This window comes from Homarus americanus, unplaced genomic scaffold (genome assembly GCF_018991925.1).
Source record: "Homarus americanus isolate GMGI-L3 unplaced genomic scaffold, GMGI_Hamer_2.0 scaffold42442, whole genome shotgun sequence".
NCBI lineage: Eukaryota > Metazoa > Arthropoda > Malacostraca > Decapoda > Nephropidae > Homarus > Homarus americanus.
The window spans coordinates 486,874-620,000 of record NW_024742103.1 but is presented as its reverse complement, the minus strand read 5'-3'; the positions used below and the strand labels follow the sequence as shown (position 1 = coordinate 620,000).

Here is a 133,127-nt window from a genome sequence, read left to right as displayed (position 1 = left end):
TCGTGTTCTGTTTGTGAATTGTTGTTGTGTTGTGTTGTGGTGTTGTTGTGTTGTGTCGTGTTGTCTTGGTGTTGTTGTGTTGTGTCGTGTTCTGTTGTGTGGTGTTGTTGTGTTGTGTTGGGTGTTGTTGTGTTGTGTCGTGTTTGTGTTGTGGTGTTGTTGTGTTGTGGTGTTGTTGTATTGTGTCGCGTTGTGTTGTGGTGTTGTTGTGTTGTGGTGTTGTTGTGTTGTCTTGTGTTGTGGTGTTGTTGTGTTGTGTTGTGGTGTGGTGTTGTTGTATTGTTGTGTTGTGTTGTGGTGTTGTTGTGTTGTGTTGTGGTGTTTTTGTGTTGTGTTGTGTCTCCCTAATGAGAGAGAGAGAGAGAGAGAGAGAGAGAAAGAGAGAGGAGCAGGTCAGATGTAATTAATCTACGGTAATCCCCCACCACATTTCACTTACTTTTCCAACATTATTATTAACCTTTGAACTTTAGCCTTTCGCAATAGAATCAATTGATTAGGATTTTGTTATATTAAATGTTGGTTCATTTTATTAAGTGATTTAGTTTAATTATAATTTATACTGTAGTTTTATAATTGTATTGGATTTTATTTCACTGATTAACCTGTATGTCATTATGTTATATAAAATACAATGGCTCTTCATTATTATCGTACTGAACACTGATGTATATAATAATGAAGTTGAACTGTATTATACTTGCTATCATATTTCATCATACAGAATAACATAATATAAATACAGTTTCGTCATACCAATTACAGAGTTTTGCCATAGTGAAAAATTTCCACAACAAGTAATATTTTCACCCTCATATAAGTTTTATTTGTTTATACTTTTGTCCATAAATTCTAGTATATTTTAATCAGCTTATATAGAATAAGTCTTTGTTTTAATTGACAACATGGAGGAAGAAAAACTGTGTTAAGAAATTTTATTATGGGTCCATTAGTCAGGTTGTCCCAGGTGGAGATATAAGCAAAACTAACAGTAACTTTAACAATAATGGTGAGTGGTATTGTGTTTGTGTTGTGTCGTGTTGTGTTGTGGTGTTGTTGTGTGTGGTATTTGTATTGTTGTATTTGTGTTGTGGTGTTTGTGTTGTGTTGTGGTGTTGTTGTGTTTGTGGTCGTGTTGTGTTGTGGTGTTGTTGTATTTGTGTGGTGTTGTGTTGTGGTGTTTGTTGTGTTGTGTAGTGTTGTTGTATTGTTGTGTTGTGTTGTGGTGTTGTTGTGTTGTGTTGTGGTGTTTTATGTTTGTGGTGTGGTGTTGTGTTGTGTTGTGTTGTGTTGTGTTGTGTTGTGTTGTGGTGTGGTGTTGTTGTGTTGTGTTGTGGTGTTGTGTATGTTGTGTGTTGTGTTGTGTGGTGTTGTGTTGTCTTGTGTTGTGTTGTGTTGTGGTGTTGTTGTGTTGTGTGTGGTGTTGTTGTGTTGTGGTGTTGTTGTGTTGTGTTGTGGTGTGGTGTTGTTGTATTGTTGTGTTGTGTTGTTTTGTGGTGTTGTTGTGTTGTGTTGTGGGAGACAATATTCCACACTACAGCTGTCCTCACTACACTTCTCCTCACTACACCTGTCCTCACTACACTTCTCCTCACTACACCTGTCCTCACTACACTTCTCCTCACTACACCTGTCCTCACTACACTTGTCCTCACTACACCTGTCCTCACTACACTTGTCCTCACTACACCTGTCCTCACTACACTTGTCCTCACTACACCTGTCCTCACTACACTTGTCCTCACTACACCTGTCCCTCACTACACTTGTCCTCACTACACCTGTCCTCACTACACTTATTCTCCTACACCTGTCCTCCTACACTTGCCCTACAGCTGTCCCCACTACACTTCTCCTCCTGCCCCACCTGTCCTCACTACACTTGTCCTCACTACACCTGTCCTCCACTACCTTGTCTCCCTACACACCTGTCCCTCCTTACACTTGTCATCACTACACCTGTCATCCTACACTGTCCTCCCCCACACCTGTCTTCACCTGTCTGTCCTCACTATTCATTTTCTCTATTAAATGTTTCTTGGCTGTCAATAAGTTTGCCTGATTTTGTGTTTCCAATATTGGTTTTCGCTTACGATGGTATGTGTGTGTGTGTGTGTGTGTGTGTGTGTGTGTGTGTGTGTGTGTGTGTGTGTGTACTGTGTCTGTGTCTATGTTACCTGTACAATAATAACTCTAAAACATTAATTTATAAGTAAAGGAAATAATATAGAACTCACCTTGATGTCACTACCTGTATTGAGGTGATTAGCGAGAGACTTACCTATTGAACACCTCAAACAAGGAGGAGATGATACAATGAAGTCTATGTATAACGGACTTCTTTCTCTATATAACGGACTTCTTTCTATATATAACGGACTTCTTTCTTTATATAACGGACTTCTTTCTCCATATAACGGACTTCTTTCTCTATATAGCGGAAGAGTGTTTACACATACACATAAAAAGATAGGAAGGAAGATATAATAATTTTTAACTTTATGGACAGAAAAAGTTTTAAATGAAAGTTCTGAAAGGAATAGCGTGTTCTAGTTGCCGTAGTGTTTAGTTATACAAGTATTATGGAAAATATATCCTGATTTTGTGAGAGTTTTAGATGTGAAATGATGGGTGAGAAAGAGAGATTGACGGGTGTTGGTGCTAGAGGTATTGGTGAGAGTGTTGGTGAGAGTGTTGGTGAGAGGTGTGTTGGTGATGGGTGTTGGTGAGAGTGTTGGTGAGAGTGTTGGTGAGAGGTGTGTTGGTGATGGGTGTTGGTGAGAATGTTGGTGAGAGTGTTGGTGAGAGGTGTGTTGGTGATGGGTGTTGGTGGTGTTGGTGAGAGTGTTGGTGCTGAGTGTTGGTGAGAGGTGTGTTGGTGATGGTGTTGGTGAGTGTTGGTAGAGTGTGGTGGGAAGGTGTTGGTGATGGGTGTTGGTGGGAGTGTTGGTGAGGTGTTGGTAGGAGTGTTGGTGAGAGAGCGTTGGTGGGGTGTGTTGGTGCTAGAGGTGTTGGTGAGAGTGTTGGTGAGAGTATTGGTGAGAGTGTTGGTGAGAGGTGTTGGTGACAGTGTTGGTGAGAGTGTTGGTGAGAGGTGTTGCTGAGAGATGTTGGTTAGGGGTGTTGGTGACAGTGTTGGCGAGAGTGTTGGTGAGAGTATTGGTGAGAGTGTTGGTGAGAGGTGTTGGTGAGAAAGATACTTGGCGCAATACATCTGAGGCACACTGACCAAACTTTCATCACTAAGGGAAAAATGCAAACATTTTTCACCTGATTTATGACGCAACATTTGGGGGCTGACAACAAGCATCAAGGAAGTATAATTTACACATTTAAACTGTATATCGTTATATTTCTTTAGCATATCGTTATATTTCTTTAGTATATCGTTAAATTTCTTGAGTATATCGTTGTATTTTTGTAGTATATCGTTATATTTCTGTAGTATATCGTTATATTTCTTTAGTATATCGTTAAATTTCTTGAGTATATCGTTGTATTTCTGTAGTATATCGTTATATTTCTTTAGTATATCGTTATATTTCTTTAGTATATCGTTAAATTTCTTGAGTATATCGTTATATTTCTGTAGTATATCGTTAAATTTCTTGAGGATATCGTTATATTTCTGTAGTATATCGTTATATTTCTGTAGTATATCGTTATATTTCTGTAGTATATCGTTATATTTCTTTAGTATATCGTTATATTTCTTGAGTAAGTGTTGATGATAAAGGTGTTGGTAAGGTACCACTGACGGTGGTAGTGCCAGGTGTTGTGTTTCCTGAAGACCGAGAACTTCCAGAGCTTCAGGAGATGTGAAGGAGAGAGGCAAGGAGGGGTGGATGGAAGGAAGGAAGGAAGGAAAAGAGGAAGGAAGGAAGGAAGGAGGAGATAGACAAATAGATAGACAGACGCTTCAGTATAGTGAGTTTTTAACGCATGAACAAGTCAATATATCAGTGAATATCTTATGAAACGAGAAGTCAAAACAGAGACAGACACTCATACGTACAAAAGACCTTTATATATATTTTTATTGAATAGAAGTAAAAGGTAAAAAAAAACATTAGTTGTCAAGTGTCATAAAAAAACTTTATCTCCGCAGTTTAATAGTTAGTAGAGTTTTACCGACATATAAAAATGAAATAAAAAAAAATATGTTTTACGATGTTATGAAAAATTATGGAAATTGTTGAAATGCTTTAAAATATTGTTGGTAAGCCTCTGAAAAAAAAAACAGATCCCATTCCGTAAAAAAAATTAACACAAAGTGGAAAATTTTTCAAGAGTAAAGGTGACAACAAGAGCTTACCTGTTCGATCACCTGATTAGATTAATTAGCGTGACAACCTGACAAGTATCAAGGTCACAGGTACATAAATACAAACAAATTCTTCTTCTATTATGTATTTTTTTGTATTTTTTACCTACAGAATTACAGTCGTTTGTTAATTACTTGGTTGGTGTTAAAGAGATGATGTATTATGTATAAGAAAAACCATCATGTTTAGGTAATTAATTCTTGATTTTCTTGTTTATTACAGAACCACTCAGGTGAGCTTTGGCCCTCTGCTGTGTGAGGTGAGTCGAGGAGGAGGAGGAGGAGCGGGGGGAAGGAAGAGGAGAGGAAGGAGGAGGGGGAGGAGGGGAGGAAGAGGAGAGGAAGGAAGGAGGAGGAGGAGGAGGAAGGAAGAGGAGAGGAGAGGAGGAGGAGGAGGAGGAGGAGGAGAGGAGGAGGAGGAAGAGGAGAGGAAGGAGGAAGAGGAGGAGGGGAAGTAAGGGAAGAGGAAGGAGGAAGAGGAGCAAGAGGAAGGAAAAGAAGGAGGGGGAGTAGGGAAGGGAAGGAAGAGGTGAAGAAAGGTAAGGGAGAAGAGGAGGAGATGTAAGAGAAGGAGGAGAAGGAGGGACGAAGAAGAGAAGGGAAAAGTAAAGTCGATTTATTGTTATTTTTTTCTTAGGATCTATACTCGTCTCATTCGTGTCCAATACTCGTCTCATTCGTGTCCAATACTCGTCAATGGTTCCGTACAATACTTGTCTTGTACTGTATATTGACGTTAGATTAGGTTAGGTTAGGTTTTTAGTTATGTTGTAAATTTAAAGAGTATATTTATTTTTCTATTCAGATGATATGCTATGCTATGTTTATGCTATGCTATGTTTATGCTATGCTATGCTATGCTATGCTATGTTATGAAAGAAATAATATTAGTTATATAAATGATTTTGAGATAAAGTTACATACTTATATAATTCATTGACAATAATACTATCATATATTTAAATGAACTTAGATAAAAATAAACAAAAGTTCTAATATAGTAAATACGTCACTTGATCTATATACCAAACTTATATCTGAACGTAAGACATTTTTTCTTTATATAAGTTCAATGTTTGTTTATTTTTTAGATAAGTTCAATATTTGTTTATTTTTAGATAAGTTCAATATTTGTTTATTGTTTAGATAAGTTCAATATTTGTTTATTTTTAGATAAGTTCAATATTTGTTTATTGTTTAGATAAGTTCAATATTTGTTTATTGTTTAGATAAGTTCAATATTTGTTTATTTTTAGATAAGTTCAATATTTGTTTATTGTTTAGATAAGTTCAATATTTGTTTGTGTATTTTTAAATGATTAGATAGATTATTAACTGGGTTTTTTTTCTTTCATAAATATAATTGAATTTTCCCACCTGACCTTATAGACCTGACGGGTGTATAAGCTATATTTTTTCCTTCACACAACAACAATTAGAATCCAATACAACTCCGACTAATTGAACCTCGGGGATATTACCTGTGTTAATGACGTGGAATGAGTGGAATAAGTGGAATAAGTAGAATGAGTGAAATAAGTGGAATAAGTGGAATAACCTTGAAACTAATTATTTACTTACAAACGAATCCTAACCTAACTTATTTCACCTAAACACAATCTAACCTAACCAAACCTACCCTAACCTACCCTAACTTAACCAAACCTAACCAAACCTAACCAAACCTAACCAAACCTAACCAAACCTAACCAAACCTAACCAAACCTAACCAAACCTAACCAAACCTAACCAAACCTAACCAAACCTAACCAAACCTAACCAAACCTACCCTAACCTAACCTATAGTCACCATTACGTCCAGCAGCAACAAAGATCATTACTCCCTGTCACACATAAAATTTCGTCTAATATATTATTTCCTTTGTTTATCGTTTCACCATTAATGCTACCAATAAAAGCTTTCCTCAGTGATTATTCTCAACACTCAGGACGAATTAGAATTTCCGGAAGTTGAAAAATTAAATTATCTTTTTATTTTATTTTTTTTCATTTCATTTTCTTTTTCATTTTAACGTTAAAGCAAATGTAACCAGATTGCCGAGGGACGCAAAATGGGACTATGAGGTAGGGAGATAATTTATGAGGTAGGGAGATAGTTTATGAGGTAGAGAGATAGTTTATGAGGTAGGTAGATAGTTTATGAGGTAGAGAGATAGTTTATGAGGTAGGTAGATAGTTTATGAGGTAGGGAGATAGTTTATGAGGTAGGTAGATAATTTATGAGGTAGGGAGATAATTTATTAGGCAGAGATAATTTATGAGGTAGGGAGATGATTAATGAGGTAGAGAGATAATTTATGAGATAGGTAGAAAATTTATGAGGTAGGGAGATAATTTCTTAGGCAGAGATAATTTATGAGGAGATAAAATTCACGAAATATGAAAAAAAACATTGAGAGTAATTTACTCTCTATATGACCCCAATATAATACAATTCGTTATACTTCGTTGTAGCGGAAAATCGATCTTAAAGGAATATTATAATTTAATAGAAGAAATTTACCCATGTACAGAATACATTCAAGTAATAATGAAAATGTGAGGTTAGGTTAGGTTAGGTTAGGTTAGGTTAGGTTAAGTTAGGTTAGGTTAGGTTAGGTTAGTTTAGGTTAGGTTAGGTTAGGTTAGGTTAGGTTAGGTTAAGTTTGGTTTAGTTTAGGTTAGGTAAGGTTAAATTAGGTCGCATGTGAAGGCACCTTTTTGCTCCTACCTGACTTAATTAACCTGACATTCTTACCTACCATGAAGAGTTTACTCACCTGCCTGGGACTAAAACTTTTCCAGTCAACCTTATTAAAGCTTCTGTGTCTTAACTCTCGGCAACACAGGAATAACAAAACAAACAAAAGAACATCGCTTGGAAACTGTCTTCATCACAACACTAAATTCTCACTTAAACTAACCTAACCTAACCTAACCTAACCTATCCTATCCTATCCTATCCTATCCTATCCAAACGTAACCTACGCTCAAATCATCCTATGCTTACAAACTGGGGTCGCTTATGCTGACACACCAGATATTTCGACATAGAAAAATAAAAAGCAAAGAGACAAATGTTTTCACGGGTAAACTAATGTAAACAAAATTCCATTGATCATTTTGGCCTTCCACCTCTCTCCAAATTCATAAACTTTAAAACACACACACACACACACACACACACACACACACACACACACACACACACACACACACACACACACACCTGGATAATTCCATGCATAGAGTTTTTCCTGAGAATACTAATGAATTGTGGATCTCATTAACTGGTTAAGTCATTTACCTGTTTTTAGAAGCTATCGTTTGATGTTCAACTCAGCGGACAGACAGACAGACAGACAGACAGACAGAAACATGACTGTGTGTGTGTGTGTGTTCCCCTGTGTAGGTAGATACATTAACATTAAACTTGGCCAAAATTATAGTCAGGTTTATTAAAAGTTGTTGAAAATGGACCATATTTTTTTTTTTACTTTCATTGTTGCTGTTGTTGTTTTATTGTTGTTTTATTGTTGTTGTTGTTATTTTTGTTGTTTGTGTTATTATTATTGTTGTTGTTATTGTTGCATTGTTGTTTATTTGTTGTTGTTGGTGTTATTGTTACGTTGTTGTTTTTGTTACGTTGTTGTTTTTGTTACTGTTCTTGTTAATACATAGAGAAGATATTTCATGCATGTGTGTGTTTGTGTTAACCCTTTACTAATTACTAAGAACACATAATAATTTACTGTTTATTAGCCAAAAATATTCTCCTAATGACTTTAAGTTTCTGTCTACACTAATGAATTTCACTCTATTTTCATTTGTTCTTCGACGTTTCATGACATTTACAGAGGAATTAGGTCATGTGTGTGTGTGTGTGTGTGTGTGTGTGTGTGTGTGTGTGTGTGTGTTTCTCTAATACTCATAAAAGCAATAAAAAAGTAAAAAAAAATAATTACAACTGAAATAAAAACTCGAATTATTTATTTATTTATTTATTTTATTTATTTATTTTATATTATTATTTTATGTTTATTTTTTTCAATTAATTTTTTTTATTTATTTTTTTTTTTATATATATTTATCTATCTATCTATCTATCTATCTATCTATCTATCTATCAAGTCAAATCTATTATCTAGGTGTTACTATATTACAAAAATCTACCTCAATTATTTTTCCAATTTTCCTTTACCTTTACGACACCTAAAACAATACTGTGTTTGGTTGGTGTTTCCTGTAGTTACTTCACTCAGTTGCCTCATAGTGCGTGGCTCTCTCTTAACCAAAATCCTGTACATTGATGATACAATAAAATACCATAAACCTGAATTTTGTTTTATGTGAGAGTTTTTTTATTTTAGTTTGTCTGTATGTCTGTGTTGAATGGTTAAATGTACCCAAGTGTGCGTAGTAGCTAACCTAACCTAACCTAACCTAACCACACTTAACCTAACCTAACTTAAATGACAATGACCTGTTAGAACTGTGGCCGGGTTGAAATGTGACCCAATATCTCATCTAAATTAGAGTCAATAAGATTTTAACCTTTAAAGACAAGGACTCAACTGACATGGTAACATCTACGTGGGTATAGCATTATATTGTCTACAGCTTTTTTCCCTCGACCTTCATCTTTAACCTTATATTCTAAAACTGGCGTGCAGGATCTGACCTGTAATAGGGTAGAGGTAGGCAGACAGACAGGGAGGGAAGCAAGGAGGCACAGAGGTAAGCAGGCAGACAGGGAGGGAGGCAGGTAGACAGGCAGGCAGGCAGGTAAGCAAGCATGTGGACAGGCAAGGCATATAAGAACAACGAAACCAGAGCCCCAGCTTCTACACCCACCCACACACACACACACACAGGGTCGAGACTCAGCAGCTGCCGAACTTGTAATTAGTGAAGGCAAGACCAGAGTTGTGATCATATCTGGTCTCCTCGTTTACCCAGAACTCCCCCAATTAATCTACTCATTGTGTAGTGATTGGATTAATTATCAAACTGCAATTACCCGCGGAGAAAGTTCTTGAATTATAATTGGATTTTCTTTTCTCTTCTTCTTCTTCTTATTCTTCTTCTTCTTCTCGCCTCCTACCGTGTTCCCAGACTCTTTGTTTTTACACAGCTGGTGATTTTGAAGTCTCCGGGAGGGGGGGGAAAGGGGGTGACTTAATACGTTTTTCTGTCTGTAAAAGTTACGTTGAAATTGTAGCTGTTTCTTTTACCTTATATGACATATACACACACACACACACCTCCATACTCATAAAGGTTAATTAAGTAGGAGGTGGGAGGTGGGAGGTAGGTAGGAGGTACAGCAGGTAGTCATCCTTCACGCCCCAGGGGACCACCTCTCAGTTCCTGCCGCGTCAGGATCTGTTGTTGTTAACGTCTTAGAGAGTGTTTGGTCAGGTGTGTGAGTACCTGTCTTTAGCTGATTGACCTGAATGACTGACGAACTGACTCTCTGTATGTGTGTGTGTGTGTGTGTGTGTGTGTGTGTGTGTGTGTGTGTGTGTGTGTGTGTGTGTGTGTGTGTGAAGCTGAGGATAAATGATGAGAAAAAGAAAAATGAGAACAATGATAAAAGGAAGGAGAGAGAATAACAATGAAGAAGACAATGAAAAGAAGAAGAACTGTGGAGAGAGAAGAGAAGAAGAATGTATAGAAAGGGGGAAGAAGAAGAAAAAGTCTTGCGAGGAAAATCAAAAGAAGAATAAGATATAAATAGAGAAGAAGAAGAAGGAAGTGAATAAAATGTAGAAAAACACGAAGACAAAGACGAAGAAGAAGAAAAGAAAAAGACGAAGAAAAAAGAAGAAAAACATAAGAAAAAAGACGAAGATAAGAAAAAAAAATTGAAGACAAAAAGAAAATATATAGAATAAACCAAAAATATAATAAAACCAAAACAAAGAAAGAGAAAATTAAAGCATAGAAAACGTTAACTATTTCCACTATTGCCAACACTTTTCCCACACATCCAACTCTCATTACCATCACATTAACTCGAGCCAACAACCATGTATCACCTCCCACACCAATTAAGCTTCATTTAATCGGTATATTAGAGTATAAATAATTGATGACTAGCTCTACTGAGGATCGGGGAAGTGAGTAATCGCGTTCAAGAGAGGATTTTTGAAACACTCTGAAGGATTGGATTCCACTTCGGGGTATCCAGTATCATGTTCATCAAAACAAAATTAAGTTATTGTTATTTAATGATGGAATTTATATTTTATGAGGATATACGTGAATAATATTGACTGTTGGTGGGATTATTTGGCCTCTTAAATCTGGAAAAGAATTAATTTTAGTTAAGTTACAAGATCGCGCTGTCTGGTAACAATTTCCCCGCCCATATTTCACGCCATAATTCCACTTGGCTAGATTAAAACAAAAAATTAACACCGCTTTCTGCATCCAACAAGAGAGGTGTCTTTGTTCTTCGAGGAATTTCGCTGAAGTGATGGTAAAAAAAAGTATAATTATTTTAAATCTTGATATTAACACCAGAGAGACGAGGTGTTGAGTTAGTGATATCTCAAGGAAGGTTTAGAAGAATTTGTTGGTACAGTTTTTGACGCCATACAGCATTAGTGATCAGGAACACAGCACCAGGTAGCACTAGTGATCAGGAACACTGCACCAGGTAGCACTAGTGATCAGGAACACAGCACCAGGTAGCACTAGTGATCAGGAACACAGCACCAGGTAGCACTAGTGATCAGGAACACAGCACCAGGCAGTACTAGTGATCAGGAACACAGCACCAGGTAGCACTAGTGATGAGGAACACAGCACCAGGTAGCACTAGTGATCAGGAACACAGCACCAGGTAGCACTGGTGATCAGGAACACAGCACAGGCAGTACTAGTGATCAGGAACACAGCACCAGGCTTGGTACTAGTGATCAGGCACACCAGGCAGCACTAGTGATCAAGACACAGCACCAGGCAGCACTGGTGATCCCAGAACACAGCACCAGGCAGCACTGGTGATCAGGAGCACAGCACCAGGCAGCACTAGTGATCAGGAGCACAACACCAGGCAGCACTAGTGATGGGAGCACAGCACCAGAGAAGCAGCACTAGTGATCAGGGCTGGCACCAGGCAGCACTAGTGATCAGGAGCACACAGCACCAGGTAGCACTAGTGATCAGGAACACAGCACCAGGCAGTACCCCAGTGATGAGACACAGCACCAGATAGCACTAGTGATGAACACAGCACAGAGTAGCACTAGTGATCGGAACACCTTGGTAGCCACAGTGATCAGGAACACAGCACCAGGCAGTACTAGTGATCAGGAACACAGCACCAGGCAGCACTAGTGATCAGGAACACAGCACCAGGTAGCACTAGTGATCAGGAACACAGCACCAGGTAGCACTAGTGATCAGGAACACAGCACCAGGTAGCACTAGTGATCAGGAACACAGCACCAGGTAGCACTAGTGATCAGGAACACAGCACCAGGCAGCACTAGATAGACTGTGAACTTAGCATCTAAACAGCACTAAAGAGAGGGGGGGGGATATACAGTACACTTAACCTCCAGACAAACAGACAGACAGACAGACAGACAGACAGACAGACAGACAGACAGACAGACAGACAGACAGACAGAACAGGTCCCTGGGTCGTGTGTCAGCGCTTATGTTAACTCTCAGACACGCCCCTCACCCACCTCTTGTAAGATGGTGTAAAAATTGCTGCTTCCACTTACTCTCTCCTGCCTTGTTATTGTTCATATCCGTCCGTTTCCCACAGCTCTGGTAGGATGGAGGAAGAGGAGGGGGAAGAGGAAGAGGAGGGGGAGGAAGAGGGGTGGGGTAAGATGTAAGGGGCAGGAAAGGACGGTGGAAGAGGAGGGGGAGGAAAGGAAGAGAGGGGGGGGGATAAGGTGTAGGGTCAGGAGAGGAAGAAGAAGAAAGAAGAGGGATAGGAGAAGGAGAGGACGGAAGAGAAGGAGAAGGAGGGAGACAGAAAAGGTGAGAGAATGGAGTAAGAGAAGATAAATAAGGAGGGAGAAGTAGAGGAACAGGATAAGGCGTAGGGGAAGAAGGAGGAAAGAAATGAGGGATAAGGAACAATAGGAGAAGGATAATAAAGGAGTAGAAACGTAGGAAGAAGAAGAAGAAGGAGGAGGAGGAAGTAAGAAGAGAAAGTAAGAGAAGAAAAGAATAAGGAGATAGGAGATAAAAAAAATAAAAAGAAAGGAAAAGATATAAGATTATGTATGAATGAAAAAGCACCATGTGCGTGTGTGTGTGTGTGTGTGTGTGTGTGTGTGTGTGTGTGTGTGTGTGTGTGTGTGTGTGTGTGTGTGTGTGTGTGTGTGTGTGTGCGTGTGTGTGCGCCACCAGATGGGCTGCCTAATTTGGCCTTTTAAGTTCTGTCATTAAGTATCTTTATGACCCGTCTGATTCTGTTATGGCTGCCTCGACACGGCGAATATCACAGAATTTCTATAGTGTTTCCCTGCAGTAGTGGTGTGGTAGTGGTGTGGTAGCGGTGTGGTAGTGGTGGTGGTGGTAGCCTGTCACCAACCATCACAGCAACATCGTTAACATCACCAGATTACCATAGAGATTAAGGTTGAGTTGTCAATCACCTCTGTTGTATGACTCTACCTATAGGTGTGTGTGTGTGTGTGTGTGTGTGTGTGTGTGTGTGTGTGTGTGTGTGTGGACAGGTGTTAGTGTGAGGCTTTTGGAGGAGGAGGAGGATGGAGGGTGAGGTTGGAGAAGTAGAATGTAAGGTCAGATGAGTTATCGTGGATGGTAGATCACTTCAGAACACATTACTTTATGTTATGTTGTGTTGTGTTGTGTTGTGTTGTCGTGTCATGTTGTGTTGTCGTGTTGTGTTGTGTTGTGTTGTGTTGTGTCCTGTTGTGTTGTGTTGTGTCGTGTTGTGTCGTGTTGTCCTATTGTGTTGTGTCGTGTTGTGTTGTGTCGTGTTGTGTTGTGTCGTGTTGTGTTGTGTCGTGTTGTCGTGTTGTGTTGTGTTTAGCTGTTGTGTTGTGTTGTGTTGTCGTGTCGTGTTGTGTTGTGTCGTGTTGTGTTGTGTCGTGTTGTGTTGTGTTGTGTTGTGTTGTGTTGTGTCGTGTTGTGTTGTGTCGTGTTGTGTTGTGTTGTGTTGTGTTGTGTTGTGTTGTGTTGTGTTGTGTTGTGTTGTGTCGTGTTGTGTTGTGTTGTGTTGTGTCGTGTCGTGTTGTGTTGTGTCGTGTTGTGTTGTGTCGTGTTGTGTTGTGTTGTGTTGTGTTGTGTTTAGCTGTGTTGTGTTGTGTTAAGCAAAGATGTATAGTGTTGCCTTATGTTTTAATTAAGTTTGTTTTGCTCTAGATTCAATAAGATTTATCAACTTCATTCATTGTGCCTTACTTTCTGATAATTACGTTCATTAATTTATTAAGTACAGTTATGGTGTTAATTAACCTCCTGATCCCTTAAATCAGTTACCGTAAATCACTGACAGGTGTAGTGGCGTCAGTACACACAGTCGTCCAGTCCAGCTTGTTATTATCTAGACACTGAGTTATAAAACGATTGGCTCTGTTAGTAGCCCAAGCGACTGTTGCGGTATTTAACGAGTAATGAAGAGCAAAGTAGATTATAAACGGGTGTGTGTGCCAGGTGCCAACAGTGTGAGGCAGTTAGTAGAGGCACTGTGAGGGTGTGTGTGCCAGGTGCCAACAGTGTGAGGCAGTTAGTAGAGGCACTGTGAGGGTGTGTGTACCAGGTGCCAACAGTGTGAGGCAGTTAGTAGAGGCACTGTGAGGGTGTGTGTGCCAGGTGCCAACAGTGTGAGGCAGCTAGTAGAGGCACTGTGAGGGTGTGTGTGCCAGGTGCCAACAGTGTGAGGCAGTTAGTAGAGGCACTGTGAGGGCGTTAGTGCCAGGTGCCAGTAGTGAGAGGCAGCCAGTAGAGACACCACGCCATGATCACCGGTCATTTAGAGAACTTTATCACCCGGTCAAATTCATTAAGTGATTCATGACCTTTTTCAAGTGTCGTTTGACCCATTAAGGGATATTTTCCTCATTCTGGCTGCCACTTTATGACCACTTTACTGCCTCGGTGGGCCTAATAACACGCCACAGCTTGTTCTTAAAGTTATCAGAGGCGAGATAAGTGTGAAGTGAGTTAAGTGAACCACGTAGAGTGAGCTGAGTGTCTCGGGAAGGCTCGGGGTGTGTCTGACGCTGAGTGTCTCGGGAAGGCTTTATGAAGACATTTGACGGCGATGTTCCTCAGTTTTGGGAGACAAATTGATTGACTCTGAAGGTATATCATTCAGGTGTGTAGTTCAGACGTATTGGTCAGTCAGATGTGTAGTTCAGGTGTGTAGTCCAGGTGTGTTGGTCAGTCAGGTGTGTAGTCCAGGTGTGTTGGTCAGTCAGGTGTGTAGTTCAGACGTATTGGTCAGTCAGATGTGTAGTTCAGGTGTGTAGTCCAGGTGTGTTGGTCAGTCAGGTGTGTAGTTCAGATGTGTAGTTCAGATGTATTGGTCAGTCAGGTAAGTAGTTCAGATGTATTGGTCAGTCAGGTGTGTAGTTCAGGTGTGTAGTTCAGATGTATTGGTGAGTCAGGTGTGTAGTTCAGATGTATTGGTCAGTCAGGTGTGTAGTTCAGGTGTGTAGTTCACATGTATTGGTCAGTCAGGTGCGTAGTTCAGATGAATTGGTCAGTCAGGTGTGTAGTTCAGATGTATTGGTCAGTCAGGTGTGTAGTTCAGGTGTGTAGTTCAGATGTATTGGTCAGTCAGATGTGTAGTTCAGGTGTGTTGGTCAGAACGACACACCTGATCTACACACCTAACGACACACCTGAACGACACACCTGACTTCCACACCTGAAGGACACGAGGACAAAATCTCACTCCAAAATTTCTTGTATTTTCTGAAGCGAAGGAAAACACATGGTGGGGGGAGGGGATGACTCACTCGTTACTAAAAGGAATAATAAAAACAATTTCCTTTGTCTGCTCGACCAATTGAGGGTTGCAGCGCCAGAGTACCAGTGCCAGAGTACCAGTGCCAGAGTACCAGTGCCAGAGTACCAGTGCCAGAGTACCAGAGTAGGTTAGGTTAGGTTAAGACAAATATATCCCCTCATAATGGCGGACACCCAGACACACTTCATCCTCCACCGATAAATCCTAATCTTCACTTCTCGTGCTCACGGAACACTTGACAAACGTATCTTTAGTCCGTCTCACTCGTCACCAAGCGCCAACACTCGGGGGAAATTACCGTAGAGCTGGGAAAATCAGGCTCGGTGTGGTATGTGTGTGTGTGTGTGTGTGTGTGTGTGTGTGTGTGTGTGTGTGTGTGTGTGACTACTATCATCTACACACCATCCACCACGTGACTACGTGTGTGTGTGTGTGTGTGTGTGTGTGTGTGTGTGTGTGTCATCTACACTACATCCACTACACCCTTACGTGACTGCGTTGGCTGTGTGTGTGTGTGTGTGTGTGTGTGTGTGTGTGTGTGTCCTCTACCATCCCGCTACGCACCCACACATGACTACGTGTATGTGTGACATGTGTGTGTGTGTGTGTGTGTGTGTGTGTGTGTGTGTGTGTGTGTGTGTGTGTCATCTACACTGCATCACTGCACCTTTACACATATGACTAAATGTATGTAGTGTGTAATGTGTGTTGTGTGTGTGTGTGTGTGTGTGTGTGTGTGTGTGTGTCATCTGCACCATCCACTACACCTTTACACATGACTACGTAATATGTGTGTGTGTGTGTGTGTGTGTGTGTGTGTGTCATCTACACCATCCTGCCACCCTTACACGTGACTACGATGTATGTGTGTGTGTGTGTGTGTGTGTGTGTGTGTGTGTGTGTGTGTCATCTGCACTGCATCACTCACCGCCACCTTGAGCTACGTGTGTATGTGTGTGTGTGTGTGTGTGTGTGTGTGTGTGTGTGTGTGTGTGTGTGTGTCATCTTCACTACATCCACTGCACCTTTACCTATGACTACGTGTGTGTGTGTGTGTGTGTGTGTGTGTGTGTGTGTGTGTGTGTGTGTGTCATCTACACTACACCCACTACACCTTTACACGTGACTACACATATGTGTGTGTGTGTGTGTGTGTGTGTGTGTGTGTGTGTGTGTGTGTGTCATCTACACTACACCCACTACACTACACTATAGACAACTCCACTTGTTCCAACCGCACTATTTACTTTTAAGGACAAATTCCAAGTTGAGGTCCTTCAACAAGTTTCAGCCCCAGGGATAAAGATGGAGAACTACTCGCGGTTAGTTGAAGCCAGAAGTGTGGCCGCCCAGTGGGGCCGGAGGCAAGCTCAGTGGTGGAAGGAACAACAGCTAGAGGAGGTTAGGCGACAAGAGAATCTCGAGTGGGAGCAGAGGCGTCTGAAGGAGTACATTCACGACCCAACCTTCACCCCTGAGAGTGCCCGCAGGGTGCTGGTCGCCCACGCTTTGGGGAAATTCGCCAACCAGCGGGAAGAAGCACAAAAGCGAGCTGACCGCTATGTGGAGAAGAAGCACCAGGAGGTGCGTGACATGCTGGAACGAGAGAAGCAGCGGCAGGAGGAACAGCGGAAGCAGCTGCAGGAGGAGCAGCAGCAGCAGCGACAAAAGTATCTGGCCAACCGACGTAAGATGCTGAAACAATTGGTCTACCGTCGCCGCCGCTGAGCACATCTGATGACGTCCTCCATCAACCACGGGCTGACTGAATCTGTACCATTACCCTAAATGACTTTATTTGTTTGGCTAACAGAGAAGGGTGGAGAGAGAGAACACGTGTACACAAACTGGACTTGACGCCTCTTCCAAGACTCGTGGTAGATCAGTGTATGTGTCCGTCATCTACGTGTCCAGAAACATTGGACACAGGACACTAGCCAAGTAGTATCCTCTTTGATCCAACGTCTCATTTAATCCTTCAAGTTTCTATCCTCATAATCCAACTCTCTGGTGTAGGTATAATGGTCCCGGATAAGGAGAGTCTGCACATTAATGGTTAACTTAGGTGAGTCTTACAGCAGCCAGTGTGAGGTGACACAAGTGTTGATAAGACCAGCTGATGAAGTGACAACAACAAATACTTAGATGAAAGTTTATTTATTATTTTGGTGTTGGGAGAGTGAGTGAGTGGGTGGGTGAGTGGGTGGGTGGGTGGGTGGGTGAGTGAGTGGTGGTGAGTGGGTGGTGGGTGGGTGGGTGGGTGGGTGAGTGAGTGAGTGTGAATGGGTGAGTGAGTGAGTGAGAGAGCGAGCCATTACACTACATTACAAACATACAGTACAGTATAATGGTGAAGATAAGTTAGTCTTCTTTACTAACAGGAAACGGAGAAAGAATGAAAAGACACAAAAATACATCAGACTGACAATAAAGTCTAATGATGAGAGTTTGACACTAAGATAAAATAAGCTATGTGTACAAGATCAGCTTCACACACACACACACACACACACACACACATGATAAAAAATGGATAATTCATAATATAATCCGTTTATAAGAGACGCATTATACTGGGAATGTTGGTGTATATAGTGTTTAAACGTAGCTAAGTGTTGACAAGCGATTCCGAGAGCGCCCATAAAACGCAGTAAAAAATAATTGGACAGTCGGGTTTTGAATGAAGGGAATATTTGGGAATATTTGTGAACGCCGCTAAGGTAGATACAATTCTCGTTGGTGGATCTTTATTGTTTATATCCAATGCATCACGTATTGGTTGATTTGCTTTATATATACTTGATAGCTGTTGTGGTTAAATCCTTCAAAAATTATAGTTTAAGAATAGTTGAAGTAAACTTGTAAACCATTCCAGTGTTCTACTTGTTGTGATCTTCAAAGCGTTTATTTATACCTTCACATTAACTCATTCCACCACAAGTTCCCAGGGTAATGTTGGGAGCGGCATTAATTACATGAGTTAGGCCTATCTAATTATTATCAACGTTTTCTGTGACAGTTAAATTAGACGACCTTCTCCCGCTGAGGGTTTTTCTCTGCTAAACATCAAATGAGGAGTTGGTGGAATAAAAGTGTTTTAGTTAGTGGCCCTCTGAGAAACTGGTCCAGCATTTATAATTACGACAATAACATGGGACAATATACGTAATGTTGTTAGTGATAAATTCAGTGTGGTAATATGATGAGTCGTTGTTATTGCTGGTTAAGGAATGTTAGCATAGTGTAGTAGACGATACTGCCTCACATCCTCACCCATACCCCCACTCACACACACTCTCAGCCTCACACACAACTTCACACTCACCTCAACACACGTACACACAATACCTAAGTTAACCTAATTCCTTATTGAGGTAGCGAAGACCCTCAGTCAGACCTACGACACACGAACAACACTGTATTGGAATTCGCATAAGAATCAATGCCAGGTGGAGCGTGTGTCTGGGGCAGGTGGTGAGTGTCTGTTGACCTGGTGTACTAAACAGTCCATATAACTCTAAAGGGTGAATCATATTACCCAACACTGCTTACCTAACTCTCTGTTGCCTGAGGAAGTCGTTGAACATTTGGTTATGAAGCGAAATCCAATACAGGTTTACAATTGGATAGGCTTGTATGTAAACTATGCAGGTATACAGTTTACCATGAATATACGGTGTACGTAGGTCGTGGGGTTATGTACAGCTTCCTACGTGGCCAGACAGCGCAGGTATACAAAAATGGTACACAGTGAGGCACTTTGACCAAGGAAAGCCGACAAAGCTGCAAGGTGGTTATATCCAGGAGCCTCCTTTGCTTACTTCCTACAAAATTTTATTGCTTTTAGAGTCGGTCTTCCCTCCGCCTGCCATCACTCTCAAGCTGCTGCAGAACTGAGAGGAAAATCGTAAAACATGTTGTTTTTATTCTGTAAAGCCGAGGTGTAGTTATTCTAGTTGGGGTCCCGACATGATTATGGAGTCTCCTCTTAAATATTCTGCTCAAACTTGGATACAAACTTCAATGTGTCTTGCTTCATATTTGTTTTTGTTTTAATTTTCACAGGATGACACGAATTGTCCACACACACACACACACACACACAGACACACACACACACACAGATTTGTCTCAGGACTTGAAGAATATTTTATCATGGTTGTCTCGCTGTGACAGTGTCTGGCCTCTCTCCTGACATGTGTCATAGTTTAAGTGAACCTGAAACACGTGGCTGATGTCCTCTGAGCCAGGAGTGAACCTTAACCAATGAATCTTTAAAGAATTCGAACCCGTGCGTCCATTGCTCTCTGTCTTTCCACTCACCACCCTCCACCCTCCACCTTCACCCTCTTACCCTCCACCCTCCACCCTCCACCCTCCACCTTCACCCTCTTACCCTCCACCTTCACCCTCTTACCCTCCACCTTCACCCTCTTACCCTCCACCTTCACCCTCCACCTCAGTACACGGGAGGGAGGGCTCGATAAATACCCTCGAATTTTCAATCCTTACGATACATTCATCAGTGGGATAAATGCCCCAGTCAACATGTCGTTAAGCAAACATTTATGCATGACACAGCTGCTTCGCCCAACAACCCAGCAAAAGGTAGAGCCGGGGACCGAACAACCAGCCCAATTATACGCTCAGTCCACCTCTATTGAACCTTCACTTGATTGAATCGGTCAGCATATCAAGCGAGTGAAGGAGAGAGCCTTATTGTTACGTGTTGCCAGACTGCCCGTGTGAAGGTCTTATCTCAGTGTTGTGTTACAGAGCTCTTTACCCCTTCACTACGGGACGCCATTTTGGATTGGTTAGGTTAGGTTAGGTTAGGTTAGACAGGTGTACAGGTGTTGAAGATAATTGATTATGCTATACCTGTGTGTTGAAACCCTCTGTTATTATGGTATGTTTAGGAAGTTCTTGTTTTTGCTGTCTTGCCCACACCTGCCCACACCTACAGTCCAACCCACACCTGGCCACACCTACAGTCCAACCCACACCTGCCCACACCTACAGTCCAACTCACACCTGGCCTCACCTACAGTCTTCCCCACACCTACAGTCCAACCCACACCTGCCCACACTCACAGTCCAACCCACACCTGCCCACACCTACAGTCCTACTCACACTTCCCCGCACCCATAACCATCCCACACCAACCCACACCAACCCACACCTCCAGACTGAGGCAGTACAAAGATTAGACACATTCAGCAGAATCTCAACTACTGGTGACGAGTTTCCCAAAACACTCACCTGATGTGTTGCCTCAGTCAGTGTTGCCTCAGTCAGTGTTGCAACTCGCCTTTAACCACCAACTTCAATGAAACTTTGTGACCAATGAGAGAAGTTGGTGGTAACACGGAATACGAGTAAGTGACAAAGTTACACACACGCACACACACACACACACACACACACACACACACTCACACACACACACACACACACACCCACACACACACACACACACACACACACACACACACACACACACACACTACCTAACGGTGAATGCTAGCAAAACCCATAAAAATTAACGGTATACTGGCAGTCGCCTGCCACAACACGGAAATAAAAGGCACATGTTCACCTTCCCCCACCCCCCTACATTCTAGATTGGGTTTCATATCGAGATCACCTTATTGGCAGACAAACTGGCTCCTGGGTCACGGATTAGTAAGGTTGTGTTCAGGCCAGGTGAGGTGTCTTATTACTATTCATTACCTGAGTAAACTAACCTAACCTAACCTAACCTAACCTAACCTAAACTAACCTAACCTAACCTAACTTAACCTAACTTAACCTAACCTAACCTAACTTAACTTGATCATAATACAAACAAGAGGAAAAAGAGGTGAAGGAAGAAAGGGAGGAAAAAATAAGTGAGGATTGGAAAGAGGTACAAAGGAGAGGTGAGAGAAGAAGCGAGAATGGAAGAGGTAAAATGGAGGAAGAAGAAGAGAAAGAAGAAGAAGAAGAAGAAGAAGAAGAAGACAGGATGGGAAAGAGGTAATGATGAAGAAGAAGAGAAGAACAAGAAGAAGAGGACCACAGTAGGAAGGAGACTCCAGCGAACAGAAAGAATACACCAGAACGAAGGAATAATAGTGAAAACCCACAAAGGAAAACAAACAAACTGACTCACAAAGACAGAATACTTGGCACATATATTAATGGTCAGACGGTGAGATTTCCATAGTTACCCCCGAGAGAAAACAATGCCTCACTTCACTCCCTCTCTCTCTCTTTCTCTTCGTTTCTTACTTCTTCTCCTTTTCCCTCCTTCTCTCTCCCTCCCTCCCTGTTCCTGCATAAGTGGTAAATGTTTTATTGTTTTATATTATATTCAAGGGATCGGCTTTAGTCTCCACCACCACCACCACTACCACCACTACTAGCTTCCAACAACACCACCACCTACCACCACTACTAGCTTCCAGCAACACCACCACTACCACCACTACCAGGTGCCCACCACCACCACTACCACCACTACTGGCCCAACACCACCACCACTACCACCACTACTAGCTTCCAGCAAACACCACCACTACCATGCTACCAGCACCACCACCACCACCACTACCACCTACTGACACAACAACACCACCCTCCGTCACTGCAGCACCCACCACCACCACTACCACCACTGCTTATTTCCAACAACACCACCACCATCATACCAGCACCCGCCACCACCACTACCACACTGCAAGCACAACAACACCACCACTACCATCACTGCCAGCACCCACCACCACCACTACCACCACTACCAAGCTTCCAACAACACCACCACTTTCTACCACTACCAGCCCCAGCAACACCACCACTACCACTACCAGTGCCCACCACCACCACCCTGCCATCACTACTATTTAACAACACCACCACTTTCTACACCACTCACTAGCTTCAAAACACCACCACTACCACCCTACCAGTACCCACCACCACCACCACTACCATCACACTAGCTTCCAACAACACCACCACTGCTATTTCCAACACCACCATCACTACCACCACTACTAGCTTCCAACAACACCACCACTACCACCACTACTAGCCCAACAACACCACCACTACCCACCACCAGCACCCTACCACCACCACCCCACTACCACCTACTGCCACTACCAGTACCCACCACCACCACCACTACCAGCTTTACCACCACCACCACTACCAGCACCCACCCACCACCACCACCACCACCACTACCAGCACCCACCACCACCACCACTACCACCCAGTACTGTATAACTAATCGTGTCGGCCGCTGCTCAAACCACTACACCAAACGCTCTTCCCTATAATGAAATCAATGAGTCGGCGCGGCACTACTGACAACTGGACTCTGCTGAAAAGACTAAAATGGAATAATTTCGTTTCCAATTAACTGTTGTAATATAATAGATACAATGTTGTTCAGTGTACCCACCCTGACCACGGCATTGTTAAGGAGTCTTATTAAGTAGTGGTGATTATTTTGAGGATTAGTGTTGTGAATTCATACCGTGTTGTGATAATGGTTGTAGGTAGAGTTTTATTATCGTATTGATGGGAGAGAAAGGCTCAAATAGTCGACATTTTCATTCATTCTTGATCATAAAACTCAAAATTTTTAATTCTGATAAATACGAATAATTTCTTGCACCCAAAAGTCTGCGGGATTTTAATTACAAATTTGACTTGTATTAAATGTTGATTTTTATTTGTAATATTTTGTATATACGAGATTTTGACATAAGATTTTTTTGTTGTTGTCAGTGACCACAGATTTTCAGGGTTGTGACACTGTTAATTAAATGCGTCAGGATATTGTCAGTTTCTTTCAGTGGCAAATATTTAAAAAAAAAAAAAAATTATTTTAATCTTGTTTCAGTACACTAGAATGATAGTTTCAGTCCACTAGAATGATAGTTTCAGTACACTCGAATGATAGTTTTAGTACACTCGAATGATAGTTTCAGGACACTCGAATGATAGTTTCAGTACACTAGAATGATAGTTTCAGGACACTCGAATGATAGTTTCAGGACACTAGAATGATAGTTTCAGTACACTAGAATGATAGTTTCAGGACACTCGAATGATAGTTTCAGGACACTAGAATGATAGTTTCAGTACACTAGAATGATAGTTTCAGTACACTCGAATGATAGTTTCAGTACACTCGAATGATAGTTTCAGGACACTCGAATGATAGTTTCAGGACACTCGAATGATAGTTTCAGTACACTAGAATGATAGTTTCAGTACACTAGAATGATAGTTTCAGTACACTCGAATGATAGTTTCAGTACACTCGAATGATAGTTTCAGGACACTCGAATGATAGTTTCAGTCGAATGATAGTTTCAGGACACTCGAATGATAGTTTCAGGACACTCAAATGATAGTTTCAGGACACTCGAATGATAGTTTCAGGACACTCGAATGATAGTTTCAGGACACTCGAATGTTAGTTTCAGTACACTCGAATGATAGTTTCAGGACACTCGAATGATAGTTTATGTTGTGGGGAGAGGAAGACGATTTTCAGTATTTCACCGAGTCTGTTTCACGTTCCCTAAAAGCATATAACTGTGAGCTGCCGTTTGGTCGCTATTACACCAATTAAGAGGAAAATTGACCCAATTATACGTCATTTTTCGCTCCCCACACAATGGTATATAAAACACCCTAAAATTTCTGCGTTTTTAATCGTTTTAGAAGATTACATTTGCTTTCTGGTTCATTATTCTCACTAAATTAACCAATAGTTTTAGATTTTATTCATTATAGATCAGTTTATCCAAGTACTCAACAGTGGGACTTGGGTTTAATATTCCGGTTTATTTTGAACAATGTAATGTGACCGGGTACAAAGCTTTCTGGTCATAGCAAGGTAAAGCTATGATTTGTGTACTTTCCTGTTCCTTCTTCCCAGTTAACAAAGGTCAAAGGTTGGCAATCTGAATGTGGATATTGTCGTGGTGTCGTGTTATTATTATTATTATTATTATTATTATTATTATTATTATTATTATTATTATTATTATTATTATTATTATTATTATTATTATTATTATTATTATTATTATTATTATTATTATTATTATTATTATTATTATTTTAACTTCGTATTAATGTTTATATGAAGAACACGATTAAGTACGATGGGACTAAAATATTTCCCTCATTTAACAACTGAAGACTTAAGCATTCTCAAACGATGATAAGTTCAATAATTAAAAAAAAAAAACATTACTTCGATCTACTTACTTTGAAATAAATAAAAAAAATAAATAAATAAAAATACACAAAGATAAAATATAAACAAACACATTCAATTAAAAAAATTTATTCACAGAAAGTCACCGAGTACACTTGTCTAAGGTATTATTTTATATCTTTATAATATACAGTCATTATATACACAACACATAATATACTATTTCATGTATTTCCTAACGTTAAAAAATAAGACTCGGTAAAAGGCGATGAAATACATTGACTCCTGAAACGTAGCTAAATTATTAACTGATACAATGGCGCGTTATAAATCAGTGTTACTCTGTAGTGTTATTAACTATTTATATGACCCAAAGTTCGATGTAACAAAAGATAAAATACGGAAATAAAAGCTTAAATTCTGCTGTGTTGTTAATTATGACATTTAAAAGCGTTAATATACGTAAATAAAAAGACTAATGCGTAATGGAATAAAATGAATACGACCCGGAAATATAAAGTTTGATGTAACATGAATGCGACACGGAAATAAAAGCTTAAATTCTCTCATCCGGATATAAAAAAAAAATAGCTACGATTTGAAAGAACTAATATCCAAAAATAAAAGCCATGAATTTTTCCCTACTGCTTTTTTATGAACGAAATAAGATACGAAAATGATAGTATATTTCTGTCGTTCTCTCGGCACCTGTTTCATGTTTCTCGGTGAATATTTCGTGTAGGAAGGGAGGAAGGGAGAGGGGAGGTGGCAGGGAGAGGAGGTGGGGAGGCAGGGAGGAAGTGAGGCTGTGCACGCAGGGAGGCAGGTAGGGAGAAAGAGGAAGGCAGGAAAGCAGGAAGGGATAAAGAGGAAGGCAGGGAGGTAGACAGGCACGCAGGGAGGCAGGCAGGGAGGTAGACAGGCACGCAGGGAGGCAGGCAGGGGAGTAGACAGGCAATGCAGGAGTGCAGGCAGGGAGGGATAAAAATGCAGTGAGGCAGGGAGGTAGACAGGCACGCAGGGAGGCAGGCAGGGAAAGAGTAAGGCATCAGGGAGAAAGGAAGCGAGTGGCAGGGAGAGAAAGAGAGAGATTCAGGTCCCTTCAGCTTTATGCTTGGAGAATTTGGAGAATTTCAGAGAGAGATGATCGGGACGGTATGACCTGCTGGGTGACGCAACAGCCTTGAAATTGGACATGAAGCAGAAAAAAGCGGAAGGGGGAGAGAGAGGTTAGCGAAAGGAATAAAGACGAAGAAGAGAGAGAGAATAATGGAGAAACGAAGATATGGAGAGAGAAAAGTGGGAGAAAAGGGTTAGTAAAGAGGATAAAGATGAAGGAGCATGATAAATGGAGGAGAGAAAGGAAATGGATTAGAAGGGTTAAAGAGAGAGAGAGAGAGAGAGAGAGAGAGAGAGAGAGAGAGAGAGAGAGAGAGAGAGAGAGAGAGAGAGAGAGAGTTTTAAGAATTTGATCTACATATGACACACACCCAACAAACTCTTAGTATAATATAGAAAGATGAATCAATTATTAAGGTAAGTGACCTGCAAGATAAGACGATCTCTACCCTCCCTGCCCTGCCCCTCCCCTGCCCCTCCCCGCCTGCCCTGCCCTGGCCCCTGGCCCCTGCCCTGCCCTGCCCTGCCCCTGTTTGTTATTCCTGCCCTTTAATATCCCACTTAAATATGTAGACCAGAGACGGTAAAGGCGTCCAGGCGTTCCCACTTAAGAGGAGGAAAATAATTAACGAATCTGTGTAAAATCGGTGTCCTGGGTGTTAACTATTCAGGCCATAAAGAATACATATCTTAAATGTATTAATGTATATGTATACTTATATCCCTCATATGAATATAGAGTAAATAGACTAGTTTTTTTTGTCTTACTCTAATTGGATCATTTACCAACTTCTACAATTAGCAACCAGGAGATAATTAGATCACACATACACACATATATACAGTCACACATTCATACACGCACACACATATATACAGTCACACACACACACACACACACACACACACACACACACACACACACACAGTACCTGCCCTCACTTCTCCCCTCACATATTCTCTTTTGTTTCTGTTTGTTATTCCTTCTCTTTCTCTCAGACATTTATTCCTTTTTCAATAATTCCTTTCTCTTTGTCTCTCCAGTTATCATATCCCTTCTCTCACTTCTTCTCGCCTTTTCGTGGTTCTTCATTTTTTTCTTTCGATTTAGGGAAGAAATTTTGGGAAAGACATTTAGGGAAGACATTTAGGGAAGACATTTAGGGAAGACATTTAGGGAAGACATTTAGGGAAGACGTTTAGGGAAGACATTTAGGGAAGACATTTTGGGAAGACATTTTGGGAAGACATTTAGGGAAGACATTTAGGGAAGACATTTAGGGAAGACATTTAGGGAAGACATTTAGGAAAGACATTTAGGAAGACATTTTGGGAAGACATTTAGGAAGACATTTAGGACATTTAGGGAAGACATTTTAAAGACATTTTAAATATTATTTAGGGAAACATTATTTAGGAAGACATTTAGGAGACATTCAAGAGGAAGACATTTAGGGAAGACATTTAAGAAGACATTTAGGGAAACATTATTTAGGGAAACATTTAGGAAAAGACATTTAGGAAGACATTTAGGAAGACATTTAGGGAAGATATTTAGGGAAGACATTTAGGGGAGAGACATCAAGAGGAAGACATTTGAAGACATTTAAAGAAGACATTTAGGAAAGACATTTAGGGAAGACATTTAGGGAAGACATTTAGGGAAGACATTTAGGGAAGACATTTAGGGAAGACATTTAAGGAACAAGTACTCAAGTGCCATAATTGCCATACAGTGCCAGTATCATAAACACGCTTGAGTACAATGGTTTAACTTATCGTACTCAAGGGGTTAAATCTATGTACTCAAAGGTTTATAGAATTTAGTCATCACCTGAAGATTAGCTCCCAGTTTATTTCATCTTAAGATTAATTACCCTTACGCTAACCTAACCTAACCTAACCTAACCTAACCTAACCTCCCTGTCTGTCTGTCTGTCTGTCTGTCTGTCTGGTGTTGAGTTAGAGTGAGTCATATAACACAGATCATCTAAAGAACCCGGATTTAATTTATTTACCCCTCCTCAGGTGTTCCAGTTAATGAGATCTTCAGGTAAATTCCACGAGGTCATTAACAATTCGCATTTATATTTATCCGTCATGAAGTGTTTCCAATAATGAGTTGTTATAAATTATCGTAAGTTCTTTAGAAAATACTAATTCATTTTACGACTCATAGAAACTTGGAATTAAAATCCGCCTTTGGATTTATCGCAAAGAAATGACGCATACAGGTGAAATTCTCGTTTATGTGACCTGGATATTTAAATCAATCTACGGGCCCATATGACCCTGAAATAATAAGATTTGTATTTTGATATATCGTGAGTGTTTAAGAAGCTATGGATTTACCTCAGCAAGATGACTTACAGGTTAATTTACTTGAGTTATTTAGGGAGCACAGGTAAGCTTAATTAGCTCACCTGGAGGAGTAGTATTTGTAATTACCTCACCTCATACCTGGGAGAATTGATTAATAGAAGGTGTGTTTGAGTGTAGTGGAAATATTTGACGCCTGTGATTATTTATGGAGAGAGAGAAAGAGAGATTAAGAGATAGAGAGAGAGATTGAGAGAGAGAGAGAGAGAGAGAGAGAAGAGAGAGAGAGAGAGAGAGAGAGAGAGAGAGATATAGAGATAGAGAGAGAGAGAGATATTGTGAAGAGAAAAGAAAGAGATGGAGAGGGAAAGAGAGAGAGAGAGAGGAGAGAGAGAGAGAGAGATATTGGAAGAGAAAAAAAAAGAGATGGAGAGGGAAAGAGAGAGAAAGATTAAAAGGCAAGAGAAAGGGAAGAGAGAGAGAGAGAGAGAGAGAGAGAGAGAGAGAGAGAGAGAGAGAGAGAGAGAGAGACAAACTAGCCAAAGGGTCTCAAACTTTATCCATTTTTTCTTTGTTCGTTTTATGTTTTGTCCATTTTTTGTTTTCACGGTTACCTGAGATCACACACACACACACACACACACACACACACACACACACACACACACACAACAATACAACACACACACACACACAGACGTATACATATATACATGAGTGTGTGTGTGTGTATGTGTCTATATGTGAGAGAGAGAGAGAGAGAGAGAGAGAGAGAGAGAGAGAGAGAGAGAGAGAGAGAGAGAGAGAGAGAGAGGAGAGTTTTCTGACCATCTCTCACTAAACTTGTACAAAAACCCTCAATAATATGATATAATGTATCTGCAAAGTTCTCCTCTAGAGACGAGAGAACAATGGCGGACCACAGGAGGGAGGGAGGAAGAGAGAGCTAGGGGGAGGGAGGGGAGAGTCAGGGGAGGGAGGGAGAGAGAGAGTGGGAGGGAGGGAGGGAGGGAGTCAGGGGAGGGAGGGAGAAAGGAGTCAGGGGAGGGAGGAGGGAGGGAGTCAGGGGAGGGTGAGAGAGAGTCAGGAGGGAGGGAGAGAGTCAGGGAGGAGGGAGAGAGAGCAGGGGAGGGGAGGGAGAGAGCAGGGGAGGGAGAGAGAGTCAGGGGAGGAGGGGAGGGAGGAGTCAGGGAGGAGGAGAAGGAGTCAGGAGGGAGGGAGGGAGGGAGCGGGGAGGAGAGAGAGAGTCAGGAGGGAGGGAGAGAGTCAGGGAGGAGGGAGAGAGAGAGTCAGGGAGGAGGGAGAGGGAGTCAGGGGAGGGAAGGAGAGAGGGAGTCAGGAGGGAGGGAGGGGAGGAGGGAGTCAGGGGAGGGAGGGAGGAGGGAGCTGGGGGAGGAGGGAGAGTCAGGGGAGGGAGGGGAGAGAGGGAGTCAGGGGAGGAGGGAGGGGAGTCAGGAGGGAGGAGGAGAGGGACAGGGGAGGGAGGAGGGAGAGAGGGAGTCAGGGGAGGAGGGAGAGAGGAGTCAGGGGAGGGAGGGAGAGAGCTGGGGAGGAGGGAGAGAGCCGGGGAGAGAGGGAGAGAGGAGTCAGGGGAGGGAGGAGTCAGGGAGGGAGGAAAGAGCTGGGGAGGGAGGGAGAGAGGGAGTCAGGGAGGAGGGGAGAGAGGGAGCTGGGGAGGGAGGGAGAGAGTCGGGGAGGGAGGAGAGAGGAGCAGGGGAGGAGGGAGGGAGGAACAGGGGAGGGAGGGGAGAGAGAGTCAGGGGAGGGAGGGAGGAGGAGCTGGGGAGGGAGGGGAGATTCAGGAGGAGGGAGAGGGAGTCAGGGAGGGAGGGAGAGAGGAGCTGGGGAGGGAGGGAGGAGGAGTCAGGAGGGAGGGAGAGAGTCAGGGGAGGGGAGGGAGAGAGGGAGCTGGGGAGGGAGGAGAGAGGGGAGAGAGAGGGAGAGAGAGTCAGGGAGGGAGGGAGAGAGGGAGTCAGGGGAGGGGAGGGAGGAGGGGTTAGGGGAGGAGGGAGAGAGAGTCAGGGGAGGAGGGAGGGAGGAGTCAGGAGGGAGGGAGAGTCAGGGAGGGGAGGGAGGAGAGAGGAGTCAGGGAGGGAGGGAAGAGAGCGAGTCAGGGGAGGGAGGGAGAGAGGGAGCTGGGGGGAGGGAGGAGGGAGCTGGAAGGAGGGAGGGAGGGGAGGAGTCAGGAGGGAGGGAGGGAGTCAGGGAGGAGGGAGAGTCAGGGAGGGGAGGGAAGAGGGAATGGGGGAGGGAGGGAGGAGGAGTCAGGGAGGGAGGGAGGAGTCAGGGAGGGAGGAGGAGAGTCGGGAGGGAGGGAGAGAGGAGTCAGGGGAGGGAGGGAGGAGGGAGTCAGGAAGGGTGGAAGGGTGTTAAAGAAGTTCTGGAATGGCTACAGGGAGGTCGTGAAGGGTGAGATGAAGGAAGGAGGAAGGAACGAAGTGAGAATAAATATTGGAAGGGAGGAGAGGAGAGGAGAGGAGAGGAGAGGTGGTGTCCTGTGTGTTAGTGGTACAGAGTGAAGCTTCGAATCGGGTCACATAAGTTCATTGTTTTACGGTAAAGAGTTAATATTCCTGCGTGACCTGATGACCTGTGTGACCTGGTGACCTGTGTGACCTGGTGACCTGTGTGACCTGGTGACCTGTGTGACCTGTGTGACCTGATGGTCTGTGTGACCTGTGGTGACCTGTGTGACCTGGTAACCTGATGACCTGTGTAACCTGGTGACCTGTGTGACCTGGTGTGACCTGGTAACCTGATGACCTGTGTAACCTGGTGACCTGTGTGACCTGGTGACCTATATGAAGATAACGATAATGAACTAAACCCCCAAAGGGCCATAACAATATATTGGAAGGGAAGCAATTTACCTGAATCGACGCACAGGTGAGAATAATTACTCCTTGTCTATTGTTATGTCCACTACCTATAAGAGACCACCAATCCTATCAATGATCAGCCAATCCTACATCCCAAGGCCTCAATAAGATGTATACACCTCATTTACCATTCACGGATTAGATACACAATCACAATTTCCCTCCCAGATTACCAGTTATAATCCTGTTTCTGATGGAACGACGAATTAAGTGAGGTTTCTATCAACACAAAAACCCTGTTGGGTCTTAATGAATCACGGTTGATCTGGACAGGTAATACACCACCCAGGTAATGAGACGATTACAACACGGCAGGTGGAAAAGTTAGCGTGAACATTAATAACAATAATAACAACAGCAACAATAATAATATCAATAAATATATCACTACTACTACTACCACTAATACTACTACTTTTACTACTACTACTACTACTAATAATAATAATAATAATAATAATAATATTAAGTTAACTTTAAATCATTATTCAATTTACTCAAATATAAAAAAAATCGTCAGCATTTCTACTTTTATTTTATATTTTTTGTTTACCTTCTCAAGCGCTACGTGTCTAACCCCCCCCCCCCACCCAACACCCTCTAGTACGATTACCACATCCTTAACTTCTCCACCACACACAAAGTTAAGTCTCTACCCTTAACACGGGGATAAAGTCTCTCTCTCTACCATCTTATATAAATCTTTGTAAGTTCTCTCAGCTCCGTGTAGTTAGATGTTAAACACTCAAGATGGTGGAGGTGGTTGGGGGGAGGACGTATTATAGTTTGTGTTTTGGGAAGAAGAGGGTATTACATCTCTAACATTGCCTTTCGGGGGGGGTTAGGTTAGGTTAGGTTAGGTGGGGTAGTTAACCTTCAGGTGATCACGATATTTATTTTACCACCAAACATATGAATTGTGTCAACTTGTTTCATTCATATCGTTAACTAATTGTTCAACTCACCTCAAACACAATAATATTCGAATTATTCTAAATGACTAATATTGTTTTAAATGCGTCTCACATGGTAGTGTTAATGTTTAATTAATCCTTAACCAAACAAATGGAAATTGTTAAAAGGCCTTTCACGAAGGAAATTAACAAATCCTTTCTCTCGTGTTGATTAATTTGGTCAAACATTCTTTCGTTTTCTTTATTTTTTCCTATTAACAAGAGAATTTATCAGTTTATCATTATGATCACTTTACACGTACACTCTTGAGCTCGTTGACACCAAACTCTCCGTCGTGGTGATGTGAGTCCTGGTTGATGCTGCCGTAAGTCATTTCGCTTAATTGGTTAATTTGGTAAATGGCTCATCCTTGCTCGCCATGTTGAACTCCCTATCCTCTCGTGGTTAATCCTTCTTATCCCTCACTCGACACACACACACACACTCACTCCAATCTGCCTTCTCTTCCTCCTCTTCAACTGGCTACTACTTGACGATTTTATTAATTTCAGAGGAAAGTCCGTACACAAGGGGATAAATATATATGTTATTTTTTATGATTTATTACTGTTCTGTTTGGATATAGGTGCTGGGTTATTTTCACCATCGAGGAGGGAGGGGGGTGGGGGGTTCGTGTTACGTTTTAATGGATAAGATTCTGTGTCTATTGTTTAGAAACGTGGATCCAAAAGCTCGCTGCTGTCTTGTCGTGGATGTGATTGAAGACTCGAGACTTTTTTTCGAAATGTTGTGAGTTTGACCGAACGCCGAGTTGAACTGTGACTGGAGTTCCCTTCAAAGTTGTATTTCTGTTTGACTCTCACTAGATGTTGCTTATGGTCGTGTGCGTCGGCCAGGGGAGGTATTCAGACTGAGCTTGTGTGAATTAGTGCGCCAATGTGTTCTTTGTTTTTCCAGGATGACCGACGAGCTTTACTGCACCAACACTCTTTTTCCAGGACGATTTATGAGCGTCAATGCGCCAGTTAGATTTTTTCCTCCAGAATGATACGTAAATTTAAACAACGCCTGGCAGAGACATGAGAGGTCATATATAACCCCATGACCAGACACTGTTGTTGTGGCGATCGGGATAACGAGGGAAAAATCCAAATAAGAAAACACATTTAATGGGTAACTTAAGAAGACGAATGATGGCACGGACGCTATCAATTTTACCAGACTTCATATTTACCGAAGGACAACATTTTAAAACCTGAAGGAAAATTATGTAATTGTGCATGACTCACTTTTGGTGGTATTATACTTTTTATGGATATTTTACCTTAAAATTTGAAGGTAAATATATAAATCTTTAGTCAAGTATTAATATAATTTTCTGGGGGGAATATTCCTTAGTTATCTTGCAATGATTCGTGTGTTTGATTTTCCGTTAATTAGTCCTGTTCAAGGTACGTACAAGGCTTTTCCACAATACTGACGTTGATTTTAATTGGCTAATGAGGAGCAAACAGAGAAATGAAGTGGAATATTGAAGATTAGCTCAGAGGGAATTTTTTAGTCTCTCTCTCTCTCTCTCTCTCTCTCTCTCTCTCTCTCTAAGGAATAAAAGCTCATTCGAATACAAGAATAAACTGACATGACTTACAGGAGATATAGACAATTGATCCTTTATAATCTGATGTAAATAAGCTGTAACACCAACACACGATGCTCTTTTGTTTTACTACACAGCGGAAGAAGAGATCAAACGAGTACCATTACCATATCTATTCACCATGATGTCCACCTCACCAAACATTATAAATATTTGAAGTAGAATGCTTTTGAACTGCTGGAAAATACATAAAATATTAAGTAAAATGTTGAATACGAAGGTTGCTCCAGTAAATGCCACTAGTTCAGGGTGTAAATAAACAATCATTGGTAAAAGTTCTGCAAGATGAATTATTAAGCCACAAAAACTAGATCCCTCGCAGATATCCTCAAGGGGATGAGAGGTAGTGGTGATATGTGATGTACCTCAACAGAAAACAAATCTATGGTAATATCTACAGAATTAAGAGAATAAAATAATATTCCTGTGAATTTACTATCATTAAATATCTCCTATACTCGTAGTTAACAATTCTCTCGATTATTTTGTCCTCTGTAACATAATTGAGGAGGTGTAGCGCCTGCCAGCACTACACACGGCAGCTCAGAGATGACAGCATCAGTATGTGCCATCTGGGAGCACACGTGGTTTAGTGGAATGGTCGCCAGGTGTTCATCATGAGGTGGAGTCTGTTGCTGAACACGAGGTCAAGTTTCACTGTTTTGCTCTTATGGCCAGAGCTCCTAAACTAATTGAATATGTCACTCATCCACTCACTCACTCGCTCATTCACTCACTCACTCACTCATTCACTCACTCACTCACTCACTCACTCACTCACTCATTCATTCACTCACTCACTCACTCACTCACTCACTCATTCATTCACTCACTCACTCACTCACTCACTCACTCACGAAACTTAAAAACCTAATAAATACACTTATGACTTTAGACAAAATCATAACATTTAACCAGATTTTTCTGAACTCTTTTCACCTGAACTTACCTGTACTCACCTGTACTCACCTGAACTCACCTGTCCGAACTCACCTGAACTCACCTGTACTCACCTGAACTTACCTGTACTCAAGTAAACTCACCTGTACTCACCTGAACTCACCTGGACTCACCTGAACTCACCTGTACTCATCTGTACTCACCTGAACTCACTTGTACTCACCTGTACTCACCTGATAATCATTTAATAACACCTGAATCTGTTTTTGGTGCTCACTGGCAGATGTAAATGGACTCCTAACCTAACCTAACCTAACTATTCTTATTTACAATACATCTTTGTTTAGTGTTGGCACGGTCTTCCCCTCACATTCCTTCCCTCCTCCTCCCCTCACACCCCCCTTCTCCTCTCACACTCCTTCCCTCCTCCTCCCCTCACACCCCCCTTTCTCCCTCACACCTCTTCCCTGCCCTCACACTCCCCTTCTCCTCACCCCCTTTTCTCCTCACACCTTTTCCCCGCCCCTCACACCCCCCTTCTCCCCTCACACCCCTTCCCCCTTCTCCCCTCACACCCCTCTCCTTCTCGCCTTACTTATTACAGCCCCGCGAGTCTCCCCTCACAACGGGTCATTCTAAAATAAAACTTGTTATGTCAGACAAGTAATGTTTACGTTGGGAGGTGAATAACTGTATGTGTCTGTCTGTGTGTGTTTATCTACGTCGTATGTAATAATAATAATAATAATAAACGGTTTATTAATAGAGTTACAGCCGGTGGCTGAAAATATACAGACTTACATTTGATTTAGACATAATGATATAATATGCGTTGAATACATTTACAGGGCTGTGCAGTACATAAATCAGGAATTGTTTATTATTTTAACAATAGATGGGATGGTGCTGTTCTTATATCTATCGGTGCGCTCTTATGGGCTGAATTTGTTGTAGTGGCTGGGATCAAAGGAGGTGGTGGGGGGCCGGTGGCAGGAGGTGGCGATGACGAGGGTGCAGTGCACAGTTTGCTGCCAAACCTTCCCAGTGTTGTGGTGGAGGTCACTGAGGACGGGGTATTTCCAGGGTGGATAGAGCGTTGGTGTAGCCGGAGTATTCTGCGCCGAGCATGATTCTGCAGGCCCTTTTCTGTACCTTCTCTAGCCGACGTTGTTGGGTGGAGTTGAGAGAAGACGACCAGGCTGGTGACGCATACGTTAGTTTGTATGTATGTATGTATGTATGTATGTATGTATGCATGTATGTATGTATAGAATCAAGAGTGTTAATAGATTACCCAAAAGGTGTTCTGAGAGTGTTCGATAACATCCATAAACAAAACAAAAAAACAAAAGAGCATCGGTTCTCCGTCAGTCAGCATCACCTAGCAACAATTTGTTTTTCTGCGCCGATGATCTTTTTTTTTCTTCTCTGTTAGTGATCGAGTGAATTTAATTTAGTTTATTATTTAATTTACTCTTGTCCATGTGGAATTGATTTGGTCATAGGTAAAAGAACATAATGTATTGTGTTGTTGACAAAAAAGAGATTGACTGTTTTTTTTGTTTTTTTATTTAGCCATTTGAGATCTGGGTGTTCTGTTTTGATGACATACATACATACACATACATACACATATACACACACACACATATGCACATATATATATATATATATACACACACGTACTTACATACATATACAGTACATACTTATATACACACTGATACACACACACACACACACACACACACACACGGAGACTCTAAAACGACACAGTGTTTAGTATACAACATTTCGTGGACTAACTGAATACTTAATTATAAAGTGAGTTCACATAACGCTGGCGAGTGTCATGACGAGTTCTGACAGGTGCTGACAAGTCCTGACAGGTCCTGACAGGTCATGACAGCTGCTGACAGATTCTAACGGGTCATAACAGGTCCCGACAGGTTCTAACAGATCATAACAGCTCCTGACAGATTCTAACGGGTCATAACAGGTCCCGACAGGTTCTAGCAGATCATAACAGCTCCTAACAGATTCTAATAGGTCATAACAGGTCCCGACAGGTTCTAACAGATCATAACAGCTCCTGACAGATTCTAACGGGTCATAACAGGTCCCGACAGGTTCTAACAGATCATAACAGCTCCTGACAGATTCTAACGGGTCATAACAGGTCCCGACAGGTTCTTTTCACTATCGTCAAATAAAAATGGAACAAAAATATTAGGGACATCTTCGTTGCCTCTGTGAGAAATAGGACAACAAAGACAACATTACATTACGTCCTATAAACCCTATGGACCCCAGTACAGAATAATGAGTCACACAGGAGGAATAACACATACAAACATATAGTAATAATATATAAGTCAAATATTGGCTATATACATTACAACATTTACAGATATTACTAAAAATAAATTATATATCCAGTGAATTTAATCAAACCAACATGACAACAGAGATAAAATAAACTCAGGTTGACTCGTGTTGGTCAGAATAAACTGTAAGTAATTAATATGTCGTAATTGAAAACATATTTAATGAACCCATGTATAAAACAACATATTTAATATTTATGTAAATTCTTAAAGCTGATTATACGGGGTTCTGTCGTTGTGTACTGAGTAAAATCATCTGACGTGAACCAAATACTAAAACTGGTGTTCCTGTAGTAAAGTAATTAATACTGACAGGTGTGTGGCTGATGTGTATACCTGCCCTCTACCTCTAGTGACCAAAATTATCTATAAAAAAAAAGGTAGTTGGTGTTTTTTTTTTTTTGTAGCTTAAATAAGATACTCGGGTGTGTTGTGTGTGTGAGGTGTGGAGGTGTATTTTGTTGTTGTTCCTCATAGCCTAAGGTGGGGATTTTTACACCATGACCCGAGAATTTCGTCTGTTTTACCTGTGTGTGTGTGTGTGTGTTTATTAACTATGTCTGTGTGAGTGTGTATATTACCTGTGTGTGTATATTACCTGTGTGTCTGTGTGTGTATATTACCTGTGTGTCTGTGTGTGTATATTACCTGTGTGTGTATATTACCTGTGTGTCTGTGTGTGTGCATATTACCTGTGTTCTGTGTGTATATTACCTGTGTCTGTGTGTGTATATTACCTGTGTGTCTGTGTCTATGCTACCTGTGTGTCTGTGTGTGTATATTACCTGTGTGTCTGTGTGTGTATTTTACCTGTGTGTCTGTGTGTGTATATTACCTGTGTGTCTGTGTGTGTATATTACCTGTGTGTCTGTGTGTGTATATTACCTGTGTGTCTGTGTGTGTATATTACCTGTGTGTCTGTGTCTATGTTACCTGTATCTGTCTTTTGGCGGGATTAAAAACCTAAATCTCATTGACTTTAAATTTATTTCATTTTCATTATCAAATTCTCACTTTTTTCATATTTTATTTCTTCCTGTCTGTTATTTATTTATTTATTTACATTTATACTCCTAACCTTGTGTGTCATTGTACTGTCTTAGGAATTCCTTATATACACTTGTGGGAATATATTAGGTTGAGGAATATTTATTGACGTGAGGTATATATATTCTCTCTCTCTCTCTCTCTCTCTCTCTCTCTCTCTCTCTCTCTCTCTCTCTCTCTGGAGCAGGTGGCATATGAGAGATGCTGGGTGGCTGACAGACTAATGTTGAACCTTGGGAAGTGCGGCAGTGAGTTACGAGGCCAAATAGCCTAATAAACCGCCACCTGGCTAACTCTGGCTACTTTATGAAAACACTGAATCTATATCCGCCAATTGTTGTTATTATTATTATTATTATTATTATTGTTAGTAGTAGTAATAGTAGTAGTAGTAGTAGTAGTAGTAGTAGTAGTAGTAGTAGTAGTAGTAGTGATCATATTTCTCTAATTAAGGAATTGATGGTGGATAACTTAATTGTTTAGGTAATGAATAAATACGAAGTGCTATAAATACATGCTTACATAGAGAGAGAATGAGAGAGAGAGAGAGAGAGAGAGAGAGAGAGAGAGAGAGAGAGAGAGAGAGAAAGAGGGAGAGAGAGAAAGAGAGAGTGAAATGGCATTAGTGTATTTATTATACAGCCTAGTATAGCACAGCACACACACACACACACACACACACACACACAGCACACCCACACACACACACACACACCCACACGCACACACACACACACACACACACGGTCAAAAACCATAGTTATTGAGGCACAGTAATACTTAATATCATTGAAACATTAATTTAATTTACATGAAACTAATAAGATTACCAGGTAGAATTTGTGTGTTTTATTAATACCAGAATTACTTATAGTGTTTGAAGATACAAAATGATAAGATTTAATTCAGTAAATGATGAGTATTATATTATTATTAATTCTTATTTTGTTATGGGGATTTTAATTAACCTGTGATGTAATAAAAGGAATTGTTTCAAGTACCAGAATTATTATGGAGTGAGAGGAATACATACAGCATCTTGCTCTCAACTCGGCAATAATAGAAGGAAGATTCTAGGATACTTTCACATCAATGTTCATAAAAATATATTAAACAAACAAAAACAAGCAAACACACAAACACAAAAAATAAAAAAAACACAAATATAAAAATAAACAAACACACAAACACAAAAAACACAAACACAAAAAATAAAAAAACACAAATATATAAATAAACATACACACAAACACCAAAATAAACAAACACATTAAGTTTTTTTTTTTCAGGCTACCAGTAGTTAGATGAAATAAGAGTCGAGGCTACTAAACTCATTCACACTCTACCAAACACCAAACTCTAAATGTAGTAGAGTCATTTAGAGCCATAAAGCGATGTACTATAATGGCTCCCAACTATCACAGGTGTGTCAAGTTTATGTGGTGATTGATCATTAAAATATACTTACCTGTGTTACCTGCCGTCACTCTATGAATTAAGGCGTCATCAAAAACTTATTAGCCAAATTTTCCTCGTATACAATAGTGTGTGTGTATGTGTGTGTGTGTGTGTGTGTGTGTGTGTGTGTGTGTGTCAAGCGTTCCTGCGATAGTGTGCGATTAAGCCTGAAAATACAACGAAATGTTTTGGTTAGGTTTGGTTAAGTTAGGTTTGGTTAGGTTTGGTTAGGTTTGGTTTGGTTAGGTTAGATTGGGTTAGATTAGGTTAGGTTAGGTTAGATTGGGTTAGGTTAGGTTTGGTTAGGTTAGTTTAGGTTAGGTATGGTTATGTTTGGTTTGGTTAGGTTAGGTTAGGTTTGCTTAGGTTAGGTTTGGTTAGGTTAGGTTTGTGATAATTCGAGACAGCGTCAATTCAGACTCTCGGTATAAGCTGGACATAATTTGCATCACTGCCTCGTGCTTCAAATCATGAAATTAGGCCGACACTCACGCCTTTGGTCATAAGTGAGAAATTAACGTAGGAAGGCCTGGGAATCCTCATCCAGGTGAAGAGAGTGAGGTGAGGTGTGTTATTAAGGTAACGCAGCCGTGTTTATCGATGAGGGACGTGGGGTAATTGAACCTTCTGGGCTGATATCAAGGTAGAAATATATATAGACCTTGGCTGATATGACCTGCTAGCTGGCGATGGTATCATGAAAGGCTCAACACAGCATTATAAGTGGAACACAGCATTATAACAGTTTAACAGTATTATAACAGTTTAACATAGCATTATAAGTGGAACACAGCATTATAACAGTTTAACAGTATTATAACAGTTTAACACAGCATTATAAGTGGAACACAGCATTATAACAGTTTAACAGTATTATAACAGTTTAACACAGCATTATAAGTGGAACACAGCATTATAACAGTTTAACAGTATCATGAAAGGCTCAACACAGCATTATAAGTGGAACACAGCATTATACTGTAACAGTTTAACACATCATTATAACAGTTGCACCTAATTGTAATTCGCTATAATATTTACTCCCTGATGCTCCTATTATGCAGCCATTTGTGTACAACGTTTTATCAGTCTCACACCTGAAGTTTACTGTAAATAAACCTTTAAGTCTCCGGGTCAAGTTCTCGTCTGTACCTAACCTAACCAAACCTAACCTAACCAAACTTAACCTAACCTAACCTCACGTGTTTACTTTCCTCCCGTAGGTCAGATGAGGTGCGCGGCAGCGTTGTGAATGGTGTCACCGAGGAAGCGAGCCGTCAGGAAGTGTGGGCGGCGGTGGGCGGCTTGTTGGCGTCGTGGATTCGCCGCCATGGCCGTCAACGTCCTGATGCCGTTGCTCATCCCACTGGGGGAGCAGATCACCAATGGTAAGTGGGGGGTTGGTGTGGGGGGGTGTGGGTGGGTGGTGTGTGGGGGGTGTGTGGGGGGGTGTGGGTGGGTGGTGTGTGGAGGGTGGGTGGAAGTGGTGGAGGTCCTATGGTCGTTTGAAATTTTCCCAGAAGTATACAAAAAAATAATAATAGAATTGTAATAATAATAATAATAATAATAATAATCATAATGCAGCAGCAGTTAACATGTAAAAAATAGTAACTCATAGAGACAAGTATGTACAGAGTATTGGAAAAAAAATAGCGTCCAGTGTTAAAATCTCATCATGTTTTTAAGTTGCGAATTCTGGATGTTTGCAATAAGTAATCCCGGTCCATGCAACATTTTGGACGGAAATATTGGCCGGGTATGAGCGCTGCCTCGAGGATTAGTTGGAGTGGAGGGAGAGAGGCGGTTTGAGTGTGATGTGTCTGGCTGGAGTGTGATGTGTCGGGCTGGAGTGTGATGTGCCGGGCGGGCCAAACAGCGTGTACATGTTTTAAGCTCGAGGGACACTTATTCTGCTTTCCTTATATTGTTTACCTAACCAAGCACAAACAAAAGCTGCTTTACTGTTTACATTATTATTCCTTAAAAAAGAAAATAGCCTGCCACTCTTATATCAACAAACCTCAACTTGATACACAAACCAGACGTAAATTTACTTCAGTTGACCGTCGTGAACTGAGTCATCCCGGGCAGGAGGCGTCGACACCTCCTTTGATGCGTTGACCTGTTGACCTGACCTGACCTGACCTGACCTGTCCTGTGCGGGTGAATGTATAGCCTGCAGTGTATGTTTCAACCCGCGGGACCACCACCACCACTAGAACCGTCTACTGAACTACTACCAGTCTTAGCCACTCATATTACTGATGTGTGTGTGTGTGTGTGTGTGTGTGTGTGTGTGTGTGTGTGTGTGTGTGTACTGAGAAGGCTCCTTGGGTCGTTGATGCTCGGGGTACGTAAGAGAGAATCTTCTTCAGAATAAAAACATGTTTGGGCAACTTTCCAACGTTCAACTTTTCGTTTCTAAATCGTGATGGTGTTAATAGCGCCTTGGAGGCCCCAGAGTGGAATTTAGATCCAAAAGCTCTCATCTTCCTCCTGCTACCTGTTATTGGCTTTTAACCTCAGCATCATCGAACTGTGGAAGACTGTAGTACTGGCAGGCAGGGTTGGAGGGTGTGCTGGCCAAGGTACAGTACTTGCATCCGTTCAACATTTACACGTACGGAATAATGACCTCTGTTGACTGAAAAACTGTTGAAAAAATGAAAGAAGAGTCAAGGATAATTCATGAAAAATTTAATACTAAATTCACACAAAAGATTATATAAATAAATGAAACAAAATACTTTTACCATACTATGAAAAATAATTAAGGGAGTTAAAATAATATTGTAGCATTAATTTGGATGAGTTTCAAGTGACGTTTATTAGCATAATTACGTAACGAAAATAATGATAAAATGGTGAAAGTTTTAGAAAGGAGAATTTGACATCAACAGTATATAACATTATCATAACGCGAGGCATCGTTACCAACATTGATCATAAAGGAAAACCTCATAACCTTGTATTATTAATGGCTTATATCATGGGGACAAGGTTGGCATCACTGATTTTTAACCTCATAAACAAACTATTGATTTTAGCTCCATAAACTACTGATTTTTAGCCCCATAAAACTATTGAAGGGAATTAACATCAAGAGAACATCAGTGTGCGAGTGAGTCGGTCGGTTATGTTACTAAGTCTGGTGAGAATTATAAACCAGACTACGTAGAAGAGATAAGAAATAAACGTCAGAAATGTATCCATATTTATTCTTGTTTCGGATTACTCTGTATGAAGAGGTAAAAGCCGTGATGAAGTAAAGTATACATAGTTATGAAGTATACAGTATACATGTGGTATATATTATAATCCTTCCCTCTCTCTCTCTCTCTTTTACCCTCAAGAGTAATAATACCCAAGACAACATTGTTCTTATAGAAGATTACATATTTCAGTGTGTGTGTGTGTGTGTGTGTGTGTGTGTGTGTGTGTGTGTGTGTGTGTGTGTAGGAGACCAGGGTTGTTGGTGCTTTCGTGACTGTCTACATTTCATCAACAAACCGCTGGTAGTATGTAAACTAAATTAATTAATCCTCTAGACAACAACTACTATAAATTAATGAATACAGTACAGTAAACACCTATTTTTGTGTTGTTCTGTGACTTGGACTCTACGATATAGACTGTACATGAGGCAGACTGGGGAATATTCCGTTGAGCTGGTTCCTCCCAAGGCATCCCAGAGCGCGGAGTGGCGGAGTACAGCACATTCCAGAGGGGGACTCACTCCTCATCTTGCATTTTTAACTTCAATGGTTAACACGCGTCTGTCAGCCTACACTGTAAACTGAGCATTTTTTTTTTCTTGTGAGTTATATAGACATGTTACTGTGGATTATTAGTGGTTATGTTCACTACTTGCAGTTGAATAATAAACCATTGATTCGCTGGATCTTGTGTCTAAAGAGAGAATTTTTTTACGTAAATTAGCCAAGTTCATTTTTTTTTTAACTCCCGTTTGCTGTACGTAGGAAAGTTCTGGTTCTGAGGGTTCAGCTTTAGAGGGTCAGCTTCCCGTGTTCTCTGGCCTAAACAAGTAAAAACGACACGTCAATCATTTCTCACATTTCTCACATTTCCTTACTTGAATTTAGTGAGTAGAGAGTCGTCGTTTTGTACTGAATAATATATCTTCCCAGTTATCATTCAAAGAAATTTATTATGTAGGTTGACTAAATCCTCCAACCATCACGTACTGTAGGACCTGTAGATTTAGCTAAAATGTATTATTGTTAAAAGGACGAATTATGATAGTGACGGGGAGAAAAGCCACGACCTCACCAGTAAAATTATAATTACAAATGATCGAACCTACAAAATATTCTTATGGATGAGAGGATTATCCCTGGCATAATTGTAGTCAGATTAGATCATTTTATATGTTGTCTCTCTCTCTCTATGATATATACAAGTGTAGGTACCAGGTGTTCTAAACTTACCCAGCGAACCATAGCCGTATAGTTTGTGGTAGAGAATCACAAGTTACACAATGCCTTGCCTTTACGATGTATCAGTTCATTAACCTTTCATGGACTGTGCAAAGTAAACAGTGATTGCTGTTCTTCTTTAATAACCCTTAATTATGAGATCAGACCAAACTCGCGAACTGTTAGTTGCTAATTTCTTCAGGTTGATGTTGGCAATCTTTATGACATCAATTTGTTAGGTTAGGTTCATAACTGGACGTTAGAAGAGGATTATAACCTTTTACGATGACCTTTGACCCTGGCTTAGATTAGCATAGACTAAATACCTGTGAAATTTCCCTAAAGATCAGATTGTATATGAAAGGAACACAAGAGAGCAGACATACAAACAAACTAATGAAAGTGATCAATTTATCCTCAGTATAATAATTTTTTTTTTTGGGGGGGGGGTTTGAGTAGGTAATAATAATATATTCTACACAGGTGGTTAGAGCTGCAGTAAGGAAGTCTCTTGTTTATTTTAGGTCATTGAGAACAGGTAGAATTGGGAACGGGGGACTCCACACCTCTTTAATTAATACGATATAGGAAAGGATTCAATATACACCATCTGAATCTCTATATAAATTTAAGCGAATTCCTTATTTTTTTCCCTCGTAAACTACAATAATGTTCAAATAAAATAAATATATTGTCGGTATATCATTGAATATTTTCTTCATATAACAATTACTTAATAAAATAGCCTAGTAAAGTGGTTCTATATTTTACACACTGTATATATATCTAAAGTAATTTGGGCATTAAAGTACAAGTCACTTAACAATGTAGTTTATAAGTATATTTGTTGGACAAAAAGTACTCGTCAGTTCCCGGATACAACTTAGAGTAGTTCCGTTCTGTTGATATTAATGTTCAGCTGAAATTTCACAACGTTGTATATATTTGGTGGGAATAATTTACCTGGCAGCTGGTTGAAACGTCTCCCTTGTGGGTCTGTAAGTCATGCGTTAATAGCTTCCTGGACACACTCAGTTCCTCCCCAAGTGCCTCTGCAATACTGTACACACTCAGCTCCTCCCCAAGTGCCTCTGCAATACTGTACACACTCAACACCTCCCCACCAAGTACCTGCAATATACTGTACAATGATTAGTATCGTGGCTGTAGACTCTCCAAGGTTCACACGTTAATGTTTTTCTCCTACGTGAGGCTGAGAGAGAGTCAAGATCCTGTAAACCCGTAAGTGCAATTTTTTGGCGATATAAGAAATTTAATTGCTATCTTTGAGGCTAAACGAGGCAATTAGGAGCGATTATATATTCACAGTTTAAGAGGAGAATAATTGTACGAGCTTTTGAGACTGATTATGAATTTTAATCACACGCAACCCTTGAAGGCCTTCGGGGTGAGAGCCTTGAGCCTTACCTGACCCAAGGACTCGAGGGTACATCACCCTTACCTGACAACTTTCACGTTAGAGATACGGTTACTGAACCTAACCTAACCTAACCTAACCTAACCTAATCCAGCTACATCATAAAACCCTACTGAATCTTTAATCAGTATTTGAGCTGCTGTATATTAATTATTCTCTATCATATTAATACACTCGTACGTACCCAAACTTTATATCACAGACAGTAAATTAAGTCCACCGTATCTCTCTTACCTTCTCTTATCATCTCTCACCCCCCAAAATATCCCACTAAAAATACCCGCAAAAAAATCCCGTCTAAGAAATTCCCCCAAAAATCCCGCCTAAAAAAATCTGCAAAAAAACACCCGCCAAAAAACACCCGCCAAAAAACACCCGCCTAAAAAATCCCGCCAAAAAACACCCGCCAAAAAAATCTTTCCCAAAACCTGAACATTTTGATGCCAGACAGAAACACTAATATACAACTGAACCATATGAACATACTGGTACATCTATAAACATACCATCTCTATACCATAACCATATTTTAGTATCTCTGTACGATGGTGGGTGGCAATGGTCATAGGATATTTGATAATCGTCCCCTGCCTTTGAATGTTCAATTGCAGGAAGCTCTAGGATCCGTATAAGAGCCTCTGAGCTTAAGAGGATCAACCCCCCAGATCTGGCAGCCTCTACCTGTAGCCTCTGTACCGTCTCCTGACACTGAAATAATGTTGTTGTTATTACTATTATTATTATTATTATTACGATTATTATTGTTATTATTATTATTATCATTATTGTTATTATTATTACTACTGTTATTATTATTGTTATTATTACTCTTATTATTATTATTATTGTTGTTTTCATTATTATTATTTTTATTATTATTAGTAGTAGTAGTAGTAGTAGTACCAATTTATATTACAATACTACTATAATCACCATCATTATCATTATCGCCTCAACATATATTAATCAGTTCAATGAGTGATTACACAACCCGGAGTTAAATTACGAAGCATAAGACCACAACGCAACATTGATTTAAGCTCCCAGATATTTTTTTTTTCTTCTCTTGAACAACTTATTAACACATTAAAACTTCACGAAAGAGATTAACATTATATTACCGGCTCCAACGCCCTTCCTGTGACGAGTATATTGATGCTAGTTAATAAGAAAGTAAACCCTAGCCAAGATCTTTGTGGCAGTTATTAAAGATCGATGAGAGGAAGAGAAGGGGAGAAAGGTGGGGGAATGGAGAGAGATTGAGAGGGGAGAGAGACTGGTGGAAGGGGAAAAGGAATAGAGGATGAGAGGGAAGGGTGAGAGAGAGAAAGAGGGGGGAGGGGAAAGGGAATAAAGAAAGTAAAGGGAAAAGATTCTTGCAGAGGGAAAAGGTAACGGAAATGAAAAGAGAAAGTGAGAGAAACAGACAAATGAAAAGAAGAGAGAGAGAGAGAGAGAGAGAGATCCAAGAACACACACACACACACACACACACGTAACCAGCATAAAGTTGAGACAAGTTTCCAAACATATTTCTTTACCTTCCCGCGGTCGTCTTATCAGCTGGCCAGCATCTAACACACACACACACACACACACACACACACACACACACATACACACACTCGACAGCGTGTCCGAAGTGGCCACAAACCACGACCTCACACCCCATCCCCTGAAATTTCTTAAAAGGATATACGATTTTTATCTGTTTCTTGAATCATGGTTGAGAACGCCCCTCACCCTGTTTCAACACACACACACACACAGTCGGCTTGATGTATACTTAGAACCACCAGATTTTAGAACTGGTAAATCATGAGAACTTCTGGGATGTGTAGTGCGAGGTCAGTGTGTGTGTGTGTGTGTGTGTGTGTGTGTGTGTGTGTGTGTGTGTGTGTGTGTGTGTGTGTGTGTGTGTGTGTGTGTGTGTGTGTGTGTGTGTGTTCCTCGACATCCACATAAGCGTATCATTGATCATCTTCGCCTGGGAACACTTAAGCAAGAGGTGTTTGTCTTCGTAGGTGTGAGATTACTTGGGTTTTGAGGGACTTAGTCACGGCGCAGTAAACACACATCGTCTCCTCTGTCCCTGATAATGAATGACGAGGCTAACAGATGTTACCTCAGATCAGCGACTGTTTACCCACCTTATTAACATAGAAACCTCCCCCACTCCCCACCTCCCCACCTAATCCTCTCACACCCCACCCCTCCCCCACATACCCCACCCCTCCCCCACCCGTCCCCCACCGCCCCAGAAAACTTTAACCATCATTTATAAAGGAGAAAAACTGAATTTCTCCCAACTTGGATGAAAACCTCAGTGCTGTGATGTTTGTTTACGAGGCAGCAGCTGTATCGTGGCCACCAAACGTAAGTCATACAAGCACTGTGTGTTGGAGCAGACTCTCCCAGAATGCGAATGTTGTTTCCTGATGTGCTGCTGTAGATAACGTATGTGTCTCTGGGGTGTTGCTCTTGTCGACAACTGCAGTGCGAGGTACCTCTCTCTCTTTCTCTCTCTCTCTCTCTCTCTCTCTCTCTCTCTCTCTCTCTCTCTCTCTCTCTCTCTCTCTCTCACCACACACACACAGTAGGGAGTGGATGGGGTCAGTACGTTATTGACCATTGAGAGTTGGTGTCGTGGCAGTGTGTGATGACAAGGTTTACCCCTCTGGCTAATTGTATTAACAGATTACCTTTAACAGCACATGTGTGTGTGTGTGTGTGTGTGTGTGTGTGTGTGTGTGTGTGTGTGTGTGTGTGTGTGTGTGTTTCACCAATGTGGGCTGTGTGTGTGTGTGTGTATGGCTGTGTGTGTGTGTGTGTGTGTGTGTGTGTGTGTGTGTGTGTGTGTGTGTGTGTGTGTGTGTGTGGCTGTGTGGCTGTGTGTGTGTGTGTGTGTGTTTCTGTGTGACTGTGTGTGTGTGTGTGTGTATGGCTGTGTGTGTGTGTGTGTGTGTGTGTGTGTGTGTGTGTGTGTGTGTGTGTGTGTGTGTGTGTGTGTGACTGTGTGTGTGTGTGTGTGTGTGTGTGTGGCTGTGTGACTGTGTGCTTGACTGTGTGTGTGTGTGTGTCAGCCATTGACTCTGAACAACACACATGTCCAACTCGTCAGTTAACAACCAACAGTTCCCGCTTTTATTAGTTTGTCTTTCATTTTTGTTTGTTTGTTTTCTTTCTCTCAAGACGTGAATGTTTGTTTATCTTAGGAAGTTGGGCTTGTGACCTCCCCCTGCTCCTCCTTCAGTCATCCCAGTGTAAGTGTGTTCCTATTTTTATTCTTAATCAACTGAATCTATAAGGAGAGGCAGTCACGACCCTTGTGTGTGAGGTGGGTGCTGGAATATGCATAGCCGTAACACAGGTAAGAGCAGGTGAGGGGGGGGGGAGCCAGGTACCTGATGGCCTCATAAGATACGAAGTAACTATTGACAACACAGCCCAGATGTGTGTGTGTGTGTGTGTGTGTGTGTGTGTGTGTGTGTGTGTGTGTGTGTGTGTGTCGTGTACCACAACTACCTCGCCATTACCACCTATCTACTGATTGGTTGGTGGTGGTTGTGATTGTGGTCGTCATGTTTGTAGCACTGGGGATGGGGATTGGTTGTAGTGGTGGTGGTAGTGGTAGTAGTTGTCATATTGGTGATGGGGGTGATGATAGTTGTGGTGGTGGTAGTAATGGTGGTGGTGGTAATGGTGGTAGTGATGGTGGTAGTAATGGTGGTAGTAATGGTGGTGGTAATGGTGGTAGTAATGGTGGTGGTAATGGTGGTAGTAATGGTGGTAGTGATGTTGGCAGGAATATAGTGAAGATAATGAAGACGGAGTGGATGAGGGAATTGGGATTAGTGGCGGTGAAGGGAATGTAGAAGGGTGAGGGGAATGTGGAAGGGTGAGGGGAATGTGGAAGGGTGAGGGGAATGTGGAAGGTGAGGGAATGTGGAAGGGTGAGGGGGAATATGGAGGGGTGGGGGAATGTGGAGGGTGAGGGGAATGTGGAGGATGAGATGTGGAGGGTGGGGGGTGTGGGTGGGGAATGTGTGGAGGGTGGGATGTGGAGGGTGGGGGAATGTGGAGGTTGGGGGGGGTGTGGAGGGTGGGGGAATGTGGAGGGGTGGGGGGATGTGGAAGGGTTAGGGAATGTGGAAAGGTGGGGGGCCATGGAAGGGGTGGGGAATGCAGGAAGGGTGAGGGGAATGTGGAAGGGTGGAGGGAATGTGAAGAAGATGAGTTGAGTGAGGTGTTAGGAGTATGAGGATGGGTGGATGAGTGAGGGGAATAGGGATGAAGGGAGAGTGAGGGAGGGAGGGGAGGAGGGAAGGACTGTGGTCGTGTGATGGTGACCTGCTATGATGTTGTTTACGGCAGCAGTATAAACAGAATGAACGAGGTCATTTACACCCACAGCGGGGCTACACTCACGCACTAACGACCCCCCATCACACACACTGCCCTGACTCTAGTACCCCTCCTGGCAGCCTGGTGATAGGAGTCTAGTAGTAATCTAACACACCATTAGGACCCCAGACACCTAACACGGCAGCTGTTAATGGTCTAAACTATACATAAATAACCTTCTGTACTCTCAAACTTACTTTTTACTGATTCTGACGAATTTATCTCTCTTCACGCCTCCGTCATGAATCAAGTCAGTATTTTAAACATGTTGGATGTTTCCGAGTGATGTACAGTGACGTGTGTGTGTGTGTGTGTGTGTGTTGTAGCCAAGCTTTAGACATCGTTTTACATATAGATTGCTATTATTATTTGTTCCTATAAATATTTTTTTTCCATATATTTAAAGATCTAAAGAAAGACAAAAATATATGCAGTATATAGTATATATATATATATATATATATATATATATATATATATATATATATATATATATATATATATATATATATATATATATATATATAATATATATATATATATATATATATATAATATATATATATATATATATATATATATATATATTTATATATACTTTATTTTTAGTCCATATAACATGCGGACTTTGAACATATAATCAACGACCTCACCAGCCAGGACTCAAACCCTCAACCTACTGCGTGGGACCAGGGAACGCTACCAATCATGCCACAAAGACACTAAAAGCAGTTCTAGACTACGTTATATTTCACACAAAGCCTGTTCATCGAGCTGATGGCGCCGTGAACCTCCCATTGGGAACTGCCCGTGCCATTTATGTGGATTGGGTAAAATGCTACTGACATCCACATAAATGGCACGGGCAGTTCCCAATGGGAGGTTCACGGCGCCATCAGCTCGATGAACAGGCTTTGTGTGAAATATAACATAGTCTAGAACTGCTTTTAGTGTCTTTGTGGCAAGGTCGGTAGCGTTCCATGGTCCCACGCAGTAGGTTGAGGGTTCGAGTCCTGGCTGGTGAGGACGTTGATTTTATATATATATATATATATATATATATATATATATATATATATATATATATATATATATATATATATATATATATATATATAAACCGTATATTTGTAGTGAAGAAATATAGGAATGTATTTTGTATAATATATAACACACCACAATAAAGTTACTATTTTACTATTATGATTAAGTTATTTTTAAATTATGTTATAAAAAAAATGTGCAAACATCTAAATAATATAAATTTCCAAACACGTCTTATCTCGCGATTTTTTTCTCCCTCTCTGCACACAATCTTATCAGGCGTTCCTCTGCGTCTTGCCCGCTGCTCTCTTATCAAACTCATTTCTTCCCGAGCCAAATCAAATAACCTCACTGCTCGCTGTAATCAGTTGCAAAATGGCTAGAGAGAAGAAAAAAAAATCCCGTCTTTAAAATCAGGTCAAGAATGTTTCTATGATTGTTGTTTTTTAGGAGGTGAGGGGGTGTGAGGGGGGGTGGGGGGAGGAGGGGTATTGTCGGTACAGCAGAGATGGGAGTGAGACCTATGATTGTTGGCGTCTTGTAGTCATGGCAACCTGAGCTAAAAAATTTTTGTTATTCATGTAAAAATGTCTTGAAAGTTCACAAATTGTTTTTATTGGCGCAAAAAGGATTAAAACTCAAGATGATATAAAGGTGAGTGTGTGTGTGTTTGTGTGTGTGTGTGTGTGTGTGTGTGTTTTGACTAATTAATCCAGGTAGCTGATAAGACCAGGTGTCAACTATTCACTCTCTACAACTCTGGGTAACTGCAGTAACTTGTGTCCATATTAACACAACTCACCCACTACCACCACTACTAACACTACCACCCTCATCTGCCTGCCTTCCTGCCTGCCACCACTACCACCTGCCATCTACCACTAATATCATCATCACCTGCTTGCCTCCCTGCCTGCCTGCCACCACCACCACCACCACCACCACCACCACCACCTACCACCACCAGAACCTGCCACCTTCCACCACCACCTACCACCATCATCTACCACCACCCTCCTACCTACCAACAGTTCCCTCATAATGCCTCGGGTGTTGTGATTCAGACTTACACTAACACCACAGACTTTCAAAACGTAATTCCAGTCTGAAGAGTTTTCCCGCTACCGACCTCAGAAAATAAGGGCGGGTTTTGTTATAGTTTGGCCTTTTTATTTTTGTTCCGGATCACTTGAAAATTAGACACCCTGGTTTATTTCACTTGAAGATTAACCAACCCTAATTCTAACCTACCCTATCCTACCCTACCTAAGGAGGAGTGCAGCCTAACCTAACCTAACCTAACCAAACTTAACCCAAGCTTCCGTATTTAAACTTCATTATTAAAATCACTCAACAAAATCGAGGTAAAAGTTAATGTCGAGGAAAAAAAAAGTTAAATCAAATATTGGAAGAATCGCAAGAGTAATTATTTCATCTTGAGAGGCCGCCATGACGACAGAATCACAGAGCTTTCCTACGATCACTAATCCTTGTAAACAGAGTCGTGTGTATAAGCCTGACCGGTCTATTAAGCCACGTGTACAAAAGTAACATTAAAAGTAGCAAGGTATATCGGGTCTTCAATAATTAAAGGTGTTCACGTAGCACCAGTCAAGGAACGCATCTTGAACTGCGTCGTCTCCTAATAACGGATTTGTCTCTGCTAGTGGTCCGCTATATAAAGGTTTCATATCTAATGGATCTTCGATATAAGGTACTTTTGTCTCCACTTAGTCCGTTAAATAAAGGTTTCGCTGTAAGTTGATTGTATCAGGTGTTAAGTAATTGAATCTAGTGTCAATTTGAAGCCATTTGGGGTAATTTTCATAGTTTAGTTAAGTAGACAGGTAGTAGGCAGCTACCAAACAGGGAGGTACTGGGAAGATATTGGAAGCATAATGTGTTGTCTAATGGTGGACCCTGCCGCCATATGGCATCACGAAAATTGTGACCAAAAGAGTTCAGGCCCTCAACTGGCTCAGCCATGTTAGTATTATGGTTTTTTATCGACTCTGTATCTGTGTTCTTCCGGCTCAATAAACTGTTTCAATATCAATATCAGGTTGTTGATCTGACTTTCTGCCTCATTTACATACAATTGCAGGGTCTCAACTGTTTCTTGTACTTTGACAACACAACATACATATTTCGTTTCTCAATATTCATCTTTTATTATTATTATTATTATTATTATTATTATTATTATTATTATTATTATTATTATTATTATTATTATTATTATTATTATAATTATTATTATTATTATTATTATTATTAATATTATTATTATTATTATTATTATTATTATTATTATTATTATTATTATTATTATTATTATTATTATTATTATTATTATTATTATTATTATTATTATTATTATTATTATTATTAGTATTAGTATTATTAATATTATTATTATTATTATTATTATTATTATTATTATTATTATTATTATTATTATTATTATTATTATTATTATTATTATTATTATTATTATTTATCATATGATTGTGCCCTGGTGGGTTATTCCCTAAAAAATAAAAAGAGAGAAAAAAAGATCAGTTCAGTGACTTCTCTTAATCTTAAGTTACGAGAAATAATCACCGTGGGAACCTGTGTGACTCAAGACCCAGGATCTGTAGCAGGAACTTCCTTGGCCCGGAATATCATAATCCTTCAGGACACGAGAGTCATCCCAACGGACCCACCTCTTACCCGGAATATCATAATCCTTCAGGACACGAGAGTCATCCCAACGGACCTACCTCTTACCGCAGGACGCCCCCCTCCCACCCCAAGCTGTATAAAAGTCTACCAAGAGAAAAAATAAAAAGTAAAATTATTTAAAGCTGAAATAATCTGACATCATCGATCACGTAGGAATCTTTCATAAGTGACTGGATACTGCGATAGGTTAGGTTAGGTTGGGTTAGTTTAGGTTAGTTTAGGTTAGGTTTTTAGAATGAGGAAAATAAATATGAAAGTAGAAAAAACACGATAAAGAACAATTCTATTAGTGGATGTCGCCCGGATGCAATAATCGCTTCCTATTTATTATGAGAACGAATATCGGGAGTGTGATGAGGGGCAGTGCGGATGCAGTACACTGAACACATACTGTAAACCGCGATAAACAAAAACTTAATATGTCTAACACTGCACTCGACCACCACCACTTCCTCAACTAAAAGTCAGGTACCTATTCACAACTGGGTCGACTTGGGGAGCCCTGGATGAGAACCAACGACATTTAGGACAAGAGACGAGCGTTTTATCCTCTTGCCCAGCTCACAACCCCCCCCCCCCCTCCCCTCTGCCTCATTATCTGTTAGTTGTTACCTTGAGAAATATACAATAACATTATTGATGTACCTGGAATTATGTTGTTTTAAAGACCATGACATGTAAGGTTATAGGTTGAGAAACAAGTGTATAATTGATGATAGTAACATGAAGAGTGCGTGTTAAGGGAGATTATATGTATTAAGGGAGAAATAAACAATGAACAGGGCAAATCAAAAGACAGTATGAGTGTGGTGAGAAGATGTTCCAACAATGTGGCGGTAACAGCTGAGGAACTTTAACCTCTCCTAAAAATGGATACCTTAATAAACTCTCAATGTCGAGAAAGGCCGTAAAGACGCCTTCTTAGTCTCTATAAACTCACATAACCTTAGATTCAGAGTTGACGGTAAAGTAAGATAAGTAATCGACTCATGAAAATATTATAGAAACTTTTATTTTTTGGTCATGACAGGTGAGTAAAGGCGAGAGTTTACCTGACACTACGTAATTATTGGTCATTCTCTTTGAAGGCTTTGTATAGGAATGAATGTGAGATTAGGTTTGGTTTTTCTTATTTAAAATGATAAGCTAACAGCAATTTTAGAGTTTTGTTAAGCATTATTAGTCATTATCCTTAACCCTAGTGGAACAGAGACAAGGCAATAGTTAATGTGCCTATGTTTTACACGTAGTTAATTAATTCCAAATGAAGATAGGAGTGTAATTATTAGTTTTAAATCGAATTATAAAAACAAAAAATTGTCTTCAAATTCTTTACACCGTTGCCGACATGTTTACGTGAGCTGGTAAGGAAGGATGCTGGTCATTTGTATGGAGATGACTCTTGGTGATAAACGACTTTGAACAATTCACCAACACTTTGTGGGGAAAACTTGAGACGTAAAAGACCAGTTTGTGGTTTTTGTCATCACCGACCTGAAAGATATAAGGTTGGAGAGTTTTGTTTATTTAATATTATACTAATTTTAAACTCCCGTCACAGGCTCAATATTTTTTTATTTATTTTTTTAGATTTTTACAGCATTCGTGTCAGCTACCAAACGACAGAATAAAAAAACTCATAATCCACCCCTCCAAAAAAAACATGATTTCTAAACCTTTTTACAACAACTGTGCGGGGAAATTGTGCTTAATTTTCTTATACAAAAGCCAACAGTGAACGAGTGCCCAGCCTGACCCCGGGGGACCCCAACAACACAACACTCACGAGGCAAAATTTCACACCTAAAAAAAAAAAAAAACAGTTCCTCAAACCAGCAGCAATAGACTGTGGTAAAGAAAATACAACTGCTTATACCTGTAAGTTTCACCTTTGGCCTCTTTTAGACCAGCCAGCCAGTAAGACCAGACCATCTTTCACAGCACTGCCACCACCACCACCACCACCACCTCCTCCGTCTCCCCACCTCCTCCCGTCCCCCACCTCCTCCCGCCCCCTCCCGTCCCCACCTCCTCTCCCCCACCTCTCGACACTATTTAATTGGATTTTTACCTTCTGCTGGATTTCTAAAGGTGTCTGGTAAGTACAGTGAAACCTCCATATAACGGACTCAATGAAACCTCCATATAACGGACTCAATGAAACCTCCATATAACGGACTCAGTGAAACCTCCATATAACGGACTCAATGAAACCTCCATATAACGGACTCAATGAAACCTCCATATAACGGACTCAGTGAAACCTCCATATAACGGACTCAATGAAACCTCCATATAACGGACTCAATGAAACCTCCATATAACGGACTCAATAAAGCCTCCATATAACGGACTCAATGAAACCTCCATATAACGGACTCAATGAAACCTCCATATAACGGACTAATCTCTCCATTATAATCCGTTAGATGGAAGATTCCCATATAACGGACCTTTGATTTAACAGATTGTCATTTCCATATAGGTCATTAGGTGAATCATCACTACATCAACTGAATCATCACTACATCAACTGAATCATCACTACATCAACTGAATCATCACTACATCAACTGAATCATCACTACATCAACTGAATCATCACTACATCAACTAAATCATCACTACATCAACTAAATCATCACTACATCAACTGAATCATCACTACATCAACTAAATCATCACTACATCAACTGAATCATCGCTACATCAACTGAATCATCACTACATCAACTAAATCATCACTACATCAACTGAATCATCACTACATCAACTAAATCATCGACTAAATCATCACTACATCAACTAATCAACTCATCACTACACCAACTAATCATCATCACTACATCAACTAATCAACTAAATCATCACTACATCAACTAAATCATCACTACATCAACTAAATCATCACTACATCAACTAAATCATCACTACATCAACTAAATCATCACTACATCAACTAAATCATCACTACATCCAACTGAATCATCACTACATCAACTAAATCATCACTACATCAACTAAATCATCACTACATCAATTAAATCATCACTACATCAACTAAATCATCACTACATCAATTAAATCATCACTACATCAACTAAATCACTACATCAACTAAATCATCACTACATCAACTAAATCATCACTACATCAACTAAATCATCACTACATCAGCTAAATCATCACTACATCAACTAAATCATCACTACATCAACTAAATCATCACTACATCAACTAAATCATCACTACATCAACTACATCAACATCAAATCATCACTACATCAACTAAATCATCACTACATCAACTAAATCATCACTACATCAACTAAATCATCACTGCATCAACTAAATCATCGCTACATCAACTAAATCATCACTACATCAACTTAATCATCACTACATCAACTGAATCATCACTACATCAACTGAATCATCACTACATCAACTAAATCATCACTACATCAACTAAATCATCACTACACCAACTGAATCATCACTACATCAACTAAATCATCACTACATCAACTTAATCATCACTACATCAACTAAATCATCACTACATCAACTAAATCATCACTACATCAACTGAATCATCACTACATCAACTAAATCATCACTACATCAACTAAATCATCACTACATCAACTAAATCATCACTACATCAACTAAATCATCACTACATCAACTAAATCATCACTGCATCAACTAAATCATCACTACATCAACTAAATCATCACTACACCAACTAAATCATCACTACATCAACTAAATCATCACTACACCAACTAAATCATCACTACATCAACTAAATCATCACTACATCAACTAAATCATCACTACATCAACTAAATCATCACTACATCAACTAAATCATCACTACATCAACTAAATCATCACTACACCAACTAAATCATCACTACATCAACTAAATCATCACTACATCAACTAAATCATCACTACATCAACTAAATCATCACTACATCAACTAAATCATCTCTATTAACACATGACTCATCACTATACCAGACTAGAGTATAGTTGGGCCTCTTACCATATTAATTATTGAGCCCTAATTTTAAGTTCACCTCACTAAGTACACCTCAGCGTACCTCATCAACATTTTCAAGAATGTTTCCTAAAAATTTCCGGGTGTACAGCACCACGGACCATAATGGCCTCCAGCAGCGGCACAACCCATATCAAGCGTCCAGCAGCCGACAGGATTTCTCATCTGACGACGCTGTGAAGCATATTTATCCTGAAATGCCGTTCCGTAACCCTAGCGTGTCCGTTGAAGAATATACTAATTATTATTATGGAAATATGTGCCTTAGGTGCTGTCGGGAAGTCGAAGCCAGGCTCCAGCAGAAGGGTCCCTCATCTCTAGAGGTAGTGACACTGATGACTCCTATAATGCCGTTCCGTACCCCCGCCGTGACCCTCGAAGACTACAACGACTACTACGTTAGTCAATTGTACCGCAAAACCCAGCAGAGTGGTGAATCAATTGGCCAAAACCCGGATTATGGGTCATTCTTTGGGTGGGTTTATAAAACTTTGGTAAATATGTTTCAAACATTCTTTTCTAAAAAGTAAAAACTGACCCCACTAACTTGTCGGCCATAAAGAGATGGGCTCTAAACCTGTACGACGATTTATTGAATAAATATTTTACGATTATTATTGTTTATTATTAGTAGTAGTAGTATTAATATTGATTACATTACAGAACTATAAATGAATGGATGGCAATAAATGAAGGGAGAATGTGTGTGTGTGTGGGGGATAAAACCAGAGAGAGGAGGTAATTTAGGTCTGGGAGTGGGGGAACTGAACATATAAGTGGGTAGGTTCAGAGAAGGTTTGAATGAAACCCCAGGCAGACAGGGTTGGGGGTTCTCGAGTTAGAATAATGTAACATAAACATCACCTGGCAACTTCTTCAGTCAATTGCTCTCGACAAGACATTTTTACATACCAATAACGGACAACAGCCAACACGAGAGATATAGAATCAACGTATTGGGAAAGTTTCAATTCAATTCCATATATATAGGAAGTGCATCATTTACCTTTCAAAAGCACATCTGTTTATGGTAAATTGAGACCACAAGAGTTGTACCAAACAATATCAATCGATTTTAACCTCAGCAGTAAGTGATTTTTCTTTTATATTCTTTTTCAACCTAAACTGTTCACTGGCAAGGTAATGAGCACCCTAAAATGATTTATGAAACACCTCAAAAGCATCATCTTCTATTTTCACAAAACCTAGAACCGCACGTAAACTTAGCAACAGTCTACACACACACACACACACACACACACACACACACACACACACAACATTCTGGGGTGGCAGGAAACGTACATATGCTTCCTGGAGAAATATTATGGTGATCCTACAAGATGGGGGTAACCTTTGCCTAAATTCATATAAAAATATTATCAACATTTCCTAAAATATATAATAATGCATTACAGAGTTAGAGTGGCTATACTAGATGAAGACTCTTGTATGTGTGTGTGTGTTGTAAACTTTTGGTAACCCTTTGATGTTAACCTCATTATCTCTCTCTGTGAACTAGAGGCAACGAGGGTTTTTTTATAATTTCAGGTAGAGACAAATAATGAATCTTTATTATACTATTCACCTCCCGGTAATACGTCTGTACAGTGATAATACTACTTAGGATAATTTTATAAATGTAAATCCTACTACACTATGTACACTTATTAATTTATTTTATAAGTAATGTTCATAGAAAAGTCTGCTCCAGGCACTCCTATAATTATTTATTTTTTATTGTGATGGAGGAGAGAGTCACTGACCTCCTCTACCTCATAATGATGTAAATATTACCAACTTAATAATGATAATTGTTTCTCTCCCCCTACAGTGACACAGTTAACGGGCGTGGGTAACCTGGCCTTCACGAAGCCTTCCTACGAGGTGTTCGTCCAGGAAAACACGGCGCCCGTCCTACTGCTCACTCTCCACGCCGCCTCCAACACCACCAGTCAGTACAGTGCTTCCTATCCGTGTCTCTTCTCACCATCATTGTGTATTTATCTTTGTAACAGACAACAGACTCTTCGCTCCAGCGTTTTACAACTTAAGTAAAGTCGGATATAAAAGTTCGTTCCCGGTGGTGAAACTTTTGAGACACGGGAATGAGTCTCCGAACTGACTTAACCTGAGTGTTGTTTGGGAGGGAGTGAACTTATAAACCCCGACTGTTTAGGTCTTATTTACTAAAGTTATGAAAGTCCATCAATAATTGAAGACGATTACTTATTAAATACCTAACACACCCTGACCTGTATACCAATGTTTCCTTGACAGATGAATGTGAAGGTGAAACAACCAATCGACTACTCCATGTGTCTCTAGTACCGAATGTTGCAGCAAAATTCACATTATAACACATTTAAAATATTCACTGCACCAGGTCGGCATTAAGAGCATTTAATTCCCACGAAACGGTGAAATCTGAGGCGGTGTTTTATTACATGTTAATCAAAAAGCAATAGTTTTGTCTTGTGGATAGCCAGGCTGTGGGTGGTGGTGGGGGGGGGGGGTTCTTAGAGTAGACAATACTTAATTAATCCACGAATTAAACAAATATATATAACACAACTGAAACACTCAATTTACAGAGGGACTCAAAGACTGACTCATATCCTATGAATTCACGGCTCTTCACAAACAGTTTATATATAATTATTCCCTAACAATTGTTCACTTGTAACTGTGTGTAATGAACGATGAACGTCAGTCACGGGTAAACGAGTCAGCCAGTCCCTCCCAACCATTAATTTCTTTAGTCTCTTAACTAAATCAAAGTTCACTCAATCATGTAACAGTTTTCAAATTACTTTATCTCTCATTAATTCCTAGAAGGTGTAAGTCCTGTACCTGTTTATTTTTCCTAAAGAAATACAATTTGATGGAAATTACGTGAAACTATGGTGTTTTTATTCGGATACTTGAACCTTTGATCTTTATAAACAATGGCTTAACTTTAGGAATTTATATATATTTTATTCGTAAATTATATAATGGATTAATCCGCATGTGTAGAGAGGTCGTTAACCCCAGGCACAAAAATAAAGGAGAATCGTTGACCAGCGGCCGATCCAGGAATATCACTTGATATTAAGAGATATTTTGAAGCCAATATTCATTACTTTTTACTATACAAAAACGCCTGAGTACAATACTGTATTAAAGAAAAAGTATTGGAATTTTCTGATAAAAAGGGGGTGTCCAGACCCACGGGAACCCTCCCTCCCCCCTGGATCCGCCCCTGTTGACGAGAAGTCTTGCAGGATGGCACGTCGCCTACCTGCTTGCTAACCTAAAACAATCTCTCTCTCTCTCTCTCTCTCTCTTCTCCTATGAATAATAATTGGTACATTAAAGTAAAGTAATATTCCTCACGTTCCTTCAGTATCATCAGTGGTCGTTGAAGAGAGTTTAAGCGATACTGTTTTGTTTATCAGTCTCGTGGGAGGAGTTACCGCTGGGTGGTTGAATGTGGGTGCGCCAGGTCCGTAGACTTGCTAGTGATGGATTCAGTTCCTCCTCGCTCGCCAGTCAGCTTATCCCTGCTTGAAAATACCTAACCTAACCTAACCTAACCTAACCCTAAGTTTTCATTGCTGTTTTGATCGGCCTCTGTATTTTATCGAGAACGTATTTAACACGGTATATGCCCAGTACGTTCCCCCCCTTGTTAGAGTGAGCTATGATCCCTGCTCGAGAGGATTACTTCACGCTAAGAGGATCTTCCCGTATCTGCCCGAGCTTGTTAGTGTTGGCTTACCATATACCTCTATTTAACGGACTATCGGGGGAGGAAAGTCCGATATATCGAGGGTCCGTTAGATGTGAAACCCCCCATCTAACGGATTATATGGGAAAATAAGTCCGTTATATGGAGGTTTTATTATAAAGTTTGCTATTTAATAAGTTACCCCAAATTACACCAATAAAAAGTTACCAGTTAATTAGTTTTTTTAATAGATATTTTCTTCCTCATTCCGCACAAGAAGGAAGCATTGGAAAGAGAGAGATGATAGAGAGAGAGATAAATGGAGGAGGAAGAGAAGAAAAGCGAAATAAACTAAATAAATTATCAATGACTACGCTGCTGAGTTGATGTTGTCAGCGTCATGGCGGCGATGATGAAGGGACTACGAACCTAAGATAAAAGTTTACAGACGGATTAACCTTCTGTATATATATATATAATATACCTATCTCTCTCTCATAATTTATTCCAACCGACCATATTGATATAGGCAAAAGCGATATACGACAATTCTGCTGTGATATCCCAACGTCATAAATTAATAAGTTCGTGCTGTTTGGTGACGATGTTTTGAAAGCCATTAATTCAGGGTTATATATTTAAAGGTCGAATAAATAATTAATCAGTTACGTTTCAGGTATTCCAACTGGACGTTAATGGGAGTAATATTATAGAGTGATGTATCCTACCACTTGTCTCTGCCTGCCCACCTCTCTCTCGGGCCACACTGATGACTATAGCTTATCTATCCATGGCCACAGTATCTTAATATATCTACCCGTGGCCACAGTGGTCTACCTCTATATGGCCACAGTGTTTACCTTTTAACCTGTCATTCCCGGCACTAATAATTAATAACTAAGTAACGAAAGTAATTAGATATGTAAAGACGTGTAACCTAACCTAACCTAACCTAACCTAACCTAACCTAATCTAACCTATGACATCACTGTGGACAGGTATGGGCGTGATGTACGGGGTGGTGGCGGGGGCGGTGGGCGGCCTCTTTACTGTAGGGGCGTACAGTGGTAACCTCACCCTCACGGCGCCCCTCGACTATGAAACCAAACACATGGTAAGTCTCTCTCTCTCTCTCTCTCTCTCTCTGGTCATCTGGGTTCGTGTGTGATTCTGCCAGGTTCATGTTTAATAATAATAATAATAATAATGTAGAGTATTAACCTTTTAAAACACTGTAAAGTCAAATACTAACCTGACCAAGTATCCGAGTCAACACCAACACACTGGGTACATGAGAGTCTAGTGTTGTACCGCGGGCTGTACACACACCTTCAGCACCCAGTATAAAATATCACGTCTTGTTATGTGACAATAGTGTTACTCAGGTGGCACCAGCAGGCAGTAACACGGCTCATCCTCCTCCTCCTCCTCCTCCTTCCCTTCCTCTTCCTCCTCCTCCTCCTTCCCTTCCTCTTCCTGTTGTTCCTCCTCCTCCTCCTTCCCTTCCTCTTCCTGTTGTTCCTCCTCCTCTTCGTCCTCCTCTTCTCTCCCTGAACAGTATGAGGTGATATTGAGCGCCTTAGCAGGAGAGGAGCGGGCCTTCGTCAGAGTGGGGGTGAGAGTTTTAGACGCCAATGACCAGTCGCCTACCTTCTCGAGGCCTCTGTTCGAAACCCAGATCACGGAAGAGGACGATCGACACCTACCTAAACCTATCCTACAGGTGAGATACTACTTAACACCAGGTATTTATGTATATGTTTGTCAGTCATTACCAAATATTAGACAACACGGAATTGATATCAAACTTGCTTCTACAAATTATTCAAATATTCACATAATTATTGGTTTGTTTGTTCGTGTGTGTGAGTTCTTTGTTCTTTAAGACCTAATGGTGATAGAAATTGTCCTCCAGAACATTGTCACTGTTCACCACCAGCCTCGTCGATACAGTTCAGTATTTACCACACGGGAGAGATATTCGCGTTGGTGGGCAAATACAGCTGCCCAAACACGTCTCTCTCTCTCTCTCTCTCTCTCTCTCGAAACAACAGATATGAATACAGTTACAGATACAAGAATTTCAAGACATTACATAAACACCATACAGGAGGAGAAATATATACACTATCACCCCCCTCCCTGAATTATTTTAAACACACACACACACACACACACACACACACACACACACACACACACACACACACACACACGGGTCTGAGAAATTCCACTGATTGATGGTGTGAGGAGAAGAGGAGGAGAGGGAAGGTCGTGTTTGGACAGAGGGAGAGATTGATCGTTGTACAGTTGACTCTCTCTCTCTCTCTCTCTCTCTCTCTCTCTCTCAGGGATACGGGAAACTCAAGAAGACTATTAAATTTCATTGACATAATAAAGTTTGGATGGATCGGTAGTTGAGACAGACAGACATATACAGTAGACAGATAGACAGATAGACAGGAGATGGTGTTACTCAACTGTTAACATGAAGGGAAAGTGTGAGTGTGTGTTAGTCCCTGGTAGAGGTGTAGTCTTAACCTGGCTTTAAATGGTACTCTTGTTAACGTCGAAAATATATTTTAACGTAACCATTATGTATGTATGTATGTATGTATGTATGTATGTATGTATGTATGTATGTATGTATGTATGTATGTATGTATGTATGATAATCTTACAATGAATCTCTTTGGAAATTAAAATCATACATAATATTTACGTTTATAACCACAAGTAATATTTTTTCTTTATTATCAGGTTAATAGAGAGTTATTTAATCTAGGACTTTCCTCTGTTAAACCTCTCACACTCTATTAGATTACGTTAATATTTTGTCTATGATAATTTGGTCATATCTTTCAAATATATTCAATAAAATTCCTCTTGGGATTTTTTTTATTTTTAATGGGGAACTATGTTGTTTGTTATACCTGTAGGAACTTTATTTTGTTGTCTTTTAAAAAAAATTGGCAATTTTTTGTTACTTTTATTTCATTATTTTGTATTTTATCTAATTTTATTTTTGTATTCTTCTCTTCTCTTCATTTCTCCTCTTTATCTTTTGTTTTCGCTGTACAGTCATCCACAAAAGTCCTGACGCCTCTCCTGAACCACGAACCCCTGAGATTCAGACTCGTGAACCCGAAACATTTATGGACAGAATGATACATCAGTCTAGTGCTTCGGGTTCACGAGTCCGAATCTCAGGGGTTCGTGGTTCAGGAGAGGCGACAGGACGAGTGTAGGTGAGTGTATACTGTATTTACACACCTCAGCCACACTTCCTGGGGTTGTATTTGTGAAGTGATTCCGTTCTTCTTCTTTTTCGATCTTCCCCCATCATCTCTCTCTCTCTCTCTCTCTCTCTCTCTCTCTCTCTCTCTCTCTCTCTCTCTCTCTCTCTCTCTCTCTCTCGTTTCAATAAACCTTATGAATCATTTAAAGATTTGCCTCTCATCTTATTTCACCCGATGATTTAACACCCTAAAGCTACCTGAAGGAGTTTTGGTTAGGTTAGGTCAAGTTTTGGTTAAGTTATGTTAGGTTTGGTTTGGTTAAGTTAGGTTGTGGTTAAGTTAGGTTAAGTTAGGTTATCTCTGAAAAACTTTGTCATCTTTTTTTATAATATACAAAGACATTTAGGTCCATTTCACTTATCCTATGTTCATTAACACACTCGTAGACCGTCTTATTAAAACTCAGTCTCGTTCCATCCACACACATTCACCCAGCCCATTGTTGCTCTTCAGTACCAGAATACAAAAATAATATAAATAACTAAGTTCATTTACCCTTTTTTTTTTTTGGTCTGAAGTCACTGCGGGGTATTGTTGCATAATGCCGCAATGAACATTTATAAACATCGAAAACTTATGTCTAGTGTGACAGGTCCAAGTAAATTGCACGTTACCAGAACACCTCGTAGCCATTCGCTTTGCATACTGAATGGTAGCGTAAAGTGAGTGAGGCTGGTGTTACTATCTGTTCCTCACACACACAAACACACACACACACACACACACACACACACACACACACACACACACACACACACACACACACAAGGCACCTCTGCTTCTGTTCTCAGTATCTCTTGTCATTCCTCGGATTAAATTTCCTGTAACAACTCAAGTCACGAACTCTTATCAGCCTCTTACGTGATCTCTCTCTCTCTCTCTCTCTCTCTCTCTCTCTCTCTCTCTCTCTCTCTCTCTCACACACACACACACACACACCCAGTACCTCTTCTATCATCAAGGACGTGACTCTCCTGAACAGTAGAAAGCGAAGAAAATTTGAGACAGATCAAAACAGTCGACCAAGAGTCCCCTGCACGCGGCGCCTGACAAACTCGAAGCAATAAAGTCACCCGTAGCAAGTTTTGGTACAGATTATTTACGTCTGGCGAAGAGAAAACGATAGATATGGCCCTTAGATAAACACACACTAAGTCTCTATGTTGATTATTTAAGTATGGTACTGTTCGAGTTGGGTAGATGCTGTAGTGTTATCAAAGGAGTGAGAGCTGTTTTATGCTTTTTTATCTTCTTACCTCTATTTTCTATTCCTTCCTGTCTTCCTTTTCCATCGCTCCTCCTTTCCACCTCCCGTCCCTTCCTTTCCACCTCCCGTCCCTTCCTTCCCACCTACCTTCCCTTCCCCCACCTACCGTCCCTTCCCACTTCCACCTGCAGTCCCTTCCTTCCACCTACCTTCCTTCCACCTCCGTCCCTTCCTTTCCACCTCCCGTCCCTTCCTTCCCACCTCCTGTCCTTCCTTCCCACCTACCGTCCCTTCCTTCCCACCTACCTTCCTTCCCACCTACCGTCCCTTCCTTCCACCTACGGTACCTTCCTTCCCACCTCCTTCCCTTTTCCCACCTACCTTCTTTTCCCTCATTCTTCTAACCTTCCACCACCCCCTCTCTCTCCTCCTTCCTTCCTTCCCTCCCTCACCGACCCTCCTCTCTCCCACCTCACCTTTCCTCCACGCTGAATTCCTTACAAATGGATGTAGATGATTTACCCAGGTCACCAGATACACTCCCCATAATCCTGATTCCCGACAAGACCCGAAATATTGACCGACCCAACAGCTGTACTGTGCTCAGGTTCGCCGCGATCAAATGGTTTGCAATTCAAATTTCTGCCCCGCGAGCGTTTGACTGAGCTTCACTCGTCTCAATAGTAAAAATTATAAGAAATAGCTTTTAAGATATGATTTACGTCACAGAATTATATGAATGTTAAGAAATAAAACATAATATTTAATGTAATCTTGGAAAAACAAAATGTTTCTTAAAAATATCGTTTGTAAATAGTGAGTCAAGTGTCGGGAGAGAGGAGACAGTTTATTTCCTCTCTAATAAATAATAAACAAAACTACAAATCCCCAAATCAATAACAAATCACAATACTGCCTTAAATCACCCTTACGTAAATTACATCTCATTCACTGCTAAGGAATCACCCTCTCCCTTAGGAATATTTTAGTCTTCAATATATTTCCTAGACGAAGACTGACTCGTCACCTGAGACCAAAGCTCACCTTTAGGGGAGAGATATTCAGAATATCCGGGATACGTGTACTCCTGAACCCGCTCCAGTTAGTCACTATCTTGGCCACGCGAGGAGGAGGGGGAGGAAGAGAAGAAGGCGACGGAAGAGGAGGAGGAGGAAGAGAAGAAGGCGAAGGAAGAGGAGGAGGAGGAAGAGAAGAAGACGAAGGAAGAGAAGGGGAAGGAAGAGGAGGAAGAGGAGGAGGAGGAAGAGAAGAAGGTGAAGGAAGAGGAGGAGGAGGAAGAGAAGAAGGCGCAGGAAGAGGAGGAGAAGGAAGAGAAGAAGGCGAAGGAAGAGGGAGGAGAAGGAAGAGGAGGAAGAGGAGGAGGAGGAAGAGAAGAAGGCGAAGGAAGAGGAGGAGGAAGAGGAGGAAGAGGAGGAGGAGGAAGAGAAGAAGGCAAGGAAGAGGAAGAGAAGGAAGAGAAGAAGACGAAGGAAGAGGAGAAGGAGGAAGAGAAGAAGGCGAAGGAAGAGAAGGAGAAGGAAGAGGAGGAAGAGGAGGAGGAGGACGAGAAGAAGGTGGAAGGGAAGAGGAGGGGGGAGGAAGAGAAGAAGGCGAAGGGAAGAGGAGGGGGAGGAGGAAGAGAAGAAGGCGAAGAAGGTGAAGGAAGAGGAGGGGGGAGGAGGAAGAGAAGAAGGTGAAGGAAGAGAGGAGAGGAAGAGCGAAGGAAGAGGGAAGGAGAAGGAAGAGGAGGAAGAGAAGAAGGCGAAGGAAGAGGAGGAGGAGGAGGAAGAGAAGTGAAGGAAGAGGAGGAGGAGGAAGAGAAGAAGGCGAAGGAAGAGAAGGAGAAGGAAGAGGAGGAAGAGGAGAAGGAGGAAGAGAAGAAGGTGAAGGAAGAAGAGGAGGAGGAAGAGAAGAAGGCGAAGGAAGAGGAGGAGGAGGAAGAGGAGGAAGAGGAGGAGGAGGAAGAGAAGAAGGCGAAGAAAGAGGAGAAGAAGGAAGAGAAGAAGGCACAGGAAGAGGAGGAGGAGGAAGAGAAGAAGGCGAAGGAAGAGGAGGACCAGTTATTGCCCAGTTCCCAAGACGACCTACAGTATATCTTTCCTCCTGTGATAAGTTCTGTAAATACAAGAATTTCCTTCGCTATATTTCGGCAAGATTCGGCTCTCGGGGGAGGGAAGAGGAGAGGGAGGAGAAGAGAGGGGCAAGTAGGGGGAGAGGGAGGAGAGGGGCGAGTAGCGGGAGAGGGAGGAGAGGAGGGTGTGTGTGTGTGTCTTTGAGGTCGGATAATGTGTGTGTATTGTGTGTCTCTATTGGCACCATCAACCACCCGACACTGATATGCAAATGTCGACAAGGCCAACATTTGAATACAGTCTCAGTCTTGATCCTGGTTCTGTTCTCTCTCTCTCTCTCTCTCTCTCTCTCTCTCTCTCTCTCTCTCTCTCTCTCTCATTTACTCTCTCAACCAAACACCAACGTTGTTTTCCTTGGTTGTATACGTACTGTGTGTGTGTGTGTGTGTGTGCAGGTAACCAAAATTCAATACACAAGGCAGAACACGAACCAGTAGTCTCCGTTCCTAGACTCCTCCTAGTAAACACAGAAGGCTACTTCGCGGGGTGAACATAGACTACAGTGTGAGGGTGAAAAATTCGGCTTTTTATTCTTTTCGTAAACACCAATATTTGTTTACCTCGGCACAGATATAAGAAAAAATACTCTACTGTTTCTATTTTACGAATTCCAAAAAAAAAAAAGAAAAAAGAAGGTGTCCTGCCAAAGCGAGCTTACAAAATCTCTCTTGTCTCCCGTGAGGAAAATTTGACGTGAAAAATACATCCCCTCTACCCCCCTCGCCTCCCACATACACACAAAATAATCTTTGGAAAAAAATCATTGACTAGTTAGTATCGTCTCATGTTTGAGTCAGCTGTAAAGTTACTATTAAATTTGTGATAATGAAAGAAGGACTGGTAGAATACTGCTATACGTTTTATAACACTATTGAGTTAAATTTGTGTAATAAAATTCAAGAGTACTCTATTTGAGAATTTTAAATGTTGTTATTCCCTGTACCTGTAACAATAAATAATTTCCGGTTTGTTTTTTTAAAGCGAACAGCTCCAATATTGCCCAAACTTTCGACAAACCTTACCTCGGGCAGCCTTGTGGTTGTGTGTGTGTGTGTGTGTGTGTGTGTGTGTGCATTCGACGTCCAACCATTTCCTTTTATTACTGTTGTCCATCGTGTCTCTTACTGTTTATTTATTGTAAACACTGGACCATTACCTCCTTGAGTTTTACCCTCGTGTGTTAAAGTATTGGAACATCAGTGGAATAACTTGTGATGAGGATATATTATTTTGTTGGTGACGAGCTCTTCCACCCTCGGTATGTCAACAAACCAGCTGCTACTTGGCCATCAGCAGCTGTAACGTCACGTGCATGGACATACATACATACATACATACATACATACATACATACATACATACATACATACATATTTACTTATCCTTCTCTCCCTGCACGCATCAACCTTCCTTCCTCCTTACGACTAAAAATACTTAATGTCTCACTATCAAGACAAATGTTTCGTCCACACTTCGTTCTCCCTTCCCAATTAACACTTGAGTTCCCCCTTCCTGATGATCACTTTGTCTCCTTGGTTATGGTGCAGGTGTCAGCGGTGGATGGCGACGTAAGTGACCAGGGTCGACTCCTCTACACTCTGACAGGGGATGGAGTGGCTACTACTAATAGCAGCTTCTCCGTCAGTCGTTCTTCAGGTCATCTTCATCTTCTTCGGGTGAGTCCTCGTGGCTTCTCTCTCTCTCTCTCTCTCTGTTCATGTGTTATAATCTGGTTGTCTTATTGTCTGTCTGAGTTTATATTTATTGCTTACGTGTTTGTGTATCCGTTTGTCTTATTTACAGAGAAACAGACAGACAGACAGAGAGATACCTAGGTTGAGAGAGCAAATAGATAGATAGATAGATAGATAGATAGGTAGATAGATAGGGAGTAACTTCTCAAAACAAACTTTAACTCGGAAGGAAAGAACATCAGTCTTCATAAAGATATAAACAAAAATATCTTCTCAAACCTTTAACATCGACAAATATTTTCCAAGACTAACCATGATAAAAAAAAATAATTATACGTCAAACTCACAATAGATTCATGATTTAGAATAATTTATTAAAGGTGTAAGGTCAAAAAATGCTTCTCTTAAAAGTGATTCATTTTTCCCTTTCCTAAGTAAGATTCTTGAGAAGTCTTCAGAAGTCGGGTGAGTGGCGGCTGGCTGGTTGGGTTCATCTCACACTTTTGCATCATATCTTCGAGGTGTTAAAAGTTTCTCAGGCAATATTAGAATTCTTGAGGGAGCTGAGTGTACCAACTTGTTTGTCAGCTTTTATCATCATGTGTTCAGTAGTTCGTAAGGGGTGGCGGCAAGTCCCAATATTATCTCAAAACTTCGTCAAAGTTTATATAACCAGCACTGATATATACACTTAGGGTAAACTTAAATACACATTATATTCACTTCAAATCTTCAAAACTATTCCCTTAGAGTTATTTTAGGGACTTATACAAACAGACAGACAAGCAGACATGATCGAAAACAATATCCTACCCGATAGTTATAGAGAGGGGAATAATTTTCACTCCACTATATACTGGTAATATAATAGTTAACACAATTTCAGGGAACTAACACCGGAGTTAATGATTTTAGTCCGGGTGAATTCTTGATTTCTCTGACAGCATTGTGGTGTTGAGGAAGAGAGAGACAGAAAGAATATAACACAGTATAACAGTGACCTGGTTTAGCCCCTCTCTGGGCCATGACCTCCTGACCTGCTCTGACCGATGCTAATACAGTGAAGCCTCCATATAACGGACTTCTCTCTCCAATTAATCCGCTAAATGGGGGGATTTTACATCTAATGGTCCCTCGACATAACGGATTTTCATCTCTATATAGTTCGCTAGATTGGGGTTTCACATCTAACGGACCATTGATATAACGGAATTTCCTCTCCATATAGTCCGTTAAATAGAGGCTTCACTGTATGTGATTGTCAGCGTTTACTTATAAGTGTTGAACAGATCAACTTTAGGAGCACACACAAAATTAATGTTGTGAAGTAAACGCCTACTGATCCAGCTTAACATTATGTTGCCGCCCACGTAGTTATAATGGTCATTTTCACCCAGGATTTAGTTTGATAAAATTTTGTAGTTTTTTGTGTTTTTGCAATTTAATGGACACACACACACACACACACACACACACACACACACTAATTGTAGAGGTTTCCACCTGCGGAATCGCAAATAAATTTCTTCAGTGAAAACCAACTCAAGAATTTGTGTTTTTCTACCTGACCTAAACACTACCTTACTTTATTTTCTAGTCAACATTTTATTTCTGCCTCAATGTTTAGGCTGCCACCCCCATCCCCGATGGATAGTTAGTATAAGATGTAACACAAACACTAAACAGCATAATAACACTAAGTTTAATACAACACTGAACACTACAACACCACAAAGTTTAGTAAAGACCAGAACAGTAAACAGTGTCAACACCCTGCACACACCCGCCTCCCCCACACCCAGACGAGACGGCAACAAACGTAAATATTGAACACCATTGTCAAAACACAACAGTCCATTCCAGTAGACAAAGATTTATTTACTTAAAGCCACAATACTGAAGAAATTCCCCTTAAATACACACAGATAAACATTTAATAGGCGTTATTCCTACCATGATTGTCCTGCACATTTGAGCTAAAAACAACAGAAATAGCCACAGTCAAACCAACTCATTCTGGGTGAAAGAAAAATATCATGTTACTCGTTCGCTGGTGAGCTGCAGTGTCGACAGATTTTATTTATTTGCTACGACAACTTTGGGTCTGTCAGGCAGGAAGCTTCTCTAGTTTCCTGTCCAATCCGATTGTGGACAGATGATGCACATGGTCATGATTCATGCTTTATCTGCGCGTTAATCTTCCACATTAGCTCCGGACCTCCCGGATGCACATGGGATGGTGTTATGTGTGTGTGTTGGTCGGTACAGAGCTTGATGTTTCCAATACCGTATTAGGGATCTCTCTCTCCCCTGATTTGATATATCTGTCGTCAGATTCTATTGTGTGGTACAGCGGTGTGCGATAATCTGTATGTGTGTGTGTGTGTGTGTGTGTGCAGAAAGCAGACTGGTGTAGGTAAGTTGTGTGTGAATGTTGTCTCTTGAGAGTGTATTATGTGTGTGTGTGTGTGTGTGTGTGTGTGTGTGTGTGTGTGTGTGTGTGTCAAGAACGTAAGGTTTAAACACAATAATTTCACCCAAACACGTTCTTCAACACTGGCCAACACCGTCACCATCCCCTCCTTTACAGCCGCTGGACAGAGATCAGCCAACAGGAAGGGCGTGTTGGGAACTGAATATCTCGGCCACTGACGGCATCCACACCGCCTCTACCATAGTCAATGTAAACGTGAAGGACATCAACGACAACGCTCCCTTCTTTGCCAACCTCACCATCAACGCTACTGTCCCTGAGAATGGTAGAGAAGGTAGGTAACAAATAGATTACCTGAAGATTAGTCCCCTAGCTTATTTCACCTGAAGATTAGTCCCCACAACCTGAAGATTAGTCCCCTAGCTTATTTCACCTGAAGATTAGTCCCCACAACCTGAAGATTAGCCCCCTAGCTTATTTCACCTGAAGATTAGTCCCCACAACCTGAAGATTAGTCCCCTAGCTTATTTCACCTGAAGATTAGTCCCCACAACCTGAAGATTAGTCCCCTAGCTTATTTCACCTGAAGATTAACCACCCAAACGCTAACCTAACCTAACCTACCAGGTAGCGTCACGGCGGTCGCCTACGTTTTCGAGACCAGCCACTGTTAGCGCCCGGACCATACTGTACGTGTGTGTGCTGGTTGACTTTATTTGCTGTGATGGACTCTTTGTCTTGTGATTACTCACCAGACCTTTTGAGGATTTCCAATCCCTTAGCGAAGTATAACGTGCATCCTATGCAAGGAATATCCATTAAAGAAATATAACTCGAAGATGCCCTGTTTTGGTTACTCGTTCTGGCGTAAGGTGGCGCCACCATCTGCCTTGTTTACAGTAGAACCTTCAGAATAATTTTCGCTTTTATATTTTGGAAGTGGAACTCAGTTTTGTGAAAAAAGAAACAGATTCTTAAGACCAGACAAGTTCGCCATCTTAAATTTAACTACGTAGTTATAGCGTTCTGTGTGGGCTGTTCATCGTCTCGTAACTTATGTGTGTTTGTGGAGGATGAAGACCGCCCGCCTCCAAGAGTTATGTCAACATGGACCAGTTGGCAGGACGGGCACCAGGTGATCAAAATACGGCAGAAAAATGACAGTGAGGAAGAAATATGTTTCAGTGCAAGAAGTGATAAACGTTAAAGTACACAATGCCGCTTCAAGAAAATTGCACTCATTGGTACCAGATATCAAAGTAAGTTCTTTCTGTTTAATACTCTGGTTAGGTCAGGTTCTGTGCATTGCCGTTACCATTTCGTATTAAGTACAGGGGCGTATCCAGGGGTTGCCCTGGGGGTCCGGACCCCCCTTTTCATTAGAAAATTCCAATACTTTTTATTTAATGCAGTATTGTACTCAGGCGTTTATGTATAGTAAAAAGTAATTACTATTGACCTCGAATTATCTCTTAATATCAAGTGCACATGGCCTCAAAATGCCCATGATATTGGTCAGATTTCAATTTGGGTAAAATTTTACTTTCACACAACCATGGAATCTTAGGAGTTTTATCTTTACAACCAATAGTTTAAACAACTCTAAGACACTTTTCTTGTATGTCGTTTCACTCGCAAATGACTTATATATTCCGGGAGTTGAGGTTAGGTTAGTTCATATTAGGTCATTTGCAAGGGAAACGTCATAGAAGAAAAGTGTCTTAGAGTTGTTTAAACTATTGGTTGTAAAGATAAAACTCCTAAGATTCCATGGTTGTGTGAAAGTAAAATTTTTCCCAATTTTTTCCTGGGGGGCATACAGCTCACCTCCCAGCTGGGTGGTCTCGCTGTGTTCGCCATGTTCCCCACCCACAACTTCTTGGACCCCCCTTTTGATATTCCTGGATCCGCCCCTGAAGTATCATGCAAATTAATATCTATCGGCTCTTTTTTTTTATTCAATTCCATAAGTTGTTTCTGGTACTAACTAAATATTGTAAGAACAAATCGTGTAGTTGAAATAATTGTAGTACTGTATATTTTCAAACTATATAAAACATAACATTGTCGCTCGGGGACATTCACGAATAATTTACAATTTTATAATCTGACGTCAAAGTCAATAGCTATACATTAACTGTTACTCGGAAATAAGTATCGAACTAAAAATGGGATCAGGATACAGATGCAGCAGTCATATGCGAAACGTTGATGTCTATTGGTTAAGCGGCCATTATATTACGCACGCGTGGTGGGCAGACTATACAATGATAGTTACTAATATGACCTAACTTAACCATTAACAACACAGTCAACCATTACTGCAGTACCTGGATCCACTACTTAAGCAAAATATGAGTTGAAATAACATCCATACTCACCACGTTTATATATCTTTACTAAATAAATAAACATATTTCCCATATTCACCGCCTCGTTAACCGCCTGGGCTGTCTGGCACTGTTGGCATGCACTGGCTCCAGAATGTATCTGTACCTGCGTCAGTGTTGGAGGAGTGTGGTCTTGAATGAGCTCGCATTGTGCCGTCACAACACTGGCAGATTGCTTCAAGAGTTCTTGGCTCTCTCCAAAAAGTTTGCCTTGGCAGTTTTCTGAACTTGTCGCTTCTCTAACCTTAGGTTGTAACAGGGGCGGATCCAGGAATATCAAAAGGGGGTGCAAGAGGTTGTGGGTAGGGGAACCTGGTGAGCACAGCGAACAAACCCAGCTGGGGGGGGGGGGTCTGTAAGCCCTCCAATATTGTTTTTGTTTTTAATCTAACCAATATCATGGACATTTTGGGGCCATTTTGAAGCCATGTGCACTTGATATCGCGAGATATTCTGGGATCAATAGTAATTAATCGTAACTATGCATAAACTCCTGAGTAAAATACTTCATTAAAGAAAAAATATTGTAATTTTCTATTTTAATACCAAGGAATAAACTGTAAAACATTAAAATCTCGCTCAATAAACAGTAATAGTTTGCCCTCATTTTGTAGTCGTTTTCTTTGGAAAGTTGGTCCTTCTGCCATCAGGTGGCGCTAGGGTCTCGCTGTGGCAACTCATTACAAATAATGATTTCAAAGGAGAGTTATACTTCCTTACTGGATATTCCTTGATCCGAGGTTTACAAGGCACTTTAACTGAAGTAACTTAATATAATAATTTGAGCAACATCACGAGTTAGTATGTGGAGAACATGGTGATTGTTGGGGAGTTAGTCTTGTCTTTTATTGGCCAAAGACTTACTAACTTATGGAATGTTGTATTAGATATATTTCTTTCGCTGCCATAATTTGTGACTTGTTTAATGTCAGGTATATGTAACACTGTTCCGATAATTTACGATGGTTACTGATATTTGTGTTTGTTGTTTTAAAAATGCCTTGATTTTACTATAGTTTGTCAATAGTTAAATTGTACCTTCGTTTTTAACGGCTGTACGCATTACCAGACACTTGTCAACCACCTTAATTGTGTTCCTATTTTGAAGTTGTAATTATTGTTTTTAAGTAAAAGTAATGAAAGGGTTAATGAAGAAAGTTACATAGAAATTTGCATAGTTATAAGTTTTAATCAAAGGTAAGAGTAAGTTGGTTACTACAGGTAGAAGACGAAAGCTCGCTGGTGTAAGGAGGAATTTCTCAGTGTTCCAATAAACTGAATAATAATAACTTGTGACCATGACGTGTGGCATCTTGGCAGGGTCGGAGGTGACAACAGTGGTGGCAACAGACTACGACGACCCCCTTGAGAGCACCAACGCCATCCTCACTTACTCCGTGGAGAAGAACGTTATTGATGAACACACCGGCCAGCCTATCTTCACCATTGATGCTCACACTGGCAGGTGATTAGAAAATTTATCCATTGGTAAAATTAAGAAAACAAAGGACATAGATTTTATCCATGCAAAGAAAAAACAAGTTTGCTGTATAGGAATCAAAGTTCTAATTGAAATAGTCAGGACGGAGGATAAAGCAGGAATATTAACCTCCTTGTGTTATCAATAGTAACGTTATAATCTTCTTTATATAGTTTGTTTGTAGTTTTATATAACCGGTTTTTAGCTTAATTCTGAACGTCTCCCTTTACCTTACTGTTACTTACCTTTTACCTACCCCTTCAACCCCCTTCATCCACCCTTCCCTGCTCTCTCTATCGTATTATCCACCTCATCCACCACTCTTCCCCTCCTCCACCACTCTTCCTCCTCCTCACAGGATTAAGACAGCGTTGTGTTGCCTGGACCGAGAGAGGACGCCCTTCTACGCTATCCAGGTGGTGGCGTCTGACGGTGGAGGCCTCAAGGGTGAGTACCTGCTGCCCTCAATGTTTTGGTTACCCTTCAGGAAGTACTCACAGGTGTAACTCTTAAATTAGCCATTCTAACAGGTGTGATTCATGATGCTGTTACTTCATGTATTAATGCTTACAGTGACACCTCTATCTAACGGAGTGTATGGAGAGGAAAGTCCATTAAATCAAGGGGCTGTTAAATGGGAAACTTACATCTAACGAACTATGTAGATTAAAGTCCGTCATGTCGAGGTGTCTGTTAGTTATCAAACCCTCCATTTAACGGAATACATGGAGAGAGAAGTCCGTTATAGGGAGATTTCACTGTACCTGTATTACCGGGAGTGAGTGTGATGAACAGATGGCCACTCAGCATTTACACCGAACGAATGGAGAGAAAATAAAGAGCAATATTGTTGGTTGAGTGTGTGGCTGTGTAGGTGTTTCCATAGACTCAGAGACTACACACAGACGCATTATCACACCATACATACATACTGACCAGAGTCAATGCACCAGCCGAGGCAGATCTTAATATAAAGGATCCCCCTCCCCCCGGGCAGGTACAGGGACGGTGCTGGTGACGGTGAGCGACAAGAACGATGTGTCACCAAAGTTCTCCAGACCAGAGTGGCTACTGACGGTGCACGAGTCTGTCCCCCTCAACACCACGCTCGCCTTCCTCGCCGTCGACGACCCCGATGTGACAAACAACTTCGTCTTTCGGGTAAGTTAGATCGCTTACTGGCGCAGTGTAGCTCTTGACTTTAGTTCAGTTCCCTCGTAATATCCACCACCCGATGTCCAGTCATTTGCATACGTGTTGATTCCTACTTGCACACACACACACACACACACACACACACACACACACTAATGTAAACAACCTTGTCTCCAGATTATGGCAGACAGTGGGTATGGATGGGAGAGGTTCCGTCTGGTCAGCTCTGATCACGGAAGCGGTGCTCTCCAGGCCATTAAGAAACTCGACTACGAAGACCCCGTCCAGCGCCAGGGGTTCAGGTTCAAGGTCCAAGTCTCTGATAAGGTAACATTCTCAGGGGAAGGATGATGTTGACTCGAATAGTTTCATAAAAAAAAAAAAGTTTGAGAAACACCTTACTAGGTTTTTAATAATTCATTACCCCGATGATCATGTGCACTACCTGGTCACAAGACTACACATGTTAAAATAATAATAATGTTTCTACTGCAGGAGGCGGGGCGGTGGGAGGACGAGGAACACATGGACTCGACCTGGGTGGTGGTGGCCCTGGTGGACGATAACGACAACGTCCCCGACCTGTCCACCCACAGAGTTAATCTCACCTTGTCTGAGGACACACCTGTGGGACACTCCCTCGCTACCTTCACCGCCACTGATAAGGACCAGGTAATTACTTCAACATTGCTAAATTGACAAAAATTGCAGATTATATCATACAGTAGATAGTATAAACGTTATCTACTCTTAAACACTGACCAACAAAGTCCATCAGATACATAAAGTATATATTGGTAAAACTTTAATATGTATTTCATTAATCAACAAAACCTACGACTCTTCCCTCAGGATGTTTTGTATTATCCCATAATATATCCCGGCCATAAGAGTATCCTGGTATCATCCTGGATAACAGAATCAACAAACCGTTCCAATAGTTTTATCCTCAATGTTCGTGTAATATTTAATGCCAGAAATACCATTCAGAACTCGACCCATCTCGGGTATGTGTGTTGGTTTTAATGTACTGCTAAACTTAAACAACTAAAGTCTTTAGGCTCGTACACTACAATATTCCAGGTTAGTAAATACATTACTCAATCACCAATCAAAAAATTAAGTTACAGCTCTGGTTATAATGAGGGCTATAGGGGTTACATCGACTAAACTAAACACCATTTCTTTTCCCGTATAAACAAGCACTGTAGCCCCCTAGCTGACCACCCAGTGTGAGGTGTTGGTTGTGGACAGAGGCAGATAAGGCACGGAGAAGCTAAGAAGCGTATCCATTATTCAACGGCCGACATAAGAGTCTCACTGTGTTGATTGATTAATTGCAGTTTCATGTTATAAATATGTATGTCATTGAAATCCATTAGTTTATTTCAATGGTAATGTTGAAAGTATTATTAGTTTTAGAATTCATGTAGTCGGCAATCGCGAGGTATTAATTTATTAAACGATGTACAACGGTTTATGAAAGAGGACATGAACCATCTTAACCTAACCTAACCAAACTATATTAGAATACCTTTTAGTAAAGTAAGATAAGGTGAAGTAAGTTTGGTTAGCTCATTTTCCCTTTTTAAAGTAAGTGGACGTGGTGTTACTCGGGAAGAAAGTCAGGGAAAGTAGGAGGTATTCTCGAGGCAAGGAACAACTTCTCTTGTAAACAAAACTCGTAAAATATCTTGTTTAGGTGCGTAAAAATAGTGAAGTGTTACATCTACATTCTATTGTCGTTATTCTTCTTTTGTTCTTTATTGTTTATGATGACGGAATAAGGAGTTTCCGAAACGTTAGTATGGAAGATGTTCCCCCAACGACTCTGGGGAACATAGGTATTGTATATTTATACAGTACACGTATACAGTATACTGTATACATAAAACAGGTAGTCATACTGAGAGACATTTACTGACAACAGCTACACATTATCCTGTATCCTCTCTTAGGGCGGGGAAGATGAAGTGCGCTACACCATCGACCCCAGCAGCGATCCCTTCAGACTCTTCGCTGTGGACTCAGTGGGTCGTGTACATCTCCGCCGCCAACTAGACCGTGAGGCAGCAGAGCGTCACGTGGTCCGTGTGTTGGCAGTGGACAGTGGCGCCCCGGCCCTCACAGCGACTGCCACCATCCTCCTCACAGTGACGGACGTGAACGATAACGCCCCCAACGTGGCCAACCCCGACACCCTGTACGTCCTGGAGAACAGTGGGCCGCGACACGTGGGCGACCTAAAGCTGGACGACGCTGACGACTGGTCCTTGGGCCATGGCCCGCCATTTACTGTGCAGCTGGCAGACGACGCCCCCACACACATAAAGGAGAACTTCGCTGTCGACTTCGACGAAAGTAAGTGTTCTAGAATATTAATGAGACATTATATGTAGAGACGTTAAATGGGGAAACTCCTCCAGCACTCGACGGAGGTTTTGAAAATCTTAAATACTTTAAAATACTAAAGAGCACAAATTATTTGAGGGAAGTCCGTCATTGAATCTCCTTCAAAACAATAATGTTCAGAATGTACTAAGTTAGTACAAGGAAGAATTATTGTAATAATAGCTGGTCAGAGTGGCCCATTACTTCGTCTTGTAGTCCTTTGTAATGTGATGAGTCTCGCCTGCTGCCTTGCCTCAGGCTGCTTAAGGAACAGTTATAAAGGATAACCTGAAATTGCACAGTGTATGTGGATAATAGAGCCCACTGTATTGTTTCTGAAGCTACACGTATAGTTGATACCTGACGTCAGCTGCTGAGGAACGTGTCCTGGTATAGTGTCCCGTACCTGGAAGAGCACAAGAACAATTTAGGTGATTATGAGACACCCTGTACAGACGGATTTAAATACACGAGAAAATATATTGAAATTATCACTCGCAATCTAATATATTATTGGAATATTACATCCAAAACGCACGACACAATGTTGCTCACAAAGATTAAGGTACATGTAATATTTCCTAATAGTACAGGAACTTACTGATACACTTCCATCACAAAACATTATTAAATATAAAGCCAGTGATGAGATGATTGTCGCTGTCTGACGTCACATTACTATTCAGATGACGCTACACACACCAGCCTTCCTTTGATGCACCAATTAAAACTTTTATCACAAATTTTGACCCGAATTTAGCGTGAAGCTCATTGGCTACATGACATAGGAATTGTTCAGTGCACGAAGGATTAAACCCGTTTTTCATTACTTTGCTCTACCGGGAAGTTGCGTCATTTTCATTTGTCTAGAGTGTAACTCTGTCAGAGATAATTAAATTTCATTTGGATGTTTCACAATGGTAACCAAACATTGAATATTAACGGGTTTACTCTTTACCCGAAGATTGATAAACTTTCATTTGATTCCCGTTTACATTCGAAAACAAACTTCCCATACCACATGGCGCCTCGATTATGGCAACCAGTATGCAACAACAGCGGCGTATCTCATAGAATAAAAAAGTGAAAGGTTAGGTTAGGTTGACAAAATAAGGGAATTCCTGCAGCTATCCCTCTAAAGTAGTATATCGTCCCTAACAGTTCCGCCATGTTTGTTATGGTGTGAGGTTGGAGGTGGACCTACGCGAGGTGTGTACAGTATGATGCTCTGTTTTTGGAGACGGAGCAAATCTGACCAGAGGCTGGTGGAAAATGCACGAGTATAATGGCCCCTTAATACATCAGATGAAGAGCTGGATATATGGTCGTAATCTTCACCCTAAACTATGCTCAGTAAACTGAGTGAGATATATGCCAGGCGTCTTTTGGAATAATTGTCCAATTAAACTTTAAAATTGCACCATAACTTTTATAATTACTATAATGCCATGACTATTAGTACATGTGATGATCATGGTTAAAGTATTTCATTTAAGACGTCTTTCGTTATCTTCACCAAACTTTACCCAAATTACGTTAGTATTCACGTTATTCAGTTATATTTTCAGGTTGATTTTTTACGTGACTTCTCCTTTATGTACAATCAGGGCCAAATGTTCGCTCCCCGTATTGAATCCGAGTCAGGGGAATGAGTCTCCGAACTGACTTACCCTGACTGTTCCATCTCATTTGGGGTCGATGCTGCTTCATTTTGGGCGGGAGTGAACTTTTGACCCCGATAGTAAAACACACCACCTTCAAATTTACTAAAAGGAATCAAATGTATTGTAATTATCCCTAAGGCACATTACACACCCTCAAGCTGTTTATAAATCATATTACTTGCTGTAGATGAACGACCCAGGGAAATACCAGTGTTAGAGCCTCGTCCTGACCCCAGAAGCATTTAATGTTGTTTATACAACACACATACTTCATGTAGATCCACAATGGAAACTCGGATAAGATAAATCTTGATAAAATCACACAAGAAAAAGGGGAAACAATGGAGCACCTTAGCTTTCGTTTTTATTCAAGACATCTTCAGAGGCAACTGAATAAAGGCGAAAGCTGAGGTGCTTCATTGTTTCCCCTTTTTCTTGTGTGATTTTATCAACATACATACATACATACATATATACATACTGTACATACATACATACTGTACATACATACATACTGTACATACATACATACTGTACATACATACATACATACATACATACATACATACTGTACATACATACTGTACATACATACTGTACTGTACATACATACATACATGTACATACATACATACATACATACATACATACATACATTACATACATACTGTACATACATACTGTACATACATACATACATACATACTGTACATACATAGATACATACATTACATACATACTGTACATACTTACTGTACATACATAGATACATACATACATACATACATACATACATACATACATACATACATACATACATACAACGCCCACGGACATATAAAAGATCTAGAGCCGCCAACAGAATGACCGACTCTGCGACCGAGACCAAAATCGAATGAGTTCATCAACTGTATAAAAGAACAAGTGAATGAAGTGGTTGCAGTGCGCCCGATTGAACTTCAATTATGGTGCGGACACCAGTTGTCTGGTGGCTGGCGGACAGACAGCACCGTGGCTACACGCCCTCACCTCACCCATCATTTTAGGGGAATAAAGGGCATACTGTGTCCCCTCCGTGACGTGTTTTTATATATGTAGAACATGAGTATTAATATATTTACTGTGTTGATGAATGGTTCACTGGTAGTAAGTACTTGATATTCAATTCCACAGTGAAATTGATATCTTTTATGGTGAAGGGAGACAGAACAATTACATTAAAACAGAAATTCTATTATAGATGGCACCACGCGTCAGTTGTTGTAAAGGTTTTGTTACGAGCGACGATTAATAATTTCCAATATATGTACAGTAAATTGGCCTCTTTGATGCAGAGTGTGTGTGTGTGTGTGTGTGTGTGTGTGTGTGTGTGTGTGTGTGTGTGTGTGTGTCGTCAACACGGCCACACATTATACAAGTGATTACAGCAAATTTTTGTCATCACGGTAATTGTATATCAAAATTGCAGTATAGTTCGCCTCTCAAATTACTACATACACACACACACACACACACACACACACATATATATATATATATATATATATATATATATATATATATATATATATATATATATATATATATATATATATATATATATATATATATATATATATATATGTGTGTGTGTGTGTGTGTGCGGTAGGTGTTATGTGCAGGCGTCCAGACGACGCTGCGCTATGTGATGGCTTGCTAAAGGTATCAGTTTGTTTTAATTGACACGCCTGTATGTTCAGACATGAGTACCTTAGGTGGCGTTCCCTTGTTCATCGTAAGATCATTTCCTCAGTACAAGTCTGTTGCTGGTATTCACACGCACGAATATCAGCAATAGATTTATCGGCACTTTATAGTGTGTGTGTAGACACATCGTCTCAGGTCATTGTTCACTAAAATGATTGTTTCCTGACAGTACAGTACAGTACAGTACAGTACAGTACAGTCTCTTGTGCTGATTCTCCTTCACCTACATGTATTGTAGCTTCTGTGGTATGTTTAAACTGACCTGATTGTTTTGAAATAAATGTTTACTTTGTAACTCTAGTGACCGTATCACTATTATTTATCAGACTAATAAGAAAGGAAGCTATACAACGGTGCATAACATAAACAAAAACACATCTGTGAACGGTAATTGTCTCCGACCAAGGCCTCACTTGCCAGCACGCCACGTTTTCCCCATTAAAGTAGCTTTTAACCCAAAACTTGATCAGTCCTGTTGACAATATATTTCTGTGAACGATGAGCCTATTATAACCTTCACCTATATCACTCACTAGAGGGGGACGAGGGTCGCGGGGTGGCAGTGGTGACGTCACTCGGACCTCTGGATAGGGAGGTGTCGGTGACTCGGCTGCTGCCCCTCGTGCTGGGTGACGCTCACAGCCTCGTCACCACCGCCACCATCACCATCACCATCGCTGACCTTAATGACAACCCCATGAAGCCCGCCAACAAGACCGTCACCATCACCAGGTTCAGGGTATGTGTCTGTGTTTCTGGCTAAGACTTATGACTATTTGAAGAGTATGTTCGTCTGTTCTTCCGACCATTAAAACACTTACTTAGGATCAAGTTAAGGACCCGTGTCTGTTTACATTTGTCCCTCTAGCATGAGAAACATTCCGTGTGATTCTCTTTACATGTTAGTCTAGCAGTTTAAATATTAGTGATATACGTGATAATAATACCCAGGGTGAGGTCCTCGCCTACAAGTTGCATCCCTCCCCATTCCTTCCCTTGTCCTCACACCCAACCATTAGCTCGTAACCCTTTATTGCACACTAATCATCTCCCTCCAATTAGCCAGGAACTCGGTATTTCTCTCCTGTCCCTGATACTCCTCTCCCACCCTCCCATATCATCCTACATCACCCTCTGCCCCTCCCGTATCCTCCTCGACCTCCTCTCCCTCCCTCCCATATCATCCTACACCACCCTCTGCCCCTCCCATATCCTCCTCGACCTCCTCTCCCTCCCTCCCATATCATCCTACACCACCCTCTGCCCCTCCTATCCTCCTCGGCCTCCTCTCCCTCCTCCTCCCATATCATACACCACCTGCCTCCGCCTCCTGTTTCCTCTCCCACCCTCCCATATCATCCTACATCACCCTCTGCCCCTCCCATATCCTCCTCGACCTCCTCTCCCTCCCTCCCATATCATCCTACACCACCCTCTGTCCCTCCCGTATCCTCCTCGACCTCCTCTCCCTCCCTCCCATATCATCCTACACCACCCTCTGCCCCTCCCATATCCTCCTCGACCTCCTCTCCTCTCCCTCCCTCCCTCCATCTCTCCCTACCCTCTGCCTCTTATCCTCCCTCAACCCTTTCCTCTCCCTCCCTCCATATCATCCCTACCACCTCTGCCCCTCCCTTGTCCTCCTCCCACACCTACTTTCACCTCCTCCCATCTCACCTCACGCCCCTGAAGTTGAAAATAAAAGTCTTTAGTTTTAGTTTTAATGAGTTTGTAACTAATCGTGTGCTGACCCACATCTTATGGCACTCAAGTACATCGTTTTGCGAACGAGGCAGTCAAGGTGATTTTTTAAATATTTACTTAAGTGGTTGACGTCGAGGTAATACTAATGATCCATTAATGGGGTTGATTTAACACCTTAACGCTATTTGAGTTAGGTTAGACTAGGTTAAAGTTTTATCACCTTGGGTTAGGTTAGGGTGATTAATTTTCAGGTGAAATAAACTGGTGGGTCTAATCTTCAGGTGATCCAGTCATTTAAGGAGACAAATTAATCTTACAAAGTTACATACAGTCGTGAATGTATTTTATTTCCTATTGATAGACTTGTAACATTGTTCAAGGACTAACCTTCCTCTTCTCATCATCTCAGCAGGCAGAGACATCTATATTTTCCCCGCAGCAACTGAACATTCCTTTGTACGTCTCCTCCTGCATCTCTCTGCTTCCCCATTACTTTATCATCTGGTTCTTATTTGTGTTATATTTATGATATATGTGAGATAACGTAATAACACAGGAATTAGACACCCCAGCTTATTTCACCTGAAGATTAGACACCCCAGCTTATTTCACCTGAAGATTAGACCCCCAGTTTCTATCATCCTTCATCTCCCCTCTAACCCAATTAGAAAATAAGCAGACTTCACCAGAGTAATTAACCTAATATAGAAAACCCTTAAATATGTTTTATTTTTATATAATTTTAATGTACAATATTCTATAGAAGAATATACGCTTTATTATTAATCTGGTATAACAATTTCCTCCAATATTTTGTATGTAATTTCAATTTAAACTGTCAATAACAATGATATATTCTTCATTAATATTATAGATCTATTAATGAATGGTGAAACTCGACAGTGTACAGATGTGATGTGATGTGACAGTGTACAGATGTGATGTATTAATATTTTCGTAACTTAAATAAATTTGATATTGATGATACTGTACTTGTTAGGATACATGGATATATGCTTCATCCTTCTCAGGCCAATTCTTCTCTTCTTTAAACCCCTCATTTATCATGGTATTAAAAAAATGTATATATTTCATGCACATAATACTGCAGTCATATTTTATCAACTCTTATTTAAAAACTCCTACGGCAATGAGTCTACCTGCCACGACCCATAATATATATCTCCGTGGTTAGTATCTCACCTGTAATAAATAACTTCTCCTGCACACGTAGCCCAGGTAACCTTCCACAAATATTTAGGTACTTTTGAAAGGTGTGCTGTAGCCAGTACTGTACCTTCCTTCACGGAGAAATTGTGTTATGTATTGTACAGTATAAATCTTGCAGTGATGATGATAGATTTATTCTCTCTCTCTAATCAATAATTCCTGAATATCTTATAAGTTCAACATGTTATCACCTTACCCACCCTCCTCCCTCAGCCTAACTAGACATTATGAAAGTCTCTCCCTGTACAACTCCCCATTCATTTGGCTTTACACTGAAACATCTTGCCCACTTCTTCATCTCGCCCCCAAGAGTTTTATGACACAGCTATAAACCTGAGCTGCACCGATAAGAGAGTTTATTTGATTTCTGTTAAAGCCTCAACTACAAAGTGCAATTTAAACTTCCCATAACTCTGTGTGTGTGTGAGACCGGACAAGTTTTGGCCTTAAGTGGGGTAGCTGCTATAATAATGGGTTTCTTTTTTTTTTGCTGCTACTCGTCACTTCCTATGGGACGGATAAAGGCTTGATAATAATTCCTTGCACTAGGCCGTTAAAACACGTCGTCTTAACACAATTTACACTACGCATAAAGATAGATGAAGCTTTCAACATATACTCCAGACATCTTATATGCTTCAGCTCTCAGCAGGTATACATTACTTATGGCTACTCATACAGGTTATCTCTTAAATTTACAGTTTAAAATATTATTTCTGGAATTTTAAGAGAAAATGGATGGTATCTCGCTAGGGAAAACCTGTCTCTCTGGGTAACTCATTAGTTTCACTCGTGTTTTGTGGACAGTGGAGCATAATATGAATAAGTCGTGTTGAGATGAACACTAGCCGTGTAACCATGTACTGCGCACATTATTGTCATTCCTAAAAACCCCATTTAATTCATATTACGCTATATAACATTCAAATCCACCGCGCATGTAGAATCTCAGAAAACGGGAAACACTGTTAAAGGATAACTCACCTACTCAATGTTACTAGACCATGTGTTGTATTGTACCCAGGTACAGTTATATCATATTAATTGTATGTATTCATAGCATTAAGGAGAACTCAAGGTATCCATAAGATGAATGTTAAAGTCCAGTTGAGCCGGACTAGTGTACTGTAGAACTAAGTGTGGATCAGGGTTTGAAGGTCATACTATTTACGTCTGTGAACGTGTAGCGAACATAACTTCCACAGATATCATATGAAAATACATGAGAACAATGATCTGGAAAAAGGATAAATGTATCAGAACTATGTGAGGTGTTGGAAGTGACCCAGAAACTATACTTGAAAGGAAATATTCTTGTATGCGTCGGTATGAACAATACACCTCGTAGCCTCACGTGACATATACCCACGACAGGTACAGTGATCAGAGAATCTTATGTCTGTGTTCAAATAGTGCAATGTGTGAGAGGAGGATCCCTCATTACAGTTTTAAGTGAAGTTGATACACCCCCGCCATGAACATTCAGCCTTTGTTTTAAGGAGCGTCCTGTACCCGCCTTGGGTGTGCCGCGTTGATATTATAACCCAATGAATTTACCCACGAACTAGCAAACCAAGACCTTACCTTAGTGTGTAATTTAGGATTAAAATGTGTTTATGCGGCATGAGTGACAATATACCGAAAAGTGTTCAGGTGAGAACCGTAAGAAATAAAAGTAAAAATTAAAGATTGAAACTGTAGGCCTACGCGGTGATGAGCGGCAGGGCACTGCCCTCAGTACCCTCCGTTCTACCGTCACCTCAGGTCAGTGTCCTATCGGGCTATATCCCGCCCTATAATTAAGGCTTATATAGCAGTTATTACAGTTTAAAGCTTTGCCTGATATATAAGTGTAATAGTAATGTGTTAGGGGATGTGATAACCGCCCGCCAGGCATTATTTCTCAGTACCCTCCGTTCTACCGGTCACCTCAGGTTCCATGCGTCGGAGTGCCTTGCTGCCCGGCAGCCATTATCCCTATGAGCGTCCCAACAGGTTGTGACTACTCCCAGCTATGCCAATCCACTGTGAACCTGTGGATTTCCAGCACACCACTCCAAATGAGTAGTAACAAATAAGGAGACCGTGAGAAACTCTGCGGTCGTCACTTGGAGCGACCTATAATACCAGGCGTAGAAATAGTGCTGGTATGTCTCTTGGTGAAGCCCTCGTCTTTACCCACCGAGGGCGGTGTGCGAACGAGGTGCCTGTTGTGTATACCTAAAAGTCACAAGGAGTCCCATACCTGCAGGGGTGGAGTGTAACGTGCGTTGAGATGGTGCTACTATGTATGATAACCGACGGTGCTATATTCAGTCTGATGTGTTCAGGGATAGTGTAAGAAGGAATGACCGAGGTAAGGTGGTCACAGATTGTTATGCAATAAGTAAGTGGATGACACGCCATCAATGTAAGACGTCTGGTGCCCATCTGGGTAACCAACATTTTCGTTGTTCTTCCGAGGAAGACCAATTCCTGTGTATGTTTTTTACCAGTATGCTTTATAAGGAATAAATTAATTAAGACATGTTATGGTTTCACCCTTCTTTCCCCTTATCGATCTGGTCAATGGAAAACCTAACCCAATGCCTAGTCCACTCTGCACGCTACCTAACGAGCTACATGCTGTCCAGAGGGGGTCTGGTGGTAGCGACCCTTAGAAATTAAGATTAGAGTTAAGTATTCCCCCTTAGAATTAGTGACCCCCAGTCTGGCAGTATAACCATGACAAGAAAGGTTGAGCCTGGGAGTGATTTGTCTTTCTTTGTAATAATAGAGAAGGTAGAGACACAAGTTCTTCGCAGAAATTAATATTTTATGAAATGTTTATAGTATCAGAAGTGATCTATGTTGATGTTCCAGGTGGTGTATATTCATTCCATATTAGTTATCTTAGGTTGTTTAGCCAATTACTGCACGTCCTTAACTAGTCTTTAATACTGTACATGTGCTTCTTGCCTTCCATAAGTTATACAAATCCTCCACCATAGATCTTTTTCCACATTATTTACTCATCGTGTTTAAAGTATGTCACTTTTCTTTTTATCTTTCAAACTTAATCTGTCTACAAAATGACAAATTATTCCATCGGACAGAGTGAGGAGGTGCCCATACCAGTTGGCCGTGTTTACGTGGAAGATGCCGATGACTGGGACGCTGGCGATAAGACATGGGCGTGGAAACGAGACGACCGACACCCACTCTTCACCCTGGACGCCCACACAGGTCATCTCACCATGAATGCTCACGCCCACGATGGAACGTGAGTTGGAGATTCCTTTTCTTTCTTTTTTTACTTTGTAGTGATCAATTTTTGGAAGAGTTTAAGTTATGACTGATCATAAAAGATTGTACTGGATTGATGGAACAGATGATAGTAAAGATAAGGCAAGGAATAACTGATAGGATTATTATATTTGTCAGACCACCATAACTAGTAAGTCTCAGGCGCACACCACTTTCATGGAGTACTGTACTTAAGCGATGAGTGGAGAGAACATAAAATGAGCGCCGCTTTACATAAACATCTGTTGTATCTCTGACAATCTCAGAAGAAAGCACTATTTTGGTTCTTAATTGTTTGACTTCTCCTGCACTCTTAACCAACAAGTATAGAGAATAAAGAGTTAGTGTAGGCAAGGCAAGCTGAGAGAAGAACATCTACCAGTTCACTTGGGGGTACTAGGCAGTTTACACCTTAGACGTTTATGTATAATTATGTATATATTTGGTAACATGTATTTGATAACTCGCCTACTTATGTATTTAGTAAGTGAGGTAATTAAGTTGTCAAATGTTAACAGGTGTTTGGTTCAGGTGTGTAATGTTAACACTGTGGACAGATATGAGCTGCAGTTTGTGGTGAGTGACGTGAGCCACAACCAGAGGAACGTGGGTGCCAACGTGACCGTCACAGTTACTAGTGTCAGCCGTGACGTCGTTGCCTGTGCCGTGCCTGCCCATGTCACCACCCACTCCCCTCGTGCCCTCATCACCCCACACAAGGTAACACTCCCCCTGTGCCGCGCCTGCCCATGTCACCACCCACTCCCACCTGTGCCGTGCCTGCCCATGTCACTGCCACTCTCCCACCTGTGCGTGCCTGCCCATGTCTACCACCGCTCCCCTGTGTGCCGTGCCTGCCCATGTCTCCACCCTCCCCATGCCTCATCACCCCCCACACAGGTAACACTTTCCCCCTGTGCCCAGTGCCTGCCCATGTCTCCCTACTCCCCCCCCCCTGCGTGCCTGCCCATGTCTACTCCCCTGTACCACCCATGTCACCCTGCTCCCCCCCCTGTGCCTGCCCATGTCTCCCCCAAATGCCCTCATCACCCCCACACAAGGCACTTGCTCCCTGGCCTGCCTTCTTCTTGTCTCCTGCACCACTCCCCCTGTACCGTGCCTGCCCGTAGTCACCCCACTCCCCAGATACCCCTCATCCCCACAAATGTGCTCCCTCCTGTGCCGTGCCTGCCCATGTCACCACCCACTCCCCCCGTGCCTTCATCACCTCACACAAGGTAATACTCCCTCACCACCAAGCCTTCATCACTACATTAGGACCGTGACTGGTGAAGCAGGCCCCAACCTAACCAATCCTATTAGGACTGGGATCCGTTTATTCTGCAACTCTTCTTAAATTTATGCCCCTAAGATCGACAACCCACAGAACAAAGGAAGAGACTACAGATCCTTGCCAAACTCTTAATGTATTTTCTGCTCTCGGCCGGATATGCAACTATGCACCAAATAAGTGTTCATTAAACGGACGAGACAGTGTTGGTCATAATGTGTGTCCGTAGTGTGTAGTGGCGCGTGATTGGTTAAGTTCAGGTGACCCAAACTGTAATTTTTTGTACACAGAATTATATATGATTTCAGTACTTGGTTCTCTAACAAAGATGCATAGACACCTGGTCTCTGGTCTGTAGCAACAACCTAGACAATGCAGTAATTGATGTGTTTGTCACGACGCAGTTACTCCATTTAAAATATAGGCCGTGTCTCTCTCCTGGACGGCAGCTTGCATGGCGCTCCCCTCTCGAGGCTCTGACGGTGTCAGTGGAAAGGGTGGCCGGGGTGGATGTGGGCGTGCTGTCCTTGGAGGAGAGTCCTGTCCCACCCACCAGCGGGTCCACAGGGGCGCGGGTATGGTTTACCGCCCGTCCACGCCAGCCCCTCGACCAGCTTCTACTGTTACATCGACGCAAGGTACTTGTGTGTGTTGTAACAAGAATGTTATTTATCAGAACAGGAAGTAAACGCTCTTGGAATAAACAACCCCATAGAGTTACACACACGACTAACATAAACACAAGACACAGTACCGAGGTGACCAGTGTAGTGTCCCCTGCCAACAACACCTGTCGTCAACTGACGTATGTGAGGAGTTGTCTGGATTTAGGTCTACTAAAACTGTGAACTACCTAATATGACTTACCATGTTTGTCACTTCTGTGTAACCTCAGTCACACTCACACATGTTGGAAAAACAATGTGAGAAAAATACTGAACTACCATATTATTTTTCAGATATCCAGTGAATCTGGCGTAGGTGTGACCAACGTGGGAGTAGGCGTGTGTATAACCGTGACCTCAGCAGAGCACACCAAGGGCGGGAGTGTGTGGGTGGTGGATGCTAACAGGACTTCACTAGTGACCCCGCGCCTGGAGATCTCGGACAGTGGGTGTAGCTGTCACGCCTACCGCCCTCACCTGGCCCATCAGTGGCAGGTGACCCCCAGCGCCGACGCCCAGCCCAGTGCTGCCGCCGTCACCCAGCCGGCCTCCTGCCACCCCAACCCCTGCCTCAACGGTGGTCGCTGCATGGCTCACACCCGCGGCCCAAGGTACAGTAGATGTGTTGTGTGTGTCTACATGCAGTAGTGTATTTTTATTGAGCAACAGCAAATGGTCTTCATTACTCAAAATCGGACAGAAGTGTTACTGTGAAAATTATTTAGTCAAACTGAACAATTCCGTGAAATACACAGTCCTCTGATGTCATTACCAGTGGTGAAAAATAAAAAGAGACTCGTCAGTTTGATGTAACATTATTGGAATTACATTCAGCCAATTTAGTAGATAATTTGATCAAAGAAGAAAACTAAGAAATAGTAATCTAAAACAATTAAAATCTTTCACACCCAGAAATATTTTTATTAATATGAGTTGTTGTAGTGTAGATCAAGGCCAGTACAGTATTGCCACTCAGTAATTAATTTATAATGTACAATATGTCAAACCATTTGCCTTCTTGGATTTATGATAAGTAATTTTCACTGTTTCAGATGCGTGTGTCCACAAGACACCAGCGGGTCAGTTTGTAAACAGCTGAGTCGCCATTTCCGAGGTAATGGGTGGGCGTGGGCGGCACCCATCCCGGTGTGCACCCAGGCCCACATCACCCTTGAGCTGCGCACCACTCGCCACGACTGCCTCCTGCTGTATGCCGGACCAGCTGATGATATAGGTCACTCGGGACAACACCTGGTACAAGTAGGTCGTGTGCTTTGTTCACCCTGAAGCCAGTCGCCAAGTACTGTATATAATATAAAGAATATAATACGATTTATCATTTCACAACTTATCAGCTTGCTGGCTGTTTGGGCGGGAAGACATAAAGAGATCACAGACACAGACGACCGTTGTACAGCCACCATCATTTTTTGTTTTTGTGATGTTGCAGACCAATCACATACCTGTAGTCATTTTCAGACTGTGATGCCACCATTGTCCTGACACTACTATTGTATGTCCGAGGAATATGATTGTTCCGCTGGTATAGTTCTTGCTAAAGCAGGAGATATAGTCACGTTGGATTTAAGAGATTGAAGAGAATATCTGTAAGCAATGAGATTTATTTTGTATAATGAATTGTAAATTATCTGAATTTCATGTAAGCTTGGTAGACAATACTGTACTATGGTATATGAATGACAACAAGAGCTCTCCAACTGTCCGCAAATTGCTGAACTAATCCAACTTGGTTCAATTACAGCATTTATTTTTAAGATCAAGGCTTTACTATGATGACATAACCATACAAAGGGGAGCACCACCTGTCCGAAAAATCCGATTGTCCAATTCTTCTTCCGGTGAATGTACTAAATGTATAAAAACGATAAATAATGATATAAAAAAATACTCGGTACCGTATTTTGCGGCATAGAAGACGCACCCCCTCTTTTAGCAGGAAGTATTTAGGAAAAAAATAGTGTGTAATTTCCTCCTGTAGCCATAGTTTTCTTAAAATAATATATACAGTACTGTAGGGGTATCGAGATATTAATATTGTCTAGCACTCAGGATGGGCTTTCTATTAGTTTTCTTTAGCGCCATGCTAAGACATATGACGACAGTGCAATTGCACTGGGGTGCCTTTCCAGGAATGGTCTTGGAGGTGGACTCTCAATGGAGACAGGCTTTATATATACCCAATAGTCATGTTGGGAGAAAACCGGTCCTTGATTGAATAGTTTCAAACAGCCAGGAATAATGATGGCAGGTCTGGTGACTTTGTGGGAGACGTCCACTACAGTACCAGGAAATGTGAAGAATAAATAAAAATAATACCAATAAATAAGTTACAACAAAAAGTAGTGTAATTGCCAAATCAGTAAATAAAAGACAAATGAAAGTAACACAGTCGCCATTTGCATACACTACCTGTTGCACCAGACTAACGAAGGCCAGCTGGGACGCCGATTCACAAGCAACGCCCCCTTCCCTTACACTCTGCAACCTCCTCCCCTCCCTCACTCACCCAGCTAACTCATGTGCAAAGAAGTGTAAATCCCTTTACGTGTTTGCCCTAAGGACACTTATTTCTTTTACTTTTTTTACAGTGCGTATGTAGGATGGTCTGTCCATGTAGCGGAGTAAAAATAATTGAAGTTACGTATATCTGTACAAAAGTACAAGTTGAAAAACAACCGTAACACCACAGCTTGGCCCAGTAGCCTGGGTGTTACAATGATGAGTCTAACCTGGTTACGATGCCATGATTAATCACCATTAAACACTGTTATATCAGTAAACACTAATAATAACAGTAAATCCAGTAAAATATGGCAGGGAGCGAAGAGAGTTACAACTGCAGACAATGCTTAACTAGTACAGTAGTAGTCACTTGACTCACTCGCCGTACTCGTTCCCGTTACCAAGCGTATGGTTGAAGCACGTATGGGAGAAATACTGTACATATCTTTTAGTCTAATTTGTAAACGATGATAAGCACAGTGATAAACAAATTATATAAATCATGCATTTACCTATGATAACATAATTCGAAACATTGTATCGTTATTAGAGTGAATGAAATATTATTCCCACAAACAATAATGTTATTGATGACTCTGTTTGTTTCCTGCCTTTGGCACCTGTGTCCCACACGTTGACATCTTAGTTACACGAGCCTAAGGTGATCTTTTCTCTTTTGGGAATGCTTCTTAGGGTCGGAACCCAAAAATTTTGTCCAAACCGGAATATATGTATATGTGTAATTGTTAGTGATGAATATTAAGAGTGAAATATGTTGTTGTGCAGGAGGATGTTGTGAGCCTGGAGCTGGTGGGTGGTCGGCCACGAGTGTTGGTGGACCTGGGCACCAGCCCTGTGTTGTTGGAGGCAAATCAGGACCACCACCTTCCCTCCCTCGCTGACGGTCATTGGCACCGCCTTGACCTCATCATCACTAGCCAAGTGAGTCAGCTTTCATTATACTGAAGCATCTCCCTTGTGAGTTAATTGTGGGCCATCTGAAAGTAAGAGATCTCTTGTATACTTTTTAGAACTCAGAGTGTGTTTGGTTGTGTGTATGGATGTACATTTATTATTTCCAGTCCTTTGTATAGTATTTGTGTGTTAAATATTTTACAGAAAGTGGAAGTGATCGTGGACAGGTGCCAGCACACTGGTGAATGTCGGCTGGCGGCGCCCTTGCCTCCACAGGACCATGCCCTCACTGTGGCGGCGCCCATGCAGGTGGGGGGGCTTGCCCATGCCCTCCCCCACCACAATCACCATGGCTGGCCAACACAGCTCACCCAGAAACCCTTTCATGGGTGTATTCGTAACCTTAGAGTTAACGGAGAGGTGAAAATCCATTATGCTTATACTGTACTGTATTGGTCTATTAGTTCTCTGCTTAATCAGTTTGTTCCTCATACATTGCTTCCAACCTTTTCTTTAGTCAGGTTTCCCATCCACTTGAAATTGCATCAGAGAATTACTCTTCAGGAGTTCCACAAGTAAATACTATTGACATCACCAGCTTGTCGGCATCATAATATTTCATGGCCTTTGATTTGACAAAAGGTTTTCAAGCATTTACACTGAAATCAGTTGTCCAATTAAGTTGAATTCAAGCTAAGAACTTCTCTCATTAGTCCTTAGAACATATTACTATAATATTTGTATATGGTTTATTGTCTCGTCAACTGTCCAGGTACTGTATGCATCTTTTCCTTTCTAAACTGTGTAAGTTACCACCATTAGATTAGTTCATTCAGCAGCTCATGGGAGGTAGATGCTAAAGTCTATTATGTTTTTCTTATTGTAGAATTAATTATTTAAAAATCATGTCGGTTGTGGACCAGTAAATGTTATACATCCATGTATTAGTCGAGGCATAATACTGTACACATTTACAGTATTCTGACAGTTAACTCGAGTACTGTACCGTACAGTACCACTTATCTCGTATTACTCTCCATACACACCATCATCTGGTGGGTATCATTATATGAAATATAATGTTAGCACAGCTCTCGGTCTTGTATGAAGTATATTATTATTGTTTTTCATGTTTTTCAGCTTCGGGACCTGGGCGAGGCAGTGTTGGGGCAGGACAGCTGGCCGGGTTGTCCAGGACAGGACCCCTGCTCCCTGGCTGGCGTTCCCTGCACTCATCATGCCAGGTGAGATAACATCACCCCGCCATGACAATTGTCAACACTAGTACTGTACACTATCTGGTGGACTAGCATCCTGTCTTGGGGATAGAGTAACCCACTACTGTACCTGTTAAGTTTGAATTTGAAGTGAAGAGTCAGATCAACTACCTGGCCACCCTACATCATAGCAGGAGATATAATGTGTGTGTGTTCATTTATACTGTACAGTATATTATTTGTATTTGCATTAATAATTCTCTATCTTATATCTTTTCTTTTCTTTTTATTTTAATTTAGTCACATTTGGTGTGGGTTCATAAAAGGAAGAAGTGACAGTCAAGATCTTACCTTAAAGATCATGAATCAATTTTTTAGGAAAGAGGAAAAACTTGTTTATGGTATTTAGGGATCTGGAAAATTAATTTGATAAACGAAAATTAATATAGGAAATATATTGTTGTGTTGTGTAAATGGGAAATAATTGAATGGTGTCTAGTTGTTGTTGTTCTTATAGGGAGTGGAATGGATCCCTGTGAAAGTAAGATAATATCAAGGACGTGTAATGGGTGGAGTAGTGGGGGAGTGAAAGTCAAAAGTGGTGAAGTGAATCGGCTGCCATTTGTGTATCATTATCAAGACTTATCATTTAAGATGTGTGGAGGTGGGTGGGAGATGGGCATGCGAGTGTGAGCCGGGGCGAGGTGGTCAGGACTGCACCACAAACACCTTCCCTGCCTCCTTTTCTGCCAGCAGTTATGTCAAGTTGGCTCTCTCCTCTGCTCTGCCACCCAACACCACCTCGATCCAGCTACGGTTAGTGACATCATGGTTCTCGTTGCACATTACCTTTCCTTAATTTCCCACTGTATAAATATATATATGATCATCCTTATCACCTGCCAATTTTTTACCATTATTGCCGTCACCTGCTTGAACTACTATAATCATTAATCATCTTTTGTTTATCATTAGTATCAAGTGTCACCATTACCGGTCGTCCTACTAACGCCATGATCAGCTACCAGAGGTGTTCCTGCATCATGGCAGTGTTAATTGTTAATATCCATTTCATCGCTAAACTCATCAAATAACTTCAACCACTAATGCCATTTTCATACTTAATTATTTCCTATCATTACCATTAATTGCTTCCATTGATATTTTGTGGTCATATATAAGTTACCCATCAATTCAGGTACCGGACATGGGAAGAGTGGGGTCAGCTTATAGCAGTGACCTCCCAACATGGGCGTGACCTTGCAGCATTGCACCTGGTGGGCGGCCACGTCTGCCTCAAGCTGCTGCTGCACCCCACTGCCCTCACCCATCTCTGTCTCTCCCAGGTGCTGCTAACTGACGGTGAATGGCACACTGTGTACGTCCACAGGTGAGTGTACAGGGCGACGGGCAGAAGTCCTTTATGCTGTCAAAGTCGATCTGAATCTTGTGATAACATGATGTGAATGTTTTAGAAAGGATGTAGCTTTGGGCCTTGTCTTGGTGAAAACCGAGATCTGGAATAGGTTTTGTCGAGGGTTTGGATTAAAGCCATGTGATTGAAATATTATACTGTATTTAAATCGGAAAAAAAATGTATATATTTTTTACCAATAACTTATTTTATTTTTCCCTTGAGATTCTCTATGTAGTACTGTATAACTAAAGTGGATATTATATAACTATATAGGACGGGGGCCGTCGTTATGTGTTGTACTGATACACATCATTTCACATATACCGTAAGTCACTAACTAGCATCGGAAGAAATTGTCATAACTGTTTTATACTAGGTATGTGTGTATTCAAATATGATGCATGAATATTGTAGTGTTAAAAACGTCTAATATAATGTAGAAATAACTTTCAAGTAATAAAAGTGACCGACAAGTGTTTAGTGTTATTCGTTCAACTGGTGGATAATCACAAAAAAAGTTTACATGTACGATATATCACGTCTAAGTAATGTTAATATTCATAAGGCTTACTTTTTGTTCATCTGTCTAAGAAGTTAAAATGCCATTTATTTCCTCCTGCAGATCTCATTACAGAGATAAGTTAGATCAGATTAGTTTAAGTTCCTATTGGTAAGCTGTAATCAAGTGTTACAATTTATCAGTTTTATGTCATGTTCATAGATGCCAGTCTTAAAACTGTATTTGTAATTCTTTTCATTTTACTCTCTATTTAGCCTTAAATGGAGAAAATATCATTTTCATGTATCTGTACTGGTAAATGATGCAAAAATTTAAATAATTTAAATAAAAAAATCAGTTTTAAATCAAGAGAGATTTTTTTTACTTTCTTAAAAATAAAATGATTTTCTCTAACCCTGGTTTTGTCAGAGTGAAGGTTGAGATCTGGGCATTATTCTCAGATACGGTACGTGGGCAGAATTGCAGGTTGATGAAGGAGATGGACCATTGTATAATGCCACACCCACACCAGCAACGCTCCATGGGTGGAAAACACCTCTATTGATAGACAGACAGGAAGGTGTGCACGTAGGGGGATCACCAGAGTATGTTGGTGTGAGTCTCTACACTGTTCATCATGACTTCTTGGATGGTAAGACCACTCATCACTCACTACTGTTAAAGTTTATTTTCCTGTTCTATTTTCCTCCCTAAAGATAATTAGTTCATTCATGAAGCTCGAATTTTGCTGCAAAACTCGACCCACCCAGATTATTACAGTTTACGTTTGTTCTCTAGTATTTACCACCTTGGAATTCTATTGGTTATTTTTTATCCCTAAGATTATCATTTTGTCAGCAAATTTAATAAAGTGTCTATAAAACACAGTGGGTATTAACCTTCTGGTACGCCCGGCCAGGGTTCGAAGTCTCATCCCCTTGCAGTCTTACATTTTCCCATCTTAATAAACATTGGGTAAAGCAATCCAGACCCAAATTACACCCTTAGAGATGCATCTGCCAGCCCACGAGGCTAGTGGGAGGAACTTGGGGAGTTGATAGAGCTGGTCCACTGTTCCCGCATTTCTGCTTATGGGGGGGGGCGGGGGGGTGCTGACAGTGTGAGATATAGCTGAGCAGGAGGGGTTGCTCCAGCACAGGAGTCAATGCAATTTGTGTTGAAAAACCACAAGAAGGTTAAGGACATGCATTATGATGAAATATAGTCTTTAAATTGTATTCATGTTTCCGTACGGTGTACATTACTGTATTGTAATGTTTTATTGAAAGAATTTGGTTTTAGTGTTGGATACATAGCATCTTCACTAATCCCTCTCCTTCCATACCACCACTTGGTAATTTTACCTGTTCCAACACAACTGAACAGACTATGACAGTTTTGAAAGAAAATTACTTCTCTTCTGGAAAATATAATTTGATTTAAATCTTACCAACCTTAGTTCTCCCTGATTTTTAACCCCACTAGGGGAGGAGGGAGGGAATTTTTTCACTTGGTTTATAAAAAAAAAGAATCTTGTCAGTCCTGCTATATGTGTTTTTATCTTCCTCTTTTATTGGTCTAAAATTTGCTTCACTTTACTTTAGGTTGCCTGGACGATCTGAGGGTGTCAGGAGTCCAGCTGCCACTACCACCTTTAGTGAACTCTTCATCGTGGGCACAAGCAACAATGTTCACCAATGTGGCAGCTGGGTGCACCGCCCCTTCTGCCTGCACCAATGTCACCTGTGAGGAACCTTTTACCTGCTTGGACGTGTGGTGGAGGTACGAGTGTGGGTAAGTTTTTGCCTCCAATTTGCCTTGTTCTGCTAACATTGTTCACAATAAAAATTATCAACAAAATACTTATAAAGCAGTGTACAATACTGTAGTACCGTATTTTTTCCTTCATCTGTGACTTGGTAATAATTAACTCAAACAAGTAGCCTGTCCAGTACTTAGTTTGAGTATCAGTAAACATGATAAGGACACCAGTAACAGCCTATACGAGTAATCTGTGGTGTAATAAGTTCAAAATCATTCCTCTGTTGCAGGTGTCCAGTGGGGTCCATGTTGATGCGGGATGGCGGGGCGTGCCAGGACATGGACGAGTGTGTGTGGTCACCATGTCTCAATGGTGGTTCCTGCATCAACCGTGACCCAAGCTACTACTGCGTCTGCCCGGCCTCCCACCTTGGTGAGTATCTTCCCACCATCATGAACTCTCCATCAACAGTTAATGGAAATATAATTCATTTTATATTTACAACAAATATAATTTCTAGTTACAGTTGCCTCCACATAAATGTACCACGTCCTGGGAGAGTGAAGGCTCGGGTACAATTTGGTGACCCTATTTGCGTAGCCACACATCAGTGCTGAGGAACACTTATCACATGAATACTTTATTTGTTTATATTATCCAGCATTGTTGTGTAGCCATGACAGAGTGACTAGGACTGAACTATGAGGAACCAACAAACAGGGTAATCCAGTTTCACGCCAATGACTACAGTGCTGTGTTTGCCACATCTTGTACCAGTACCCTCACATTTTCCCAGACATAAAACTGAATCTCAATTATATTTTAACCTTCTAAATTTAACACAAGAACAATGAATCAGAAACTGTGAAGAAACAAAGCACAAGTCCTTAGAAAATTAAAATACCTAATGAGTAGCAAGACTGTAAATGATTTACTTTTGATTGTATATATCATTTGTCAATTACATTACAGTCCTGTATTTAATATTCTCCTTCAAATATGGCTTGTTAACTTAAATATCAAATAATGATTAATTGAGAATTTAGTCATTTTAATGGTAGTGCAAGTAATTATTGGATACAGTACAAGACCTCACTCTGATCCTTATGTTGCAGGGGATCACTGTGAGGTGCAGGCTGGGAGCCTCCCCTCCCTCAGGTGGTCTATTGGAGTCCTGGTTGCTGTACTTGTCTGGATCTTCATCTTGTTAGGTCAGTCATCCCAATATTTTCCTTAAACATTTTAATACTCGTACACATAAGAGCTGCACTTTAAACTACAATGCAGTACAGTATTATCTGTTTAAACAATTAAGCTTATATTGTGTATGTAAAAATTTGCATTTTTAAACACAATATACTGTATTTGACAGTTTGTACTGGTGTATATCTTAGCACAAATTAAAATCATTATCAGTTATCTGTGTCAAGAACAACCATTACTGTGGCTGACCATTACTGTTTGTTTGCTGTCATGGTGCCAGCAGTGGTAGTGGCGGCGTACCTATTGCACCAGTGGCGTCAACAACACCACAAGGCACCAGGAGCAGCTGACACCCTAGAGTTGTCCTCACACGACCCGGACCACCACGACCACCAGACCGATGTTATGGAACTAAGCGTTACTAAGAGTGTCACAGTCCAGACCCAGCCGCCTCTAACTAAGGAAACAAAAATAGCTGGTACGGTCTAGTGAGATAAGTAGAGCCCAGATTTTGTATTTGTTTTTTACTCATTTTCTCTTCATACACTTATTTTATGTTTCCATTGCTTTTTAATATTCCACTAAAGGGAACTCCCAAGGGTTTTTTTAATTACTATTTGACTGTCCTTAAATTAATGTGACTGAATCTGCAATAGGCATCTAACACATTTATTTGTGATAGACTGGTGTGACATCATTGTACTGTTCATAAAGATTTATTTTTTTTTTTATTTTTTTTTTTCTTTGTATCGTTAATTTACAATATTTTGATTAAGTACAGATGCTCACTTATCATGTAGTAGTATCTCCATTAGCCGGAACAATTGGTTCAGAGCACTTCCAGGAATGAGAGATTTCCGGGTAACGAGACGACTCTCAAACCTGGAAAAAAAATCCCTCATCCCCAAAATTTTCTGGAATTTTCTGGGTACCGGGAAATTTTTTTCATAATTTTCCGGAAAATGTTCCCCCTCAGAAAATCGTTCCCAAAGCCGGAATTTTATGGAAAATTCCGGCTTTGGGAACGATTTTCCGATAAAATTTAAATTCGGCTATCAAAGAGTTCCGGATTTGAGGGATTCCGGTTAAGGGAGATATTACTGCACTGGCTTTGCATACCGTAAACTTGTATCAGAGTACAGTATGTGTCCTTATTCATAGTGATGGACAAATGACATGGCCAGTAGTGATGATTTAAGTTATCAATGTTTTTGTCGGTTAAAGTAGGTCGGCGATAACACCGACTTGCCATACCGAGCAAACTGAAAACAACTCTCGACGTTGTGTTGGCAGGTGTTGATATTCTCCAGCAAGAGGCACGGACAGGGGTTGGTGAGGGGGGGACAGAGGGAGGGTGTGGATGCCCCCATCTACCCTCCCTTGACGACCTGCGTAACTACGCTTACGAGGGAGACGGCTCTTCCCCCGGCTCCCTGTCCTCCTGTTGCTCTGGTGAGTGCCAACCAGTGCCCTTCACTTAAGTGATGTCTGCTGAACAGTTTAATTAAAGTATTTCTATGATTATGTACATGAAATTCAATTTAATTTTAATGTACTGCAATGACTGAATTGCAATACTTGTACAGTAATACTGTTCTGTTAAACATATTTGGTGCTCTATGGCATAAAAGACATACAATTTCACCAATGTTTTACTAAATATTTAGATGTTATAAAAAATACTGGAATTTATTTCAGAAAAAATTGCATTACAGTACTTCAATATGGTTTAATGTGCAGGTCATCCCTAAGACATTACATACACACACACACGCACATATATATATATATATATATATATATATATATATATATATATATATATATATATATATATATATATATATATATATATATATATATATATATATATATATATATATATATATAAAATTTAATATGTATTCCTATATATTTTGTTTTACAGGAGGTGATGGTGGAGGAGACACACGACTCATGGGAGGCTTTCAAGAAGTAGCCACCTTACTTAACTGCCTCAGTGGCCCACAGTCACTTGAGTCGCCCTCTTTTCACGAAACTCCCGATGTGTCTTCAATAAGAACGACTAAGAATCATCATGTAAACACACGCAGAATGTCCACTAACCAACTCGCATCCTCTTCTGATAAGCCCTTATCAAATGATGCTCGGCCCCATAGTGTTCATCAGTCAAATTCAATTTGGGTTGACAGTAAAAATCTTCATACAAAAAATACTCCCAAAAAGAATATTAGAATATCAGTCTCTAAAACAGATACTTTAGAAACTGGGATCCATAATGGTAACTTGTATCTGGACTCCAGATTATGTCCAGGTTTTATGAACAATAAAAGTAACTCATTACCTAGATCAAAAATACCTACTATATTTATAAATAACCTACACACTGAAAGTCCAGACCCTGGATGTCCTCCACAGGAAACTTGGCATAATTCCCTCAAAAAGAAGAAAATTCCTTTGTCAATCACCTCTGGGTACTTGGGGGACACCAGTGAAGCAGCAAGAAGCAGCTGTTGTAGCCATGTAGCGCCACTAGAAGGCAGAGAAGAACTGCCCTCCCTCCTCACCTCTCATGGTGTGTGCCACTCATGTGTTACAGTTTCTCTCCAGCTGGACAGCAAGATGGGACGGTTGTATGGCATTCCTAGACGAAGCCTTTCGGCATCTACTGTATCTTGTTTAACGGATAAAGAAAACGGCGCTTGTAGCAAAGCTGTATGTGACCACCACAAACTAGAGAGACAATGTGTACACCCGAAGTGTTGCTTGCATGGATGTTATACCCAGAGTTCCATTCCACCTGTTTACCCATGCCCACAAGCAGGCTCCAGAGGGTGTACGTATACCTCTTGCCAAGGTGCTACATTCCCTAGTACCAGATCAACAGATTACAAGAATAGTCACATCCATATGTTCGTTAACAGAAATAATGCTGGAAAAAAATAGCGACCATTAACATGCACGCCTTTGGTGCTGCAGAAGCATTATGTGCCTCAATGTTTTTTATTTTATTTTTTTTTTTTGTCTCGTCTTCTAAATGGAAGGGGAGTACTTTTCCACACTTCATTTAGTAATGCTGCATCATAAATAAACAATTCTAATTTTATGCATCTCATTGGACTTGTTGATCACAAAAATATATAGTAATATATCTTTGTACTTTTATAGGTATAATAAAGTGCAAAATGTTTATTAAACATTATACTTATAAGAAGACTTGTGTTATTCAATACCTCATTCAGACATGTGTAAACATGTACTTCTTTTACCCATAACCTTTAGATGAGTGACCATTGAAACTATACAGCAAGATATTGTACAGACACAACCTGCGAATGTCCATCTGATGTACAGCAGTGGTGCCCAAATTTAATGGTTAAGCATAAGACGAGGACCACACACCTGTGCTGATAAGTATCAAATTGCCTTTTTATACATTTTCTCAGGAATAGACTAGCTTCACCATTAAAACTCACCAGCTTTCAGTTTCCAGAAAAAAAACTTTGTCATCCCAATTCACCTGATATATAACCTTGCATTTCAGCACAAGAAATCATCGCCTAAATTTTCAAATTTCATACAAAGGTAAAGGAAGTCCCTGAGTTATGATCACCTGACTTACAAATGGGATTCAAATATCTATACAGTATTCATCACAAAAATCTAATTATTTTTCTTTACATTTATTTTGTTTAGCATCACTTTATTTACAGTACAGGCAATCCCTGAGTTATCGAACGGTTGACTTACAAACACCTTTTACTTTTATACTCTTCACCACTGATCGGCTCGTTAGCCGCTTGGTCACGTCTCTGTTACACACAGTTGACAACTACGTATAGTGAAACGGGGTGTATGCAAATGGTGACTGTTGAACTTTCATTTGGCTTTTTCTGGAAATTTTGAGAAAATTTTTCCAGTACCTGGAAAATTCCAGGGATGAGGGTATTTTTTTGGCTTTGAGAGTCATCTCGTTATCTGGAAATCTCTCATTCCCAGAAGTGCTCTGCACCAATTGTTCTACCTAATGGAGATATCACCGTTATAACCTAGATGTTTAACGAGAAAGTTGTGGGTACCTTGATGTAAAATGACCAGGTTATTGTGGGACTAAGAGGACCTGGTTCACAGAGTATCAGTGAAGGTATACAGTAGGTACAGTATTCTTTTAAAGTAAACGTTGGGTAGTTGTGAATGTAAAGGAATATCCCTTGACACCCTCAACCTAACCATTTTACACCAAGGTCAACTATGTGCACTGCTTCTACTTACCAAAGGAGACATTAAACCAGCAGAATCAGAGAGAACAACAGCAGAATCAAGTACTGTATATTTAAAAGTTGCCATATCTACAACACTGTAAGTTGACATTATCCACAAAATGTACATGAGTCAATACATTTAACAACAATAACTACCCCACATTGTTTTATTTACAATTAACATCTTATATGTATATGTTGTTTATAAAAAAATACAAATATACAGCACAGTGCATAAATATCGTACATGCACGTCAGTTAAAAAATAAATCCATCTAACAAAGGCTGTGTGGGTGAGTGGTTTAAAACTGGTCAAGAATATTTCATGACAATTTGGTTCATCAACAACCATTTATTCAGCCACATAAATATTCTTTTCAAATTATTTTCAATTATAGGGTATAGGCTCTTTGTGCCATATCCAGTGTCCTCTTAAGCATTAAGTTAACAGCAAACAATATTTGAAGGTGATAATAAAATCTCTTGCTACAATGAGGAAATCAAATTTATCTCACTCATTTCATAATTGCATCAGGAGGCCGACACTAACATTCAGTATCAATGAATGGGATTGAAACGATGGAAAGTTGAGTAATTAGTGTAGAGGTGCTTGAGGATAGTGGTGGTGGCTGGAGGGAGTGCGACCATAAGGTGGTTTAAGCAGTGTCTGTCACACATGTCCAGCAGGTGGTACACGATGCTCTCCAGTATTGTCTGGTTAGGGAAATAAAACACTTAATGATACATCACAAAACACAAGTCCAGTAAACTCTCACCACATCATATCTCACACTTTTATAGTTTGTCATTTTACAGCAAACTTGGGAACAGTTTTATATTGTAGCTAGATACTCATAAGATCTTGGTGTGTGACAGGCTAGTGAGGTCACCACAGCCACTCACTGAGTTAAGAACACTTCAGTAGTTATAGGTCAGACAAATCAGCTTGAACCTGGATTTTCTGTGATATCTAAGTGGTGGAATTACAGATTTAAGCTTCTCATTCAGCTTGATAGGTTGTTGTCTAGATTTATATTTCATACTACCACTGTAATTAAGTTATCTTGGCCAGAGCTAAAGCCCAAAAAGATTCCCCAGTGTAGTCTACACCAAGGTATTTAAAATTCTGTTCTGTACAGATATCTTCAAGGATAAAAGGAAAAGATTTTTTGAAAATTTGGACTAGTAAAGACATTCTAAGATGCACAAATATAAACATATATACTCTACTGTCTTCATTCACTAAATCTAAGGTACTGTAGCACTTTATTATAGTTCATGACATAACCACAACAAATAAAGTCTTATTGAAGATTAACAAATAATAACTAACCTTAACAGCCGGGTACACAGTTGTCAGCTGGAGCGCTCCAACTATAGTAGCAACAGTAAAATGTACCACCTTGTTCAGCTTGTAACTATATGGAGTCAGTTCCCTCACTACACGCTCCAGGTTAGTGCCGCATCCAACCATAATCTGTAACATTAAACTTGCTAGGATTTTTGTCTTTCAAACTACTAATTCCTAACATAGAGCTAAACGTAAACATAAAGAGAATCATAGAACTAATCAATTCTTTCTTTCCTGTCAAGAAATATGAATATACCCAGGATAAAGCAGTCCTCCAACACCTAATTATTACAAAACAAGTTACAAAAGACCACAACTGAGCAACAAATGCACAAAATTCGTCTTAACAAACAAGTCTGATTGAATTCACAGCTATATGTTTCACTAACTGCATTTACAGCTGGGCTCAGACAAAAACATTACAATACTTTCCTCCCTGAAGTAAGACAATGATTAAACTCAATCCACTTCTTCCACTTTAACTCCCACTATGGATCTAACTGAACTTTCCAAACACCCATTTTGGAATAAAACATTTACACACACACACACTGGTGAACACTTAAAACTCCACCCCACAACCTTCCCTACACTGTACAGTACTCATATATTGTTTTAATTAATCTTCCTATTCCCTACATTGTTAATTATGTTATACAGCTCCACTGCATCATATTATTTTACATAAGGTCATCATCATTACCATTTTCCAAGCTTGCGTGGGTCAGTCATGATTTTCTGCCGGCAAAGTGTTACAGTTGCTATAAGGAGTACAAGATATGTTCTTGAAAACGTGTACAGTCACCAGTAAACAAATGTATGTTAAGCAGACAGTGTATGTAAGACTACCAGGTGCCCTTCTACTTGGCAGGCAAGGCAGGATGTTCACTACTCTCTGAGGTAATCAAAGTTTATCAGTCCTTACCTCTATTTGATCTTCCTCCAGTTTACGCTCTTGACTGGCCTGAGCAATGAGTGACGTTGCCAGGTGAGAAATGGCTGCTAGAACAGAAGTTACGCGCTCCATTGCTACACCAATATGCTGCACCACAATGCTGTTGACAATACCAGTAGCAGCAGTAAAGGCCTGAAGAATATAAAATATGTATAAGACAAGACAGTTTCTTCATAGTATAAAATATTTCAATCATTACATTTCTCACTGACAATATGTTACTGTACTGGCTGTATGATTTAAGAACAATGGTGCATATCCCTTATTCAGATAAATTGTTTAATATTTGTCTATTTTATTTTGTTATCAATTAATTTGCTTTTAACAGGAAACAATAACTTACTTGATTAAACTGGTCAATTGGTAAAGTGTGTAGATGAATAGTAGTGCATGGAGTGAGAACAAATGCTCTTGACTGTGCCTCAAATTGTAATGGACAGATGGTTAACTGTCTCAGTGTTTCCAAAATAGGGATGAGATATGGACTAACACACTCCTCAGAATTATCGTAGACAGTTATTAGATTCACAAGAATGGGAATCAGGTGTTCTAAGGCCATGCGTTTTTGAGCTCCATGGACTTCGAACACTTTAGCAGCTATGACAAGTTGCCAAAGAGTAAGTGTGTGGGTTAAGTCGGCATTGTCTGACAGTGTACGTTTCAGCAGATCTTGAAGCAGTTTCTCATACTCATCAGAGGGAGCAGATGACAAGAGAGAATCTAAAGATATATTGTTATGTAGTAAAGAGTCATTGCCTATTGGTAAGCGACCAGGGTGTGAGAGGGCAGTCCAAGCAGTACTCAGAATATGGGCTGGAAGATGGGATTGTAAGGAATTAGAATGTAGTGACACTGTGACAAGAAAGGTAAGAGCATACTCTTCCAACTCAGGGTGACCACTAGAGAGGCAGAGTTCTGACAACTGAAAACTGAGGCCTAAAAGTTTTTGCCACCGAGGAGTTTTGTGCGTTTGTTCCTCAAGTTCTAAACTTTCTTGATCTTTTTTGTGTTCTTCACCAGTGTCTTCTGTTGTAGTTTCTTTGTTCTCTTTGTTAGTACTCTCTACTGTTTTGGAATTATCTTTTGAATATGTTAACACAGTAATGGTGTGAGCAGTCAGGATGGCAGCAGCTGTGGAAGGAGCAATAGTTGCAAGATCCATCTTCTTCAGATGCCGAAGAACCCAGCTGGACAAGTGACGCATTGCCCACTTGCAAGAAAAGCTTTCCATCTGGAAAAATGATTAATCCTCATTCAATTATTTGGACACAGAGATATACCAGTATGGTACTTATAAAAAATAAATAAAAAATAAGTGGGATCAATACTAAAATCCCTATTTCTAGCAGAGGCCATAGCCACATGGTTCACTGTAATAGGGAATGACTGAAGGATCTGGGTTCAAATTAAAAAAGTGAGTAATTGTTGTTACAGATTTTGAAATAATTAAACATATTTAGAATATGTATTGTACTTAAATTGTCAATTATGCTGTACCTGTAAGTTTTAAACCACATTTATATATATTTTCACGTTCTAGAAAACAGCCGTACGTTGCCCTGAAAACACCAGACCACAATCTTGCTTTTTGGCACATGAGGCCATGAAATAAATTTTGTTCAAAATTCATTCAAAGGTACTTACTCTTTTCATACTGGTTAAGGATCTGGGCTCTTAATTTAAAAATTTGAGTAATCAGCGTTAATTAATTTCAAAGTTAGTCTGCTTGAAACTACAATTTTGGACACACAGATGGACATACAAACAGGCAAGACACCTACTGGGATAACTCTCTAGTGTGTGCCCCTTTTACATGGGCATTAAAATGATCATATTAGCTTAATAAGAGTATGCCTTAATAAAACATAAAACTTATCACCTTACCCTGTAACACGCTGCCATAAGTAACACAGCTGGTTGTAGGAGAAGCTCAGCATCTGTGTCAACTACAAAGGATGTGGTGATGTAATTTGTCAAATCTTTTATGTCATCGGCATTTTTACCACCAGCCGTCAACTTATACAGGAGTGCACTTAAGAGCTGATCAAAGTGTTGGCCTGTCAGTGCTTGAACTGTCAATGAATCTTCTGGTTTATCACTGGACTGATCTCGAGGGCAGATCTTTTTCTTCAATACTGTTTGAGACAAGTTGGCCATATGTTGTGACACACTAGAGAATGGAAAAGAAAGTCTCTTTTGAACTAGCCATTGTAAGAAGCAACTTGCATCTATAATTCTGAACAATCTAAATGAACGTTTTGAGCACAGAACTTTATTTATAACATGCAATAGCGATGAAAAATTTTCCTCTGTGTTTTCAAGATCTTTCCGGGTCACGAGTGCAAAAAACACCAAGAGAAGAGCAGTTTGGAATCCTGTGTAAAGATGTGGTAATGGAAATTTCCCCAACAAATTGATCATTGCACATAAATCTGTGGTATTTCCTACACTTCCATTGCTTGCATCTGAATTCTTTATCAGTTTTTTCAAAGTATTACCACACTTTTTGAGCATTTCCCATAGAGCATTCTCTTCAAATAGCCCAGTATCAAACTCGGAAAGCAGAGGGCCAATTTTGATCATCTTCTTTAATAGTTCAGTGTAATAATTCTTGTTGGTAGCTGGTGTGTCTTCTGATTCAGAAATCTTTCTTTTACATGATCCTGACAATGTGATCAACGTGGAGCAAATACTGGAGAAGATGTGAGGGTGGAGTCGGCTCGCCTCACAAAACTGTTGGCTGTCAACATACTCCTGCCAGACTTTCTTTCCTTCTCTAATCCCACACACCAAGTGCCTGAAAAGGTTCAAAATTACTAAAAGATAAACGACATCGTTCGTTTCCCTTATTAGTAATAAGTACAGTACAGGATAAATCTGTTCATTATGATGGTAATATATTTTAACATAAGTATATTTTAGACATCTGTAAACTTATAGGGAAGAACCATTATATTCATGTACACCGATTATCTATATTCTTCCCTTGTGTGTGATACTGTAAAGCCGAGCAAAGGAAGACAGTAACCAAGAGAGTTAAGAGTAATGAAACCATTAAATACTGACCTTGCTATAGCTGGCAGATGACTGTTATGGATGAAAGGCAGAAGGTAAACAAGATGGACTGTCATCAACTGAGACACATTACTACCCCATATGTCCAAGGCATTCATTAAGTACTTGGTCTGGACTTCTATTGTTTGTCTGGTTGGGGTTTGGTTTGCTTGGTCACAAGATACATCCAAACATAAATAATTTCTGTGATGCTCAAGAGCTACTTGGCTGAATTTCTGTATAACAAGCTGCACCTGTAATGACCAGGTTATATTTTAAGGGTTTGTAAGATTAGTCACATAAAATTATAATATAAGTATAATAATTTTCCTCAAATATCTCTCCTAGCTACATCTGTGTCAAGAAAGATAAATCAGACATATTTACAACAGTGTAAGCTGCCAAACTTTCATTATCCAGACTAAGTTTCTATAGGTAATGACAAACTAAGGTCTGTTTCTTGGACAAGTGAAAATCTCCCTCCCTAAAGAAGTGATCAACAGCTTCTGTAACAAAGAGGCAGCCAGCTTAAAGGTACGTGAAATTTTTGTTAGATTTGTAAGGTCAAACTGACAATAATTCTGAAGTTCCTGATGTACCCAGGAACATAAATGAATCAAACCAATTCCAATGTAAACTCCACCAATGAAGAAGCACTATCAGGTTCATTTCTGATACTATACTGAGCACGAAATTATTGGAACAATGAAGGAAGAGAAATAAATGATACAATTAGGATCAGAGGCAGAGGGAAGCGGCACCTACTAGAGCCAGTTGTGTCGGCTGATCCCCAAAGTTGGCGACCCTGGCAGATATCTGAGCCCAAGCTTCCGGTGAGATAAAAGGAAGAAGATACGAGCAATCGGTTGCAGTGCTCGGTTTTGGTGGATGAACTTTAGGTAAATCTGGCCCCTCAGAGTACCTGTAACATAAAAAATCATTAAAATTATCTACATAGATCTAGGTAGGATAATAAAACACTAATTGCTACGCTAATCTGCAGTCTCTACCACTAAGCCGTGCAGGAAAAGGCTCCTCTGATTGGAAGAATTTCTTTAAATCACTATTCCAGTAAATCCTCTGGAAGTACATGTATGACTACCTGATACAAAGACTGGCCTGGTCATTAAAAATTCTATGGATTGAAATAAAAACCTCAAGATAAAGCCATGTACAGCGGAAAAAACTTAAATATTAGCTGTGGCGTTCCTCCTGTAGCTTGTAGTGTGTTACATACACACTAGATGTCTCCAAACAAATGTGTGATGCACTTAGTAAGCTGTTCAGGTGTGGCAAGTACAGCACATGTTGTGTGTGGTTCTTAGAAAGAACCACACACAACATACATGCCTTCACTATAAATCACCCCCTAGATTATTTTAAGTGCTTCTCTGTTGTTTAAATTGCAAAAGTACAGTAAAGTACAGTACACATTCTGTATTGCTTATGATGAAAGAATTATTGATTCGCATATCCAAAGCAAGGAAGCGTAAACATAATTGTGATTTTTGTTTTTTTAATCATTACTTGACAAGAAAGATGTACAATCACAGTCAAGAGTTTGTTCCCGGTAGTGAAACTTGAGTCATGGGAATGAGTCTCTGAACTGACTTACCCTGACTGTCATCTGGTGTGAGATCAGCACCAAGGGTTAATGAGGTTAAGACAGGCAAAATTATCACAGATCCTAACAAATAACACAATACTAACCCCAACAACTGGACACACTACAATACTTACCCTGTGTCTGTAGTGAGGAGGTTGGTGTGAAGTTCCCCCCAAGTGTGACACAGGATTAGGATACTTCCACACACATTATTATTCTGGAAATAAAGGATCCCAAAATAAAGCTACGTCTTGGCTCTAAAAATTTAAATTTCATTCTTTTATATACAACACCCCCAAAGATGTAAAAATTGTGTTCATAATGGCAGCAATGTAAGTTCTGTGAGTGCTGAGATGTATGCATTTGTAGTGTATAATGCATCGTTCCCAAAGATGGAAATTTTCGGAAAATTACAGTTCTGAGAACGACTTTCCGAGAGGCAAATTTACTGGAAAATTCCGAGAAATTCTTCCCAGTACAGTGAGTTCTGCTATAACGCGTGCTTTGACAATGCAAATTGGCTCTAACGCGATTTATGAATAGAGGAAAGATATTTGTATAACGCGAACGCTTGTTTGCTGTAACGCGATTTTTGCATACTATTTCTCCAATTTTGTGGTATTAACTGCGAATATGGTAAAGAAGAATATCTCCAAGAAGCATTCTTGTGATCGCATTCCCGGTGATGATCGTAAAAGAAAGGCTATAACCCTTGAAGAGAAGCTCGATGTTATCAACCTCAAAATCATCCTTCTCCCCCATCAAGTTATATTCATATTTTTTCAAGGTAAAGTGTAACATTTACTGTATGATTTCATTATTAGATATGAATGTAACATTTATTTAGACTGTGCTAACCTTTGTGTTAGGCTAACTACTAAATTTTTTTTTTATTTCGAGTAGTAATCTGCACCTAACCCTATTTTCTCCAGAAGCCCTGTTATTTCTATTACGCGAATTTCTATAACACGATGTTTTACAAGAACACAACTATCGCGTTATAGCAGAACTGACTGTACCTGGAAACTTCCTGGGATGAGCTACTGCAAGCAGCTCTTTATGTACTGTACAGGGCACTACGGCACCTCCTAACAAAACTGTATTAAAAATTTTTCCTCTGTTAGATGCAAGGTTAGTCTTCCTCTAGTTTCAAAAATAGAAAAAATAATTTCAAATCTTGCAAGAAGAGCACCCGTTATTTGCACTTTTCTTCCCTGTCCAGCATATATGATGTGAAAGGTTCTTCAACACTGAAATATTACCCATAACATTCAAAAACTTACATGAGGTTGAGTAAGCATGGCAGTAACAAGAGGTGTGATGCCATAGACTGCAATCTGAGTCATGATGTCAGCATAATTTTGTGCAACTCCTACCACAGAGACGGCTTGTATGGTGGGGCTGGCCTTCATGATGCACGAAAACAACCACACCACCACACTCACCAACTGCAAATCACCAGGTTTAACTGCAAAATAAAACTACTGTCAGCTTAAGAAATATATCAAACTTTCAGGAATACAATATTCCAGCTCAACTTCTATTTCTGGATCAGTGTCATTAAAACCTTTTGATGAGAAACAATCATTTAAACACTTAAGGTTCAGAATATCTGTGTGGCACTGAGATGACTTGGGAACTAGGGAAAGCCTTGATATTAAATAACTACAAATAAATCTTGACCAAACTACCCAACAAGGTTGAAATTTTCAACATACCTGGAGACTTGGAAATTGCTGCACATTCCTTAGTGAAAAATGAAAGCAATGACTTCCAAACTGGCAATACTTGTGTGTGACCAAGAGTGCCAATTACTCTCACCAGTGACAGCATAAATCTGGGGAAAAGCAAATGTGATGTTGGCTTATAAAATATCTATTAAAAGTGAACATAAGGAGAAAATACAGGGTGTCTCAAAAGTCCTCATACTCAAAGTTTGGCAATTTATAGTAGATTAATGGCTAACAATAGCCATCCATGGTTTCACGCGGCGCATGCGGGGCCGCCGCCCGGCTCTTGGTCTGTCTTTCACACTTCCTGTGTCACGAAAACGTTTCATAAACAGTTCATAAACAGTAGCCTTATAAGGTGTCGGTCTATCAGGGAATCTCCTTCTAAAGATTTCAACACCCCATTGATAACATTTTCACTCAAAGTACGCTTCCAACATAGCGACCCTCTGTGCCCGCTTAAGACTCATTGTCGACTGACTCACACTTATGTCCCTCTACCCACCCATGAGCGAAGTCACGTGACCGGTACATTACTCGGCAATCTTCTGTGATGTTGCCAGCATGTGCCGCGTGAAACCATGGATGGCTATCGTTGGCCATTAACCTACTATAAATTGCCAAACTTTGAGTATGGGGACTTTTGAGACACACTGAATAAGAGAAGGTCCTGTTGCAGTCAGTGATGTCAAAAACCAAACAACTATGAACCAAGATAATGCGAGTATATAATTACAAAAACTAAAAATAATGCATAAAAAATGATACAAGAGGGAGCATTAATTTGATATAGTAGGGGCCTTGTTGTGTAGGGGGAACAACACTGCAGAATATAACTTTTACAGGAGCTAGAATAAATGGTTGATAGCAAATGAAGGTAAGTGCATGTTGCTCAAATGTAGCCACCATACATCAATACAGGAAGAGGACTGAAAGAGTAGTAATAACAACAATGGTGAAGAAAACAAATTATGAGAGTATATACAGACCTGGGAGGAAGGAGCAGTTTTCCCTCATACACAAGAAGAGACTCTGGTATTATCTTCTGGTTCTCCAAGGAGGATTTGTGTTCCTTCAGGCCTATCAAAATTCTGCTAAGCATTTTGGGTAAGTTCCTGAGCTTGACACAAACCTCCAGAGTTTCACACAGTAGATCATCATATGCCGAGTACAGAGCATCCATGCCTGGTGCCATGTCAGAGACTTTCGTGTAACGGTAAATATTCATCAAATTCTTAAATATGTGATTACTCATTTCTTGTGGAAGCATTATCAACAAGATGTGGAGACATTTGTATCCTTGTACTGTTGCAGGCATACTCTTTGCTAGCATATCACCTAAGCTATCTAACCATATGCTTAAGCTCACGTGTTTCACCTTTGTTGCAAAGTCCCAAGAACATGATTCTACAGCACGTAGGATGGAAAACAGGAGAGCTTCTTGCTTTCCCTTGTCAAGTTTTGTTGGCTTCAAGTTTTGAGCAGCAAGGCTATTTTTCTCAATGGAAGGCATCTTAAAATCTGGGAAAGACACATCTAACATATGGCAAAGAACAATTAGCATTTCGTAATGAAGTATATGTTTATTTTTCATTCTAATAGAAAATTCAGTAAGGAATTCAGCTAATAAGAACTGACTGACTTGCACTTCTTCATCCTCAACAGCTGAACGTATGGACAGAAGCAACTTTTCTACATCAGTCGACAATGTTGCCTTTGTCTCTTCAAAAAACAAAGTGTGCAGACTTCCATTGTAAACACTAAATAGTTCATGGTTAAACAAATTCATGGATACCACCAGCTTAACTTCCTTTAATAAGTTTTGCACAATCTCTCTCTTATCGTCCTGAAAGGCTGCATTTAGTCTAGCACAAGGTATAAGAAGGTGATCCACCACAGACACCAGAGCCTGCACTCTGTTTGGTTGACTCTGGAGGTGGGTGCCAATTTCTTGTGTCATCTTCATTGTAAGGGTCACATCAAAATCACTTTTATGACCCTCAAGTAACCAATTTACAAGGCCCTTGATAAGGAAGATGCAGTGATCATGGGAGTGAGTGATCAAGGGAGCCAAGACTAGATTGGACATCATGGTATGACACACTTTGACAGCTGCCTCACGCACACTGTCTTCTGAACTGCTGTTGATGATGTCCACCAAGGCCTGTGAGAAACACAAAGCATACCGGGTAGTTACCACAATGCTTTCACTTGTAAGCATTTACTGTTAAAATGATTCTAATAACTCCTAGAACATAGATAGCTTCCTCCCCTCACCCTAGACCTTTAAAATTATATACAGAACAGATTAACCTTTTGCCCATTGAATTCTGGGAGCTTTCAATATATTCCAAAAAATACTATTAAACAAGTAGAATCTATGTAAATACTCAACATTCACCACAGACGAAGGATTGACCCTAAAATGCCAGGTTTTAATTGAGTGTGTTGCTTGGGTCCCAATATTCCTTATCATAAAAAAAAACATTATATACCCAATAAATTATATACCTACTGATTATTAAAAGTGAATTTAACATTTAATTATGCAGTATAATTGAGGTTACATGAGGACTAAAACAGGGTACGGTATACTGTATAGAGGATAAAACATTGTGTGCCGTATTTTCTTTCCGAAATGTATGAAATCAATCTTGTGTTTACCTAATTTTATGTATTCCTTTATGTAAGGTTTTGAATTTACAAAAAGATGCAACCGTATCCTTTCAAGAGTCAAGAAAATAAGGAGCTGACTGAACTCATACCTCAATGAAGTTAGAACTGATAGGACAGAGCCAACTGTTATTGCAGAGAGCCTTTAGTCTCCGAGTGTTGAGAAGAGTGTCTACCGTCCTCCATGCTGCTTCCAAGTCTTCTGTGTTGAGTGTTAATGCCTGTGAGAGATAAGGATTAGTTTATTAGCAGCAGGAACTGTCAAACAAAACAACACCCAAATAGTTCCTGGCACAGTATATCAAATGAGGTTCCTATTACAAATTCGCATACCAATTACATTTTCACAGATTCAACAAGAAAAACCATTACAGTATAAGAACTAAACCCTCAAAACATCAGTTACATTATTTGCCACACTACACAAGCTTCCCTCAAGTTACAGAATATTGCATTAATGGAATCAGAGAAGTAAGGTATGAGTTTTATGATACTACAGGGGAAAAATTTGTGCTAATGGAAAATCTTACAAACCGAACTTAAAAGTGAGGAATGTATAAAACTTGACAACCTCCGTTTCAATAAATACAAAATAAATACCCACAGTGCTGTATATTAATACTTTTTAACTACCTGTAAACTATAATGATATACGGTACCATTAGCCACAGTCCTACAGTCTTAAATGGGTTATAGCCAACCTGACTGAGACAGAGCTGGGTGGTTGGTAGCACTGTCACTTGTTCCCAGTGCTGCCTAAAAGAACAAATATATACTCACGTTTACATTCAATAAGTAAAGATAACATATTCCATGTGAACAAGCATTAGCTATGATATAAAAATAAACCAAATAACACATAAAATCAAAAGTATTACAGGTAACAGATGAAAAAATGTCTAATTTAGCCCTTTTGCTGCCCGCTCGAGTGGTCCAAATCTCACTCGTAAATAGGCCAATGACGCTTATGCATAGATTTCTCATTTAAATTATTTTTCATTTACCATTTAGCTACATGTAAAATTATGCAAATTTCCTCTCTTTTTTTTATTGCATTAAAGATAAATTATTTGACTAAGTAATAAAAGAAGAAAATAGTTGTATAAATGATAGGGGATGGCTGCATCCCCACACGAGTGGTCTGGCCAGTGCGAGTGCTCAGAGTCAGGGGAGACATCTCCCTTCCATGGCCAGTGTAGTAATGCAAATAGTGTTAATGGCTGGTGAAGAGGTTAATATTTATACTGTACTGTACATGAATATATATAAACAAAGCCTTTGGGATAACTACATCCAAAAAGGACATATATACATACATACCTTATTAGCCAGGAGTTCAGATAACCACATAATAACAACATCCTCTTTTTGTGTAACGAGGACATTGAGTGGGGCCAAAAATGCTCGCTCTCCGAGACTGAGTCGCTCCTGCAGCGGCTCAGAGCTGTACAAGCGTGCTTTCAACCCTAAGAAAACAAATATGAAGATAAGTACAGTAAGGATCTAAAATATATACAGTATATATTCTGTCCAGGTAAGTAGACTAATGTCTTGTGAATTATAAGGCAGCTGAAAATCATAAAATTACAGTTTTAATCCAAATCATTGTTTAGCTGTTCAATAAAATCTCAAATTTACATTGTACCATTTTACCAGAAATGCCAATTCTAAAGAATGAAAGTGTCAGGCTGGTAAAATTTGAGTTTGGCGACCTATTTACACAGCAGCTATTTTAGCTTCAAAATGGCAACTACAATGTCAAAGAAATGACTGGAGACACCAACACTAGGTAAGCAAATGTACACAACATCCTTTTGCTGTATGCCCTTACAGTCTCCTATAAAGTCTGTGAAAGTGTCTTTCAATTTTACTATCTGTATATCTAATAACGTATAGTAATTCATTCATGAGATGATCAATGCCACTTTATCCTTCTGAACTATATCTTACAGAATAAAATATTGTAAAGTTAAGAACAAGGGCCCAGGTTAACCAGGTACAAGAAAAACCTGAAGAAGAAAATGCTATACTGTTCCTCCACCTGATTTGTTTTATTCTTCAGGTAAGAAATAAGATTTCTACACGCTATATTTTTTGTTAGGTAGCTGATTAACTCAGACCCTTGTTCTTAACCATTACTGAAAAATATTTTTTTTTGCATCTGTTGAGTCATACAGAACAGCTGGGGAAGACAACTCCAAACTACAATTTTATTTCCTACTTTGTCACAGATGTTTATGTCTCAGTTACAATCAACAGGTCATAATGCTGGATACAAGAAGTTCCAATAGGTAAAGCAAAAGCCATTATTTAACTACAGCTAAGGTAACATATCTAACAGAAGCCATTTCAAATTACTGTAGCTCCCGGGTGCTGCTATCCTGACACAGGTAAACCACTTAATTTTTCTTCATAATCCACCACGCATAATATCCCACTGACACGATTTTGACTGCTTACACAACGGCCATTTCAAGCATATAAATACTGTACTTCCAGCAACTGCTTCATTACCCGCATAATTATGATTTATCAGAAATAAGAAGACCAACTTCATCTAACCTAACCGGATCTTTTCTGTTTGGGGGAACCATTTTAAAGAGCTACATTACATTTCCCTATTTCATTACTTTGCAACAAAATTTACATATTACTTTTTTGTAATCTTAGATAAAGCTAAAAGGCATGGTATATACAGTATACTAATTGGTATGGATTATCTCTTGAATTGGGTGTAAGTAATCTTGGGTACAACTTATCTCGTGGGTTGGCTACGATTTCTCTTGGGTATGAGTTGTCTTGGGTAAGAGATGACCCTAACCCACCTGACTTGACCTAACCAGACCTGACCTAACCTGACCTGACCTAACCTGACCTGACCTGACCTGACCTAACCTATCCTAACCTAACCTAACCTGACCTAACCTAACTCTGATGGTGTTTTTAGGTAACCAGACTCTCACCATATGAGGGAATCACTGTTATTTCTTACCTTATTCCAAATTAGAATCTTTACTGAAGTCGAGAGAATACCAGATCTAAGAAATGCTACCGCTAATTTGTCTCCAAATATGCAATTAACTCCATATAATTGACACCCATCGCAGACTTCCATGGTCGGAAATGAATTTGAATTTCGAAGCACGAGACCCAAAATCACAATCGAATCTGATTGGGCAAAAAATACAGTGAATTCTTAAAGCAGAAACCACAATTCATTGGTATTCCAGATATCACCAAGAATGAAATGTGTCACCGATCATTTGTGAATTACCCTAACTATTGCTACATATTCAATTATGACCCAGCTGAGCAAAATCCACGTTTTCCCAACTAGACAAAAAGTTGCCTTACTCAGACCACTAGTATAATTTAACCACATTATACTGATAAATCATGATACTTTACTACCAAATAATAGACTGTGCAAACCTCCTCTAGTTATAAGATCATATGTGTTGATAAATTAACCAAATATTAACGCCACTCCTCACCTCCCGCTGATGCCATGCTTGGTGTTGTCACTGACGGAGGTAAACAATCAGTGTTGCCAACTCGCTAGGCTGGTACCTAAAAGTAGCTAAATGTCGCTAAATCTTCCATGGAAAGTCGCTAGCTATTATTCCCCCCCTTCAGTAATTTGATGCAAATAATATTTTCATAATGCCGACTATAATGGACGGAGTATAAATAAAATGCATTATGTAAAAATATCATTTTTCAGATTTTCTGTGAAATGTGGCGCAAGAATATTGCATATTATCCCAGAACACTTTGATCTTTTTAACTTGAGTTCACTGCCTGCCTTGCTCTCACTAAAACATACTTTACACACTTCACTTAAGTGTTCTACCACACGAATAGAACAATGTTCAGCTACAAACATGGCCAGAGTTCCCTCCACTTTTTTTGCTTCAAGTTTCTTGAATGGTAAAATTGTCTCTTTCTGCACTAAACGGCTATTCTGCTTTCTTGTGTTTTTTTTTAGTGTTTTTGTGTTTTTCAATGTCGCACAACTTAGCAGACAAAGTACACTTGCAAAATTTACAAAATCCTTTTTTATTATCTCCTGGCACCTCCAGAAGCCAATTTTTGTATGTCATCTCTGAGCCATTCCTTCCTAAATCGCTGCGAATACTGTGGCTTACCCATTTTCTATTGGGACTATGAAGGGTTCAAATTAATAAACAGCATGCAAACAAGCGGAAACTTTCCTTGATGGTTTTTGGCAAAGCGGGTGAACAGTGTCGGGGCAACTGTATGGAGTCTATGGGTCACCCATGGTGGACGCGTATGAGAAGTTTGGAACCACGCAGGCTTGATAGAATTAATTCTATAAGATGTTTTGCTAATATTCTTTAAAATTTAGCGTATTAATGAAATTCATATTGCATATCTGACAAAGAGGTAAGTTACCCAGGTGCTACAAAGGCGAAGGTATCATGGCAACATTAGCCATGGACGGGCTGACATCAAGTGATCAGGAAATAGACGTGTCCCTCCTTCTGTACCACGACCCGTTCAAATTAAACTTTTCTTATTATTTATTGTCCCTGTAACCCCGTTACTATATATTATGGCTCGAAATTAGGAAAATTGAGTTTTCATGGACAGTCCAAAAGTATCCAGAAAGTCGCTAGATTTCTGTGGATATCTCTAGATTTGCGACAAGTCGCAAATCGCTCTAAAATGTCGCTAGAAAAAAACAAAAAGCTCTAGATCTAGCTACAAAGTCGCTAAGTTGGCAATTCTGCTGACTCTGCCCAGTTGGCAGCGCGCCAAGCCTCCCCTCCCCCCCAGACACACACACACACGCATTCACCTTATATTAAATCTTGTGAGTTTCCTCAGCTTCTGTAATTCTGTGCATAGATTACGAGGGGCTGACCCGGTCTTTTGCACAGACAGAGTACAGAAGCTGTCGGCATGTCTCACAGGGATCAAAATGATACCCTGGACGATGGGATTATGAGTTTTAGTGTGGGAGACCACTCCCCACCCACACTCAGTCCCCACGTCCCCCACAGTGACAACGCCCAGTCACCCACAGAATCTCCTCGTTCGTCGCGAGCAAGCTCTCCTGCGATGCATGCGTCCACAGATCTCCTTTAACTGATTAGGTGGATGGAAACTTCTCGACGCCAGGACGATATTGCAAGGAGAAATGAGGAAGAAATTCAGTACAGGGAGTCTGAAAAACGGCGCCACAAAGAGGAACAGACACGCAGAGAACTCGAAGACATACGTAGAAGTGAAGATGACCTGAGAAGAAGAGAAGATCAAGCCAGATTTGAAGTCTTGATTTCTCTGTTAGCCTCCCCACAACGACCAACTGTACAAAATTCCTAGACTAGAGGCACTGGTACCTCATTTCCCAGAGTCGATTCAACAGTTCCTCAAAAGGCTGCAGCACAAACGCGTTAAGGGACAGCGCAACGAAGCACTCAGAAGAAGAGAACTCCTCCAATGTTCAGAGGAAGTTGATGTTTGTCCTGGAAATTCCCAAGTCTGTGAAGATACACAACTCAAGACAATCATTTTAACGGGTGTTCGAGATGAAGAGCGTCTCATTTCACTTGACCCCACTTCCTCCCTTCAAGATGTTGTTACAAAATGTCGAGCGTAATATATTTATGACTTGTGAAATGCACGAAAGACTTGTGAAATGGGTAAATAAAGAAGACAAAACAGATGTTAAGACTTAAGAGTAAACACTAGATAAGAAAGAGTTATCATCGTTCTCTTAACCTCCATGTGATACAGTTTACCTCTCTCACCTGGTTTGTAGCGGGTGTTGATGACCGTGGGCAGGTAGGTGTGTGTGTGTGTGTGTGTGTGTACATGTGTGTGTGTTCATTAAGTTTATCTCATCAAACACACACACTTGGGAATCCTGCTACGTTAAGGCATGAGGAAACTGTGTGTGTGTAGACCACGTGAAACACTCCAGCTTCAACATATTCCGGAGACTTTGTGTACATAAATCCTTACGGCCATATACAAGAGCCTAAGAAAACACTTCTTTATTTTACACCAGATGATTCATATTACGCTCAATAGACCATAAAACATGTAGCTATGCCTTATTGTTGAGTCCCCCATCTGAGGCGCCCGTACTCTCCCCATTTCAAGACGCCCGCGGCCTCCGTATTCTCTCAATCAAGTGCATCACAGACTCTGATATTTCTTAATACCTCATGTCATGTTGCGAAATTTGAAATTGAGAGAGAACACACTAATATTACAGTGTATTAGATATGTCTGATTACAGATGAAACATTCAAAATTCCTTGTGAGTGATGCTGAAAGCTTCAACTGAATTTACTGTTAGTGATATTGTCAAATAAGTTAAGTCGAGTCTGCCAGTAAAAGTAACGAATCTCTATTATCGCCCTTGGGGGATGCCTGAGTTTCCAATTGCTACTTAAGTTAGATAATTTTGATTCACCTGATGGATATTTTGTTTACTGTTTCAGTTGGACATAAACCAAAAGAAAGTTATTTGAAGTAAAAAAGATATATTGTTTACCATTGAATGTTGTATTGTTGAAGTTATCCGTCAGCTCCGAAGAGTTTAAGTGCAATGTAATGATAGATAGATAGATAGATAGATAGATAGATAGATAGATAGATAATCTTAGATATTCAGTAAAATTATCATCTAAGTTTACAATTGGTTTGGCCTGTATATACTGAATGAACTTATTTATGTCAACAAATTATCACTTATATTTTGTTAGATTTACAATTTTTGATAAGTAAACAAGCATCGGATGGCTTTGTTGATTATACTTGGTCAAATTGTCTTTCTGTTTACCCATGTTTGCTCACCCACACTGTCTAGGTACACTGAAAATTGTATACAGTATCTGGAGTGACTATATACACTGTCTATATACCTATGTTTTCTATATGCATACTGAACTGTATACATTCATTGTTTACATACATGCCTAAATATGATGGTTTTACTGACTAAGAATCTATTTAGTAATGTATATATCGGCACATCATGTAGCGTACAGTTTATTTAAGTTTATGTCTGCTGGTGCCCGTTTTCTCTAATACGGGTAATGGTGCAGACATTTTCTTTTATACCAAAACTTTCTCGTTGGCGATATTAATAATGATATCATTCACCACTGCTCGACTTGTTAGCTGCTTGGGCGGTCAGCCAGGTGCCTGTTAGGCAGTGTTGACAAGTACAGGTTCTAAAATATATCAGTACATGCATTACTGATGGTTGAGTCTGTCCTTAAATGAGCTCACACTGGTGTTGTGACGGCAGTGTTGTGACTGTGTAATCAAAACGGGAAGCACCTCACTTTTGAGGAGCTTTATGAGGTATGTGAACCATATGCTCATAAGACCTACTAGCTTAGTTGCTTGATTCACCTTCTCACAGTGGTCCAAAATCTTCAGTTCGTCGTCAGCAGGCACACCCAGTCCTTTTCACACTTGGTCTCAGTTAAACCATTTCATTTTTGGAAGCCATTTTTCATATTTTATTTGACTTACGACAGACGATTTTTTACTCAGCTCAGAGGTGAACCCGACACAAAGTTAGTAGACTATATCCACTAATGTTTCTTCGTCCCATTGCCTTGGCAGTCTAGATATATTATATAAATAATTACACCATGCTTCAGGATTTGGGTTCACCCATCCTGCACCTTAAATAAGTGTGTCAAGCAGGAGCGTCCAGGGACTTGACACATTATCCATTAATTATATTCCTTTTCATGATCAGTTAAAAAGCCCCATGGCACACGGTGTGCCGGGTTAAGACTTTCGTAGGCCTTAGGCACCTCCAAGATATGGGGCCCCATTTGACAGCATATTCACTAATAACACAAGCTAGTACCTAATTATAAAATGTGATGTCGAAAGAATAAGATTCAGTGATGTTTGCCATGAATTGAGTAAAAGAAAATGGGTTAGATCAGCTGTTCTTGTACAGTACAGAAATAGTTTTGTTTACAAGAAGCACAGCTAGCTGGTGGACACTAATAGGATTAAGTAATAAATAAATGGAAAAAAAGTACCTCAGTATCAATTTAATAATAACCTGTAGAAAAAGGGGAAGAAAAGTTCTCGTTTTATTTTTCGTAGGCCCCCAATATCTCATAGGCCCTCGGCACTGTGCCTACTGTGCCTAATGGATAATCCGGGCCTGGGCACACCTCATGAAGTGTTCCAAGATAATTTATTCGTGAGTGATCCTCATATTAATTCTTATGAAGTCATTACTTTATTCTTCAAATCATCTGACACACATGATCTCTCTCTCTCTCTCTCTCTCTCTCTCTCTCTCTCTCTCTCTCTCTCTCTCTCTCTCTCTCTCTCTCTCTCTCACTCTACTGTTTTATCTCCCTTCTTAATCATCGTTCACTCCTACATATCCTGATTTTTCACATTTAATTGGACATATCGTATCATGATAGACGTCAGAATTCACCCTTAACTCGTTGTCAGTCTGTAATTCTACCTTTTCGACTGCAAAAGAGCCACAGTGTTTTCCATCTGTCTCGAATGGAAACTGAACAAAATCAAAAGACTCAGTAAGAAACTCATTGAATCTATCTTTGAAATTTGATGCCATTTTCTGTCTGCATCTGTGGGAAGTAGTGAGTAAACTGAGACTAAGAACAGTTCAAAGGTAGAAGTGTGTCTTCAGGGCAAGCCTGACTTGACACATGTGACTTGACACGAAGAGAGTAGCTGTATTAATCCCTTGACTGTAATTTATGGTCCCAACTAAACGAGACAGCACCTATCGGCCCCATCTTTCAGTCCTTGACACCTAGACTTAAAAATAAAATCACATGTGGGCGCTGCAGCACCCAAGTGACTCCAGCGATCCCATGAGCTCTATGCAACCCTTTCTGATACGTCTTGTGACCCCATTTACAAATAAAAGGTACAATATGTAATATAAATGCACTTTCTAACCAATTGGGAGTTCAGCATAAGCATCACCGACTCCAACTTAACTTTCCCTAGAAAAGGATACACAAACTTTTAGCCACATGGCTCAGAAAGAGGAGAAAGAGAGACAAACATGCATCTACCCTCAACCAACCCTGGAGAAGACAAGGGAGAAGGAAAAGTAGAGGTATCTGTCCTCGTGTATGACAGACAGAGGACCTGAGTCAGTAGGGGTGGCCAACCCAGTAAGCTTCGCCCACATGGGCATGTGCAAATGAACTTAATTTAATTCAAAAGCTTACATATATACTACTATAAGGTTTTAGGCAAGGTTTTAAAGAGAGAAGGTTAGGAATATTTATAGGAACACAATGAGGGGATAATATGACATAATTTTTTTATATCAAGGAGAACAAGGGCATACCTGGCCACCCATGCGGCTGTACCCACACCTCCGGAGAGGTTGTGGACACACATTTCTGGCCACACCCAGCTGGTATGATGCAATCCCTAGCCGCCATGTGGTCTGAAGCATGATGTAAGGAAAATCTCCACAGTGTGAATTGGGAGAAAACTTGGCCCAGATAAATAGAGAAATATAAAGCACTCCATGACAACAGCCATAAGTTCATATTTTCCACCACATTTTATCTCGGTTTCATATTATTCTCTCTCACGCATTCTGACCATCACCAGGTGCCTCACTAGTTACTAGGTGTCTCATGTGTTACCAGGTGTCTCATGTGTTACCAGGTCCCTCACTAGTTACCAGGTGCCTCACTAGTTACTAGGTGTCTCATGTGTTACCAGGTGTCTCATGTGTTACCAGGTGTCTCATGTGTTACCAGGTGTCTCATGTGTTACCAGGTCCCTCACTAGTTACCAGGTGCCTCACTAGTTACTAGGTGTCTCATGTGTTACCAGGTGTCTCATGTGTTACCAGGTACCTCATGTGTTACCAGGTGCCTCACTAGTTACCAGGTGTCTCATGTGTTACCAGGTGCCTCACATGTTACCAGGTGCCTCACTAGTTACTAGGTGTCTCATGTGTTACCAGGTGTCTCATGTGTTACCAGGTGCCTCACATGTTACCAGGTGCCTCACATGTTACTAGGTGCTGTAATGATTGTCAGACCAAACATTACAGCCCAGAATTATGCCGCATATAACAGCAAGTACACTACAGACCTCGTGGTACCACCACATTCCGGGTTGACACACCTCAGGTCGACCCAAGGGACTTGACCTCGCCCGCTAATGACGTGAGCCGGGTGACCTACAACCGCACCTAACCAAGACACCTGGCCAGGACCACACCTGCACACAGCTATCCAGATCAAACCAGTTTAGTGTTAATTGGCAGAGGTCAAAACGCCGGCTGTTCCTCCCCCATATAAAGGCCCTGCAGTCCCGTCCACGGATGATTCTGGTCATACTGATTCTCATTCTGGTTGCTGTCACCTCTCTCCCGTTCGGGTCGTCACTCGGTTCACTAAGCAGAGTCACGCACGTCCCCTCCCCAGGTCGGGAGGGAGACTTCCCGACCAGACCACGGCATCGCCAGCTGAGCAGATTCTCCCATAGGAGGCAGCCCAGCCAGCACTCACTGGGCCTACGTCAGGGTACACGTGAGTCTTGTCAGAACGTCCTAGGGTGAGTTACCTACTGTGGGAAGTGTATTCATTCAGGTGTGTCCGAGAGTCAGTGTCAAGTAACGTAAAGCATAATGTGTTAGTACCCCGATATAATAGTGATATTAATGTGTCCATGTCATTGAGTGAAGTAATAAATAGTAGTATCGAAGAGGTGTTTAACAAGTTGTCCCTTTAAGAAGTGATATATGTGTATTGACATACGAGATAAGATAAGCGTATCGACGCTGAGTAATTAACACCCCGGCCAGCCACGCTACTAAGTTTCCTATCTTTACATTCCTACTCTCTATTCTTACTTATTTATGTAATTCTCTTCTTGTGAGATTTGTCTCATTATAGTGCCTTATGTGTTACCAGGTGCCTCATGTGTTACCAGGTGTCTCACATGCTGCCAGGTGCCTCACATGTTACTAGGTGCCTCTCATGCTGCCAGGTGCCTCACATGTTACCAGGTGCCTCATGTGTTACCAGGTGCCTCTCATGCTGCCAGGTGCCTCACATGTTACCAGGTGCCTCTCATGCTGCCAGGTGCCTCACTAGTTACTAGGTGCCTCATGTGTTACCAGGTGCCTCTCATGCTGCCAGGTGCCTCACATGTTACCAGGTGCCTCTCATGCTGCCAGGTGCCTCATGTTACCAGGTGCCTACCAGGTGCCTCCTATGCTGCCAGGTGCCTCACATGTTACCAGGTGCCTCATGCTGCCAGGTGCCTCACTAGTTACTAGGATGTTACCAGGTGTCTCATGTGTTACTAGGTGCCTCTCACATGCTGCCAGGTGCCTCACATGTTACCAGGTGCCTCATGCCAGGTGCCTCCAGTTACCAGGTGCCTCATGTGTTACCAGGTGCCTCACATGTTACCAGGTGCCTCACATGTTGCTAGGTGCCTCTCATGCTGCCAGGTGCCTCACTAGTTACTAGGTGTCTCATGTGTTACCAGGTGCCTCACATGTTACCAGGTGCCTCACATGTTGCTAGGTGCCTCTCATGCTGCCAGGTGCCTCACATGTTACTAGGTGCCTCTCATGCTGCCAGGTGCCTCACATGTTACCAGGTGACATACATGTTACCAAGTGACTTACATGTTACCAGGTGCCTCATGTGTTACCAGGTGACTTACATGTTACCAAGTGACTTACATGATACCAAGTGCCTCACATGTTACCAGGTGCCTCACATGTTACCAGGTGACTTACATGTTACCAAGTGACTTACATGTTACCAGGTGCCTCACATGTTACCAGGTGACTTACATGTTACCAGGTGCCTCACATGTTACCAGGTGCCTCACATGTTACCAGGTGCCTCATGTGTCACCAGTTGCCTCATGTGATACCAGTTACTCACCAGTGTCTCCACCTATGACACTGCAGAACGATTATTTTATCCTTTAACAGACTCACTGTATAAAATAGAAAAGAAAACAATCTGGAAATAGTAGATTCACCAGACAAACTTCTGAACTATTATACCAGTGATAAGAGATGTTTGAATTTATTTAAAAACGTCAAGGTGACATGTCAGGTTTTCAATGACACAGGAATTTTCTTTGGAGTTAGGACCTTTTGTCTCGGGTTGTTTTGCTGTTGAAACCGAGTCAACAAAACACACGATTTGCATACCAGGCCCATCACACTCCAAGGTCGATGTGGTGAGTTGGCAACCATTGTGGTCATCCAGGAGGTTAGGGGGTGGTACCACTTTACCCTGGAAGATGTGACCACTTGTGAGAGTTTCAACAGTTAAATCAGCTGTGACCCAAATAATGTAATGGAGATATGACTTGAAAGGGAAAGGGTTTAGTCTCACTGCCGCGGGGTCAAGTTAGGTTAAGTTAGATTAGATAAGGTGAGGAAAGATTAGGTTAGGTTGGGTTAGGATAGGTTAGGTTAGGTTGGGTTAGGTTAGGTTAGGTTAGGTTAGGTTAGTTTTTTAAGAGTCTATTCATTTACACATATTATAAGGAAGTGCAAACTCACACCAGCTCAGCTCTCGTGTGTTCCTGCATAAAACAGTTTTATTAACAGTCTGCTCATCTCCACCCATCCAACATGACCAAACCATCTTGCCTGTGTATCACTGATTCTCCCAACTACGGAGAAGTGTTTTCTGTCATCTTTCTACACTGTTCATTTTGTAACACACAGGTACCTTGTGGCCGTCAGCTCTCCTGGGTCAAGTTTTAATCTCACTGGAGGGTTTGTCAACTTGCGTGGGTGTACACCTGCTCATCTACTTACTGTCATATGTGCTGTTCTTCTCTGGAGTGTAAGCTATGGTCTGATAAACAATCATTACAATTTGTCAGTCTGTGTTACCGTTTTACACTACAATACATAAAGGATTTGAGTAGATTTTTCTTCTTTCCCAATAAAAGAGAAAAGATAATGTATGTTACTAACAAAGGTGACGATGCGGATAACTAGGGATAACTTTTATTTTATTGCTGCAACTAAAATGAAAATTAATTATGTGGTAAAATTTGCTCTGTTTTATTGAAGATGTCGTTTGTAATCTTAAGGTAGCTAAGTCAGACCTCATATAGGTTAGGTTAGGTTAGGTTAGGTTAGGTTAGGCTAGGTTAGGTTAGGTTAGGTTAAATTTTAAAGGAAGTTAATTATTTCTGTGTGTTATAACTATCCACATGATCGTCTATGGGCAGTAAGAAGGATAAAAAAATGAATACAGTACATAGAAGTTATCGCTAATCGGCAATTAACCCTATTCAGCGTAACACACACACACACACACACACACACACACATTGGCCTTTAATGGGTGGACGAACACAAAACTACTAATTATAAAAAAGCTACATCACCTCACTGTCTCAGCCTTGACTTACACTGCGTGGGTCGGCGGGAGTCGGCAGTATTGTGGAAACCAAAACACCACAATGTTGAGATAAATCTACCCCACGGTCTCAGTGCCACAGCAAAAGTGTTTCAGGTGTGGTAAATACATTAACCAGGGATTAATTCATCACTGGACTCTTTAATAATTCATGTTCATATAAAATAGGTTATGGCCTCACTGTCTTGTCGTCTAGCTGAGCCACACATGAGAGCCGAGGGACACGCTGATTTTATCTTTCACTTGGGTTGAGAGGCGTGAGTGGTAATCTCCCCGAGGGTTTATTGTGTGTTGAGAATTCTAACAAACATTGAGCTATCAGGTAATTCTCGTTCATCTGGGCAGTGTATTGTTAGAGGTCTTGTTTTTCTGTGTGTCTGTTTCTCAAAATAACTCGGAAACGGCTTAGCGGGTTTAAACCAAACTTGGTAGGGTTGATTCTAATGGGGTCCATAACAAAATCCCCACCGGACAAAATCCCCGCGGACAAAATCCCACCAGACAAAAAAGCAGCAGACAAAAACCCCTCCAAACAAAAAAACCTTATCGTAAATAAACTCCACCCTACCGGACAAAAACCCCACCGGACAAAACCCACAACGGACAAAATCCCTTAAAGAAAAAATAAAACAAAATCTATTTAAAGTTTATAATAGCGAACATTATGAAATGTAATTTATATGATAAAGAATAAATTAAAACTAAATAAGCATCAACATTTATCTCATATTAAAAAAAATAAAACAAAATCTAATTGGAGTATTTATTAATTTCTTACAAATCCACTTCGACAATATCTCTTACTAAGACGATGTATGGACCAGATGAAGTGTAGGTTATACTGGACTATAGTCATATCATAAGCCTATATTATGCCCAATGCCTCTAAGCATTTACTCCAATGTCTTGCGGCAACCTCTAAAATCAACACAGATTCCTAAGTCGTTTTTGAAGGTCTCTGGTTTCCCGTTTCACACGTTTGTGAAGTGGTTGTCCTCTCGCGTCAAGTGTAAGATGCATGGACACAATGGCTGCGTCTTTCCTGATGGATATTTACCATAAGGTAAATATTGAGGCTTAAATAGAGCTTTAATTTATTAAATTTTACCATATAACCTACACCTCATAATGTTCCATACAGACATTGTTTTAGGAAGAGATATCCGGTAGGCTGGGGTTTATGTCAGGTGGGGTTTATGTCAGGTGGGGTTTATGTTAGGTGGGGTTTATGTCAGGTGGGGTTTTCTGTCAGGTGGGGTTTATGTCAGGTGGGGTTTATGTCAGGTGGGGTTTATGTCAGGTGGGTTTATGTCAGGTGGGGTTTATGTCAGGTGGGGTTTATGTCAGGTGGGGTTTATGTCAGGTGGGGCAGGTGGGGTTTATGTCAGGTGGGGTTTATGTTAGGTGGGGTTTATGTCAGGTGGGGTTTATGTCAGGTGAGGTTTATGTCAGGTGGGGTTTATGTCAGGTGGGGTTTATGTCAGGTGGGGTTTATGTTCAGGTGGGGTATGTTTTTATGTCAGGTGGGGTTTATGTCAGGTGGGGTTTATGTCAGGTGGGGTTTATGTCAGGTGAGGTTTATGTCAGGTGGGGTTTATGTCAGGTGAGGTTTATGGGGTGGGGTTTATGTCAGGTGGGGTTTATGTCAGGTGGGTTTATGTTAGGTGGGGTTTATGTTAGGTGGGGTTTATGTCAGGTGGGGTTTATGTCAGGTGAGGGTTTATGTCAGGTGGGGTTTATGTCAGGTGGGGTTTATGTCAGGTGGGGTTTATGTCAGGTGGGGTTTTATGTGTGGGGTTTATGTCAGGTGGGGTTTATGTCAGGTGGGGTTTATGTCAGGTGGGGCAGGTGATGTCAGGTGGGGTCAGGTGGTGGGGTTTATGTCAGGTGGGGTTTATGTCAGGTGAGGTTTATGTCAGGTGGGGTTTATGTCAGGTGGGTTAGGTGGGTTTATGTCAGGTGGGGTTTATGTCAGGTGAGGTTTATGTCAGGTGGGGTTTATGTCAGGTGGGGTTTATGTCAGGTGGGGTTTATGTCAGGTGGGGTTTATGTCAGGTGGGGTTTATGTCAGGTGGGGTTTATGTTTGGGGTTTATGTCAGGTGGGGTTTATGTCAGGTGGGGTTTATGTCAGGTGGGGTTTATGTCAGGTGGGGTTTATGTCAGGTGGATGTCAGGTTTTATGTCAGGTGGGGTTTATGTTGGTGGGGTTTATGTCAGGTGGGGTTTATGTCAGGTGGGGTTTATGTTAGGTGGGGTTTATGTCGGGTGGGGATTATGTCGGGTGGGGTTTATGTCAGGTGGAGTTTATGTTAGGTGGGTGGTTTATGTCAGGTGGGTGGTTTATGTCAGGTGGGGTTTTTGTCCGAGGGGATTTTGTCCGGTAGGGATTTTGTCCTATCCCATTCTAATGCTACAAGGTCCACATCACAAACTTTAGGTGTAAATTATGCCAAAATTGACTTAATGCTACCATTATAACTTCAGGTGCTATTAGAACACCTGTTTTGTGGTTAAAGAAAATGATGAAATGAGAATCTCTAGCGATGACTAAATTAATTTACAATAAGAGCAACTAATTCGATGCATATCCTTAGAGGGTAATGGTTCGTGGCCAAAGTTGTTTATTATTATTATTATTATTATTATTATTATCATTATTATTATTATCATTATTATTATTATCATTATTATTATTATTATTATTATTATTATTATTATTATTATTATTATTATTATTATTATTATTATTATATTATATATATATATATATATATATATATATATATATATATATATATATATATATATATATATATATATATATATATGGTGGTGGTGATGGTGTTGTGGTGGTGCTGATGGTGTTTTTTCATGCTGATAGTGTTGTGGTGAAGATGATGATGGATGATGATGACTTTGTTGTGGTGTTTTGGTGCTGATGGTGTTGTTGTGGTGCTGATGGTGTTGTTGTGGTGCTGATGGTGTTGTTGTGGCAGTGATGGTGTTGTGGTAGTGATGGTGTTGTGGTGGTAGTGATGGTGTTGCAGTGCTGATGGTGTTGTGGTGCTGATGGTGTTGTTGTGGTAGTGATGGTGTTGTGTTGCTGATGGTGTTGTTGTAGTGCTGATGGTGTTGTTGTGGTGCTGATGGTGTTGTGGTGTTGATGGTGTTGTTGTGGTAGTGATGGTGTTGTTGTGGTGCTGATGGTGTTGTGGTGCTGATGGTGTTGTGGTGCTGATAGTGTTGTTGTGGTGCTGATGGCGTTGTTGTGGTGCTGATGGTGTTGTGGTGCTGATGGTGTTGTGGTGCTGATAGTTGTTGTGGTGCTGATGGTGTTGTGGTGTTGATGGTGTTGTTGTGGTGCTGATGGCGTTGTTGTGGTGCTGATGGTGTTGTGTGCTGATGTGTTGTGGTGCTGATAGTGTTGTTGTGGTGCTGATGGTGTTGTGTGCTGATGGTGTGTGGTGCTGATAGTGTTGTTGTTGTGTGCTGTGTTGTTGTGGTGCTGATGGTGTTGTGGTGCTGATAGTTGTTGTGGTGCTGATGGTGTTGTTGATGGTGTTGTTGCCTGATGGCGTTGTTGTGGTGCTGATGGTGTTGTGGTGCTGATAGTGTTGTTGATAGTGTTGTTGTGGTGCTGATGGTGTTGGTGTTGTGGCGCTGATAGTGTTGTTGTGGTGCTGATAGTGTTGTTGTGGTGCTGATGGGTGTTG

General features: G+C 40.6%; 2 protein-coding genes across 3 annotated transcripts; one reads left to right on the top strand and one right to left on the bottom strand.

Moving 5' to 3' along the window:
• Positions 1-40,445: 40,445 nt before the first annotated feature.
• LOC121876484 (putative neural-cadherin 2) lies at positions 40,446-103,520 on the top strand. 2 transcript variants are annotated; one of them, XM_042381588.1, is made up of 30 exons: positions 40,446-40,598; positions 59,166-59,285; positions 62,042-62,157; positions 62,602-62,766; positions 69,229-69,357; positions 71,966-72,143; positions 75,520-75,664; positions 76,038-76,126; positions 76,677-76,840; positions 77,012-77,161; positions 77,330-77,506; positions 78,793-79,195; positions 83,172-83,374; positions 88,665-88,831; positions 89,412-89,574; positions 90,595-90,783; positions 91,105-91,421; positions 91,863-92,070; positions 94,120-94,275; positions 94,453-94,668; positions 95,389-95,492; positions 96,120-96,281; positions 96,664-96,855; positions 97,843-98,033; positions 98,986-99,175; positions 99,433-99,575; positions 100,259-100,354; positions 100,630-100,824; positions 101,640-101,798; positions 102,274-103,520. In XM_042381588.1, exons 1-30 carry the CDS (start codon positions 40,463-40,465, stop codon positions 103,290-103,292), a joined length of 6,042 nt encoding a protein of 2,013 aa, XP_042237522.1. In that variant the 5' UTR covers positions 40,446-40,462; the 3' UTR covers positions 103,293-103,520. The 2 variants fall into 2 exon arrangements, with proteins under 2 accessions (XP_042237522.1, XP_042237521.1); XM_042381587.1 differs by having other exon boundaries at positions 100,627-100,824.
• A 1,123-nt stretch (positions 103,521-104,643) lies between these two features.
• On the bottom strand, positions 104,644-119,506 carry LOC121876485. The gene is made up of 14 exons (XM_042381589.1): positions 119,472-119,506; positions 117,298-117,443; positions 116,070-116,198; positions 114,294-115,468; positions 113,293-113,411; positions 112,858-113,042; positions 111,709-111,791; positions 110,734-110,890; positions 109,981-110,222; positions 108,799-109,711; positions 107,258-108,145; positions 106,885-107,046; positions 105,942-106,085; positions 104,644-105,322 (listed from the first exon to the last, which is right to left on the bottom strand). The coding sequence occupies exons 1-14, from the start codon at positions 119,485-119,487 to the stop codon at positions 105,167-105,169; spliced, it is 4,515 nt and encodes a 1,504-aa protein (XP_042237523.1). The 5' UTR covers positions 119,488-119,506; the 3' UTR covers positions 104,644-105,166.
• Between the last annotated feature and the right edge of the window lie 13,621 nt (positions 119,507-133,127).

What these genes read in the sequence shown, in the direction of transcription:
- LOC121876484 (XM_042381587.1), top strand. Translation starts at nt 40,463, where the DNA reads ATGGTGTCACCGAGGAAGCGAGCCGTCAGGAAGTGTGGGCGGCGGTGG. An exon ending in CGGGACAACACCTGGTACAA is followed by an intron (nt 92,071 to 94,119) that starts GTAGGTCGTGTG and finishes GTTGTTGTGCAG; the next exon opens with GAGGATGTTGTGAGCCTGGA. An exon ending in CCTGTCCTCCTGTTGCTCTG is followed by an intron (nt 101,799 to 102,273) that starts GTGAGTGCCAAC and finishes TTTGTTTTACAG; the next exon opens with GAGGTGATGGTGGAGGAGAC.
- LOC121876485 (XM_042381589.1), bottom strand. An exon ending in TCAGTTCTAACTTCATTGAG is followed by an intron (nt 115,469 to 116,069) that starts GTATGAGTTCAG and finishes TGTTTCTCACAG; the next exon opens with GCCTTGGTGGACATCATCAA. An exon ending in CTCCTCACTACAGACACAGG is followed by an intron (nt 110,891 to 111,708) that starts GTAAGTATTGTA and finishes TTTATGTTACAG; the next exon opens with GTACTCTGAGGGGCCAGATT.